We start from the raw sequence: 143195 nt of genomic DNA on the forward strand, positions 1-143195 counted from the left end.
TGGGGCGGGACGGGGTGGGGTCTGTCTCCATGACCAGCTCCCGTAGGACTTGAAGAGATCTTCAGGAATGGGTGCTGCAGGCCAGATGGATGGACGGAGGGTAGACAGGTGGCTGGACAGGTGACTGGCTCAGTGAACTGTAGCTCTGGGGGCAGCAGGCTGGTGTCCTTGGTGATGACCCTGTCCTGACTGATGAGGGCAAGGCTGAAGCCTACAGGGCTGCAAGGGATGGGGTGGGGTAGGGTGGGGTCTTGGTCTCCCGGAGGCTGCCAGGCAGGCAGCAGGAGGGGTGCCTGGGCCCCTGAGCCTGGGGAGGCTGAGGACCGCTTCCTGGAGGGGCGCAGTGGGGCTGTGCTAGCTGACCCAGGAGAGGGAGGGCCGGGAGGAAGGCATGTTGCAGCCCCCCTGCCTGGGACCTGGCAGGTGCTGAGCAAGGACTTCCCGCCCAGGGCTGGGAGTGGCCTCGTGGTGCCAGGCACCCCTGTCCCCTAAACGCTGAGATGGCCCCGGGAAGAGGCCACCGGTGTGAGGGAAGCGCAGCTGCCTGGGCGGGTGGTCCCTCCCCATGCAAACAGGCTGGCCTGAGTCAGGGGATCCAGGAGCACAGCTCCTCCAGCAGGAGGCCTGGGGGCTGCTCGGGGGCTGTCAGGGGAGAGGGGTGTGCTCTGTCACCACCTGCCAGCAACCCCCCACCCCGCCGCCAACCCAAGACGACAGGATTCCCGGGTCTTGGGGGGCAGAATCTGCCACCCTGGGTTAGAACTGCTGCTGCACCCGGCGGGGGGGCAGCCGCTCTGAGATCGGGGCTCAGGCTGCTCACCCCCAACAGGCAAGACCCTCCTACTCCCGTCTTTAGGGTTGTTGGGAGCAATGAGTTGGGGTGTCTAGAGCCTGGCCAGAAAACAGCAGTCCCCTGTTAGCCAGACTGGGGGCCCCCGCCTCATCCCCTCCCCCTGAGCCCACCCCCGACCCTCCCACCCTGGACGGCTGGGCCAACTGCTGTGTCCCTGGGGGCCAGGAGATGGTGCAACCTTTCCAGGCCTGCCCACTGGCTGGGGCCTTGCTCCTGGCCCAGGGGCAGTCCTCTCTGGCTCCAGAGGGGAACTCGCACGGTCTGGGAAGTTCTGGGATGTGCCTTTGGTGGGGGTGCAGGGCAGGGCCATGGTCCTCCCTGGACGACGCAGCCTGCCTTTCGCTTCACCGCTGCCTTGCTAAGTCCAAGCCGCCAGTCCCCGCGCTGTGGTCAGAATGGAGTCAGCCCCTCTGGTGCTCCAGGTGTGGGTGGCACGCGGCCTGGCTCAGGGGAGGGTGTGGGGGGCGACACCCCCCCCGACACCCGGCTGGAAGTGCCTGAGCGCCCCGGCTCTCCCTCCACCTTGCCCTGTCTGCATTCAGCCCAGCTACCCACCAAGGCCGGCCTCTTTCCTGCTGCTCCTGCCCACGGCGTTGTGGGCTTTTACCCAGAAGGGGGCATCCTAAGCCTGAGTGGCCGAGAGCTGGCGTGAGAGACTGAGCCAGAGCCGGGGGTGTGTACAGTAAGCGTTTATTACCACGTGGACACAGACACCGCGGTGCGTGGACAGACTTCACCACCACGACGCTGGGGACGGCTCGCCACTGCCAGCCGAGGTGCTAACAGCATCACCTAGGAGAAAACTCGGAAACCATCTAACGAAGCGCGTGATCTGGGGAGTCCTCTATAGACCCGGAGAAATGTACACTTAAATAGGCAGATATAAAATACAAAAAAGGCGAGTGACCTGGTGTTCTGTGTCAGGTAGAATCTAAAAAAATCCAGAATTGAACTTGTTTCCTCATTTTAATATTTTATCACCGGTTAAGACTTTGAAACGAAGCCCACCCCGGCTTCAGTGGGTGCCTGCGTGTGCTGGAGGCCTGGGGCCGGCCGGGCTCCTCGATGTCCCCCGCCGTCCGCTGGCCTGGTGTCCCGGCGGCGGCAGCCGGGGCCGAGGGCGTTATGAGGTGCTGATCCCGCTCAGCTCCTGCCGGATGGCTGAGGGACAGGACAGGCGGCTCAGGCGCGGCAGGGACAAGGCCCGCCTGGTTCCCCACACCCCTGGGGAAGCCCTTTCTCGTGTCTGCCCTGTTCCGTCTCCTGAGAGCCTCACCCAGGCTCCTGGAGCTCACGAGGCACAGGCTCAGGTCAAGCAGCGCGGCGGACTCTGGCAGACTTTGGGGTGACCGCAGAGCTGCGTGGGCTCTTCCCGAGCCGGCAGTCTGAGGGCGGTGCTGCCTCTGCCAGGGGGAGACTGAGCTGAGGTTTGAGGGGGTGGCGCTCGACCTGCCTCCCGCCTCAGAGCTGGGCACCCGGTGCTGCTTGGGGGACCCGGAGCCCCGCGTCTGGCAGCGGCAGCCCGTAGGGCCTGGCCTTGAGCAGGGGTTCCTCTTGCTCTTCTCCCCAGCGTCCTGCTGTCCCCGCCCCTCCAGGTTCTCCCCCAGACTGGGGCCTTTTGCTGGACAGACCCCACTCGGCCTGGAACCGAAAGAGTAGAGTGCTGGGCACTCATCCAGTATGACGGGGATGCTTCTCGGAGCCCCCACATGGCCTGTGCGTTCCCTCGGGCCTGTCGGCCACAGGCGGAGCCCCGCCCACGAGGCCACTTCCACTCGCGGCTGCGCCTGCCCAGCCCGGAGAGCGAGGCCTGGGACGTGTTTCCCACCTCCTCCCCCGGCCTCCATCCCTGCCTGTTCCCTCTGTAGACAGGCGGGCTATGCAGCCTGCTTCTGGCTGCACCCCAGCTCTGGCCCTGGGGCCAGCTGGCCGGCCCCTCCCAGGTGGGGTCCCCCAGCCATAAAGCAGAGTTAATAGATGGCCTGTGTCTCCTCTCTGGCTCCAGCTTGGCCTTGCTCTTCATTCATTAACTCCTTATCTGCCCAGCCCAGGCCCGTGGGGGGACTGGACAAACAAGAACTGAGCTCGCTCTGCTGGGGCAAGGACAGGGCGTGGCTGGTCAAGGCTCTGGGCACAGGGTCCAGGTCTGGCGGCCCGCACGCGGACTCCCACCTGGCCTCCCCTCTCTCCATCCCCCTGGCATCAGCGCCCACCCGTTTTAGTTCTCAGAGCCCTCTCTTGCCCAGGTCCCCGCTGCTGCCGTGGGGGCCAGGCCCAGCCTCTGGTCCGGTGGGGGAGGGAGGCGGGGTGGGACTGGGCTGCACCTCACTGCTGGGTTCCGGCCTGAGCCAGCTGTGCCTAAACCTCTCCTTTTCCTCTGGCCCCAGACCTGAGCCCGTTGTATCAAAGGCTCTGGCAGGAACCGGAAGGACAGATGTGATCACTGTGACAGGGCCCTGACCTCTGCAGCCAGAGGCTCTTGGAGTGGGAGACCCATGCCTGCTCCCCAAGCCCAGCGCCAAGCAAGCTGGGAACTGCGTCAGACCACAGTGGCTTCGTGGTCCCCGTGACCCCCCCCCCCCCGAAAGGCAGCAGCTGCCCTCATAACCCAAACCCGGGGATCAAAGGCGGCAGAGTCAAGCAAGGCAGTCCGCACGCACGGATACTGAGACCGGCAAGGGACAGACTGTTCAGGTGGCTTCAACTGCCTTGCTCTGGAATGCACTCTCGGAGTTCTCTCCCCGTGCACACATTCCCACGCTCATCCCGGGGCGGAAGCTGGTGAGTGCAGACCGAGCTGCCACCCGGCCAGGGAGGCGCGTAAGGCAAGTCCCCTAACTGAGCCTCAGTCTGCCCGACCAGAGAATGGGGGTGACGTGGTTGTCAGGAGGGAACGGGACAGCATGGAACCTCGGGCGACGGTCTCCTGGCTGGGCCACTACAGATCTGCTGCCTTGCAGCCCTGGGGCGACAGGCCGCCTGCCGCTCCCCCTGGGACCCTCAGTGGCGCCCCAGGGCAGGCCCTGCACTCACCGTCGATGATCTCCCCCTTCACTTTGTGAAGCTCTCGGACCACCTCCTCGAGGATCTCCTGTTGGGAGCCGAACGCAGAGTGAAGGGACAGGAAGCAGAGTCGGGGAAGCTGGCTTTGCCAGGGTCTGTGTGTCCCCACAGGGCAAGGTCAGAGTGGACGGGAGACAGGACACCCCGCCCCCCAGTCCTGCTGCAGAAACCAGGGTCAGAGCAAGCTGCAGTGTCCAGAAGGGCGGACGGACGCTCTCCTGCTAATGACGGGGCTGGGGGCCCGGTGCGGAGTGTGGGCAACCCCTCCCCCCACTGCTGGCTCCCTGACAGCCTTCTGGCCACCCACAGCCTCTGGCTCCGTCGGGGCCTCGCAGGGAAGGTCACACTCACCTGTTTCATCCGATCCAAATCTAAGGCATCCAGGGCCACGTCATTCACGCTCCCCACCGGCTTCATCCTGGAGAGGATGGCAGGGTGCGGTGAGGGGGGCAGCAGGGCCGGGCGGGCGCCCCCCACGTGGGGACAGAGCGTGAGAAGGCAGGCTGGCTGTGCCAAGCCTCCAAGCGCAGGGCGGAGGACCGCGGGCCAAGCACGGCCCTCTTCCCCTCGTCTTTCTAATGTTTTCTGCTTTACCTCTGGCCTCTCTCGAGCTACTCCGAAAGGGTTCTAATGGCCTGTCTCCACCTCAAGAGGGACTCCTGGATCCTGCGACCATACTTGCCAACTCGGGGCTACGACGACGGGGCTGTTTTCTGATCTGAGAGCTCGTACACAGATGCGGCCGTGCAGGTCACATGCCCTCCGGAAAGGACCCCCGGCTACTCCTCTGTGAGGGGTGTGTGTTCCTGGCTAGACTGAGGCTTGGGGACAGCTAGTGACGATGGCATGAAGCACAGTGCAAAATCACAAAACCACACAGTCCGCACTCATCCTAAAGGCATCCACTTCCGACACAAACCAGAGTCCCTGGTGCTGGAAACTGGTCCTAATGTGTAACTTTTCAGGAAACGTCCTTGGAAGTGGTTCTGCTCCTTTGAGGCAAAGGTCTCGGTCACATGGATTGTACTTCTTTGAAAAGCTGCTGAACTAAGGCTGCCAGTTTGCTATTCAATGTCTCTCGTACCGGAACTGTCCCTGGAAAATCCTGACAAAACGCTCCTCTGACCACTCAGCCTCGTAACAACAGGGCAGCGGTGCGGAAGGTTCCACTGTCTGGATCCCGCTTCTCTCCCAGTCGGAGCCTGCGGGGCCGGGGAAATGGTGTGGGTGGGTGACGGACGGCGATGCCCACGCGACACGGCAGGGCCAGCATGGCTGCGGGGGCCCCTCTCTAGGGCGAGAGCAGGCCCGGCCGCTGCGGACGGCAGCGGGGAGGGCGCTCGACAAGCCGGACCAGAGCTACTTCTGGGTGTGTGTCTGATGGAGAGGAGAGGAGACCGCTGTCCTGAAGACAGGGCGCCCCCGGTCACGGCAGCATGACGGACAGTAGCCTCGACGTGGAAACAACCCTGTGTCTGCTGACGAACGGGTGGATGAAGGTGTGGCGTGTACACCGCCACCTGGCCAGAACAAAGGAGACCTGCTGTGTGTGACAAGAGGGGTGACCCGAGGGGCGACGCGGAGGGAAATCAGCAGAGAAAGACAAGCCTGGTGTGGCCTCACTGACATGTGGAATCTAAAGGAGCCGAATGCCTGGAAACACAGGAGCTTGCTGGCGGCCCGGCGGGCGCAGGTGGAGACAGGGAGTTCTGGGGTCGCCTGTGCGGGGAGCTGACTGCAGTTAAGCACATGGCGTCGTACACGTGCGAGCAGCTAAGCCAGTGGATGTGGAAACTGAGGCGGTGGCCGTGTCAGCCAACCTGGCCGCGGGAGTACTTCTCTGCACGCACGCGGATCGCCATGCTGTGCGCCTTCAGCTCAATGTCAGATGTCACTTATGTCTTAACAAAGTTGACAAAACACACCCCTGAGTAAATCAAGTTTAGTGGTCCAGCGCCCAAGCCTGGATTACAAAAAAAAGCAGGGGCGCCTGGGTGGCCCAGTCGCTGAAGTGTCTGCCTTTGGCTCAGGTCATGATCTCAGGATCCTGGGATCAAGCCCCACGTCGGGCTCCCTGCTCAGCGAGGGGTCTGCTTCTCCCTCTCCTCCCAGTTGTGCTCTCTCTCATAAATAATAAAATCTTATTAAAAAAAAAAAAAAAAAGCACAGAAGAACGTTCTGCGCCCCGGCTCCTGGCTGAACTCAAGGAAGAGCTAAGCATGGTTCAGAAGGAGTCTGAGTAACTGTGCATCCCGACGGGGAAAGAGGAGCAGCCGGAGACCCTGGCTCTGCACGGCGGGCCTGGGGGTCCGTGTCTGTTCCAGCAGCAATTTTCCAGGCCACCCGGGCCAACTGCTTCACCTCTCGGGGCCTCAGTTCTCCCACGTGCACACTTGACAGTCCCCCCCCACGGGCACCCCGAGACAGACTGTCGCCACACGCCCCCTTTGGAGCCTTCTGTGAAACTAGAGAACAGACTGGTCTCAGAGGTGGAGAGCCCCAACCCGAGGGGGAACGGCCCCTGACAGTGTCCTGGCCCGGGTGAGGACAGCTGGCAGCCCATCCGCGCTCCACCTGCAGGAAGTGCTGGGCGAGCTGCGCGTGCAGCCCTGGCGGCCCGGCCTCCTCCCACCTCCCGGGGCCCCTCCTTTGGCTCCTGCCCCAGTCTGGTCCCCCTGCCCCTTCATGGCCAGAGGGAAAGTGCTGGCTCAGCACGGCGCCCTGTGCTTCAAGCTCGAGGACTGGGGTCCTGCACACAGAATGAAACCTAGTCTTCCGGCCACGTGACCCCTTCTTTTTTTTTTTTTTTTTTTTTTTTAAAGATTTTATTTATTTATTTGACAGAGAGAGAGACAGCGAGAGAGGGAACACAAGCAGGGGGAGTGGGAGAGGAAGAAGCAGGCTCATGGCGGAGGAGCCTGATGTGGGGCTCGATCCCGGAACGCCGGGATCACGCCCTGAGCCGAAGGCAGGCGCTTAACCGCTGTGCCACCCAGGCGCCCCACACGTGACCCCTTCTGACGCCTCTAAGCTTACCTCCCTCGGCCCTCCCCACCTTCGCCACCTGCTAGCCACGCGGGCCAGCTTTCTGTCCTATGAACTTGCCAGGCTGGTCACAGGGCCTCGGCACTTACCACCTCCTCCAGTGTGGAAGGCTGTCCCCACGCTCTTTGCAAGGGCAGGCTCCTCCTCCAGGTCAGCTCAAATGCCACCTCTGAGACGCCTGCCCCAGCCCACGCGCTAACGCCCCTCCCCAGCGTGGCCTGCCACGCGACCCTGTCTTCCACACGGCACCTCTCAGAACACACGGCTGCCTCGTGCATGGGCTTTCCCACTGAAAACAGGCTCCTTGCTGGCAGGGACGTGCAGGGCCCAGCTCCGAACCTGGCTGACCACCGAGACCTCATTCCTGACACCCGGCATCTGCCACCCGCACTCCTGCCAGAGCCGGGCCCAGCTCTCTCTGCGAGCCCCGCTCTGCTCCGCTCGGCAAAACCAGGCTCCAAAGCCGCCTGGTCCGCGGGAAGAGCGGCTCCCCTCGGTCTGTGTGGGCAGTGGAGGCCTTTCCCACTACAGGTTCCAGAGACCGGCAACTCCAGGCCACACCCGGCCTACGGTGACTGTGCGGCTGTTTGCCTCTCACTTTGGGGGACCGCTCAGTTTTGAATATGCCATCCTGCTCTCACGCCAGCTTTTGGTTTGGGAAATACGGCCAGGGAAACATGGTTTCTCTGGGGGAAGATGGCTCTGTGTGCCAGGGGCAGAGGAGGGAGGGACGGGAGGCCAGTCCCGGGATCAGCTGAGCGGCAGGATGCGGCCGTGGCTAGTGAGCACTTCCTGTGTCCAGCTGCTGCCCACCACACAGCTGTCACGCGACGCAGGGATTAACAGACCTCTTTACGGGGCGGGGGAGAAGTGGAGGCCGGGAGAGGCCACCCGGCTTGCCCGAGGTCACAGCGACCCTGGAGCCGGGGTTCGACGACAGCCTTACTTCACTGCCCTCCCCAGACCCGGGTCTCTCCCTCTGTGAGGGGACAGCCAGGAGCAGGTCTGCACAGCCCCTGACATCCCTCCAGCCCTGCCTTCCCCAGGGCTGGGGGGACAGGCCACCCTTTCCCAGAGCAAATTGTTAGGTGACAGGGCACGGGGCGGGTTTAGGAGTGTTAGTTACGGGCAGGGGACAGAGGAGGCCCCCGAGACGGGGTTGTTCGGTACCTAGAGTGAGGCTGCGCCTGAAGGGGGCTCTTAGCTTCGGGGCTCTTGGCCACAGACGGGGTTCTAGGGCACGGAATGAAACAGACATGTGAATCGCCCCGTCGCCCGCCTTGGCACCACCGGACTCGCAGCTCCGCCTTCCCAGGGCAGCTCACCTGGACAGTAACGAGGACACAGGTTTCTCCACCGAGTTGCTCCGCTCCCAGGGCTTCCGGCCAGCCTCTGTCAATCCATACAGTGGACGGAGAGCCTCAGAGCTGGGAGGACTCTCAGTGGCCACTCCCCCCACCACACCCCAGGCCGGAGGCCCCCCAGCGCTGAGGGCCCAGAGCTGCCTGGCTGGGAGGGTTGGCTTTGGGTGGAGATGAAACCTGGCTCTCTGTTCCCAGTCTCCCTTTGGGCCAGGTGGCCCTTGCAGGGTTGGGGACATCACTGCTGTCACCCTGCGTCTCCCCCCTCGGGACACAGCTCCTATTCCCTCGACCTGGTTGACCCTGACTTGTGGCCTCATTCTGAGTCCTCTCACCATGGTTGGGTCTCTTCTTGGGAGTGTGAACCCAGCGGTCAGGGAACCTCTTAACTGTGACTCCTGGAGTGGACCCGTGACTCCAGCAAAGGGCCAAGTGGGGCAGAGGAAGCCCTTGGCCTGGATGCTCTCAGGGCAGCCCGCGGGCCACATGTCCACCTGCTGCCCCGAGACGCTTGTCTGCTCCACACGCTGCAGCCCCACACCCTCCACGCTCCCTTCCCCCTCGGGCCCTGAAAGCCGGTTTCTCCTTCCGCTTTCTCTTGTAAGTGGTGCTACGTTAATATTTCATTTTACTTCAAGAGATTGTTGGACTCAATTCCCTGACTTTGCAGGATGAGCAGAGAGGCAGGAGAAAAACCCCTAGGGGCCACAGGGAGGCCCCCTGTGGGTCAGAGGAGGGTCTCCCCAAAGCCACACTGTGGGGCACACGCTGGGCCCACAGGCACAAGAGCGGGGACCACATCCAGGCTGCAGGTATGTGGCCTTGAGCAATCGCGTCACCTCCTAAACTGGGAAACACATAACCGTTCACTGGGGTGGGAGGAGTTCGTGGAGTCATTCACCAAGGACCCACGGTGGCAGCTCTGAGAAGGAGGGGACACAGAGGGCAGTCTCACGGGGCGGGGTGGGCAGCCACACCGCCAGAGCATCAGGACCAGAGGCCAGTGCAACAGCCGCTCAGAGCCTCCCTCTGCTGTGGGGGCCGAGCGTGGCCGGCCTCCCCTCTGCTTCCCCCACCATGCTCGGGAGCACGGGCCTGGCTCGGAGCAGGCACCGCGCAAACGTCTGCTGACCGATGGAGCCCGGCCCGGTGGCTTCCTCCCTGAGCTGCAGCTGCGAGGCGCTCCGAGCACATCCCTGCATCCCGGAGCTCACGGGGGCTTCGGGGCAGGGTTTGGGCCGTGTGTCCCCTTACCCGTGACTTCACAAGCATCACTGGGCACACTTCTTCTGAGCACCGCAATGAGCAAGACAGGTCCGTCCTGCCCCTCGGAGCCTGACGGGCCGGGAAGCTGAGCCCTGACGCAGTGTGCTCCCCGCCCCCGTGTGGCAACGAGAGGGCCGGATGGGGCTTATGGTCCGGCCGCTCCGATGCCCTTGGGCCGTCGGCACACCAGTACCCGCTCCGGCTCAGCGTGGACGCCACGGCTGCGCCTGCCCTGGCTCCTCCTGGAGGCTCAGGGCTTCTAGAAGGTATCCGGGAGACAGGCTAGGGCCACCTCACTGGCCCTCACAGCTCGTCTGTAAAGTGAGGCGTCGGGCTGAGTCATCTCCCTGCAGGGGCCCCGTGCTCTAGACCTCGTGCCCGTGGCAGGGTGGGACGGCGCCCCTTACCTGAGGAGTTAGGTGGCTGGCTGGCTGCTCGGGTCCCCGGAGATGGAGAGGTGCTCGGCTCTTCCTGAAACGGAAAAGAAAGCTCTGCCCTCCGAGTCTGCTTAGGAAGGCCAGTCGGGGCAAGGGCAGGGTGCCTCTGACCGGGTCGCAAGGACAGGTCTGTTTCTCACGTTTTCTAAGGAGCCCTTGTATCATCAGCCAGACGAGGAGCACCGTCCTGAACTAGTGAGAACACCTGGTCTTGGTGGGGGCGGGGCTAGCCTGGGGACAGTCAGGGAAGGAGAGGGCTGCAGGGGGACACGGGTCCTGCAGAGCACGGCACACTGCCTCTGCGGCCCGTGACTGAGCCCCACCGGCTCGTGTGGCCGGCGCCTCTGGGGCACAAGCATGGCCTGAGCTCCTGGGGAGCTTTGCCCCATTGTCCACTGGGACTCTTCTGCTGCCCATGGGAGTAGCTGGGCAGGACCATGGCAGGGACCTCCCTTCTCCAGGCCTGGCTCGCATCTCCATGGGCTGCTGTTGAGGACCAGGTGGCAGGTGACCCTAGAGGGGTCTGTGCAGGTGGGCTGCAGCAGGGCAAGGCCCGGGGAAGGAGGTTCTAGTCAGCCCTGTGGGTCAGGGCTGCCCAGGGCACAGCCCCGGTCCTGGTTGTGGAAGACCCCATTCACGTCTCTTCCACCAAGAGAGGAGGACATGGTAAGAATTCATTATCTCTATTCCCAACCAGCCCACAAGTTCTTCAGCGCCGCGGCTGAAGTGAGCTCTAGAACCTAGCTCTGGCCTCCGTGCCCCTCTGCTAAAAGCCCCTCCTGCTGGGGGAGGCAGGCTTGACCGGCGGGCCATGCAGAACCCTGAGCGTCCTCTCCTGGCAGAGGCGAGGCTCTGTCTGTGGGGCCATCTCTGCTCCCGGACTGCAGGCTTCCCCTCACGGCACTCCTGGGCTGCGGCCTGCCCTGACGTGGGGAAGGTGCGAGCTCCGGGGCAAAGCGGTGCTGCTAGATGCTCAGAGAGCACAGGCCTGCCACCCGGAGCGTGGGGCGCTCCGCAGCCTCTTCTGCCCCCGGCCTCCCCAAACTCTCCCTCCTGTGAACCACCTGGTGAAGTTTCTATCACAGGTATGTCCAAATTGGGTGCACGTCAGTGCCCCAAAAGCCCGGTGTCTCCCACCGGCGGGCGCCCAGGGCGGCAAGGGCAGGGGTCTGCTTACCGCTTGGCTTTCGTCCTCCTTTTTATCAGCCGGCTTGTCTGTTTGGGAGGCCGCTTTTCTCCTAACGCAAGGAGGAAAAAGGTGCAAATCAGCTCCTGAAGGTTCTCACACTGACCCAGATGCCTCTGCTGGACACACCCTGGTCCACGGAGGAATCTGTGGTGGGATCTGACCCGTTTGGTGTGAAGGAGGCAACAGAAGGCAACTGTTCGAGCGGCCATGGTGATGCCGAGGTGAGCGTCCAGGCCTGTGCTTGTCCCATGACCCTGAGCACAAAATGGTCTGGGCAGGGAGAATAGGGTCCGGGGGACTTTCCTATTTATAGCACCTGAGGGCTGGAAGAGGTTGGTTTGCACCCTGTCTAGGTTCCCTGGGGGCCTGGGTTTGGCCACATGGCAGCTACGTTCCCAGGACACTCAAGGCCAGGACAGATGGGACAGGGAGAGGTGGCCCTGGTCACAAGTCAGGGCTGGGGGAGCATTCTGTCTTCAGGCTGACTGGCTTAGGGAAGGGAACCCCACTACCTTGTGGGAAGAAGAACGACCTCTTCCTACCTTGGAACTCGGACGTGCAGCCGTGTCCGCCCTGCTCTGGAACACCACTGTGAGCCTGCCCCTCTCAGAAAGGGGAGAGAGCTGGAACTGGTGCCCTCTGGTCAATCTGCCTGCTCCCCACTTGCCTGGACCCCTTCTCTTAGCCTCTGAAGCCCACCCTTATGTGCTGGCCTCAGTGGTCATCCAATCTGGCTAACTCCCACATCTACACGTGCCTTAGTAACCCCGAGATAGGCCCTCGGGGCTCTGCAAGGCTTCCCGAGCTCACGGTACTCGGCACTCAGGAAGTGAGGCTGTCGCAGCCCACGGACAGGCCCGCGGGGAGTCGTTCCTCCTAGAAACCTGGGGAATCCTCCCTACCAGCCTCTTCCTCAAAAGAGTGGAGCCAATTCTGGGACGCCTGGGTGGCTCAGTCGGTTAAGCATCTGCCTTTGGCTCAGGTCATGATCCCAGGGTCCTGGAATTGAGTCCCGCGTCAGGCTCCCCATTCGGCAGGGAGTCTGCTTCTTCCTCTCCCTCTGCTACCCACCCCGTAATGCTCACCCTCTCAAGTAAATAAAAATCTTAAAAAAAAAAAAAAGTGGAGCCAATTCCACCTCTGCTTCGTATTTCAAGTCTGTCCTCATCCTCACTTCGGACACCTAGCGACAGCCAGCAGCACCTCTTCCTGGACAACAGGGGCTCCCCATCACCACTTCGCTCTATGACACTCTGTCCCCACCCAGAGCCAGCCTTTAATTTTCTGAAGCTATGCAGCAGGCAGGCATGCCAGTCCCAGGAGGGCCCAGCACACAGCTCTTGGCCGTGATGACTTTCCTGCCTGTACCCTGCTGCTGGGAGACAGACCTCACCACAGCCCCCCAAAGGAGAGGCACAAACTCTGCGCTTCAAAGAGTGACTCGCTGACCCCTTGTGGGCAGGGTGCACTCATGCTTGTTCTTGGCGGGGCCTCGACTGTCCCACCAGCATCTGGGCGTCTCACTGGCTTCTGGCGACACCGACCTTTTCCTGTCCTCAGGAGCTTCCTCTGCGTTTGGTCTGAACCATCTAGGCCTAGTTGTTATTGTTGACGCAGATTTTGGACTTGGGAAAACATGAATATTTTCTTTTCGCAAAACATCTATTTTTACACAAGGCCCCGCTCACCTCTGAGAAGATGGAGCCCGACGCACCTGCAAACAAGGCTATCTCTGGCAGCCTGACCTTCGGTCACTCTCCTCCACACCCTGGGCTCAGGCCCAATAGGTTTGCTCAGCCTTCCTAGTATTATAACACTGCCCACTCAGCCTAGACGAGTGTTCTCCTCCTTCTAGGCCCTGCGCGTGTGGAACCTCCTCTGTGAAGCCCTCCTGGCTTTCCCCAGGGAGTGGCTTGCACTGGTGTGTAGCCATATTACCCTACGAGCCTCCATTCTGTCATGTGACAACTGCTCAATCTGTCCCTGCTCTTGGTGACCTATGTGTGCCGTGGGTCCACCTCACCGCTCCCTCTGCTGTCCCTGGCCATGTGTGCAGAGGCCCTGGGCAGGAAACGCTGGCTCTGGCCCTGCTGCAAAGCCCCAGACCAACCACCTACGGTCTGGGGCCCTGGGTCTCGGCGTCATCCTCAGAGCTGTGTGCTCTTAATGAGGGGACCCTGCCCCGATCCAGTTCTCATGCAGGCCGAGCCCACTTGGAGGGCAGGGGAAGTACCCAGGCACTGAGAGGAGGTGGGTGGGTGTTGGGTGTCCCTGTTGGAGTGAGGCCCGGGTGCTGCTTCCACCGACAAGAGGAGCATTCTGACAGGCCCAGCGGAGCCATGGCCTCGGCAACCTATGTCAGCACATTCCTGCCGCCACGCCACATTTACGAGGAATGTCCGAGCTCCGCAACCTTCCGAGAAGGAGCTGCCTGGCCTCTCTGCCTGCTGCAGCTTCAGCTGGGGAGTGACTGTGAGGCCCGGTGACAGGCTGATGGCCTTGGGCAAGCTGGAGCCACACCTGCTGGTGTGGTGGTGAAGGGGGTGACCAGGCCCCAGCGCCCAGCCAGGACATGGGTGGAACTCCTATTCCGAATCCCAGGATGGTGTCGTCTGGGCTCCTGCCACTTCAGAAGGCCTTTCCCTGTGCCCTCCACAAGGGCCCCCGCAGGATTGGCCGCGCAGCACGCATTCGCCATGGGCGGCTCTGGGAGGCTCCAGCGCTGACACATCTCATTTATGTTGGGATCTTAAGTGTGGGGAATGAGCCTCTTTCCCCCTGAACCAATGTCCGCGATGATCTCCAAATTTCCCTCTGCTCGGAGCGAGGCTGGTACATGGCGCTGCGTCAATCAAGGAGACGAGGAGGGGCTGAGAGCTGAGAGGATGGCATCTGGGCTTGATGCCTCAGGCTGAGCCCTGGAGAGGGGGAACTGACTGACAGTCCCCTGCTTAGCTGAGCCCAGGTGACAATGGGCCCTGGGGCCGGGCAAGGGCTGCACTTTGATGGTGAGGGGCAGGAGATCCCTAGAGAGTCGCTGAGTCTGGGGGGGGCCTGAACACCCACCTCTTGGCCAGCAGCTTGTTCATTTCTTCCATGAGGCCTCCTCCTCCACCCCCACTGCTCGCCCGGTTGGCGTCAGACTTAGAGGTCCCGCTGGGGCCGGAGCCTCCGGACGCATCTTCTGGCTAAGGGGTAAGGACGCAGCGTTTTAGTCTGGTGTCTGTGGCGGGACGTCCCTAGAGGGGGTACATGCAAACGTGGACGGGATTCCTGTAATGGTGGTGCTGGAAGAGGCCCAAGGCTCTCAAGTCCCATCCCCCCACAGCCCCACATGCGACCAAACCAGAGTCCAGCAAGGGACCAGGATTGGCTGGTCGCCGTTAAGAGACACTGCCCAGCTCTGCTGGCTCGTGTCAGTGCCCTTGCTAAGGTGGGTGTGATGTGACGGGGAGGAGGCAGTTCTTGGGAAGGAAGCCAAATTCTGTCTTGGAGGTGTTGTCAGAACCACTGTCACAGTCAGCTGTCCCGTGGCAGTTCCCCCTTCCAGGCTGCCACAGATGCGTTGGGACAGGCAGCCGGGCACAGTGCAGCCAGCATCTAGGGTCGGAGTGGGAAACAGGAGGGACCCAGATGTGGGAGACCTGGGCCTGAGTCCGAACCCTGCAGCTGACCGCCACCTGGTGGGCCAAATGCTTCCATGCCCGTGCCTCAGTCTCCTCATCGGCAAAGGGGGTGCTTCTCGCCCCGCCCGTGACAGTCAGCGGGAGGGCCAGCAGCAACTGACAGCACTTGGGGCTGCCACAGCGCCAGGCGTCAGAGGTAGCATCTAGGTCGGCCAGGGAAGGCACTGCTCGTTGGGCAGTTAGGAAGAGGACCCCAGGCCGGCCCACCCGCACCCATGGACACTTACCCGCTGGACTCTCCTCAGCTTGGCCCCAGCCAAGGCGGCAGCCAGTCCGGACACAGAGCTCTCGTCGTGGCTGGCCCCCTGTGCTCCTCCGGCTGGCAGGGGGGGTGGGGGAGGGGGGGTGGCTCCCGTGGGCGGAGGCGGGACAGGGGGTGGGGGCGGGGGTGGGGGCCCGCTACAGGAGAGGGGGGCGCTGGCTGCAGATGAGGGGTGCCCCGGTGGGAGGATGGGTCCTGAAAGGCAAGGGTGGGGCTTAGTCGGTCCCTAGTCCCCAGATGCTACTTCCCTGGAAGGAGGGACGAGGGACAAGCTCAAGGTGCTTCTTCCAGGAAGCCCCTGTGGGATGCGCCCAGCCCTGGTCTGTTACTCCTGACCCTGGTCTCCCCAGCATCCTGGGGCTTGGCTGGACCCATAGTGTCACATACTTAACATCCCTTGAGCTCAGCTTTCTCTTGCTCTAATCGTAGTCTTCCCATGGGAGATGAAGTGCTTTGGTGGCACAAATTGTATCTCTTTTTCCTTCCCTGTACCCAGCACCACCCCAGGCACCGGCCCCTGTCGGTCCCTGAGATGCAGCTATGACTGACCCATGGCCTGTGGGGACTGTGGCGGGTAACTGTGGTCGCAGGGCTGAGTGGGGCATACGTTAGGGAACAATGCCGAGTGCTGGGCAGTCCTCGGTCCACCATCCACACAGCCCTCCATCCAGTGCCCAGCGAGCCCCCACCGTGTGGCCAGCACGGTGCCAGGCTCTGGGGAAAGCAGCCACAGGCTCTCAGCTCACGGCCTTGTGAGCAAGCAGGGAGCCAGTCACACAGATGGTCGCATGTCTGTAACGGTGGCAGGATGGCGTGTGCTACTGGGAGTGGGCACATGGCGGCCTACAGAAGAAGGGCTCCAACTGCAGAGTCGGAAGTTGGGAGACTTCCTCAGGGCAGTGGCCACCATGCTGGGATGGTGACAAAGAGCAGGAGTTGAGTCTGGTGAAGGAGGCGTGAAGTCGAGGTCGGAAGAGGATGAGACATGCCAGAGAGGTGCTGAAGGATGTGGAAGGAGCCGCCAGGAGGTTGGCTTGGGCAGGGGTGACGGGAAGGGGTGACGTGTGACAGGGACAGCTTTGCATTAGGAATGCGGACAGTGGGCCAGAGCGGGGCAGGGGGCCCACAGGGGGTCTTGGAGCAGAAGTCTAGCTGAGACGGGGTGCTACCAGGCCAGCGTTTGCCCGACTGGGGGCTCTTGCCGCTGGGCGGGGGATGGTGCTCGGCCTTCCCATCAGCGAACCAGGCAACATTTCCCCGCTTACGGTGCAGGGTGTTGGAGAGAAGAACGTAAACTGCAGGCTCTGAAGGCGCTTGCTGGGCTGGGAGGTCCTGTGCTTACTCATCAGCGTTGCCACTCTTCAGGGAACCTCCTCTGGCCTCCCTGAGCTCAGGTCCAGTCGACGGTTAGGACGATCCAGCACCTCGGCTGGAGGGCTTCTGACTCTCGGGGCAGGCGGGGCCCTCCCGTGTGTGGCCTCACACCTCACCCTGCCCTGGTCGCCCTGTGCGCACCATGATGGTTCCGTGTTCTGCACTTGCTTGCACCCCTGACCGGACACTGAGCTCCCTGGGGCCGGGGCCGCACCTGCCTGGCTCACTGCTGTGTGCCCCGAGCCACGGCCTGTGCCCAGAGCATCGGCTCCGGCGGCAAGTCTGCGGGACCAGAGGCCGGGGGGCAAGGGCCGGGCCAAGCTGATCCCCTCCCCCCAGCTCTGCCCCTCGTCCCCCTGCTTTCATCCGACGTGACCGTCACACACGGAGATCTACGCAGCCAGCTGCTCTTCACGGAGGGCGCGAGGTGCCCAGGGAAGGGGCCGGGCGCGGCGGGACGAGCAGGCCCCAGAGGGGCCCTCACCTGTGGCTGAGGTTCTTCTCTCCAGAGACTCCTGACGCTGCTGCTGGTGCTGCTGCTCCATCACTTGTCTGGAAAACAACAGCAGAGCACGGCTGATGGCTCGGAGCCGAGAACAATGTGGCTCTGTGTCCGGGAGCCCGGGCTGCGGAGTCGGGTCTCCCTGGCACTCCGAGAGCCGCTGCGTGCCCTGGGCTGGGGGCCCCCGCAGCGAGCTCGCCCAGTCCGCCCCCACCCTGTCCACCGGGCTCGCTGTCCTCACTGACGGGCAGTGGGGCACGTGACTGGGCCCAAGTCCCCGAATAGGTGTGTGCTGGCAGCACCCCCTGAACAGTTTCAGGCACACCTGAACAGGGAGCCCCTCATGAAGGCTGGGGCGACCATCTGGCTGAGTGACCAAGCTCTTCCCCAGGCTGGACGTGCTCATCTGGCTTTTGGGGGCCTCTGGCCTCAGCAGACCTGACCTCAGGGTCACCCATTCTTATTACACCTGACTACATTTCCTGGAACAATTTTCAGGCATTGCTGGTTGCCGGGAGAAGTGGACACTAAGGCCGCATGTCCTCATTCTTTTTACCCCAGATCCGGCCGCAGGCCAGGCCTCCGTTAGAGAGCAATGCTATGTGTGCCTCAATGGGCACGAACGTCCTGGCTCCTTAAGGCAGAGTGACCTCGGTGTTCTTGAGGGCAGGTCGAGTGAGGACACCGTCCCACAAATATGTCTACAGAATCCAGGACTGAGATGCCGGGGTAGAAGGGGGCTCAAGGAGTCATGTAGACCCCGGAGAGCGGCCAGGCTTCAGTGGGTGCGAGCCAACTCTAATTCGCTCTGCCGATGAAGCACAGGGTCAAGGGACGTTGGGACACCCACTCCGGGCTCAGGGGCAGAGCGCGCTGGAGGCAAGCAGTGGTCTCTGCAGTGGCAGGGAGCTGGCGCTTCTCTGGTGCGGGCAGCACGCCTGGCACGTAGCAGCGGCTCAATAAGTGCTTCGTGAGGCAGTAAATACAGAGGGAACAATACAGCTGCTTTCATCTTCACGAAAGGTCAGTGATACAGCGCCTCCTCCAGGGGGACCCAGAGTTCACTGCAAAGACCACTGAAAGGTAGTGAGTTTTCTGGCTCCTGTTCTGGGAGCGTGGCTTTGTGAGTATGGACAAGTCACGGCCCTTCCTGGGCCTCAGCTTCTTCGCAGAGGAAGCGTGACAATACGTGTTCAGGGGGCTCTCGGAAGGACTATCTGTGATCCCTACAAAATAATGGAAAAGATCTTTCTGGCACAAAAGGTGTTTGAAAAGCTCCCAGCAGTGCTTGCACCAGCTTCTCTATCCAAACTGCTGAAACATCACACCAAACTCCAACCTTCCCAGCAGGATTCCTATGCTTAGGTGCCCTCAGCAAAATGAAGGCGCTTGGAAATCCGTAAAAATCTGGTGCGGACTTAAGACCCTGTTTGTGAGAGAATACGAGGTTCCTGTGCTTAGAATCAGTATGTTGTGTTCCGCCCCGCGTAAGTCCTCTCTCCCCTGGGCCTTCCTCTGTGTGAGGTGACTGACCAGCAGGGATGCGGGGGAGCAGGGGCCCCACCCTGTGGCCCGTGTTGACTCCTGCAGTCCACAGCCGGGCCTCCAGGGGGCGCTCCGGCCCCCGGGCAGCAGACTGCAGACGGCTCCAGAGGGAAAGCTGGAGTTGGGTGGCGGGTCAAGGTAATGCACAGTGGTGTTTAACCAGTTCTGAGAGATCTGTTTAGGACCCATCTGTTCTGTACGTTCATTTCCGAGTCTGGTGGGGCTCACTCATGCCCTTCTCAGGGTGGAGGCAGCCCCAGGACCTGGCAGAGAGCTGAGCTGGGGCAGATAGGCCGCTGGTCCTGGTTCCGCCTCTAACTTCTCGTTACTTTGGGCAAGTCCTTTCCATTCTCCTGGCTCGTGTGAGGAACGGTACCAGTAACTGGAGCCCTGGAAGGTTAGCGTGAGGAGTAAAACGAGCCCTTCACTGACAGCAACGTGCTATATTCCTGAGAGGCCAGAAGGCAGGCCCACGGGATCAAGAGACCCATGGGGCTTGATAAAAGGACTCTCCCCTGCCCACAGGCAGTGCAGAAGCACATTGCCAGTTTTACCTCATTTCTTTGAGGTAAGCGCAGTGAGAAATACCACTGTTACGTTCCGACGGGAAACTGAGGCCTGGAGCAGGAATCTGCCCAGGGTTACAGAGTACCCCATCAGGGCCAGAAGGCGCCCAGAGGTTACGGAGCCACGGCCTTTACTCCTCAGAGTGGGGGAGAGGCTAGAGGAAAGAGGGCCCCGGAGATCCTTCCACCCAGCCGAGGAGCGGGGACGGGGCCTCCTCAACTCCCAGGCCAGGATTCCACACAGGCCTAGCTGCAGGCCCCTGGCTCGGCCCCTGTTCCGAGAACCTGGGTGGGGGGAGGGCCTGCACCAGGCCCACGTCCTGGACACAGCTCCCGCAGAGCCCAGTTCAGAGCCTGTCAGAGATGCAGAGCCCCTGCCAAGGCGATGGCAGGCTGGGTGCACTGCCTGGCCCTGTCTTCCCTGGCAACGTGACCTGGGGCGGCTGCTCCCTCCTTGGCCACCGTGACTCTTCTGTAACTTCAGGACAATGACACTGGCCCTTCCTCCCAGTTTAAGTGCTTTAGAAGCTCCCTGGAGCGGGGGTGGGTGTTGCCCTACCGCCCACATCCCATGGGAGCTGCCCCCTCCACAGGCTGGCACACGAGGACAACAACACGGCCCTGGCCCAGCCGTCAAAGAGCAGCTGCGGCCCCTGAATGGCCTTCGCGGCCTTTGTCCACCTTCGGCTGAGCTCAGAGGTGAGTTGGCTGGGGTTCACCTCCTCCTGAGAGGCCGTGGTCCCCACCCGAGGCATCCGGTGAGTGAGGGGCAGGACGGGGGTGAGGGGCAGGCAGCACAGGACGGTGCCGAGGCCACAGGCCTCAGACAGACAGCCCTGGCCGGGTCTGTCTGCCCATCTCCAGCAGCGCGGCCCTGCTCATGTTACCAAACCCCTCCACACCATGACAGCCACCTCCATGTGTGAGGGCTGAGTTAGTAAGAGGGAACAGCATCCAGGATGCTGCAGACTGGCAGTCTCCATGACACCACACATTCCCTTCCTCACTCTGACAAAGCTGCAATGAACTCGCCCCCTCTTCCTTCCGGTCAGGCCTGTCTCCAGGAGTCGAAGGGTGCCACTGGCCCTGCTGGGTGGGGGATTACCTTCTCTGGATGTCCATCTCTTCAGGAGAGGGGCCATTCTGCACCTGACGCTGGGTGGAGGGGCCTGTGGGGCAGAGAAGCACAGAAGCGCCGTGGTTAGTGGAGAAGAAAGGCCCTGGCAAACCAACCTGGAACTCTCCCGTCTCTGCCCTCCTGGCCCACAGGAGCTGTCCGTGACCTCTCAACAGGTACAACACTGTCCCCATCCTGTGCCCTCAATCACCTCTCTCTCCCTGTCTCGGGGCTCTTCTCTCAGAGCCCACAAACCAGAGCGCGTTGCTCGCACCGCTCAGAGACAGTCCTTCAGGCACTGAGCCCTCTCTCCTTCCCTCTCGGACTATGCTTGCTGTGTCCTCTCCACATCCCACAAAGCCGTTTCACCTAAAATCACCAGAGCGCTCGGCATCACCAAACCCCGGAAATCCATTTTGTCCTGCCCTTTGAGCAAAGGAATGACCCTCACGGTGGGTTAAGCGTCAGAGCCAGGGATTCGCACGGTCTGGTGCAGCCACAGCCCGGGCTCCTCGCCACGGTGCGGGGCCTTCCTGCCCGCATCCAGGAGCCTGCAGCCGTGGATGGGAGGGACGCAGTGAGGCACAAGCGGCAGAGGCTGTCACTGACCCAGCGACTGTGGAGCCTTCTGGGCCACACCCTGGCCGGGAGGCAAGGGCCCAGAGCAGCCCAGGTCTGCTGCCAGCGCCCCGTGTTCAGACAGGGGCTGGTGCTGAGCCACATTCACAAGAAAAGGCAGGCTTCTGCCCCAAACTGAGAAAGAGCTGATTGTTCTTCTCTTTGCTAGCTTGCGTGTCACTGGGGAACTGCACAGAGTCACAGGGACAGGGCGGAGACTCTGGGCAGGCTGGTCTCATGCCTCCCTGACTACATGGGGAAGGGGCTTGTCTCCTCCCCACGACAAAGTGGTAGCCTGCTCAGCCCCCCACAAAACCCACGATGTGGAGGAGGCTTCTCCCACAAGTGTTTGGAGCCGCTGAGGGATCAGCAGGTCGTCCCCTGGATCAGGGGCACAGCGGGGTAGAGAGCAACAGAATCTCAAAGCTGAAACGGATCATGTGATTCTAGGGCGGCCTCCGGCCCAGCACAGGATTCTCCTGCGTGCCTCCCAGGCCCGTCCTCCCGCCGGATCCCAGCAACGGAAGTCACTACCTCCCGTGACCACGGGGGCTTTCTGCCACGGAGGTCTCAAACCTACCCGTCCTCAAAGGCCCTGTCCCCACCACCAGGTGGGACACAACACGGGTCGAATCTTTCCATGCCCAAAGTGAGCTTCCACGGTTGGTAGCTTCCAGATTTTGCCGTCCTGGCCCCCAGCATGGGCTCTAGTCTTCAGGGAGCCACGCCTTGCTGCCTTCCTGGCCCCCGTGTCAATGTTTCCGCTGGGGAAGAGGGATCCAGATGGCAGGCAGTGGGCCTGCTGCTTGGGGGGAGGAGAGGGCCCTCCAGCGCTCAAGGAAGAATGCTCCCCTGGGTGGACCTGCCTGCCCCCGGCCCTGCTTGCCACCCTCCGCAGCGCTCAGATGATGGGCTGCAGAGAAGGTCGGCCTGCACACTTCCACAGACGTGACTTCTGGAAACACCTGGCGTGGCGGCCGGCGCACGACAGGCATGACAGCAATGTCAGCTTTCTCTCCCCATCTCCAAACACATTGTTAAAAAGAAATAATTTAACATATATCATTTTGCTCTTTTTTTATAAAAATTGTTTTTTTCTGATTATAAGTAACATATATGTTCGGTACAGACCTTAGAAAATTTAAAACACATTAAAAAACAAATCCTTGACAGGGATCTCTTTTGTCTCTTACTTGGCAAGTCCAGGTCCTGGTGCCCTGTCCTCCTTGTTCTCAGGAAGCAGGGGCAGGAGCAGAAGCAGGAGAACCCTGCTACTGGCAGAGCCCAGGCCCTTTTCTAATTTAACTTCATTTTCGTTCTCACAACCCTGCCAGCTACCAAGAGGACATGTCATGGGTGAGGTGGGCTGGAAGGGGGAAATGACTTGCTCCGGGCCGCACAGCAGCGCGTGGCAGAGCCAGACTCACAGTACAAAAGGCCACTCTCTCCCATTCACTCACACCATGGGCGACTGAGAGCAGCTTAGGAGTGAAGAATGAAGGGGGCAGGCTGGCACGCCACCAGAAGAGCCACAGGACAAGGGCCTACAGCCCTCAGACAGCACCTGCGGTTGGACGGGTGTCCTCTGACCCCCACCCGGAGGCTCTGTGCCTCCACCTGCTTGTCCTGACTGAGGCACGAGGGACTCAAGACACCTCAGCCTCCCCTCCTCGCCCCATTCTGGGACTCAGGCCTGAGCTGCTCTGCCACCGGCTGGACTTCTGGAAAACTGAGCCGCTCTGCCTCACTGTAGCGCCTGGCGTTGGCTGCGGAGACCGTGCCTGAATCTGGAGTCGCCCTTCTTCCAGGGCTGAGCCCGTCCCGGAGACCCTGTCTAGCACCTCGTCTGAGGACTGGAGCCCACCGCTAACCTAGCCAGGCCCACCCTAGCACTGAGGTCGTGTGATGCTGCTCAGACGTTTGTCCGCCTGGTCTGGCTTCGGTCACTGGGACCACTTCCCATCCCTTTGTTAGGACCCCCGATGGCAGCCAACGGCCTACACAGCGGTCTGTGGTGGTCCTGTACTGGGGTCCCTCAGTCTGCGTCTTGGGCTGGACTTCCTCCCCATACCTTCAGCCAGCCTGCTCCTCCAGAGGGTGGGGGACATCCAACAGAAGCCTGGGTGCTCCCTGGAGGCTCTGGCCCCCTGCACTGCAGGCATACTTCAAAACCAAACGGTTGGAATTTTAGACACTACAGAGCAGGAGAGACGATGCTTGGCTGCATAAGACCTTCCATTCTTCTCAAATTAAGAAAATGTGAGTCTGTTTTGAGCTATGAGGATCCTTGCTATTAGGAAGCAAGGTCCTTCTGTCTTGGAGGTGGGAGCTGGGGCCCGGGACCCGGGGCAGGGGCCTGGCAGTGTCACTCGGAGGTATCTGCAGCCGACGTGAGGCTCCTGGCCTCCTTAGTCCTGGCCTATTCCCCACACTGGCCCCAATGGCCCAGTGGCAGAGGCGGGGAGGAGGCACAGGGAGGGGGATCTCTCCTGTGCTGTCTAGGGTTCCTTGGGAAGGCCCTGGCACAGCCCCCTCGCAGGAGCACCTTTGGGGGGAAATCTCAGGGTGGGAACACTGTCCCGTGTCGAGTTATTTCTGATGAGTCCCTGTGTGTGTGGTATAATGGGAAGCCCACGTGGAGGCCAGGCAGAGTCCCCGGCCACGGAGTCGCCTCAGTCAGCCGCGCCCCTGCCTTCAGGATCCAGGGGGAGGTGGGAAGCAGCTGGGGAGCCGGCCCTCCGCCTCCGCCTCCCACATCGAGCTGGTTATCAAGTCTTACTGGGGCATGGTCTGAGATCCGCCCCTCCGTCCCCACGTGGCCGCCTCAGCATCTCTCTCCTCGACGGGTGCCTCGGGCCACCAACGGGACCCTCTGCCTGCACTCTCTCTCCTTGTTTCACGCCCCTCTTCTGCACGGTCATCACAGCCTCCGTGATCCGTGGAAAACCCAAGCCCGACCCTCAGGGGGTTGGGTCCACACCCCACAGAAGAGGACTCCAGCCCCTCGCTCCACAGCAGACCTTTTGCATCTGCTCCAGAAGTCTGACCGCATGCTGTGCTCCCCACCTCTCTGTCCTTGTGTGTGCGGCACTCAGTCTACCTGGGGTACCATCTGCAGGGCTGACTCCGTCGTCCTCACGCTCCTCGCTGCTCCACACGCAAGGGCCTCTGTCACACCCCGACTCTCTCACTAATGCAACAGAGGTTTGAACGCAGCCTTCTCTTCCCTATGAGCTCTCGCGCTTCTTACTACCCCCCCGTGCACAGTGCCTGGCTCACGCCGGACCCCTGGTCTATTCTGCTGAGTCGAGCCGGGATGGTTAGAGGGAACTCGTGACCACCTGCCCAGGTGGGGGAAGCACAGGTGAATGGACGGGGCTGAACTCACTCAGATAAAAATAAAAATCACTTGGGGCACCTGGGTGGCAAAGCAGTTAAGCACCTGCCTTCGGCTCAGGGCGTGATCCCGGCGTTATGGGATCAAGCCCCACATCAGGCTCCTCTGCTAGGAGCCTGCTTCTTCCTCTCCCACTCCCCCTGCTTGTGTTCCCTCTCTCGCTGGCTACTCTATCTCTGTCAAATAAATAAATAAAATCTTTAAAAAAAAATAAAAAATAAAAAAAAAAATAAAAATCACTTAAGAGATAAACCCCAGAAACACAAGCGATCCCCAAATTCAGGCTTGTTCAGAGAGGAGGCCAACCAAGGGATAGTTCCCGGGCTAACTATTCCCTGCCATAACCAGGCCCGAGAGACAGCTTGACCCGGCCTTTGTCACAGGGCACGGTGTCTTACGTGCTCTGTGCCCAGCTGTGCGCTGACCTCTTTGTACACGTATGACAGACACTCGTTTGGGGAGATCACATTTAACTGCCTTGTCCCCACAAGGTACTGATTTGGGCAGGCAGGCGGGGGAGGGGGCCCTGAGTCAGGAGGGAGAAGGCCTGGCCAGAGCTCTGCCCCACACCCGTTAGCTGGGCCTCCCTATCTATAAAATGAATATAAAGAGGACTCCTAAAGCCAACAGTGGCACTTCACATGAAAAAGTACTCTGGAAACCATAAAGGCCTGAAAGCTATTTGTTTTTATTAGTATTCAAAGCTAATTCTTGGGGTGCCTGGGGGGCTCAGTCGGTTAGGCGTCCAACTCTTGATCTTAGCTCAGGTCTTGATCTCGGGGTCATGAGTTTGAACCCCGTGTTGGGCTCCATGCTGGGCGTGGAGCCTACTTAAAAAAAAAAAGGCAAATTCTTTGGTTGGCTTCTCCACTGAGTCCAACATCTCTTGCTAATCATTGACCTGCCTGTGTCCTTGCACACTCCAACGGCCCTTGACCCCAATCAGGCTGCTGGTGCTTTTAGGAAGGCACCGCACTCCCCATTTACAGAGCGCTGCCTTCTCTGCCAGCCTCCACCGCCTGCCTGCCCTGGTCCCATGACAGCCCCACAGAAGGGGTGGTGTGTCTCTGGGAGGTGAGGGGACTTGCTGAGGCCAAGGGGCTCCTGAGCGGGCCTCAGCATCACAGCTTGCCGAGTGTGGGAGCTGGTCTGGGGCTCCAACAAGGACAACCCTCATCTCTCTCACCTGCCTCAGAGAAGTTTTGCTGAAGTCAAAATAGAGAATGCACTGGCACTACAGACATCTGAACGAGAGAAAGAGAAATGTGAGGTGGGGAGAAGCAGGGTGCCTGGGCACGACTGGTGTGTGGGTCCAGCCCATGGCCTGGCAGAGGGTGGCCTGTGCCCTGGCAGGCTCCCGTCTGAACAGAGTGAGGGGCAGGGGACACTGGGCGAGGCCCACACTGACACTTGCTGGGCCTATTTGCTCCAAGTCCCCCTGGACAGTGATTCTTCTTGGGGAAGGAGCTGACTTCCTGCTGTCTCTGAAGCCCACTTTCCAGATGGCCTTAAGTGCCATCAAACAGCTACCCCTACAGAACACGGGGGTGACCCAGAGGAAGACTGTTCCTCCTTAGGGGTCATGAGGTAGGAGAAGACAGAGAAGAAAACAAAGCTAGAGGGGTTGAGGCTGGGCCAGACTCCAGCCATGAGCCCACCTGGGAGGGGTGATTTGGGAGCCTGGCCGGAGGGGATGGGGCTGGCCCCCACGCCACAGAGGCCGAGGCACTGAAGGGAGCGTCAGTGTGACCGGCCTGGGGCAGTGGTATCACCAGAACAAAGGAGAAAGTGGGGCCAGGGGGTCTGAGGTCATCTCCGAGGGGCGGCACCGCTCTCTGGGACTCCCGGCCTACTTGGGGTCCATGAGCAGGGTGTTAATGACCACAGGGCTGTTACGAGGTGGAACGAGAGCATCCCTGGCACTGGTAGTTTCTAAAGGCTTCTATAGAGTCTGTCCCGGACGTGAAGATTTGACAGAGGATTTCAACTCAAGGTACAATCATCTTGGAGAAAGCCACCCTTGTTTAACAGAAAGGGGTGGGGAAGAGCTGCTGAGAGAGGAAAACCTGCTTGCATGACCTTCTCCAGGAGAACAAACCAGATGTGGGCAATGCGCCAGTCCCCCCAGGCTCGCTGCAGAGCGGAGAGGCGCATGGGTAACAGGCTGGGCCCAGGTCCCGCTTGGTTGTCGGGGGCGCCCCCCTGTGGGGACTCTGCGAGTGCCAAGCTCTCTGTCCACTAGGGCACCGTGTGTCCGCCCGCACGGACCAGGAAAGACAGCAAAACGGACCCAGGCAAACAGAGCGGTCTGACTTTTACTCTCCAGGGACACAACTTTCGTTCTCTGTACTCCCGGCACCACATTGTAGTTCTTGGCATACGGTCAACACTCAGTCAATATTTGTTGAATAAGCGAACGATTAGGCCCCAGGCAGCCTGTGTGAAGCTCTCCAACTAAATGTTGAGACTACAGCAGGCGACACATTCTTAAAGTTCTCAGCTCACGGCTGGAAACAGTCAGTGGCCAAGCCGGCGACGGTGCCTCAAAGCCTTGAGCTATGACGGCGGGGGAGACGCTGCAGGTGGCCAGCAGAGGTGGTGCTCGGAAATGACCGCAGATGGGCTGCGGGAAGAGAGAGCCCAAGTCTACTGAGTATTATTACGTTCTGCTTACAGGCTCCTTGCAGGGCCCTCACTGCTAGTCCTCCTCCTCATGGGCTGGAATCTCGCTAGCACTGCTCCCCAGGGACTGGACAGGCAGTCTTTCAAGTGCGGGCCCAGAGGCCTCTGGACAGTGGACAGTGCTCATGCCCCCTCCAGTCCCCACCCCCGAGAAGACAGCCCAGGCCTCCCACTATCCCTCGTTCACATATTCCAGTCCCTCCACGCTCCTGGCCGGCCTCTTCTGCATGACTCCAGTTTATACAAATCCCCTTCAGAGTGAATTTGGGGCCAAGAGACCCAACTTCTTGTTGGAGTTCTGCCTGGGGAGTCCCTCCCCTCACTGGGCCTCAGTTTACCATTAAGTGAGAAGGACCATCTAGTTCTAAATCTCTATAATTGAAAAGGACAAAGAAGGAAATACACCAAAATGGGGATAGTGGTTATCTGTAGATTGTGGGATTCTTTCTCTCTTTTTGAACTTCCAGATTATGTACAAATGGGATGTGTTACCTTATAATACAGAAACACATGGTTGAGAGTCCCCACGGAGGGAACGAGTGGGGACTCTGTGACTCTATCCCCATGAGTCCGGTGGTGCAGGGCAGGTGGAGGCCTTTACAGCTCCTGGCCCAGACACCCCACTTTAAATTATACAGCCTGAGGTGGGCAGCTAAGCCGAGGCACTGCTGACGCCTCCTTCTGAGAGAGGCTGTCCTCCTGCCTGTCCATTAACATTCATGAGGCTCTGGGACACTGGCCCCCCAGCTCCTCTGGGACAGAAGGGACAGGCTAGGTTTCGAGTTAGTCTCTATAGGAAAGGCATCCCCTGGGCCTCCTGGAAAGATGGAACCTGAGATCCCAGGAGTGCCAGGGACAAAGGACCCAGCACCTGCTCAGTGATGCTTGATGGCATTTCTGGCCAGCAAACGACAGCTACCTAATCTGGGCTGGGCAGAGTCCCAAGCCCCTCGAGGCCCCCTCCTCCCCTCTGGCATCTCGCTGGCTGGCTCCTTCCCCTCTCTCTCGAGGGCCCCTGCATTTTGCATTGACTTAAGAGAGGCATTTTGAGATGGAGGCAGCCTTCCCAGACCAACGCCTTAGCACTCCTTCCCCTCTCATTTCGAGGCCTCCACTGCTGAGCAAGCTAGCGTCCGTGTGGGAATGGAGTCTGTGATCTGGGCCTGAGCCTTCAGAGTCGCTTCTCCAAGGCCACACAAGAATTGGTGGCAGAGCTGGGACCAGCGCCCAGGACAAATGTCTCCCAGCCCAGGGCTCTAGTTGGACAAGCAGCTGTCTCCCCACTTACGCGCTTACAAAGCCAAGGTGGCTCGGCAGTAGACAATCCTGACTGCCACCTCCTGCTCTAATGACGGTTCAGTTGCTTGCCTGAAGTTACCCTGGGTGAATCTTCCAGTGCCTTTCCTACCTAGGCCTTCCTCATGAACCGAGGCTCACAGTGGGCTGATATGTGAGGCAGCTCGTTTTCTTTTAGTCAGATCACTGGAGGCAGCTGTGTCACCCACTGGATTTTTGTAACAGACCCTCATTCCTGAGCCTGCCAGTGATGGTTCAACCGTCACCCCATGGTGACCAATGCCTAAAGCTGCATCAAAGAGGCCAGTGTCTGAATGACCTGTAGTCCTGGAAGGGCAGCCAGTGCGGATGCAGGGACTGATTCAGAGAGGGAGCTAAGGCCTAGGCCACACAGGGAGAAGCACCTACCAGTCCTGGCAATGAAGTGTCCACCTGGAGTCTAGAGGGCAGACCTTTGCATCGTGCCAATGGCAGCAGGAGGCCTGTGGTGGCAGCAGCCCCACCTCCCTGTCCGTGTCCTTGCACAGAAGGCCCGGGAGCTTTGGAGAAAAGGAGGATTTGCTCACGGGAAAAGTGGGGCTGGGACCTAGGCTCCTGGCTCCCAGGCCAGGACACTGCCCGCCAGCCTGCCTTACCCCCTCAGGCTATGTATCAGGCCACTTATTTTCCTGCTGAAATAATTTCTCTCCCTTTCCTAATAAGCTCACTTCAGGACATATAACAAACCTTGAAAAGAATCTCAAACACAATGAAGTACAATAAAAACCTGTCACACCTTTACAGTGTGCGTGACAAAGTGCCTTTGCATGGTTTTGGTTATTAATCTGCTCAACTATCCAGGGCGGGGCCTATCGGACCTCCTTATAGGCGTGGAGCCTGAGGTTCCAAAAGGGTGAGCAAGCACCCAAGGCCATACGCACCTCGAGTGACCGGCACTGCTGGGACAGGAGCCCACGTCTCCAGAGCCCAGTCCGCACACCGCTGCTTCGGTCCACCCTTCTGCAAGTCCTCAGTGCAAAACAGCGCTTACCCTCTGGTCAGCCACTAATGGGTGCTTTGTCCTAAGATCCAGAGCTCATGCCCACCACCCCAGCAGACAGGAGCAGGAGGAGAGGCCCGTGAGGCGCGCGGAGGGGGGGGGTCCATGAGGAGGAGCAGGGAGGAGCCCCCCGTGAGGAACAGGGAGGAGAGGCCTGTGAGGAGTCCCCTGTGAGGACTGGAGGAGGCCCCCTTCCCACCCTGTGAGCAGGAGGGGCCCCGTCACCTACAGCTCACTCTGCAAAGCACGGTGCAGTCGCAGTGGCAGAAGCAGAAGCAGTGGAAGGTCCACTCTCTGCTGACCATTCCGGGCAGGCCCCCGGGCGCAGTGCAGGAGGGCGCCTCTCGCATCCCGGCCACTTACCTCTCCTTCCTCAGCCGTCCGGCTTATGCAGTGGGAAACTGATACGCCAGTCAGCCGTCAAATGGGCTTCACTGCCTCAATCTTTAATGAGGCTTCCCAGCTAACCTATCAGAACCCTCCTGCCTACCTGATTCCAGCAAGTTCTGGGGGCTGTGGATAAGTGTCCAGACCCCTTGTGGGGTCAGCACTCACAGGCCTTGGTAACACCAGGTGTCTGCCAGAAGAACACCCCCCCCCCACCGTGGCTCCCCTCTTGTCCCCTGTGGGCAATGGGATGGGGCAGGGTGGGCACAGAGCCAGAATGGAACAGGTGAGCGGCCAAAGGCAGAAGCCTGGGCACGGTCTGCCTGGGCCACCTGCTCTCCCCTTGTTCCCCCGGCGTCCTGGCTGCTGTTCCTCATGCTTCCCCTCCTTGCCATCATGTTTGCTTCCCCCCAACCGATCCCCGCCACTCCTGGTTTCTCTCTCAGCCCAACCAGCTCCAAGGCCTGCAAGAGCTCCGTCTTTGGACCTGCCAGCAGGCATGCATCTCTGCCACTGCCCTGGGACCCCTTCCTGTCATCACACCCGTGGGCACAGAGGCTGTTCCTTCTGCAGGGAAGACTTATCCGCACTTCCCTGATTGGCAACCCCCAGGACCCACAGAGTCCAGGTTAGGTTAGCATTCCCTGGCTCCTCAGGTGGCCGTGTGGGGAACGTTCCCCCTCCTTCTGCCACCCGCTCTGCTGTAGCGTCCTGTGCCATTATGCCCCAGGGAACGCACCCACTGCCAATACCTGAGTTTCTCCTCTGTTTACTCCACTGAACTGTGAGCTCGAGAGCAACTCCCATGCCTCTCCCTTTTGGACCCGAGCACCCAGTACATGGCCCGGCAGGAAGTGCAGAGCACGTTTGTATGGCCAGCCCAAAGCCCGCAGCACAGTCTCCCGGTGGGAACTGGACAGCCCCAGTCCGACTTGGCTTTCCACTCTGTGCTTTCTACTGGTCTCCAGGAAATGCTGGCTCTCTGGAAAACTGCCCTTCAGGTCTGCCCTCCCTGGGCTGTCTAGGCCCCAGCCTCATGCTCTCGAGTTGGGGGGTCTCTCGGCCTCAGACTTCTTCTCCTGAGCCATTTTTGCAGACGAAACATCAGGAAGCATAGCTCTTCCATGCAGATCCCCAGCCAGGGCCCTAGCAGGTCCTACCAGCACCCACGGGAAATCCTCACTCTCAGACCTGGGGCCTCCTATGCTCTAACTTGCCTGGCCCAGCCGCTAACTGCCTTCTCCAGCTCCCTATTTTCCAGCCAGTGACTTACTTGGGCCAGACCCCACTTTCCTTACCATCTTCCCTTGTGGTGGATACTGACTGTTCCCTCTTTTCTTCCTGGGCCTAAAATGTAAATATGCAACATATGCACACATTTGTAAGGGACAACACTGGACTTCAAAGGAATCTGGCATTTCCCTCTTCCCCAGACACTACCTGGGAGGGTCGCCTGAAAGCTGGCACCTCATCTCCCCCTCTATTTCTTCCTTGACACAGGGCTCACGCGGTCCTGCCTGTCCCGATACTTCCCCAAACAACTGACATCCCTTCTAAGGGTTTTTGAGACCTGAGGCTAGCCAGTCACGGTCTGTCTTTGGAACTGTATCTTCCTGTCCGCGGGGCTGAACTAGACAGGTGGCATCACAGTGCTGACAGTGGCCCCACTGTGTACTACGTGCTCACCACATGCCAGGCACTGTTCTGGGCGCCTGGACTTGAAGTCATTTACAGCCAGACGCAGCCCTGGCTCTGTCCCTTACTCTTGGCCTTGGACGGGTTACCGTAACTCTGTTTTCTTACCGGAAAAATAACAAAAGCACCATCTGGCTTGGGGTGCGGATCAATAACGTGTGGGTGTCAGCCTCAAGTCTGACGCGGTGCGGCCCGCCGGTGCGGTTCGCTTTCTGTTGTAGGTAGTCCCGCGTGAGCGACATTTAGTGTCTGTGAAATTCTCATGACACATTCCAGGAGGGGTGTGATCATTACCCCATCAGGCCAGGGATGGCCCTAGACATTAAAAACTTGCCTACATCAGGGGCGCCTGGGTGGCACAGCGGTTGGGCATCTGCCTTCGGCTCAGGGCGTGATCCCGGCGTTATGGGATCGAGCCCCACATAAGGCTCCTCCACTATGAGCCTGCTTCTTCCTCTCCCACTCCCCCTGCTTGTGTTCCCTCTCTCGCTGGCTGTCTCTGTCGAATAAATAAATAAAATCTTTAAAAAAACAAAAAAAAACCCACCCAAAAACAAAAACAAAAACAAAAACAAAAACTTGCCTACATCAAATCAGTGAGTGACAGAGTCAGACCCAGAACCGGGTCCTGCAGCTTCCAATCCCAGGCTGCCACCTCCGCGATGGTGACGCTATAGAAACTGCCTGGAGGAGAGGCCATCGGGGCAGGCTCTCCTGGGTGCTGAGTCAGAAAGCCAGCTCAAGGCCTGCCCGCCAGCCATGGTCCACTTCTCCTTAAAAAGCAGTGCCTGTCAGGGAAAAGGAGCTGGAGGAACGGAAGGCGAGGCCACACAAGCATAGGCTGCAGGGCCATCGGACCCACGTGCTAATTCTGTTTCAGCTTCAGTCTCTTCCTGACTTCCACCTAAGGAAGGCTCCCTGCATGGCCCTGCAGCCCTGAACGCCCTCCCAGCGGGGCAGGGCTCACACCCACCAGCAGGGCTCACCCTGGCTGAGCTGCCCGCTCTGCCTCCAGACGCTGGGCGCCCCGCGAGGCCAGTAATGAAGTCTCTGTAGCAGTGTTTGCAAAAGGGAGAAGAAGGCCGTGTGCTCCCAAACACGGGCAGACAGGTAGCTAGCTGTATCTGAGCACCGCCTCTGCAGTCTAACCTTCCGGACTAGTTTCTCCATCTATGAACCTGGGGTCTTGGGGCGCCTGAGTGGTTTGGTCAGTAAAGTGTCTGCCTTCGGCTCAGGTCATGATTCTGGGGTCCTAGGATCGAATTCCGCATCAGGCTCCATGCTAAGTGGGAAGTCTGCTTCTCCTATGTCCCTCCCCCAGCTTGCGCGCTCTCTCTCTCTCTCAAAAAAAAAAAAAAAAAAAAAGAACGAACCCGGGGCTTGGCTGATGCGGTCTATGAGGCCTTCTGCAAACTACTCGATGAAATATATTTGTTTCTTCAACAGGTATTTATTCCCAATTTTGTGCTCTGATGGAGGAAAGCAATAGAGGGAAGTAATTTCTAGACTAGATCACGTCAGAACATTCCGTTAGTGGCGCCTGGCTTGGCTAATCTCCAGCTATGCCTGAGTCCCCAGGGTCAAACCCGGTGGCCAGCAGTCCCCCTGTGCCAGTCACTCTACCCTCTGCTTCTGAGGCCGGTCTACTCTCTGCCCTCTGCTCCTAAGCTGAGATGGGCTCCTACGCCTGCAGCAGGCCCTTCCCACTGGGGGTGGGCACCCCAACAGCTTGGTGGTACTCTGGGGGTATGTGGAGGAATGGAGAACATGGACCACCTGGAGTATCAGGTTTACTGAAAGGTAAATAATTCAAGCTCAGGAAATAAGCTCATGGAGTAGAACACAAAATCTGCAGAAGTCCAGAGGGACTTTGGGCCACACCACAACCAGCACAGGAGGGGCGGGCCCGGGCCAGCGTTCCCGGCCCACCCGTGCACTCTGGCCTAGCCCCAGGGGCCCTGTCACCGAGCAGCTGCTGCTCTTCAGTGGGTCACCTGCATCTTCCTGAAACGCTTCTGTCTTTCCTGCCTCTCCCTGGTGGTCCCTCTGCTTGCGACACGGCATGTCCCCACTTCTGCCCCACAAGCCTGCCATCCTCTGAGGCCTGCCCTGGGCTTGCGAGAGGCACCTCGTGACATGTTCACAGGGAACGCTCTTCCTGTGAGCCCTGCCCGGCCTGGCGCCCAGGCTGCCTTTTATTAGAGCCGTGCAGGTGCTGGTCTGTGCCCCTGCTGGACTTCGAGCCCCTTGCATAAGAGCAACACCCTATATTTATGCTTCTGCATCACCGTGTTGAATTCTCAAAACAATGCGACAAGCTGTTATTATCGCCCCATGTAAAAGATCAGAAAATGGAGTTTCAGAGGCATGAATCACCCATCTAAATCGGTGGTAGAGCTGGCTCAAGCCAGGAGTCTTTCAGCTACACCTTTCTGCCAGTGCAAACAGGGCCTGTATCACGCTAAACCTGGGTGCCACGCAGGGGTGCTGTCTGCACTGTGCTTACCGAGGCCAGCCTCCAGAGCAGACCTCACGGACTCCACTGGGAAGAAGACAGAGCTGCTCAGAAGCGGGGCAGGCGGAGCCTGAAGCTCCCAGGCCTCTGCGAGCAGAAGCTGCAAGCCAACTGCGAATCTGCTGGGCCCCTGCTCAGAGCCATGGTGCCCCGGCAAAGAAAGCTGGGCTGTGATTCTTCACCTCTGAACATCTGTTTGGCAGGGAGAGGAGGCTGTGAAGGCCTGAGCCTGGAGACTCCTTCCTCACAGCTCCGGGGCGAGTGTTCCACCTTAGAATGTTATACTCAGAGGCTGTCCTTCAGGACCTGGTCTGGCCTAGTCTGCGTTCTCGTCTCCCACAGCGCCTGGGACGGGCAGTGCTCCTGTGAAGGGCGCCAGGCTCTGGCAAGTCTCTGTGCTTTGCTCACGTAGCTGCCTCCCTTCGGAACTGCTTCTCTCTTCTCTCACTGGCAAACTTCTCCCCACACTTGAAGACTCAGATCAGGCTTGCCTGCCGGCCCCGTCCCATCCCCCACCTTAGCCCACGTGCCAGGCCTCCTCCCTCTTCTACCACAGGCCCTGCCTGCCCTCTGCCATAGCAACTGCCACGCTGTGCTGTCAAGCCTCCCTTCTCCCCCTGAGCCCCAGGAACCCCGGAACCTGCTTACTCATCTTCGTGTGCTGGGCACCGCCCAGAACGGGTGCTCCGTAAATGTCTGTGCATTCATTCATCACACAAGCATCGCCACGTGAGGCATATAAACTGCTCCCCTGGAAGTTACATGACAAACACATACATGTCACGAGAACACAGCAGGGACGAGAACTGAATTGCAGGTGATGATTAGGTGACATATGAGCAGAGGTGAAGGAGCCATAGGCTATTTCAGGGAGGAACATTCTAGGCCAAAGGGATATCAGGTGTAAGACCCTGTGTCAGGAGCATGTGTGGTGTGCACAGGGAAGCAACAAGGAGGCAAAGAGACTGGAAGTCAGAGGGTGAAACAGAGTGGGGGGGAGGTGGGCTCGGAAGGCGCCAGGGCTTAGTCTATGCGGGCCTTGCTAAGGATTTGGGTTGGATTCTGAGTAAGACTAGAAGTCTCTGGGGAGTCTTGAGCAAAGGCTGACTTGACCTAGACTACACTTGAAAAGAGCAATCTGCTTGCACGTGAAGAACAGACTATCATGGGCTGAGCGGAGAGGCAGGCAAATCAAGCAGGTGTCAGCTGTGAAAACCCAGTTGTTTGCTGAGTGAATCAATGGCTGAATGAAGGCGGCAGCACCACCAGTGGGGGCAGGGCCTCAGATGCTCATGCCTGGGCCACTCCAGAAACTGCAAGTCGTACTTCAAGCTCAGCACCTGGGTTCCTGAGTCCTTGCAATGGTTACTTGCTAAGAGATATGAGCTGGCTCCTATCCTGTATGAGCTAAACTTGGCAGAAAGCTGACCTGTGAAACGATCATTCTTTAGGAAAGAAATAGATGCTAGGTGAGGAAACAGAACAGGGGTGCTAATGAACTGACTTCCTTCAGAAGACACAGGCGTATGGCCACAGAGACGGGCCAGGCTGAGTGCCTGTAACCATCCACCGATGAGCCACGTAGAAAGCACGGAGGCCACCAGCTGATGAGCGTGTCTTCTGAGAGGCAACCCGTGCGACGGGAGAGACCTGAACTGGCAGTTAGGAGGCTGGGGCTATGTCTCTCCCCAGTGTGGCCTTGGGCAACTCACTTACTCCTCTGAGCCTTCATTTCCTCATCTTTAAAGTGGGGACAACAATCCTAACGTCTCCCTGCCGGCCCCAGAGGATGCTGTGAAGACCCAGTGGGATGAGCGGGCATGACGGCACGTGGGAAAACGGGGCACGTCCTCTCCTCGAGGAGCGGGTGGGTGAGCCCCTGGGGCACGTCACCGCTTCTCCACACCAGGGTAATGACCCTGCCACTGCTGAGGGGCAAGGTTCTAGGACCGCGTTCTGGGACCGGGTGCTCCAGGCACAATGACACGCTGCTTGTACTCTCACGGTACTTTACAGCGGACGAATCACATTCCCCTCTACTGTGTCACTGGGTCTCACCACAACATGGTAGGCAGCTACGCGTAAGTGGTAAAGATAAAGAAACTGGGGCCGTGTGTGGCACGGTGACTTGCTCAAGGGTGCCCGGCTGCTCCGTGTGCCGGGCCAGCGGTGTGGGCCTGCCACCCTGTCATCTGCCCCTGGTCTGTGTCACTTCTGCCAATCACCATGCCCCAACCCCAGGCATAAGGGCAGGAACCGGCGAGGCAGACCATGCAGCATCCCAAGGCCCGACTGGGCCCTGGTGTGTAGGCCACAGCCACGGAAAACCAAAAGCCCCCCAAAAATCTGCCCGCTAGTGGTAGGGAGAACATCCTGGGGCTGGTAGGAGGGGGTCTTTCTTCTCCAGGAAGTGAAGTGCAAACCAGCCAGCAGCTCTTTAGAGGAAGACAATGGTGGGATGTTCGGAGATCAGGGGCCCCCAGGAAGGATACAAAGTGTTGTCAGCGGCAGAGGGAGACCCCAAGGTCAGGCAGAGCTTTTTCCCAAAGCCTCGATTTGAAGTCCCAAACCACAGAGACCTGCTTGTGTCCCATCCTCATCCTCGGCTACTCGCCCCCCCCAGTCCCAGCGCCACAGCCGGGTTCAAGACACCCCCCCCCCCGCACTCTTGACCATCCCAGTCCTGAGCCCGGCCTCTGTGTTCCAAAGCAGGGCGGTCAGCATCACTGCAGTTGATATTGTTAGCTAACTTCGTACATATGAAAAAAGGGTAACTTCAAATTGTTACAGTAATTTCCAGGTGACAAAGCACTTTCAGGAACGCCATGTCCCGTTACCCTCACAACAACCCTGTGAGGTAGGTAGGATAAGCCTGTCGTACAGAGGGAGAAACGGTCTCAGAAAAGCACTGTGGCTTGCCCCAGGGCACACCCGTGGCATAAGCAGTGTTTGAACCCCGATCCACCTGACTCCACGTCCGACATGCACACACCTCAGGGCCGCAAACCCCGTAGGTCCTCGAACACAAGGCTGCTGGCCAAGGAAGGTGCGCTCCTTTGTTCAGAGATGGTGGTAGGCGGGCCAAGGTGACGGGTGCGATTTCTGTGTGAGACAATTCTATTTGCCATGTCCCTCAATCACAGATAGCACCCCTCACCTTGCGCCCAGTTTCACAGGCTTGCGAGCGATGCTGGTTNGTCCTGGTCTGCAGATGATGGCGTGATGATGGCAGGAAGTGCCAGGCTACGTGAGGCACACAACACAGACACGGGAACGGAGCGGCGAGCTCCCCCACTCCAGGGCGCTGGACAGGTGAGGAGCAAGATGCCTGCCCTCGAGGGGCTCACAGTCTAGCCCAAGTGGGACGATGACGACGTGCTGGGAGCCACGGAGCAAGCCCTGAGGTGCACGGGGGCACCGGGAGGCTCCCCCAGCACGGGGTGGGGGGTGGGCCGGCAGCACGCACACAGGCAAGGACCCACAAGTACTGCAGCACCGAGAGGGGACAGCATAGCATGGTTGGTGCAACTCACGCATAAGGGATGGGGAGAACGTAAGCAGGGCTTGCCGACCTGACCCCCGTTCTGCAGAAAGGTCATGCTGGCAGCACCAGCAGGAAGGGCAGGTTGAAGAAGGGAAGAGAGGCTGACCAGTTGGGGTCCTGCTACGAGCCTTCAGGGGACACACAGCGAGCATACGGGATGAGAGGGTTTGTCGGGGTGGGGCATGGTGCACACCTTCGTCGGTGTAAGCTGTCTGGCGCAATGGAGCATGGGACTGGGGGCCTATGCTGAGTGCCAGTGCATGGCAAGCCCCTGGGTCTTGATCTGTTCACTCAACCCGGTATGCATACAGCAAGAGCGCCTAAGTTAGACAGTGTGCTGGTTTCTGAGGGTCCGGAGACAAACAGAACACTTAATGACACCCGACCCGACTGGATTCCCATGGGACAATGCCAAGGGGTGTGAACCTTGGTGATGGAGGCAGAAGGAAAGCATGGGTGTAGGGGCGGATGAGGCGGCCACAGTGGCTGGAAAGGCTTCATCGAGGGGGAACGTTCCGACAGGAGGAGCAGGGCCTGAAAGCGTGCGGCATGGATGTGCGGCCATCTGTGAATCTCGAGCACAGACGCTCCGCAGGAACTGGCCACCAGAGGGAAGTCAGGAGGGAGGGGGTAGGACTCGGAAGGAAGTTCGTCATCCAGGTGGGGCCCTGCTGTGTCAGAGGTGAGGCAGAGAGTGCCAACGGCCTCAGCAGGCGGGAGACGAAGACAGCCCAGTGTTTTTCTTAAGGGAAAAAGGTCATTTTTCCACAGAAATGTTTACGAGAAGTGAAATTCAGCCCCAAGTCTAAGAAGCCATGAGGAGGAACAATGTGGAGAAATGGAGCTGGCCCCGTCTCCAGAAGAAGGGGTGTCTAGAAGTCCCTGGCTGCGGGGCGCCTGGGTGGCACAGCGGTTAAGTGTCTGCCTTCGGCTCAGGGTGTGATCCCGGCGTTCTGGGATCGAGCCCCACATCAGGCTCCTCTGCTAGGAGCCTGCTTCTTCCTCTCCCACTCCCCCTGCTTGTGTTCCCTCTCTCGCTGGCTGTCTCTATCTCTGTCAAATGAATAAATAAAATCTTAAAAAAAAAAAAAAAAAAGAAGTCCCTGACTGGGCCTCCTTCCCACGTCTGTGTCGTTGCTGCTCTAGGGATCGGCTAAGGACACGGGACGTCGGGAAAACCAGGAGAACACTGCTCGTCCAGCACCAGGACAGTCAGATCTCGGAATGTACCGATGATGTTATTACAAGCAAACCAAGAGAGGAAAGGCTATTCCATTACATTCCTTGAGGCCAATGAAAATACATCCTTCATCATGTGTTTTAATTCACTCCATGTGGATTTCCACTAAGCTACCAGGTTTTTCTTCTTTTTCTTTTGTTTTCAGAACCCAAATGGATAAAACAGGTAAAGTAGAACACTTCCAGCTGCAGCAGGGTGAGTTCCCTGGCACACCTAGCTGGACCCCTGGAACTCCTCAAAATAACAGTTTGAGACTCACTGCATTCCACCCAGAAACTATAAACAAAGTTGCCTTCCACACTCTCCTGCTCTGTTCCAGCCCCTGCCCAGCCCTCCAACACGAGGCTTTAACATTCTGGGGCATTCCTGGGTCTAGTCTGCACCTCAGGCCTGTAAAGGAAACCTGCCCTCTACCACTGAGTTGGATACATGAGGCGTGAACTCCTCATTTCTAGACAGCCAGCCTTCAGCTCCTGCCGTCAGCACTGCACTTTGGGGACACCCTGGATCTCACTGAGATAGGTGTCACCAGCTCATTCTACAGATGAAGACACTGAGGCTCTGAGGGACGTGCTGCCCGAGGCCAGACAGTCTACCTGCAGCTGTCCCGCTGCGCCTGACTTCGACCCCGCGATGCAGCTTCACGTGACCGTTGGCCGGACAGCCGCTGTCCCAGGCAGCCGGTACTGCTATGGAAGTCCGGCTGCTGGGACCCGTATACCCCCTGGGGAAGAGGCTCCTTCCTCCAGCTCTGTGACAACGGCTGCCTACCAGAAGTGTTCATGGGCCCCAGACCCCGGCAATCTGTGTGTAAGGCCTCATAACTATTGTGGGGCTTTCTTTTCTACCCTTCCTGACACATTCTGGCTCAGTCACAACATGAAGTTTGTCCAGCCCTCCCCCGACTGCCCCCACTGCCCGTCATTCCCGGTGACCTACTATGACTTTGGCATGAGTTGGAGGTTGCTGGATCTTCTGATTTTGAAAGTTTCTTGGGGTCTTAGTGGGAGTTTGAGAAGTGAACCCTCTGTTTTGGTCTGGGGTCTCCCCACTCTGTGCTGAGTTGACAGTAGGAAAGGTGAGGCCCTGGGCTCCTTGAGGCTAGAACAGGGAAGCACCTGCCAGCTAGGGCAGGCTGCCCTACCACCGGGAATGTCTGACTCATCGGCCTCAGAACCAAAAGGGAAATAGTGGACAAACGAAGCTATTATCTCAAGCCCTCCTGAGCACTGACTTCATGTTCCTCAGGTCTCTTCTGAAAGAACCCCTGGTCCTAAGTCCCAGAGAAAACCCTTTTTTAGGAAGGAACAGGTGTATCAAACCTGTGTCTCTGGGGCTAGGAGGAGAGACCTTGGGAGCAGCCCCAGCTCTGCTCCTGACTTTCTGTGTGACCTGCAAGTCCTTCCCTCTCTGGGCTTCAGTTCTGTCAGCTGCAGAATGTATACTCCGTTTCACGATGCCCAAGGCTCTCTCCCGGTTCCCACTCATCGGCCCACCTGGGCCTCAATTATCTGTCTTCCACACCAGCAGTGGCTTCGAGGGGAGGCTTTTCTCAAAAATTCCCTCTATGAGGTGGCTGGATCCCAGCAACCTGGGGTCTTGCTTTAAGTGTCGCTAGGGCCCTACTGTTCTGGAACAGTGGGAGATGAACATACGGTGATTGTGGTAAATTCTGAGAGAACCTCCAGTAGTCTAACAGAAGAATACTGGACCTGGGGACAAAAGGTGAAATTAGGCTGCGAGCAGCTGGAAGGAAACCAGCTGTATTTACTGGACACCTGTGAGTGTCTGACACAGGAACTGTGTCCGGTAATCCTCCCACAATCAGGGGTGTTATTATATCCACTTTACAGATGGACTGACTTGCTGTAAGCAGTAGAGTAGAAATCTGAGCCCAAGTGTGGGGAGAGCACACCCAGAGGGCATGGAGGCTCCTTCCCTCTTCCCCACACCTCGCCCTTGGCATCTCATCCATCGGGTTCTTCCTGAGTTATATACTTTATAATAAACCAGTGATCTTGTGAGTAAAATGTTTTCCTGAGTCCTATGAGCCATTCTCGCAAACTACTCAAACCCCAGGGGGTTGTGGGAACCTCCGATTTACAGCCTGTTGGCCAGATACACAGGTGACAACCTGGGCTTGACTGGTGTCTGAAGTGGATGGTGGGGCAGGCTTGTGGGACAGTCTTAACCTGCGGGGTCTGACGCCACCTCCTGGTGGACAGTGTCAGGACTGAGGTGGCACTCGGGACTGCCTGGTGTGTGGAAACCGCACACATCTGGTGTCAGACGTGAAGGACTGTGGGCAGAGGAGACACACAGGAGTGTAACAGGAGTGGCCTTCCTTCAACTAAGGGATCCTGGTGCCAAAATGGACGTTCTTCCCACTGTGCCATGTTGTTTTCACCACATCTCCTTGTTTGGGGAGGAGAAGAGGAAAGTGAGCTAATCCAGCTTCTCTTACTGCCCGGCCAAGGGCTCACCTCCTCCCTCTGGGGCTCAGTTTTCCTCCGCTGTAAGACGGGCACAGCCATGGTGCTATCTACCTGGCTCTGTCACGTGACAATTATATGAGACACCAGCCGTGATCAAGAAGGAATGAGTCTGATCTTCACAGAACTTCTGGCCCACCCTTCTAGACTCAATAGCCTCTTTTTATTACAAACATTTTATAATGTTCCTTGTGTTATCGTCGGTGAGATTCATTGGTTATACAACCTACCTACATAAGTTAGAAAAAAAATAATGCCTTCAGTGTACTATAAAGGAGACAGAGGAGTGACCCGTAATAAAGTGCACACGGCAGGACGTAAGTGCGCAGGCCTGGCTACGCTAGGAGACGCGGTTGCCCGATGCTTGTACCTGCCCCCAGACTCACCATGACCAAGGGGAGCCGTGTGGATGACAAACAGTCTCACAGGTAACAGTGCTTCCAAAACAGAAAACAATTCTTGGTAAAGTTACCAACAAACTAAAGCACAATTTTCCTTTGAAGAATGTGGTAGTTGCATTTCTAGAAAATTCAGCACACATTAAACCTGCTTAAAGGAAAAAGGAGCACTTTTCTTAAAACAGAGCTAAGTTCTGGCTCAGAAAATTAAGTTTTTTACCTCCATGTGCTCAGGGGGACATGCAAACTATTCCTCACGTGGAGGCCTGCTGTGCACACTGCAAGACATCCAGCACTCCTCGCCCCCTGTTCACCATGTCCCTGTGTCTCAGCTGTCCCTGATGAGAACTACTTGTCTAGTCCAGCCCTGCCACTCAGCTCTAGACTACACGGGGGCTAGAGCCTGCCTGAAGTCACGCGGAAGGCAGCGGCTGACTGGGCCAAGAACTGGACTCCTAATGTCTAGGCCAGGCTCTCCCACGGGCTCAAGCGAACTCCTGGAGGGTTGAGTTTTCCCAGAACTCAGACGCTGAAGCAGGAGAGGCATCTTCCTTAGTCAGTAGGACTTGGCCAAGCGGATCACCGACACAGACCTTCCCACCTGTGCTGTGCAAAAGGCCTCAGAAACTGTCCACACCCATGACCTCCCTGCACTCCCATGCTGGGAGGCACACGTGCCACCCACCTTACAGATGAAGAGATGGAGGCCCGGAGAAAGGAAGTGACTGGCTCAGGGCGCCTGTCGGTTAAGTGTCATGCCAGGCCCAGCATCTGGGTCTGCTGACTTCCCCAACACCATGGCCTCTTAGTCCCCGAGCAGACGGCAGCTCACCCAGCACCACACAGAAAGGGCTGTGACTGGGCACTAGCTTCGTAAGAGACCTCGGGGGACAACTGACACTCCATGCTCCAGCTGAGGGAGTGGAGGCCCACAGAGGTCACTGGGCCTGACTGAGGTCCCACAGTGAGTGAATGGGAGAACCAGGACCAGAGCCAGGCCTCCTGAGTCCCAGTCCAGAGGAAGAGGACCTGGGGACTGTGTTCCTTGCACACCACTGAGGGCCACATCAGAAGGCTGACACAGCCCCTCCCACTTCCTGAGCTCCTGCTGGGTGCCCCTCCCACCCCACAGGAGTCCTAGAGGGCAGTGGTGACCTAGGGTAGGCAGGGTGCATGTGCAGGGCTGGGGTGCTAGCTGCAGCCACCCAAGCAGGGGGCAGTGGCGTCGCAGTAGGTACGAGACTGGGCTGCAGCATGACCCACCGAGGTCTGTGCTCTCTAGAGCTGGGGACTCCCCCACGTCCCCCCCTTCAGACACAGAAACAGCTCCACAGTCAAAACGGAGTTCTGGGGAAAAACATAAACGAAATATCTCTAAGATCCTCCCCATCTTTAACCTTTTTTTTTTTTTTTTAAGATTTTATTTATTTATTTGTCAGAGAATGTGAGAGAGAGCACAAGCAGGGGGAGTGGCAGGCAGAGGGAGAAGCCAACTCCCCTCTGAGCAGGGAGCCTGATGCGGGACTTGATTCCAGGACTCTGGGATCATGACCTATGCTGAAGGCAGATGCTTAACTGACTGAGCCACGCAGGCGTCCCTAACCTCATTTCTAAATATAAGTAAATATAAACACATAGCTCAGCGTGGGAGTAATTTACCTGCACCTGTGGTTTTCTCAGGGAGAGGCTACATTTCTTTCCCTAACAAATAGGAGAAAAGGAGCACCACGGCCAGGGATCTAATCAACGGTGAGAAGTAACGGGCGAGAGCTTGAAAGAGAGGAAGACTTAAACCACCACCACCAATCAACAGGACAACTTGAAGAGTAAAGTCCTCCGGGGCTGAGGACTGCAGAGGCTGGTAACTCCCGTACGCGTCCCCAGCCCAGCCCCCCTAAAAAGATCACAGTGGGTTTTAAAAGAGTGTATGTTTATCAGGCATGTACTGTGTGTCAGGAACTGCTCTGGGCACTGTACAGGGATGAGCACAGCTAATCCTCAGGACATCCCACGAGGCACGATGGCATGAGTAGCCTTCCGTCTTTACGGTTCAGAAGCCTGCGCATGGGGAGATCAAGCAGCTGGCTCCCACACCTGTATCATTCCCAGCAGGGAGGGCACTGGGCTCCTGGCTGTGAGCACAGAGACAGGAAGGGGCGACCCCTGCTCTCTGGGGCGTGCGTTCAGGCACTCAGCACTCTACAGCTGGTTCTGGGTGCGGTGAATGCGGAAGCACCGCAAAGGCGCTGGGCTGCCTTGGGGACATGACAGACATGACCCTGCCTCTCACGGCAGCCAGGCTTGAGCATTACGTCGGCAAAGGCCACGTGGACAGGGAAGCGCCGGGAGCGTGGAAAGGGGCATGAGAGGCGCAGACTGGGGAGCGGGGTGGTGCATGGAAGTTTCAGTGAGAGAGAAAAGGTAAGTACACAAGGAAGCACAAAGAAGGAGGAATGAATAAAGACAGGCCAGAGGAGGGAGCTAAGAAGGTGGAGGAGGGCTTCTGAGCGGAGGGCTGAGGTGGATGGGCAGGACTGGATGGGCACAGTAGGGAGGGCAGGGCTGGGGAGGGGAGGGCTGGATGAGCAGGGCTGGAGAGGGCAGGGTAGGGAGAGCACAGCTGGGGAGGGCAGAGCTGGGGAAGACAGGGCTGGATGGGCAGGGCTGGGGAGGGCAGGGTAGGGTGGGCTGGGGAGGGCAGGGCTAGATGGGCAGGGTAGGTAGTGCAGGGTAGGGAGGGCAGAGCTGGATGGGCAGGGTAGGGAGGGCAGGGATGGGAGAAGTAAAGATGAAAAGAAATACCCCCAGGGAAGGAGCAATATTTGAAAAAACCTGGCATTAAGCTGTGATGTCTGCCCTTTCTAGATTTGTCCTTGGCTATGTGCCCTTATTCTACTGGTCGCATATTGTTTGAAAAGACCACAAGCTCATCAGAAGGCTCTCTGTGTGCCCTTCTTGTCATTTTTGGTATCCTTTCTCCTTTTTTTTTTTTAAAGATTTATTTATTTATATGAGAGAGCGCACATGTGTGAGTAGGGGGAAAGGGCAGAGGGAGAGAGAACCTGGAGCAGACTCCCCACTGAGTGCGGAGCTGGACGCAGGGCTCTATCTCACAACCCCAAGATCATGTCCTGAACTGAAATCAAGAGTCAGACGCTTAACTGACTGAGCCTCCCAGGCGTCCCTTGGTATCCTTTCTTCTTTTAAAAAATATTCCTGAGATAATTTAAAATGGTAATATTTCCAGCCTCCTCAAACCCCAGAGCCTCGGAACCCTGCCCCTCTGGTTTCTGTCCATTTTTAAAGCAGAGGACAGTAGGAGGGTGGGTGCCAGGGCCAGCAGGCAGCAGGGAAATACCCTGGCCAGACATGCCCTTGAAGAGGGGGGCAAGGGTGAGAGGGGCCTGTGCTAACCGGGAAGCTGCCCCACCTGCCAGCTGAGCTTCTGGCAGAATCTAGGTCTTCTAACTCAGACCTCCCTTTCCTCCAAGAAGCCAGCTGAAGGAGCAGCCGAGGAATCTCCCTGCAACCTACCAACATGACTCTAGATACTGAACTTGAACAAGTTCCTCCAGTGGAAGGAGAGGTCCAGGGAACGACAGACAGTGCAAGTGAGGATTTTCTTCTACGGCTGGAACAGTAACGATGCCTGAAACAGACAACGCAGGTGCGACTTCACAGGGGCTGCTGGGGAAGGTGCATTTATGATCTAGCCCATGCCTGATTCCCACCACATGACGCCAGACTGCCTCCACTCATCTGCCCAAGCAAACGGAAGATCCCGCTGTCCTTCGAGGACGCACACCCTTCGGGAGTGGGAAGTCACGCAGGTGTGACTAAAGGTGCAGGAAGCTCACACTTGGCCACGCTGTCCTGCATCTACTGCAGCCATTGCTGCAAATAACAGAAAAATGAAACTGCCAACTAACATTCAAGAAAAGCTCACCCATACTAGCACACGAAGGCACAAACTGAAAGGATCCGTCTTCTCTTGCCTGTGCTTCCTAGGGTTAGCAAGAGTGTGAATGCCCAGTACTGAGGAAGGCTGGGGCAGAGGGTGACTGTCACACGTGCCAGGGAGAGTATCAGCTCATGCACTCATTCTGGGAGGCATTTTGGCAAAAAAGATCAAAGCTTTAAAAATGTATATACTGTTTGATGCAGAAATATGGCCAAGAAGCAACTGGACAAGTGTGCAAGGATGCGCTGTAAGACACAAAGCACACTTACAAGTACGTAACTGTACAAGGAGGCCTTCCACTACATGAATACAACAGGGAAAAATGGGGACAGCCTTTACATGCCTTTACATTTAAAAGCAAAAGACTGGTGACATCATGGCGCATCTTCACAGGGCACCCGACGTGCTATTCTGGCCAGAGGATGTGAAGATCTGACTATCTTGGCATGGAAAGACATCCATAGCCTGGCGCTAAGTGAGAAAGGGTTACGAACAGATGTGCAGACTATTTCCGAGGAATAGCCGTTCACTCACATACGAACCCAAAAATGTCTGGAACGATGTACATAAGTGTCAACAGCACTCATCTCTGGGTTGTAGGGTTACAGTCCACTTTTGTTTGCTCGTCTGTATCTTCTCTTTTCCATGATAACCAAGCACTGACTTGCTCAGGGACCCTAGATGCCGAGGGGCCCTGTCTCCCGGGTGTGCTGGGGGCCCTTCAAGGGGTGAAGAGGGCATCCCACTGCTCCGGTTTCTGCACAGGGCTCTGCCCGCTCCCAGCAACGGTCACAGTGACATGATGTTCCCTCAGCGGTGAACGAGAACTCACTCCTGCCCGACACGGTGCACAAAACCGCCAGGACTTACAGAGATCTGCTCAGGTCTGCAGCCCTCCTTCCCCGGATGGTCCACAGAGAGGTCCGTGTTTAAGGTTACACGGTGGGTCAGAAGCAGGCTCACACAGAAGCATGTAGAAGCTGTTGCATTTATCAGGCTACTGAGCTGTGAACTGGCATCTGCTGAGAATACGCTGTGGCACGAGGAAAGCCGAGCTTGGCTGGGTGTCCAAGTGCAGCCTGTGAACATTCCTCCCCCCGCCTGGTAACTGGCTTTACCCAGGTATTGGTGTGTTCCCACTAAAGACAGCACCAGAGCAAGTCTAGGGAAGCGCTTTCTGGAGCTGATGCCAGTGATGCAGGGGTCGAGATGATGCGGACCCAGGGCACAGAAGCCCAAGTCTCCGGCCACCTTGTGAGCGACGGTAATGTGCCATGTGCCGCGCCCGCTGCCCAGCCCAAGTCCCTGTGATCCCCAAAGTGAGGACACCCCAGCTGGCCTTCTTCCCCGACCTCCTGGGGCAGAGTTGTAGAAAAAACACTGGTATCTAACCAGAAGCCCGAAACTTGTAACTCAGTTCCACTGGTAGGTTCTGGCAGACGCGCCACCTTTTTAAATCTCCCGTGCCCCCGCCTCCCCGGCCGCATAAACATGTGTAACAGTAGCCGGCCCAACTACCTCCTGGGGATAGAAGCCAACTTATAAGCACTTTAGAGTGTAAGGAAGTACTTACTTCCTTAGCCAGACAAGGTCTTTCTGTGGCCCTCATTCCCCCCACCCGAAGCTGTTTGATCAGTGGGGACCTTTCCTTGAGAAGGGCAGGGGAGGGGCATGTGGGAGAGGCAGCCTGGTAAAACGCAAAGTGCCCAAGCTTTTAAGAGAAAGTACAGATATTATTATTTACTCTACTGTTATTACTCTGTGATGTCCAACTAGCCAAAGAAGCCTCACTCGGAGTTCCTACCTCAGCACAGACACCATCCTGGGCCATCACGCCCTGTGGCGTGGCATCCAGAACCCCAGGAAAGCAGAGCATACAGTGTGTGAGCCAAGCTCTGTGAAGAGCGGGAACCTGCACGGATAGCGGTGACCACAGCGAGGAAGGACCCACCGTGCCCACCGACGGGGGCTGCGAGGAGGTAGTGCTCTTCTCCACTAAGACAGCTCCTCCCACCCCCCCAAACCACCTCCAGATGTCAGTTCCTGTAGCAAAAGCCCCAATAACCCAGTGATTGACTGAACCCAGAGACTGTGGGTCCCCAGAGAGCCCCAAGCTGGCTTTGCACCCCTGTCCTCTGCCCAGGGAACTAAAACTACCGAACTCCAGGGTGATTATTTATTTTACTTGCTGAATTGACTTTAGGCTCTCTGGGTGGGGCCTGAAGCTGACGAATGAGTCTCTAAAAGTCGTTGCAGAAGAAAAGCCGATTTTGTGGGTACAATGTACAATGTCAGTAAACAGATCCTCCAAGGGTCCCATGCCTGTCACTTTCACGTAGGCATGAGGCAGCACAAACAGGACTGTGTTGTGCCCATTCTTTCTCTAGCATACCCTTAAGAACCCTGGCCGACAGTGAGCCCCATGCGGTGGAGAGGCAGGGAGGGACAAAGAAAGAGCACAGGCTCGTGGTTCTCTGCTGGTCTTCAGCACACGGATGGCGCAGATTACTGAGGGAGCACAGCTCTGGGCTGTGCATTTCAGCTACTCTCTGGCCCTGTAATCACAGGGAAGTCGCCTTCCTCCCTGAGCCTCAGCTCTCCAACCTAGACGTCATCTGGGCCCTCCGCTCGCAGGGCTGTGGCAAGAGTTGGGGTGGGGGGGCGGGGAGACCGTTTACTACACAGGGCTCGGAAACCAAGGTTTGCTCTGATGGGGGACCTTCAGGTTTGTATGTAGGCGTCTCGTCTCTGCCAGGCTCTAAAGACCCCAGAGGGGCCCCACTCGTATCTGCCTCCATGTGAGGAGGTGGAGGTGGGAAGTGCCCAGCAGGATTCAACGTGAGAGTCCCTGAGTCTTAGAAGACACAAGCCCCAGAGGCCTGCCGGGGGCGAAGCCTGCCGGGGGAGCACTGTCGAGGTGCCAGGCACCACAGAGGGCCCTTGAGTCCCCTCCGCAGCTCTGTTGTGGGACCGGTAACCCTACATTACCAGGAAGGCCACCGGAGCTTACAGAAGATGACCATGTTTAACACGATCAAAAGGCAAAGAACCAATATTATTTGCGCTCCCATCACACACCAGGCCCTGGATGCTAAGTGCTTTCTCAACATCTCAAAATGAATCTCATGACAACCCTGGGAAGTAGGGCCTGTTATCCCAGGGCCACAGGTGGCAGAACGAAGACTCAATAGAAGATCCGGCTGCCCTCCAACAAATGCTTTTTTCACTACGGTGAACCGCCTCCCACCAAGGGAGGGTAGGCTGGGATTTCCCGACACAGAGGGGATTCACTAGAAAACAGCACAATGATCTGGCAGCATGAGGCCTTCTGTGGTGGCTGATGGACGGAGGTGGGTGGATCCACATGGCACATGGCAGCCACAAGCAGCCTGGGAAAGAGATGAACCGTTCCCTGCGGGACTCCCTCCAGCACAATGTTGAGGGAGAGAGGTCAGGTACAAGGTACGCACTGTACGAAGTACACACAGTGAAGTTCAAACACAGGCAAAACTGCTCTGTCGTCTCAGAAGCTGTTGTCCCCATCCCTGGGGGAGGGTGGGAGGGATACGGTCTCTCTGGGGACCGGTGGGTGTGGGGGATGCTGGAAAAAGCTCACGGAGCCGCACATCTCCAGCTGCTGCACACCTCAGGTGAAGGAAAAGCAAAACTCACTCAGTGGGCCTGGATCGCCTTCCACCAAAGGTCAGGCCTGAGCAGCAGGAGCTCGGGCCTCGGCCCACGCACGAACTGGGACAGGCCATTGCTACTCATGGTGCGGGTGGCCACCCGCACACAGTGACCCCAATCCGCCCCGACAAGGACATTGTCCAGCCCAAAGGAGGCAGAGGAGGTAGGGGGTCCCAGCTGACACGGGTGAGTGACTTCCTCATAAAGGCCACAGGTTTCTCACTTGGAAATGAGGGTGTATTAGCTTAATTAATTAATTAATTTCCCTGTGACTATGGTAAATTTAATAAAGCAACTAGTAGTTTTTATTTAATGGGCAGCTGCTCTCTGATTAAATTAAAACTGTTTTTGACCCTCAATGTGTCCACTCGTACAGATCAAATAAAGCTGAGCGCTCACATTCTGGGGCAGGTGAGGTGGCTGAGATCAGAAACCTTAAACCCAGCTCACTTCGCCAGCAAGTACAAGGCTCTTGGGTGGAAAACAGTGTCATAAACGTGCTGGGTGCCTGCGATGCTTCAGGTACGGCTCCTGTCACTCAACACAGCTGTGCTCAGGCAGCACCCCACCACGTGTCCCGAGTTTTCAGTGGGAAATCCACACACCTTGGAGCCTTTCTGAGGTGGGGAGAACACTCCACACATACCCATTCTGTGTATGACCCCGGGGGAGCATACTCAAAACATGTTCTTTATTTACTTAGAAAAATTCTCCTAGGGTTTCCATTGCGTCCCAAAGCTGCCATCTATGAGGCCCAACAGATCTATAAAAGCCATCTCCCTCTAAGTACCACATCCCCGAGTTCCCACCCTGACTCTGGCAGCAGCCGCAATGGCAGTGACACTACAGACAAGTGCCAATGGCGGGTGACTGCTGTGTGTCGGGCAGCCTGCTAAGGATTATACACTCTGCCCCTGAAACTTAAAAGCAACCCTTTATCACCCCCGTCTGACAGATAAGACAACTGAAGCCCCGAAAGTGAACTAACTTGTCCAAAAGGTACTCAGCTAGAATGCGGCAGAACCAGGACTCAAACGTAAACCCAGTCTGACTAGCTCTACCAAGGTTAAGACCTCTAACAAACCGCAGGACCGTCCCCGTGGACGTCAAGACACCTGCACCCTGGAAGGCTCTGTGTTCCCTCCGAAGAGAACGCGGTCAATCTCCAATAAAAGCCACGTGCATTTTTGCCCTGCTCAGAAGCTTTTGCTAGCTCTACCCTGCCCCGCTCCCTCCTCCAGGCCCACCATCTACCCCCAGCATCAAGCCCATTGTCTTCTAGGTCCTTGGGGCCCTTCACTGTGAAGTTTCACATCCAGCTGCCTCCCTCTGTGTGCCCGAGGCCCCCACAAACACTGCCGTGCACTCTCCCACATACGCCGGGCTTTCAGGCCTGGATGCCTTTGCTGTCCCTCCACTGCCTGGCGTGCCCTCTCCTCCTCTGCCTTGTGAGCTCCTCGCCCTTCCAAACTGCAGCCCAGACGTCCCTCTCTGCGTTCCCTCAGTAGCCTGCCTGCACCTGGCTGGAGCACTCCCCATGACCATGGTGTGAGCAGTTTACGAATCTATTACTCAGGCGTGTCTCAAGCAGAAGGACGCCATCTATTCATTTCTTACACTCAGTAAATACTTAGTAAAAGTTCATTAACAACATGAATAAATACTTTCATTCAACAATAGATTATTGCTTGTTCCCTCCCACCTCTCCTAAATACGTGTTCTAGAATACAGAAGAAAGATGACGCACGTAAAACAGATCAGGGTCTATAGCTTCGAGAACACGACAGTACAAAGCTGGATCTCACAAAGGCAAGAAGATGTGAACACCATTCTTTCTTCCTTCAAATTGTTAACATGTCCCTTTGAGCTGGAGTCAGGCAGCAGGCCTGAGAACCCACGTAACGTCAGCCTGACGCTGTTGTGGGGCTAGGACACCAGGAGCTAGTGACGGGGGAGGGTGCGGGTGAAGGAGAGGGGTCTCGGCAAAGTCCCACTTACCTCCTTCTTGGGAATTCATGATGTTCAGGGCGAATAGCATGGCATTGGAGAACGTGGTTGCCTCTTCCTTACTTGCAAAGTTCAAGCCGTAGACCTGGCGGGCATCTCGCCACTGGTGGAAGGTCGGCGTTGCCTGATTGTACTTCAGCCCTTTCACGATTGAATAATTGATCACAACCTGGAGAGGAAAGAGACAGAAATACGTGTAAATAAATACAAGGTAAGTGAGCGGGAGAGCGCGGCTCCGGGGCAGGGTTACTGTGTCCCCCGGGGCTAGCAGAGGACAGGGAGGCGGGGTGGGGTCAGCAGAAGGAGACAATGTGGCCAGGCAGCTTTTCAGTATACCTACAGAACGGGGAGGGTTTGAAAACCAGCTATTTCATCTCACTAACAATGCAGTGTAGTCAGACCCTCTAGACCAGAGGCCTGAGCTGGGAGTCAGGTTCCCAGGGTCCAGGGGCTGGTTCCTCCTTCCAGCCATGTCACCCAAGATGGTCATGGCACTTTTTTGGGGCCCAGTTTCTCCAGTTATAAAATGGGGGTAATAATGCTTTACCAACCTAGTGGGGTTACTGGGAAGCCCACGCTGCGATGTGTATCTTATCTAGATTTCTAGGCATGGTGACCCTAAGGGTGGGAGTCTTCTAGCTCCTATCTATGCCTCCCACAGCTGCGTGCACAGTGTCTGGTACTTGGATGCATTAACAAGCGGGTTATTAATTAAAAGGATACGTCAGAAAAACTAACGCACTGCACAAATGCACAGCATTATTAGTCCATCAACAAACCTCAACTGTCTGCGAGGAGCCAGCCAGGCCCAGTGGGGAAGGCCGAGCCCAGAGCGTCAGGGGCTCCCAAGAAGCTGGGGCAGCTGCTCAGGTCGGCCTGACCTCACAGCTACTCTCTCAGACATCGAACAAGGACTTCCAAGTTCTCCAAGGTGACAGTAGTAAGTGCAGCTCAGGGAAGCCAGTGGGAGGGCTGGAGTGGTTAGTCTCCTCAGAGTCACGTGATCCCACCTCAAGGACTTACGAGCCATCAGTCTTCTGGCCTGGGAAGTGGGAAGATTCACCCTGACTGTGGGACGGCACCCTCATGGCGTGCTGTGAGGATTAGACCCTGTGTGTGACACACACAGTAAGTGGTCAGTAAGTGCTGAGAGATGGCCCGCTCCCTCCAGACGGAAGTACGCAAGCAGAGTCTGGGTGAGGCTGTGGGCGACGCGATGGGAAGATCCTGCTTTGGGAGACGTTTAGGAGGAAGACTGCTCAGATCTCCTCTGGCGGAGGCTCCAGGGTTCTGCGATCTGAAGCTGGAGACAACTCTGTCTCCTGTCCCCCCCCCCGGTCAGGAAGGTGAGCTCAGGAAAAGAGTCAGAGATGCAGAGGGACGTGGCCAAGCCCTCTGCTAGCGGGCAGGGCCCTAAGACGTGACCTCTGCTCTACCACTCTCCTCTACTGCTCCATTCTGCTGTGCTGTTGGGTAAGGTCAGAGGACAGCAAATACAGCCAATATCCACAACAGCTTTTTTCCCAGGTCTTAGCCAGGTGGAAGGTGGGGTTGGGTCATTCTATACTGGAGAGAGAGAGTGCACACGAGTAAGCAGGCGAGCTGAATCAGCTAAAGAAATACAACTGTTTCACATCTTGACACAAGGAAATTGTGGCCAGCATCTGTACCCAGGCTCCTGGACTGGTTCTCTCTCTAAGCTGAGCTCCAGATCCTCAGAAAAAGGGCTGGAGGTTTTGTGACGTATATGCACAGTAAGGAGCACAGTGACCTCGGGTTAAAATGCTCTTAAGATGACAGCACACTCATGGCAGCGTAGAGACCAGAGGGAGGCAGCAGGCCCTGTCCCTTCCGCCACGGGAAGACCACACCAGAAGTTCTGCGTTCAAGTGTTTCAGTTTCTGCTGCTGTACTTTTAGTGGGTGTGACAAAACCAGAGCAGCCCAGAAGGAAGTGTTTCCAATGGAAGGAGGTCTGGAAACCATACTGTATTGAGAACGGCTGAGGGATCTTGAAGCAAGATGACAGAAGACTCCAGTGTATCACGACTGCTGTGAATGGTCTATTTTGGTAAATGTTCAGTGCACATTTCAGAAGGCTGTATATTTTCCCGTTGTTGGCTGTAGTTTCCATAAATGTAAATTAGGTCAAGTTGGCTAATAATGCTATTCAAATTTTCTCTCTCTTTACTTTCTTTCTGCTTGTTCAGTCAGTTTGTTGGAGGTTATGAACTCTGGATGATTAGAACCTCCAACTCTGCTTCTGGATTTGTCCTTTTCTCCCTTTAGATCTGTCCGATTTTGCTTTATATGCTTGAAGCTATATTATTAGATGTGTACAGATTTAGGATTTTAGGTCTTCCTTTTCAATAGACTCCTTTCATCATTGAAAAGGTCCTTCTATACCTTTACTAATACTTCTTGTCTTAAAGCCTACTGTCTATAACATTAATAGAGTCACACCAGCTCCTTCTGGTTTGTAGGCTGTCATTCCGGTGTTTGTAAGGTTTGCCTTTTTCCGCTCTCCCATGTTCAGCCTGTGTCCTTATCAGCTTCATTTTTAAAATAATTCTCCAAGCTCTGGAAGGACTGATCTGGACAACTGCCGAAGGATACACTTACTGTATTTTATTTTATTTTAGACTGAAAGTGTGAGAGACAGAAAGACAGCCCACAAGTGGGGGGAGAGGGGAAGGGGAGAGGGAGAGGGAGAGAGAGAATCCCAAGCAGGCTCCACACTCAGAGTGGAGCTTGACGCAGGGCTCAATCCCACGACCCTGAGATCATGACCTGAGCCGAAATCAAGAGTCGGATGCTTAATTGACTGAGCCACCCAGGTGCCCCAGGATAAACTTATTTTAAAAGGTCCTACTTTTTCTTGTTCAAGAGCCCACAGGCACCGTGTCTAGGGGAGGGGTGTAGGACTGAGCGACAGGGCCTTTCCTGTCTTCCCAGGAAAGGCCCTGCAACTTCAAACACTGTCTAGCATGCTTCTGAGGCCTCTGAGTACAAGTAGTCAAGAGCACCCTACAAAAAAAGAAGCTTAATGGTGGAAAACAATCTTCCTAACCCATACATTCACCTAGATCTAACACCCTTTGGGGCACCTGGGTGCTTCAGTTGGTCGAGCATCCAACTCTTGATTTCGGCTCAGGTCATGGTCTCAGGGTCATAAGATCAAGCCTCGTGTTGGGCTCCTCACTCAGCAGGGAGTCTGCTCGAGATTCTCTCTCCTCCCTCTTCTCTTACCCCTGTGCTTGCTCTCTCACACTCTCTCTCAAATAAATAAATCTTAAAATAAAATAAAACCCCTAGGACCCATTGGTTGGCGAAGGCTTTCTGAGGTCTCATCTCATCTGAGTCTCTACCCTTCAATGAAAGCACATCCTTCCCAGGATTCTTGCCAGGCGGACAGCTAGCCTGTGGGCTTGCAAAGCAACGCAGTCCACCCTCCAACAGTGTGCGTGGAAGATCATGCTTCCTGCCACGGAGCTCCTATCTTCTTCCTGGTAGTGTCTACACAGCATTCCTAGCCTTGTCTAAAGGGTACAAAGAAAAGCATGCCTTCTCCTCCCCACGCGGCCCGTCAGAGGTTTGAGGACTGTGGCCCTGCCCCCTTCAGTTTTCTTCCCTCCCAGTAAGTATCTCTTGTTCCCCCTTCAGCTGTTCCACAGGAGACGCTGCCTGCAGACCTCTCACCAGACCAGATGCCCTTCCCCTTACAGATTCCGGCTTGCGGTGCTTGCGTTCGGTCCCAACGTCCTTGGTCTAGTCTCACCAGTGCGCAGCACAGCAGGACTATAATCTCCCTTCTGAACTTCTACTGTTAATTCTGCCTGAAAACTCACTAACATTTTTGGTGGCCATAGTTCATTCTAAACTAAAAATCTTTTGATACTTTTTCACCTGTAATGTGAGATTCAGGTTAGCCCTTAGCTAATGATACTGCAATGTATTAGTCCTTTCCTCCAGAAATGATCACCTGGCTTTACACCTACCTATTCAGCAAAATGGGGGTGATAATGCTTATACTTTTATCCTCTGAGAGACTGAAACAATAGACACGAAAAGTGCTCCATGAACCATAAAGCACATTAAATGTATAAGATATCCCGACTTGGTTATAAACTGAGGGATCTTAAAATGTTTGACCTTGCAGTCCATATAGACTGGAAAACAGACCTGTGAAAATCAATCTTTTCTCCTGAGGTCCACAGAAGCTATTGTGGACCAGGCTTCCTGCCACGTTCTCGAATGCCTTGGCTTACTGAGAATCCCTTGCATGTTGCTGTGCATGCATACACATGCATGTGCACACGTATACGTGTACGTATGTATGTATACTATGTATGTGTGCCGCTCCACTTGGGGAACGGTCTCAACCACATTCTAGGAGCCTGTCTCTGGAACATGCAAGTCCAGGTGGAAGGCTGTGCTGGTAACTTCTCCGTCGGACTCTGGGAGTCTCTCAGTTACAGTCAACTCAGCCTCCGAATTTACCCAGGAGGCCACTGAGGACAGCCGCCAGTCCCTCCTGGCATGGGGAAAAGTCTCCTCCCACATGAGCCTTGGCATGTGGTTTCTGCGAGGGGGGCAGTGAGGCGCTGAGGCCCCGAGAACAAGGCGCATGTCGGCTGCAGGGACTCCGGTTCTCCAATGCATGTCATTTCCAGCACACCGTGTGCTCTGGAGGGCAACCACAAGGTGTGAAGGGCGGGGAGGGCTTGTCACCATAAACGCAATCACTTGGGGAACACCCACTGTGATTCAGGAGCTGCACTAGGTAATGGACCTTATGTCCAAGGCCCCTAGCAGGGAGGTACTGCCTGCCGGCCCCCACCCATGGGTGTTAGGGAAACGTGTGCAATGCTTGCTTGTCACCATAACTGGAGCTATATATCCTGCAATATATAGCACAGAGCACCTCTAAACGGCAGAAACAGAACAAACGAATTGGAAGAACAGGGAAGCAGCTTCCAGAAGGTTTCTAGAAAAACCTTCCTATCAGTAAGGCTCATTGACAAGGGAAAGTGATGCCCCTGAAGGTACCAAGAGTTCCAGGTTGGACCTTTCACAGGGGTCCTAAAGTGAGGCTGTCCCTTTCAGCCACAGGAATCTGAAACTTTTAACAGGGCCGTTTTGGCCAAAGCAGAAACCCATTCAACAGGCAACATACTAAAAATAGAGTCCTAAGTTTTTGTTCTTTGTTTTCTAATTGCTAACATGCTGATTCTTACAGAGATAGCAGCTAACCTGCTGCTCGATTTAGCAAGGCCTTGACCAATAAAGGATGCCAGGAGGGGTTATTTGGGTAGAATATTTTCATAAATGCTGAAACCACAGAACTGTTAATTTCACTGCTAAAAATGTCCTTGTCGATCTCTAAGAAGAGAGCTGGAGGCAGAACCGTGAAGTGGTAACCAAAGTCACTTTGGTGAAGCTACACAGCCCCTTCCTCCACGTCTCTGTTGCAGTCCGAGTCATGTCGGATTTCTCTCAGTTATGTGTGCTCAGCTACTTCTGACACAGGTGGACTTGTGTTTGCACAGAGACTTACCAGGCACACTCACAAACGATCTAGACTGATTTGCCCAGGAGGTACCCTTAGGGACGGAAATGATCCCAGATTCTTCAAATCATCTTTTTTTTTTTTTTAAGATTTATTTATCTATTTCAGAGAGAGAGAGAGAGCGCACAAGTGGGGGGGGGGCAGAGGGAGAGGGAGAGAGAATCGCAAGCCGACTCCACACCCACCATGAAGCCCGACTCAGGGCTCGATCCCACGATCCTGAGATCATGACCTGAGCTGAAACAAGAATCGGACGGTCAACCAACTGAGCCACCCAGGCGCCCCCCAATCATCTGGATATTCTTTCCAAAATAAGACTTGGGGGCTGAGGAGTAAACATCTTCACAGCATGTCACTTATGGCTGTGCAGGTGGAAAGACACTGACGCAGCCCTGCAGTGTCGTTTTCGCAGCTGTTTCCCGTCTATTATTTTATTCTAATATGATAATAACACAGTGAGGCACACAGCATGTGGATTACTGTTCTCTGTAAGACTGATGTGAAAAATGAAGTTCAGAAAAGACAGTTTGCTCATACCTTGGAGTATGAGAACATGCCGGCGGAATGTGAACCCAGATCTTCTGACTCCAGATCCTGACCTGATTTTTTCTTCTGACCTCTTTTCACTGTACGTGTGTGTGTGCGTGCGTGTGCGTGTGCGTGGGCACACCCATGAGTCCAGCCTGCTGCTGCAGCGCTCACCTGCTGATCCTGAAGCTTGACCCCGACGACTCTGAAGGTGTTGCTGGCAGTGTTGTGGTAGATGTTGATCCGGCTGAATCCCTGCTGGCCGGGTTTGATCGGTACCCATTTCTTACTGGTGTCATCGTAGACCATCACGGAAGCCCGGGCTTGGCAGATACTCTGTTCACTGCGGACCAAGAGAAAAGCTAAGCGTCAGCCTCAGCTATAAGGGCTGGAAGAGGGCTTTCCCCTTTCTGACATAGAGGCCAACTGCTCCTTGATACAAAGAGCGTCCAACTGTCCCTGGAAAGGCTGATCTACGAGGACAGGACTTTTCATTCTCCAAAGACCATGGGGAGTAGAGAGGAGGTTCTGTGCCAACATCTTCCATAGCTTAGAAAAAAACTCACAGCTTTCCTCTCAGGGAAAAAGTGCTCGAATGAGAAAGGAATTCCGATTCCAATTCGCCAACCGTCTGCAAAGTTCTAGGCTCCGTGTTAAACAAGACACCACATTAAAGCATCTGAGTGTCATGACTCAGGACACAGCCATTCACTGCCCCCATTCTGTAGATGAGAAAAGAATGGCTCAGAGACTTGGAAAGATTTATACAAATTCACACAGGTATTCAAGGATTACATTTGGGATTTCCAACCAGTTCCATCTGCCTCTAAAGCACATGACATAGACCATATTCTTCACAACATCCAACAAGATGTTCTATTTATGAGAGTATGACCGGATAGCATCCTACAAGCCATGCAGACAACAGAATGCTTAGATGAAACTAAATAGATGGCCGCACCCCACTTTGCTGAAGACGTTTCCCCAACAACTTCACCTGTTCAGAACATGACAGAAAACCAGGGAAGAAACACTAGGAGCCCCTAGAGAGAGAAAAGGGTCATGACCAAGATCAGGGCACTACAGCTCCTGCCAGGGTGTTCAGAGGCAGTCTCTCAGAGCCCACTGGCCTCTTCATTCGCATATGAGCCAAATGACTTGGAACATGTAGTTTCTTTCTTTCTTTTTTTATTTTTTTTATTTTTTTTAGATTTTATTTATTTATTCGACAGAGATAGAGACAGCCAGCGAGAGAGGGAACACAAGCAGGGGGAGTGGGAGAGGAAGAAGCAGGCTCATATAGCAGAGGAGCCTGATGCGGGGCTCGATCCCATAATGCCGGGATCACGCCCTGAGCCGAAGGCAGACGCTTAACCGCTGTGCCCCCCAGGCGCCCCTGGAACATGTAGTTTCTTAGTCTCTAGCATATTAGAATCCCCAAATTAAAAAGGGCATTACTTAGCAAAACATGGACTTTATAAGTCAGAGGGATCTGAGCTGAAATTCCAGCTCTACCACTTGCTGGCATGGGACCACGAAAGCCCTTGAGAGGATTCCGAGGAAGCAAATTGGAAAGTACTGTGAGATGGACAATGCTTTCTAGAATCCCTGTGTGGCAGCCACTGAAGTGTGCCCTTCAGATCTCCTTCAGGAGAACCTGTTGTGGGAGCAGAGCTGACCACCGTCCCAGCTGCCGCCTCCCTGGCTGCCTGCCCCCCTGCCCCCTCCCCGGCCAGGCATGTGCAGAGGCCATGCTTCTCTGGGCTGCTCTCTACCAATGACTAACATAGCAGGGCTGGCGGTGCCGGCTCAGTCCTTCCTGACATGTGGCTCTTCCACGGGGGAAACCTTCACTCAGGGCCCTGCATCAGCTGAGATGCCTCTTACTCAGTCCTTGCGCCCTTCCTCCTTCCACAGACGGCAGACATGCCTCATGGCCTGAGGCTCCCCCTGCCTGCTCCATCCTTCACTGACGGTTCCCCATAAATCTCTTGCACACCATCATCTGAGGGGTCTTGGTGTCTGCTTCCTGGAACACCCAAAGTGACATGCCCTGCTATAGGGAGGTGGGGTACGCCTGTCTCATTCTCTGCGGGCCCAGAGCCTGGCATGTAGCAGAGGTTTAATCGACGCTCACTGCAGAATCTCAGGGCCTAGAGATGACACTCTCATGTCCAACACAGCATGCCTTCTAAAGCAGCCCTATGTGCAGACTAAGCCTTCAACAGAAACTGCTTTCCAAAGCAGTCCATTTTGTTGAGACGTGGCTTCAGCTGTGAGGCTGTCCCCCCTAGTTCTGAGTGACACTGCAGTCACCGTCCTCCAGAGTTACAAAGATATTTTGGATAGGCCATGACAGTCCACTGGACAACTGAAGAGACACCTGGTCCTCCCACCTGTTATCCATAGGACAAAGCTACAAGCCCCCTTGTCATTCCAGTCACTTCTCCAGTGAGTCCCGCTTTGCTACGTGTTCCCTTTGTGTCTGGGCCCTACGACTGGGTAGGATATTTTCATCTCAGTCCGACAAGCACAGATGCTAGTGAATCAAAATCATTTAGTGATGCAGAGACGAATATGACAGTTCCTGCCCTCAGAGAGCTCGCAGCTACCCCGAAAATGAGACAACTCATCACACACTTCAGTGAACCTGGAGGAGCTGGGGAAGCCAGGAGACTTTCTGAAGAAAATGCTGTGCGTGCTTCAGACAAAGAGCTTCAACCCCAGGCGAGCTGAGGAAGGGGATGTGGGATTCTCGGTGGGGGAGGCACAGAGCCGGTGGAGGCAGGGAGGCCAGAACAGTGTGCTCTGCAAGGAACCGCAGCTCCCGGGGGCCAGCGTGTGCCTGGGGTCACCACACATCTCTTAGGGCAGTGCAGGAGACGGTGGAAGGGACCCTCTACCGTGCCTGCCCCTAGTAGGTGCTGAAACACCAGGAACTAACTTTCTTGTCGTAATTATAGCCACGGCTCCTTGTTAACACTTCAGGTTCAAACTGAACTTGGAGTTAACCAAAAAACCCTATTCTTTTTTCCCCACTTGAATGGTGCTTGCTTGTCTTGGCTTATTTTATCACCACTAACAAAACCTAAATGCAAGAAAATACCCATTTCTTCTACTTAAGATTCATTTTGCTTATATCCCTTTGGGATTTTTGTTTTAATAAAATCTTGATTGCTGCCCAGCCTGGACACTGTCTCTGAGCTCCATCTAGTCGACTGTCTTCTCTGCCTCTTCCCTGGACATAAAAACTCTGTACTATCCACAGGCATCATACACTTCATTTCTCCAAATCAGTTATCATTTGAGCGCAAATATTTCCTATTTAAAATTAGTGAATGAATGAACTATTTATGATAACATAAAGTTTCCTTTATTAAATGAAAACAGACAACTCCTCCTTCCCCCCAGCAGGCAGCAAGAGAGAGCAGAGCAGGAGGGAGGGGCAGAGAGAGAAGCAGGGAGCTTGACAAAGGACCCAGGGTCATGACCTGAGCTGAAGGCAGACGTTTCACCGACTGAGCCACCCAGGCACCCCCGTACTTTCTGAGCCCAGAGGCGAACAAGGTCTTGTTACTGGTTCAGCACTTAACTCTTCTAGACCACACATCAGAGAATGCTATTGAAAATCTGCTGAAATCCCTCGCTTAAGAAGAAAAAGAGCAAGCCACACCCCAGACTTTCTATATACAACCAGGGATCTTCCTGGACTTGACATAAAAAAACCACTCCCGTGTTTGGAGAGAAAACGAATAGGCAGGGGCAGCCTGTGGCACAGCGTGCATTGCCGGCCGCCGGAAGTCCGCCTCACGCTCTCGCTCTATCGGTGCTTCTGGAAAAGTGCAGGATCTCTGCCCCAGCAGCTGTCAGACCTACCGACATGACGTGACTGGGAAGGAGGTTTCTGAACTCCTCCCAGGCTCACATGCTCCATCCCAGCCACGCGCTGTCCAGGGCAGTCAACTGGGAACCTCCTTCCACCCTCCAAGTATCGTTCAGGGCTTTTTCAACAAACACTTAAAGGACAGTGTGTAAACTCACATAAGGACGAAGGACGGAAAGCCAAAAAGGGAACAGAGGAGAACAGGACTAACCACAGGCGCTTGCTGGAGAACTTGATCTGGGGTTGGGCTGGGAACAGTCCGGCACTGAAACCCCTCCAGCAAGAGGCGGCTCCCGCAGCTCTGTGCTGTCCTGTGGCTCAACACAGCATTCTTCGTTTGGTCCTGCTCCTCAGTATCTGTGTAAGCACCCCCTTCCCCACTAGCCTGCGAGCTCCTTGAAGGCAGGCCCCTGCTGCTTTCCCCTCTGTAACCCCAGTCCCTTGTATGTTGTAGACACTAGTAACTGTTTGTTGAATACACAGCTCTGAGTAAGTGTGTTTATGATTGTGAGCCTGTGGGAACATTCCATTTACAATCCTACTCCATTTATTCTCAGAAAGCAAGTAGCTGCCAAATGAAAGCATCTGTTACAGATTACCAACACTGTTCTGTCTCATGACGCCTGGGATCGGGGAGTCGGGAAGCTGCAACTCCACGGTGGGCCGACCATGCCTGGTGCCGGTGAGGCAGCTGCCTCTGCAGGAGCCCCTTGGCCTCACCCACCTGCCCGCCCAAGCCTGGGGAGACAGAAGGCTGTTCTGGGCTAGGGCGGGCTGCCCTTCCCAGCCCCTCTGGCTGAGGACCTGCATGCCCCGTTCTCAGATCTCTTCTGCAAAGTCGAGGACTGTACCTCCCTGTTCCCCAGCTCTGGCAAAGCCTCCTGCTCAGCCCAGTGCCCTGACGTGGTCGCCCCCTGCAGACTCATCACACTGTCCAACTCTGTCTCCCCAGCAGGACTGGGGACTGGGTTTGCCTGGGACTGAGGGGTTTCCTGGGAGGCAGGTTATTTGAACAGGGCAGTCCTGTCCAAAACCTGGACAGTCCCAGGTAGACCAGGGTGAGCGGTCACCCTCCTGGGAGCATCTTCTTTATCTTTCACTCAATAGCCATCACAGGGTTAAGCACCTGATAAACACCCACGAACCTCGTGAGTTTGGCTGATGTGAGTCGGTGTGAGCGGGTGCCCACTGTCTACCCCGAGCTGCTCCCTCTGGCTCTCCCTTCTCTTTCATCAGGCTCCCGCCTGCCTGCTTCCCCCCTTTCACCACTTGCTCATGCTCTAGGCCTCTTTGGAACCTGGCTTCTGTCCCTGATGTACACGTAAACAGATCCGCACAACGTCACTGACATGCACTCCCTGTGCAGGCGGCTGCTCCGCGGTTCTCAAACCCCTCGTCTCTCTCACCGAACAAATGCTGCAACAACGTCCATACTTTTGAAAATCTCTCCTGCCGCTGCCTCTGTCTACTCCCCGCCTCCCGTTTCTCTCTGGTGGCTCCTTGAAGGCTTCTTCGTTTGAGGTTTTCTACTAGCCACTTACAGGAGGGGTGTTAAAGTGGGGCCACAGAAGGGCTTAATGAGACTAGAATTCCCTGAAATTATTTGCAAAAGTGAGTGTTCGAGCTTTTCCTGAAGGCTTTTACCGTGTTCTCAAGGGGCCTTTGCTCCAAAACAGACCGTCACACCACTTTAAATCCTGGTGCTTCCCAATGTGAACCACTTAGAATTTCTTCTCTTCTCACTTTGCGCCATGGTTCTCAAAACTGTGTGCAGCATAAGAATCAGGGAAGGTGCTTACTCAAACGTCAATTCTCAGACCCCACTTCAGGAGATCTTGGGAAGGTGCTTACTCAAACGTCAATTCTCAGACCCCACTTCAGGAGATCTTGGGAAGGTGTTTACTCAAACGTCAATTCTCAGACCCCACTTCAGGAGGTCTTGGGAAGGTGCTTACTCAAACGTCAATTCTCAGACCCCACTTCAGGAGATCTTCGTGTGTGTCAACACTTGGAGCAGCACCTGCAGCCCTACAGCACTGACGACTAGGACTCGAATCCTGCTCTTGGCAGTCATGTGGCCCTTCACAATCTGTGCCTTGCCCACCTTGTTCATGGCCCACTGTCCCTATTCTCTATGGCCTCCCTGCTCTGGCTCATGCTATTCCCTCGGCCTGGGATGCTATTTCCAGCCTAGCTTACCAGTAATTCCGCCTCATCCTACAGACTTGAGATACGTGTTACTTCCGTTAGAAAGCTCTCCTGGAAGCTCCAGGCTGTTAGATGGTCCTTCTCTGAACCCAGCTGGGATATCCTGTGTCTTGGCACAGAACAGCTCTCACAGCAGGGGACTCCAACAGCCTTCTACCTCAGGTCCCTCTCCTGGGCATGAGTGCCACCGAGGCAAGGACCACTTCTTCAAGGCTTCCCTGTAGGGTAGTCCAAGGTGTAGACCACAGTTCCCGTCCTACCTGTTTATCTTTGGTGTTCTGAGACAATAGGGCAAATTCTTTGTGCTCTCTGGGCCCTGGGCTGCACACACTGTGCCTGGCACCAACTGCGAGGAAGGGCAGTCTGTCCGCACAGCCCAACTGGCAGCCTGGTGGTAAAGTCAGGTCTAACGGCAAAAGCATCCTCCTGATGCTGGGCCAGTTAGAATGACTTGCTGGTATTACTCAAGAGATTGAAGAAGAATGGCGTTCCCTCCGCCTACGGTGCCTTCTCCCTCCTATGTCCACAGGTCTGCCCCTCACCTTTTCTTAAAGCTCAGGCCAAGTGCCACTGCCTTCAGCAAACATCTGGTTCGTACACATTTACTTGGAAACTAAGGGAAAGGCACACTGCGAGCCTCTGGGGATGAACAGGACATGTCTCTGCCCTGAAGGAGATCACAGTCCAACAGGAAACACGAACAGTTACGAAATGGGCAATGCTAGTGCCATCACAGTGAAATCATGGGGTTCTGTGGGAGGAATTCTCTTCTGCCAAACAGAGCCAAGCAAACGTAGGTATTTTTCTCTACACAGGTGTCCAGTACCCAGTACAGTCCGTGTGCTCAACAAGTGTGTGCCTACCCCTTGCCTCCCTCGTTGGCCCTGTGTCCTCTCATCACTTGCAAACTTTGGTGATAGCTATTTCGAGCTCACCTTCCTCCCAAGAAGGGGAGCCACTGGAGGGCAGGCCCCAGTGTGAGCCATCAGCTCCCCCCATGCCCTCCCCGATGTAGTCCGGTGCCACAGCCCTCGCGAGCCTGGGCTCAGCAGCTGCTAAGCGAACTAACAAGTGACAAGGGAACAGGGGAGGCCAAAGAGAAGTGGCCATAAATAAATGTTCCCAAAGCCAAGCAGAAACAGAGCCAGACTCTGAGGCGGCTGGTAAAGTCCTGACTTGTTTACTTTCAACATGCAAGCAATGAAAGTGAACTTGAAAAGCGGGCTGAGATCATGCGGAAGGAAGCCCCCCAGCTGGCAGCAGGGCAGCCGCCACGCGGGAGGTGGGGGCCACGGAAACCTGTCTGAGCGCTCCAGCGTGCGAGGCTACCCCCCAGCACCACGGCAAGGAGCAGTGGGGAGGGGACCGTCCTTCCTTCGCCACCCTCTCTCTGAAGCATGAAGTGCCCCTCCTGCCCGATGCGTAGGACCCCTTGCAGTCAGAGCCCATGTGATGTCGTGGGATGCTCAACAACCCTCGTGAGCAAATGATCACATCTGTTCCCACGTTACAAGAAGCGACTTGTCCCCAACAGACACCACTAGCTGGGACCGTGTCTTCCTCCCTTCTCTGGAGGCCTCTGCTTCGGCTTCTCGGGCCTCACTCCCTGGGTGCTCCCACTCACCCTTCAACTCTGCCTCCATGAACACACGCGGCACCCCTTCGCCCCTTGCCTACTGCGCCGGCTCCTCCGGGGCCCCGCCAGCGGAGCGCAGGCTCTCCACCCGCTCCACTCCAGTCACTCTCCAGGGCCACTGGTGACAGACTTGCCCTTGTTCTTGTCCTTAGTCCCCTTTCTGCAACTTTCCATTGGCTCTTCTGACAGCGCGAGCTTGGTTCATCTCTAGACTGCCTCTTTTCTGACCCGTCTTTCCCAGTGAACAGGGGCAGAAAGAAAGTCAGGAAAAGTCTGGGTGGCTGGTGCAAGCTGGGGACCAGAGGTATATCAAAAACCAGGCCAGGGGCATCCCATCAACACTGTCCCTCATGGAGACAGTGTGGGAAGTGGAGGGAGCCCCACATCAAAGTCCGAGCTCTGCCTGGGCCTGGCCTGTCATTAGTTAGCCACATGGCTTCAGGAGAGCGCATGCAAAGCTCTGCAAAATGAGGGACATGATCTTTCTTGACTGGGGCTGAAGTTTCTTGGAGCTTGGCTAAGTCTGAGGAGATACACAGGAGCCCAGATTTACTAACTGTTTACTAACAGCTTACTAACAAGCTACCATCTCGAGCGAGAAACGCGGGCTCTGGTAATGGCAGATTTGCACGAGTGGAGACGCAGGTGGAAAAGAGTATGAAGTGACTCTCTACCACACGCAGAGCTGTCACTACCTCTTACTCTGTCCGTCTCTACAGAGAAAACCAAGGTCTCCAGCAGGTTCTTCACTGTGGCCTGGAGAATCACCTCGGGTGTCCAAGCGGGACTTGGGCTGTCGGGTTCTGTCTTGTGCAGTTTTCCAGAGCTTGGGCTCATCCCCTGGAGGGGCACGTGCAGAGCCCACCAGCCAGGCCTTGATGCCCGGGGCAGCCCAAATGCCAGGCCCTGCTCTGCCAGGACTCTCCTCCAGCCTGTCCTCTGGGTTACCTCCTGGGAGAGTGATCCCTTCCCACTGAGAAGAGGCCACTTCACTTTTCCTTATACTACGTATCACTGTACTGAGGTCTGCTGGTTTTCTCTCTCCCCCAGGAGGATGTTCTTCTTCTGGTTTGCTTTAAAAACACTGTTCATCTCTGTAGCCCCAGTACCTGTGGCCAGCGATTGCTCAGTAAATACCTTCAGATACATGTCTGCTTTAGCATTTGCCTACACACAATGTCCCAATTCAGTGACAGAAGAACACAGGGACTTGGAATCACAGCTTTGTCAGAGCTGAGAAATAATCACAAGTGCTTTATTTAGAGGAAACGGGCCTGGAGAAGGAGAGTATGTTTCCCAGGGTCCTGTGGTGTTATGTGGATGGGCCGGGTCTAGACCACAGATGTTCCTTTCTGCCATACAACGGGGCTTTTCTGCTTTACTTAGTAAAGCATTTTTGCCACAGGTGACTTGTCTCTTTTATGCTTTTTTTCCCCTGAACCATCTGATAGTTGCAGATATCATGATACTTCAATCCAAAGGTTTTTAGCACACGTTTCTTTAAAATAAGGACATTCTAATGTATAACTTAAATACCATTATTACATCTAAGAAAATACTTTACTAGCAGCTAATACAGAGCCAATATTAAAGTTATCCAATTTCCCCCCAAATGCTTTGATTTTTATGGACCCAGGATCTACTCATGCATTGTATTTGGTTGGGCTGTTTGCTTACTCTCTCTTAAGCTAGAATATTAGGCCATTTTTTGTTTTTCGTCAATGTTGACTTTTTTGTGTCAAGAGTTCAGGCCAATTGCCTTGTAGGCTGTCCACATTCTAGACTGTTTCCTTATGACTAGATTCAGAGTAAACGGCGAGAACCCGACATAGGAGGTGGTGGGTACTTACTGGATCCCAGCCCATCAGGAGGCACGTAGTGGTGGTTGCCTCTGGAAGAGGAGGATTAAGGGAATGACTGCCAGGTGTCTCTAGTGGAAAGGTACCTTCCCCCCTTGCGAATGAGCCAACCATTCACGGGGTGACTTTCCTCCTGCCTTAGTGGCAACAGGCTTGAAACATATTTAATGTCATGTTTATTTCATACCCGTGAGAAGTGGGTTCCCACAATCCCACCACTCAGTCTAGGAGTGGTGTCACCTCAAGTGAAACCCTGCACCCTCTCCCCAGATCTCAGGGCCCCTCCTCTCCTGCAGGAGCCGCTGTCTTGAACTGGGTGCTTACTAATTCTATGCATGCTTCCTGCAGTACAGGCACAGAATGGACTATTTTACAGAAGTGGCTCTCGAGACTTTTTTGTTTCAGGACCCCTTTACGCCCATAAAAACTGAGGGTGCCAAAAAGCTTCTGTTTATGTAGGTTAAGTCTATCTGTATTTACCATAGTTGAAATTAAAACCGAGAATTTTTTAAAACACAAGAACGCACAAGCATACATTTCATTACCTGTCACAGTGACAATGTCAACACATGTCATGTAGCTTCTGGAAAATTCCACTGTGCGCTTATGAGATAAGAGTGAAAAAGGCAAACAATGTCTTAGTGTTATTATAAATATAGTTTTGACTCACAGACCCCTAAAAGGGCAGTTCTCCTGACCACATTTGAGTACGGCTGAAGTTCAGCAACGAAAACAGTGGGTGAGGTCTGCGTATTTTCACACGCACTCAAATGCTAACAGTGTGAGCCCCGTTTTTGTGAGCGTCAGAATGAAAGGAAAGCTTTGGGTGAATGAAGTCTAAATTCAGTGTGAGCCCAGACATCTTTTCTTCCATCCAAATTGGTTGGGAAGATAAGACTGCTACGTCACCTGCAATCAAGATGTTTGCCTTTGCTCTGTTATAATGCCACCGGCCCAGATGCTTGGACAGCTGCTCTCCACTTCTCTGTGGACTCTAGTGGAATCTGGAAAAAACCCTCCAACCAACTGTTGGGAGAGTCTGATATTCTTAGATGGAAGCTGTCTCACACCCACTTCCCACAAATTCTTTCAAGGCCACCAACATAGTCCTTTCTGTGGGGAGCCATCTGATGGTCCATGTGGACACTGGGGCTACTCAAACCTCGAAAACATTTATAAACTCTGATACAGGCCTGTGTCCTCACAGTCTGTGACTTCGCTCGCTTGTAGAAGTAGAACAGTTTTCAACACAGCCTTGGGACAGCTATAGAGATCTGGCTGGACCAAGGGCTGGGGCAGTATGCTTATCTCCAAGGGTAAATTAATAGCCGGGGAATGAGACCTGGCTGAGTCCCAGCTAAGATCCCTGATCATCAGCACGGCAATCGGCTCAGTTCACTACACATCTGAGTAAGTGCAGGGACAGGCAGAAAGAGTGACACCATGTCCTGCTGCAGGCTGGGTGTGCAGATGATTAATTACAGAGACAGGCACAGGGTGCCACAGGAGGACAGAAAAGGTCTCCTTGTCTCTCGTGGTATGAACAGTGTGAAATCAGAGACTGCAGAGGAAAGCAGAAATTAGGAGGCCCTGGTCTTAACCTTGGCTCTGCAATTTGGGGCAAGTTCCTTTGAGAGGCGACAGCTAAGCTTAGCCATTGAGAACACAAGCGATCTGGTTTCAAATCCAACTCTGTCAAGTGATACCAGTGTGACCTGGAATGAGTGACCTCTTTGCTGACCCCTGTTCTTACCTGTAAGTTGGGACTAACAGTACGACACCTCAGAGGATGAGGATTAAATACAGCGTACATCATATGATGAGAACAATGCTTGGCATGGAACACTCTAGAAAGGGTAGCTGTTGTTCTTTCTCGCCATATTGGGAAGCTCCAGTGAGCTGGAGCTTTGGTAGCCCGGGTATCTCCAGTATCATGTATCAAAAGTAATTAATTAAATCCAGCAATTCAATAAATGTATATCGTTCTTGCATCAGTGAGCAAAACAGACAAAAGCCCCTCCCTCTTGGAACTTAGATTCTACAGGTACGGAGAGATAAATAATAAAAATAACAAATAAGTTATGTAGTATGTTAGAGGGTGATAAGCCTTTTGGAAAAAACAAAACACCAACCAAGCAAAATAAGGACAAGAGGGAGACAAGAGAAGAGACTGAAATTAGCTGGCTCCACCAGAAAGGGGCAGACGCACTCTCCCCTGTAGCCTTTCCTGCCGCACTCTCCGATCAGCTGGCTCCCCGTTAGTGCAGACTTGTTCGACCAACATTTACTGGGAGCCTGTCTTGCACAGGCTCAAAAGCCCTATGGACCCCCCAGCTGGCACTCCAGCTGCTGACATCAAGCCCCCCACCCCCACTGTGGCAAAAGAAACCATAGGCCACCTGAGTCGCGTTTGAGTCACTTTCCTTCACACCCACATGTGACCGAGCAGGAGGTCCTGGAGGCCGCGCCTTCAAAGCACATCCCGAATCCGGGTACTGCTCTGCACCCACACTGACTGCCCCAGCCCAGCCCCCACCGCCCCCTTACCTGCACCACTGCAAGCGTTCCCGGAGGTCTCCCTGTCTCCACTCCTGCCACAACACAGAGCACTAGCCACCCAGCGGCCAGAATGAGTTTTCTTAAGCCTCCACTGGATGCCTTTTCCTGTGCTTACCACCCTCCAAAGGCTTCCCGTGACACAGCGGATAAAATCTAACCTCCCCCCAGGCTTGCCAGCTCCGCATGAGGCCTGTCCACTTCTCGGGGCCGTATCGCCCTTCCCTCTCCCCTGGTTCATGTAGCTTCAGCCTCCCTGTTCTTTGACCCCTTGGCTGACGCTGACCGGGATGCTTCTCGGTTCCTTTCTAAAAATCATGCACTATCCTTCAGAGTTCATCCGAGGTCCCACTTTCTCCTCAGAGTCATTCCTGACAGCCCAACTTCTCAACTCCTGCTGCTCTTCCCGTCTACGCTCATCACCGTGTGTGCCTCGTGCGCTGGGGACTTGCGGGCTCTCCACTCCTGAGTGCTGTCTCCCCGACCCTGCGCGTCTCTACATCTCTGAGCAGAGACCAGCTCTCAGTCAGTGCAGAAGGGCAAAGAACAAAGCATCTGGAGTCAGGAGCCAGGAGCTCAAGGCTCTGTTTCCTGGCAAGCCGCTGCTTCTCTGCCTTGGTTTCTTCCTCTGTGCAATGAAAGCAATAAAAACAAAACTTACTGCCCTCGGGATTGCGGACAGAATGAAAGGCAACACTGCCAGTGGGGGCAGGCTGGACGCTGTCGTGTGCTCAGCGCACTCCCGCTCCCAGCCCACGGCTAAGCGCTCGGGGAAACGTTTCTTGGTTATGGGTTGCCAGAGCAGGGGCTGGAAGGCAAGTTTTCAAAATTCGAAGGCCCTGTGGATCCCCGCCACAGGCACGACGGTGACCCTGGAATCTAGGTGTTGTATTCCTGTTAGGTCAGCAGGAGGAGAACCAAAAGGCTTGCAGGTTTTCTCACTGCTGTGCTTGTGGCGACCGACGCTGCGCGCCAGCCTTGCGTGGGGAGCAGGTGCAGGATGCCTGGGCCTTCCGTTTGGTTGGGCCACTACTCCATTCACCAGACCAGTCCTGCCTGCACTCTGGGCCTCCATTTCCTGATCTGTATACCACAGGACTGGACTTGCTAGGAAGTTTTCAGACTTCGAAACCAACATTGCCAACAATACACATTTTTTTCCCCTCAAAGAAATACTGAAGAATACTTAAAAAAGATAAAAGACAGTTAATTTGGTTGAAGTGGAGGGTAAGAGGCCTACAGCACCACTAACCTGCATGATTGACTGTGGATCGGCTCTAAGGGCCTTTCAAGATGGGAAAACTCTAAGACTCTTACTATTTTAAAAGACCTTTACAAAAACTGTTTGGCTTCCTCCCCATTGACTTCAGATTCGCTTTCCTGCAGCAGTTGACAGGACAGAGTAAACTGCCTGAGCTCTTCACACCAATTCACAGCGGAAAATGACTCTGGTCCTTACCCACTCCAGAAGTTCACGTGCCTTTGGAATGAAAGTGTTCTGTTCTCCACAACTCCACCCCCAAGTCCTTTAAAGTTATAGGAAAATTACTAAAATGATAGAAAACGGGCGCAAAGGAGCAGGAATAAAGCCAACCATAAAGAGACAGTGTTTCCCCGGCCCTGGCCACTCTGGGCCTAGAGGAAAGGATTCCAACAGCCTGGCCAGGGATGCTACGACCCCTCACTAAATACCCGCTTCTGCTGAGCAGAAGGAATATCGGCCAAGATCTACTTACTGTAGGGCCGGTTTTATTAGCTCACTGCCAAATGCTTCCAGACAGCCTGAGCGGTGCCCTGGAAAAAAAGCAGGGTGCGGCTGTCCTGCCTCCCCCAGCCATGCGACCCTGGGCCAGCGCCACTGCTTTCCAGAGGTTGGGCTTCCTCCTCCTCAAAACAGGAGCGATAGTACCTTCCTGATCCACCCAACACGGCTGAAAGAACCAAGTAAGAAAACTGGTGAAACAGCACTTTGGAAACTGTGAAGTACTTTGTAAGGTGAGGGATTATCATTTCATGCTGAGACACAAAGTTGTAATGAGTTAATCAAGTAAACGCCAAAAACCCCAGAGGATAAAATTGTCTTATCACCTACAATCTTTCATGGGGTCGCAGGGTGGGGAGACTCACATCCAAAGTGCCACCCCATCTTTAGAGAGAGCACCACAGTCAGACGTGCACAGTGTGGACGGGCTGCCGCCTACACACGGACTGAGCAGCAGGAGTCTGACTGGCCGATGGCCTAAGTCAGTCACCAGCCTCTCAAGCAGGTCAGGACTCTGCTAGTCAGTTCATGAAGTTTCTATTAAAAAAGGAATCTTGGTGCTTCCCTCAGAGAAAACCAACTGAATGTTGTCAGGCCATTCTGGAGAGACGAGCCAAGGACCACAGAGCCAAACCACAATCCCCTTAGACGGTTCAGACCCCCTCTACAATCTGAGGCAGCTGTCTGACTTCTGAGTAAGCTTTCAACACAGAAGCCATCACAGATCACAAACATCAAGAGACACGGGCCCGTGTAATGACAGACCAGCAGATGGAGAGTGGGTAGGCTCTGTGACCAACTTGCTGTGTGACCCTGGGTAAGTCCCTTGCCCTCTGGTCCCTGATCTCCCCGTTAGTATAACAAGGGGATCTGGGATGATTCCTATGGTCCCTACGGCTCTACACCATGATGATTCTAGGTTTCCTCTTGACATTCCTCTGTCGCCCCTTTTTGGTCCCCATACTCACCCCGTGGCCATGGCTGAAAGGCTTTAGCACAGGGAACCCTGAGGAGGTGAGTCCTGTACTCCCACAGGCTATGCCGATCACAGGACCACAGACCCTCAGAGGGCAGCAACTTGATTTTTAGACTCTACTTAAAACCAAACAGGAAAAGGAAGCTGAACCAGAGACAAAGGGGAAACAAACCCCAGTTACAAACCGAAACCTAGGGAGAAGAGAGAGAAACGAGAGGCTCAGAGCGCAGAGCCCCACCGGCGTGGGCGGCGGAGCCGCTGCGCCACCCGGAACTCCCATGGCCTGGCCTCGAGCCCCAGAGCACTTCCTGTGCGGGTGCAGCAGCGGGGGGTGGGGGGAGCTGCGGGGGTGCGGGTGCCCCACCTGCTCACTGCCTCCCGGCTCAGCCGCCGCCCCCAGACAGGTCTAGGCCTAGCTTTTCCACCTGCTCCAGACAGGGGAGGGTCAGTGTGGACGGCTTCCTCAAGGCTTTTATGAAAAGCCTCCGGGAACTCCGAAGTGCCCTTGCCGATCCTCCGGAGAGAGAAGGCTACATGACGATGTCGTGACAGCTGCTGAAGTTTAACATCGGCTTTGGTATCAGTTTTGCACCTCCGTCGAGGAGACACTTCTCTCTAACGCTACAGCTCCGTCAGCAGCTGAGGGCCTGCCAGGGACATGCGTGAGGAATACCGGAAAACTGGTTCTGTCACTTGTTCACTGAGTGACCCCGGGGCTTTGGTCTCCTCAGCTGTGGGGACGGGGCGCACAGCCCTAACTCTGCCTGCCTCCACCAGGCTGTCGTGGAGATGACGTGGAGATGAGGCCCATTCCCGATCCTTCATTCAGGCCTTGTGCTAGAACCAAGGGAGGAAACACTGAAGAGCACGGCAGTCTTTAAAGTCCTTGAAGGGCTTTAGGAGTCTAGAAAGGAAGACACTGGAATGCTAACGAATACATGTATTAAAATGCTATGACTGAGAGTGAAAAAGCCGCCCAGAGTACTGTCCGAAAGGAAGGGCAGTTCTCGCTGGACAGCTGAAAGCACTCTGAATGTTCAAAATATCTTTTAAAAGGCTTGCAAAAATATGCCTTTCCCTTCGAGCACTGCTTTAGGAGCAAACCACACATTTTGACATAACTGTGCTTTTCATTTTCCTTTAGTTCAAAACATTTGCTATTTTTCCATATGATTTCTTCTTTTTTCTATGGGTTATTTAGAAGCATTTTAATTTCTAACTACTTGGTGTTTTTTAAACATATGTTATTGTTATTTATTTCTAATTTAATTCTATTGTGGTCAAAGAACATACTTAGTATAACTTCTTCTTTTGTTTTTCCTAGTAGGCTTTCAATCCTTTAAAATTTATGGAGACTTGTTTAATGGCCCAGCATGTAGTTTATCTTGGTGAATGTACCGTGTGCACAAGGACGTGTGTGCTAAATTCGGGTATAGTGTTCAAAAACTGTCAGTTAGGTCAAATGGTACTCAGATCTAAGTCCTTTCTGGTTTACTGATTTGTTTTGTCTAATTGTTCTATCAACTGCTGAGAGAAAGGTTTAAAGTCTCCAGCTGGTGACTGTGGATTTGTCTATCACTCTCTTTAGTTCTGTCCGTTTTTACTCCATGTATTTTGAAGCTCTTGTTCGGTACACATACTTTTATGGCTATTGTATCTTCCTGATGCATTGACCCTCTGATCAGTATGAAATGTCCCTCTTTATCACTGGCATCGCTTTTTGTCTTTAAGTTTACTTTACCTGGTATCATGTAGTCATTTGGGTTTTCTTATTGCCTGGTGTATCTTTCTCCGCCCGTACCGGTTTTCTGTTGCTTCCGTAACAAATTACTGCACACTTAGAGCTTAGAACACAAATTTATCTTAGTTTTGTGAGACAATAGGTCAGAAGTCTGACCTAGATCTCAAGGGTCTCACTGAGCTAATATCAAGGTGTTGGAAGTGCTAGCTTTCCTTCTGGAGGCTCTAGAGGAGAATAATTTCCTGGCCTTTTTCAGCTCCAAGAGACCCCCTACACCCCTTCCTCGTGGCCCCTTCCTCCACCTACAAACTATAGTATAGTGTCACTATAACTCCTTCTCCCACTCTAATGTCTCTTCCTGACCACAGCCAGGAAAGGGTCTCCCCCGCTAGCTCTTCCTGTGGTCAGATCTGGATTTTGTGGAGGGAAAGGGGCTTTTATTTTTTCCATCCTTATTGAGGTATAACTGACAAAAATTACATTTATACATATAATTTATATTTGACGTATATGACTGATGTTTTGATAGATGTATGCACTGTGAAATAATCACCATGGTCAAGCTAATTAACATGTCCAGCACTTCACACAGTTACCATTTTCTTTGTTTTTTTTCTTTTCTTTTTTAGGTTCACTGCCTTCAAGGACTCATGTGATTAGACCAGGCCACTGGATAATCACGATAGTTGCCCCATCTCAAGGTGCATCACTCTGATCATACCTGCGAAGTCCCTTTTACCACATAAGGTAACATAGTCACAGCTTCTGGGGATAAGGGTGGGATGGTAGCATCCTTCTGTCTACTACATTTCTGTCTACTTTCAGCCCCTTGTACCTCTGTATTTAAGGAGTATCTTACAGACAGTGTACGATTGAGTCTTGCATTTTCATCTGGTCTGACAATCTCTATCTTTTAATTGGAGTGTTTAGTCCATTTACATGTAATTTACTGATATGGTTGGATATAGGTCTACCATTTTGCTATTTGTTTTCTGTCTGTCTCATCTGTTTGGTTTCCCTGTTTCTTTTTTCCTGCGTTCTTTGGGTAAATTAAATACTTTTTAGAATTCCACTTTAATTTCTCTTTTGACTTTTAGCTATCCCTCTTTACATTATTTTTTAGCGGTCTTTCTAGGGATTGCAATATACGTTCTTAACTCTGTACTTTGTATGCTTAGAATTACTTAGTATATACTTAGAATTACTATTGTACCACTTCATGTAAGCATAAGTTTGTAGCAATTGTGTAAATGCACCCCCATCCTTCACAAGTCATCACACACATTCCACAGCTACAATACAACATTATATGTTATAAATTTTTGCTTTAAATGGTCATATACACATATATACAAATATACATATTTTTAATAAACGGTCTTCCATATTTACCCATTTACTTTTCCTTTCTAGTACTCCTTATCCCTTCCTAAACATCCAAGTTTCCTGGTATTTTTCTTCAGCCTGAGGAGGATAGATCAGGTACACCAGCAACAAATCCACTAGTTCTATTTTATTTGAAAAACACCTTTATTTTGCCAACATACTTGAAGGTACTTTTTTCTGAATAGAGAATTTTGAGATTTCTCTTTTCTTTTATCAGTTAAAAAAAATGTTGTTCTACTCTCTCTGACATCCATGGTTTCTGATAAGAAATCAGCCATCATTTGTATCATTATCCTCTGTATATAATGTATCATATTTCCTCCGGCCATTTTTAGTATTTGCCTTTTCTTTGGTTTCCAGCAATGTGACTGTCATTCGCTGAAGTGTGGTTTTCTTTGTATTTTTCCTTGAGTATATAAGTTCCTTCCTTATATATGGAATTCCTTATATATGTTGAGATCCTTGAATATATAAGTTAAGGTTTTTTCAGCAAAATTGGGAAGGTTTTGGTAATTATTTCTTCCAGCATTATTCTTCTGCCCCATTCCCTTTCTCCTCTTCCTCCGGGATTCCAATCACACCCATGCAGACCTCCTGGTATCATCCCACAAAGTCACCAAGGCTCTGTTAATTTTTTTCAATATTATTTCCCTGGTTTTCAGATTAGGTGATTTCTATTTATCAGTATCCAAGTTCACTAACCCTTTTTAGCACAATCTCTGATCCACTTTTGATCTCATCTGGTGAATTTTAAAATTTTATCTCTAGTACTAGAATTTTTATTTGGTAAATTTTTTACAATTTTCATTTCTCTGTATGTTTGCTCATTTTATTCATCTTCTAAGTCTTTGAACATATGTATAATAGCAACTTGGAAGTACTTGTCTGAAATTCAAACTTCAGAGTCACTTCAGGGTCTACTGAGTGCTTTCCCCCTAAAGTAGGGGCCACATCTTCCGACTCTTTATTTGTCCACTAATTTATGATTGTATGTTAGACACTGTGACGATCTACTGCAGAGAGTCTAGGTAATATGGTCTTCCTTTAGAGGCACTGAATTTGTCCTGGCAGGCAGGTAAATTACTGGCAGATTCTTCTGGTGAGGTCAAGTGTATATTAATTCTTTTTTAAAGTTCTATTTCCATTTTGAACTTAGCCCCATGGTGTGGCCCTTATTCAAGGGCACAGTCTCCACTCCTAAGGTATAGCTGTTCTGGGGTCTCAACTGAATGCCTGCATGCTCTCTTCATTCAGCTGACTAGAATTTCCTACATTTCCCACCACTGCATGAACTCTGGCATCATCATTTGGTCCTTAGCCCTACAGCAGGTAATCTGTGCTAGGCCTCATAGACAAGTCTCATTCTAAACATGCACAGCCAGCCAGCCCTTAATCAACAACCGAAAGTGAATCCCTACACAAAATTCTATCCTTGCTGCTACCACAAGGCTTCCTGTTCTCTAATTCTTTGTCCTGCAACATCCAACTATTTCAGTAGACTAGAGTTCCAATATCTGCCTTCCGAGCTCATTAGGATCAACTTTCAGCTTGAGCCCCACAATTCTGTGCCAAAACCAGAAAGAGGCCCCAGGCAGAAAGCCAGAGCCCTTGTGAGGCTTATCATGTCTCTTCACTCAAGACTCAGAGTCCTGTGCTACCTGTCAATGCCTGAAAACAGCAAGAATTTAATATTTTATGTGAGTTTCAGTATCTGTATATTCAGGTGCTTCATATATTTTGTTCGGTTTCATAGTTTTTGTCAAGAGAGCAAGTCCACGATCATTCCTCTGTCATGGCCTGAAGCAGAAGTCAATGATGATTATTAAACTACCAAAGGGTATTCTCTTTCATTTTCTGAGCATTTCCTGAAGATGCTAGCCCAAGTGTAAACATCTTCACTGTAAGAATATGCCTTTCACTTCCATCTGCTATCCTCCAGTCATGTTATTACTGTCTTTTCTTGGTTTCAATAAGTAGATAAGAGGTAGAGTGATCTCTCTGGGGGCATTCTTTTAACCCTGCCATCTAGTTTTAATAAGGCACATATGTAAAATTATGCGGAGTAAGGAATGTGGAAAGATTTTTGGCTAGGGTGTTATGAGATGTGGATTCTAACCCATGCTTTATCGACATGCTATAGATCCTTGGACATTTATTCCCCCACTCTCAGTCCCGGTTTCCTCATCTGTTCAATGAAAGGAATGTCCATGTTAATAATTATGAACTGCAGGTACAACACCAATTCCTAAATCAATTGTGTCAAGGCAATAGAAAATGTTTGAAAAATAGGATAGGAGCTGTTGACATCTGAAGATCTAGTCAGTGAGAAAGTTAAGAAATGTCCTGTTTAAGGCAGCACCTTATAATGTGTTACTATGAATTGAGCTCAGCACTTAGTACACTGTTTAGGATGTAGCACGTGCAGGGTGAATGCGGACCGCATGATGAATATATGAATGAATGAATGAATGAATGAATGGGAAGATCACCAAACCTCACACAGGATACTAAATGCTAAGGCATTCGGCTCTGCATCTTGAACACAGTAAATGCTCAGTAACCAACAACTGTATTGACTTGGATTGAAAGAGGTGTTTTCCATGTGTCCAGATCCCGAGAGAGCAGAATGGTTGACATCAAATCAGGGAGCTATACTACAGGACACTTTATTTAAGAGATCAAATTCAAAGACTTGTTTTGTGGTTTGGGAAAGTCATCTAACTTCTGTGGATCTTAGCTTCCTTTTCTGTAAACAGACTGTTCTCTTTTCTATTCTCTCTTGGTGGGATGTTTGAGCATAAAAGGGTCTTTGACTAAGAAATACACACAAAAAAATTTGCTTTCTAATACTAGTTTTTCATGAGAATTTGTTTTTTTAAAAAAGAATGTTCTGAGTAGAAGGTCCTCATGTCCTAGGAGTGGAGGAAAAGGGGATGGAGAAAAGGTTGTACAGAATTAGTTACCATCAGTGACACATTATGAAAATCTCCTGGCAATGTTGCATGACCAAATGCAGTCACACCTGGGTTTGCCCTTCAAGACCCAATTTACATATCACCTCTTCAACGAAGTGTTTACTGAGCCCCTAAGATAGACAAAATTACTTCTGCTGTTGTGTTTCTCCTGTATTGTACAATACTATCAATTTCATTGTCACAGATGATTGTCCTTTAGGGAGGGGCTACCATGTTTTATTTATCTTTTATCACCAGTTGTGCTCAGCACCATTCTTGGTATACATACTGTGTGTTCAGAATGTTTGTTAAGCTGCTCTGCGGAAAAGACTGGTGCTCAGGAAGTATGTGAATTGCTAGTGTACACAGAGGGTGCTGATATAGTCTTGTTTTTCAAACGCCAGCCTTTGGAAAGGGAATGTTTGAATCTGGTCTGCCATGCAAGGTACCCTGCTCCAAGTAACTTCCACCCCGACCGAGCTCCTGACCAGACTCATCTGCAGCATAAATAGACATTACTAGCCAAGTCAACTGAATGTTCCAAGGAAATAATGATGAACTCAAGGGGAAGATCAGAATATCTCTGAGAAGTGAAAGCACTATAGAAACTTGGAAGAGAAAGAACAAATGAAGCAACCTCTGATATATAATAAGAAATACATATTTGATCTTTGTTCCTGTTTCTGAACACAGATTAGTGTCATCGTGGGTGGAAGCAATAATTTGTGCCTGGGTCTTAGTTTATAAAGGTGACTGAGTGATGGCGATGCCACTAAAAGAAAAGTTTAATGTTACTCACAGCTCCCCTTGAAACAAGAGGCGTAGTATTAGGGAAGCACCAACATTGTCAGGAGGCAGGAAGGAGCAAGGGGAAAGCACAGGCCACAGCCTTTCTGGGGGTTTCTGTGGGAAAAGCATGGCAGGGTAAGCAAGCAGATTAGAATTGCTAGTTTGAATAATTCCAGCAGGCTTGAGGGGACAGGGACTGTCCCTAGTTGTCTGGGGTAGCTTGGGGCAGGGGAAATCCCGGCTTGGGGACTGTGAGTCAGATAAAGGAGGTGCTGGGGATATGGACTGGGATGGGTTGGCTTGTACATGAAAGGTGCCCCACCAACAGTTTATGGTCTGTAGAAATTGGCTAGCTCTGTGAGGGGCAGCCTCTCCCCAGCTAACAAGGTGCCCCAAAGATGTCAAAACATCAAAAATCATAAAAAAAAAAATACTGGGGATGGAGGCATGGGAAGAGACTGCTTAACAAGTACAGAGCTTCCTTTAGGGGAGATGAAAATGTTTTGAAACTGGATTGTGGTGATGGTTGCACAACACAGAATGTACTCAATAACACGGAACTGCAGATTAAAATGGTTTTTAAAAAGTTTTAAAAAACTGGGGGAAGCAAAAATCTAGTAAAGTTTCTTATTGCCTGAGGTTTAACTGATAAGCAATGATAAGAACCATTTTTAAAGAAAGTGTATCTATAACTTAGGACAGAAATTCCAGATACACCAACTCTTGCGTGTCTGGGTATTAGTCTACACAGAACAGAGGGAGGTAAGAGAATCCTGAAGACTGAGGAGGCCATGGATGTTGAGAAGCCTTAAATCATTGACAACAAAAAATAAGTGTAAATGGGGTGCCTGGGTGGCTCAATCAGTTAAGCATCTGCCTTTGGCTCAGGTCATAATCCCAGGGTCCCAGGATAGAGCCCCACGTTGGACTCTTTGCTCAGTGGGGAGCCTGCTTCTCCCTCTCCCTCTCCCTCTGTCTGCCACTCTCCCTGCCTGTGTGCACTCTCTCTCTCTCCCTCTGCCAAATAAATAAATAAAATATTTAAATTCTTAAAAAAAATAACTGTAAGCAGGGCTCACAATAAGTTAGGAGTAGCAACCAGGAGAATGAAAATAGAGTATACAATTTTGAATTTGTTTGAAGAAAATTTAATATATATACCCAGAAGGCAGGGCAGGAGGAAAAAAAACAGAAGAAAAAGCATTAAAAACATATATAGAGAGAAAATATAGAATAAGACAGCAAAAGCAAGTGCTGTTACTCTGGTCTCCAAATATTTTCTGCTTGTGTACCCTCTAGAAATATTTAGGAAAATTATGTATCCTGTTGCATATTTTTTAGGGGGCATCTATAATTTTTCCTGGTAAGTTTAGATGGCTGCAAAGGATTTAACATTTAGAAACATTATATGCAGTGTATGTGCATTAAGTATGTTAAATTTACATATACAACTTAATATTTGAGCTTAAACTCTTCCTCGTTTTATTTTTTTTTAAGATTTTATTTATTTATTTGAGACAGAGAGAGCATGAGCAGGAGGAGGGGCAGAGGGAGAAGCAGACGCCTTGCTGAGCAGGGACCCAGACATGGGGCTTGATCCCAGGACCCTGGGATCATGCCCTGAGCCGAAGACAGATGCTTAACTGACTGAGCCACCCAGGTGACCCCAACTCTTTCCTTTTTAAAAATATTTTATTTATTTTAGAGAGAGAGAGCAAGCGTGTGCACAAGTGGGGAAAGAGGGAGAGAGAGAGAGAATCTCAAGCAGACTCTGTGCTGAGCGCAGAGCCCAACACAGGGCCCGATCCCATGACCCTGAGATCATGACCTGAGCTGAAGCCAAGAGTCAGATGCTCAACTGACTGAGCAACCCCGGAACCCCTAAAGATTTTATTTTTAAGTAATCTCTACACCCAACACAGGGCTGGAATTCACAACCCCGAGATCAAGAGTTGCACTCTCTTCCGACCGAGCCAGCCAGCCATCCCTAAGTTCTTTCAATTTATGAAAAAGGTCTGTCATAAAACTTAATTGGCAGAGTCTGTTTACTCGGTCAAATTACTCAGCCAAATCAAATTTACTTGCTATCAGAGAAATTTCAACTAATTTTCCAACTCAGACATGCTTGTACATATCAGTGAGAGCACTCCACCTCTGAAGTCTTTACACAGACAACCAGCGAGGTGAGGCGTGGCGCTGGGCCACGAGTTGGTGGCATTGCTGAAATGAAGGCTGCCCTCTTCGATGCTCTCCATAGCTGCTTCCCCTGCTCTAGAGGACTCTCCTTCAGGGCCAATGCATCCTCAAATCAGTCCTCTGGTCTGCTGAGGGCTGGGATAGCCGGAGGCGCTGAATCTTCCTAAGGTTTGGAAAGGCAGGTGGAGTGCCCTTCTGCTCCAGTGAGAACAGAGGAATCCTGAATGGTGGCGTGAGGAAGGGGAGCCAGCACGTCACAGGCACACTGTCATGACAGATCGTGTCGGGATGGAGTGTGTATGGAAGTGGGAACTCTGGAAATGGATTCCTTCACACAGTCCTTGCCAATGTAGCCCCAGGAAGTCTCACCCCCGGGAACACACGTGGCCTGGTTTGTAGGCGGCTGTACTCACGTAATAGTAGTGACCTACCACAAATGGATTAAAAATCACTGGTCAAGAGACAGGGACTGTTGGATTTGATTAAAAAAAAAAAAACAAAAAACAAGAACCAGAGTCATGCAATTGACACAAGACAGTTAAAATGAAAGGATAATTCCAGAATGAAACTTTGAAAATGGAAAAGTTATAAGGCAAATATAAATAAAAGGATACCAGGTTAGCAATTCTGATATCAGACAGATTTTAAGGAGAAAAACATGATTAAGGATCCAGAGGAATATTAATTACTAGAAAAAATAATCAAGACCATGTATGTATGTACTATAGACCCAACTCTTGGTAAAGTAACTGAAAAATTTGGGGGAGAAATAGTTATATAAAAAATCCTACTGAAGACTTAAAAAATACATGATTTCTTAGATATTTTTAAAAATAGATTCAAAGTAAAAAAAAGTGGCATTAACTCCCCACTCAGATGGCCCTTATTTTAAAGTTGTATTTGTTTAAAGTAAGAAAACTCAAACTGTAGAAGATACAGAAGTTAAATTAAGGTCCCTCCCCTCTCCCCTGGCCCTCTCTCCCCAAATATAACCCTTGTTGACACAGGGAAATGGTGTGCAGACTCAGTTCTCATCATCCCAGCCCAGTGTTGCTCCTGTTACATCTCTGTGTCCCCTTGAGGAGGATGGACTAGAGTCAGTCCTGCTTTGGACAGCGGGACCTGAGCAACGTAACATCTCAAACAGTGGTGCACACGCACTGTAACGTGCACGAGCCATGAAGACCAGGCGGAGGGAAAGAAGCCAGGCACAGAGAACCATATTTTCTATGATTCCGTTTATGTGATATGTGCAGAGCAGACAAATCCATAAAGACAGAAGCAGATCTGTGGTTGTCTAGGGCTGGGGGAAGGGATTAGCAGAACCTGGGGAGTGACTGCTAATGAGTACAGAGCTTGCTTCTGGGGTGACCAAAATGTCCTAAAATACATTGTTGTGATGGTGGCAAGACTGGATATACTAACACCGTTGAACTGTACGGTTTAAGTGGGTGGGATTCCGTGGTTTGTAAATTACATCTCAATAAAGCCATTATTAAAAAATGCTCCAGGGGCACTTTGGGTGGCTCAGTCGGTTAAGTGTCTGACTCCTGGGTTCGGCTCAGGTCATGATCTCAGGGTTATGAGATCGAGCCCCGTGTCAGGCTCTGTGCTCACTGCGGAGTCTGCTTGAGAGTCTCTCTCCTCCACTCCTTCTGCCCCTCTCAGCCCCCCACATGTACTCTCTCTCTCAAATAAATAAAAAAAATTTAAAAGATGCTCCAAATGCAGATGGAAAATGCTTTCAAACGGGTTATAAATTAACAACGTGACTTTAGGATTGTTGGAGAAAACCATCCCGTCATTTTGGCTCCCATCAGAAACAATACTCAGTAGAAAGGACCATCCAGAGTGACAATTCTAAATTATTTCAGCTTTCCAGAAAGTGAAGAGAAAATACAACGAAGCAAGGGCACTTCTGACTACAAAGGTCTCCCCAGAACACAGCAGGTGCAGTGTCCGAGCTCAGGCTTCAAGGCGAGTCTATGAACTCGACCTGAGAACTATTCATTTCTCAGGCCATACGGTGAGTACTTTAATGTTTCCAAACCTTCTGCCTCCTTTCAGTGGCTTCTAATGGTTTTACTGAGCATTTGAAGAAAACAGGACACTTGGCTAGATTTGGTTGATGACAAATAAAATCAATCCAGAGGAACATAATAACGACAAACCAGCTTTCATCATTCAAATTACTGGAGCTTTTTGTTTGTTTCTCAGAACTTTTTGTTGCGTTTGGTTTTGAATGTATGTCGTTTCTATGAATCTAACAGCTGTACAGGTCTGTGCAATCGCTGCCATGGGAGATTGCCTCCATCCCTCCCCAAACTCCCTCTAGCTATCCCTGAGTGGTCACACCCCCCTCCCCACTCCCAGCAGCCACTGATGTGTCCTCCAGCTCAGTCCCTTTCTTCTGGAGAGTGCCACACTAATGGAAACATATGGCATGTAACCTTTGAAGACAGCTTCCTTCACTCAGCATAATGGCTCTAAGACTCATCTGAGTTGTGTTTATTAAATGATTTGGTTTTGTCTTTTTTTATTTTTGCAGGCTAGTTTTCTGTTGTAGGGCTGTATTAAAAATTGCTTCTCCATTAAGTTGAAGAACGTTTGAGTTGGTTTTGGCTGTTATAAACGGAGCTGCTATAAACAGCCCCCCCCCACACATACGGGATGCAAGTTTTCATTTCCATAGGGCAACATAAAGGATCAAGGTTGCGGGGTTCAATGGTGACTGTGTAAGCAACAGTCGCCCTGTTTTCCAGACGGGCTATACCGTTTTCCTGGCTACCAGCAACGCAGGGGCGATGCTGCTGCTCTGCACCCCCGTTGGCCTCTGGTGTCCTCAAGATCTTCCTGCTTCAGCCATTCTAGCAGGTGTGCGGATAGCTCGGTGTAATTTTACTCTGCATTTCTCTAATGACAGCTGGTGCCATGCACCCTTCCATGTGCTTGTGTGCCATCTGTACACCCTCTTCGGTGACATGTCTACTCAAGTCTTTTGCCCACTTACACAGGGCTGTGTTCTTACTGTTAAGTTCAGAGAGTTCTCTCCCATTCTGAAGACAAGGCCTTGTGATGTGCAAATGTTTTCTCCAAATCTATTTCTTGTCTTTTCATTCTCCTAACATTGGCTTTTACAGAATTAACAGTTTTTAATGTTAATTTAAGTCCAATTTGCCTTGTTTTATCTTTCGTGGATGGATGGTGCTTTTGCTCTTACGCATGCGGACCATTTGCCCAACCCAGTGGTCACGAAGACCATTGCAAGTTTTCTTCCAGAAGTTTCATGGTTGGACATTTAGATTTAGAGTCTATTTAGAGGTGACCTGGGTACAGTGTGTGAGGATTGGGCCAAAGTTCATTTTTTTTGCATATCGATGTCTGATTGTTCCAACTCCATTTGTTGACAAGACAGTACTTTCTCCGTTGAATTGCCTCTGCCAGACATTAACTGACAACTGATTTCTGGACTTTCCATCTACGTGTCCAACATCTCCACAAGTCATCTTGAAAAATCCCCAGGCGAGCTGGTTGATACTGCATACGTTTCTTATCAGAGCTCAACCAGGAACAGTGATGGGGGCCTGGACTCATCTATTTTGTGACATAGGCTGTGGAGTATGTAACCCTTTCTCTCTGCAGGTTGGTCTGCACATGGAATATTGAGATCAGTTTTTGGTATCACAATATGAGAGGTACTTGCACCTGAAAGCATTCTGGAAGGGGGATTGAGCTGAGGGGGCCAACAGAGATCCCAACACAGGAGGATGGGCTGAGGAAAATGGGGCATCAGCCCGGAGAGATAAAAGGAGAATAAGAACACTTGCTCTGGGCCTCTGAAATGGAGCTCCCTGGAAAGAAAGAATCCTTCTTTCCTGTGATCCCTAGGAGACGATTAGGGCCAGTGGCTACAACCAGGCACTGTGCTAGGTACTGGGAGTTCAGAGATGGACAAGATATGCTTTTGCTTTCAGTAGAGGGGAGCCACAGGGAAACTATTTTGGTTTGACATAGGCCATCCAGCCAATTTTAAGAAGCCAGATAAAATGACTTGCTTTGACTTTGCGCGATAGCTAAAGATGGCCTATCAGCTCTATGTTCAGCAAATGACTCGTTCTGCCTTTGGGTTTAATGGCCAAATGAAAGTACTGAGGTCATGTGACAGAAAGAGATCTGCCCAAGGTCTCAAACAGTGCTTGCACAACTGAGCTTGGAAACCAAGCCTCCCAATGCTGAGACCAGAATTCCTTTTTATTATCTGTTAAAATCTTTTTTTTTAAAGATTTTATTTATTTATTTATTTGACAGAGAGAGAGAGAGAGCACACAAGCAGAGGGAGAAGCAGGCAGAGGGAGAGGGAGAAGCAGGGCTTGATCCCAAGACCCCATGATCATAACCTGAGCTGAAGGCAGACACTTTACCGACTGAGCCACCCAGGTGCCCCAGAACCCTATCTGTTAAAATTCTTAATCAGCACTGTGTTTGCTGAAGAATAAATAACCCAATGCTTTTTTGCAAATCCTGTTTCTGGGCTTCCTCTGACCCTTCAGGTTTTCAGTCTTGCAGGCTCACTGTCTCAGAGAGGCCTTTAAAAGAGAAAAGGATCCTCTACTTTGAAATTTCAATCCTTGTTTTCAGTGACAAGATGAGAAAAAAAAAAATCATATCAAATCAGACAGGTCTTTTCTGAAGATTTTATTTCTGCCCTGAGCTGCTTCTGGGTCACCTACTGCTCTAATTATGCTGGACGTAAACCTGGCTTCCATGAGATTCAGGATATGGCTGGAGGAAAAAGTTGTCAAGACTACTTAAGATCATCAGTGCTCACACTGGGCTCAGAGCATTCCAGGAATTCACTGATTCATTCCATAATTCATTCCACTGGTTAACCACAAACACAGACACACAGGGAGAACAGACATCACTGACGGATTTAGTCTTACTAATATACCCAGGGCAGGACAGAGCTGGAAAACAGTAACACTTTGGTTTAAGGCTAGTCCCATCCCCAAGCTCCTCACGTGAGCAGCATGGAACAGGAGAAAGCTAGGACTTGAGGTTGCCAGCCCCACTTCTTCCCTTCCAAAGTGTCCTCACTCCAAAGGGAGCAGTAACCCCAGGGCTTTCCAGCTGACAGAGCTCTGGTGAGGATCAGCAGAGATGATGGATGGGCAAAGTGCCTTGCACCCTGAGAAGCACTGCACCTAGGTGAGAGATTTATTCATTTAACAAATGTGTTGGGCACCTATTAAAAGACACGCATCGTGCTGAACACCAAGGATATCCAGTTAAATAAAACAGATCCCTGCACTCGAGAAGACAATGAGATGTGGCAAGTTCGATGATGAGAAAAGCACAGGGTAGGAGGACCAGTGGGGGCCTTCGCCAGTCTGGGCAGGAAGAAAAGACGACTGTGAAGACAGGGCAGGAACAGAGGATTAAGGCAGGAGACAGTGTACTAGGTTCCAGAAGGTTCTCAGTCTCCTTATTTTATTTACTACTCAAAACCATCTGCAGAGTGGGCAGACCCCTACTGTATCACAAAGCAGAGGCTTCAAGGAAGTTGCTAACTAGCCCACAAGGCACAGCCCTCACAACGGAGTAACCCAACCCCAGTGTCAACTGTGCCAGGCCGACAAAGCCTGCTGTGAAGGAAACTGAGGCCCACGGAGGAGAAGCAACTAGTCCAAAAGGCTGAAGTCAGTTAGCGACAGGGCTGAAACCTGAACGCAGGTCTGTGACCCAGCACCTCAGACAGGTTCCCAGGTTATATGGACACGGGTCTGCAGCTGGGCAGCACAGGAAGGGAGCACGGTGGCTGATGGGGCTGACTGATGGGACAAGAAAAACTGTCTCCATGGAGGAACACCACCACCAGACAGAGCCATGATCGAGGAAGGCAGAGAGAAAGGGGGGACAGGAAGCAGCAAAGGAAGGAAGTGGGCAGCCGTCAGTCTATTTCTGCTCTCAGATAGAGCACCCTCTAACATTTCTATAGTGATCTGCATTTAAAGAAGCTGGTTGTTTACATAAGAAACCAGGGATGTACTGTATGGTGACTAACATAATATAATAAAAAAACATTAAAAAAAAAAAAAGAAGCTGGTTGCACACCCAATTATCACAACTAGGGAGGTGGGTGAGGCAAAAATTAATATTCTTACTTTCTGGAGCATAGAAGAGCGAAGCACTTTACCCAGAGCTATGCAGAGAGGCAGAACTCCATGTTAGATACTCTCGCAGGCGGCAGGTGCCTCACGCCAGCCCCACCCCAGACACCTGTTCCTAGATTTGCCTGCAGTCCGTGGAGGCAGGACAAGTCTCTGAAGGGACTCTCCTGTGAGCTCAAAGGAGAAACTAGGAGCAGGAAGGCAAGCCCTCAAAAGCTGAGGAACTGACGTAGGAACAGAGGCACTGCAGACTGGGCTCCACGCCCTGGGTCTCAGGATCGGGGATCTAACTGCAGGTGAGCCCCTGCCTTCCTCCTGACGGCGAAGGAGCCACACGACTGCCTTTAGGAGCACTCCCTGCTCTAAGAATGCAGTCCATTCTATTTTAAAATTCTCTTGTCCTGGAGCCAAAGATACTACTTTCAAGGATGGCTAACAAAAACCATTACTACTAGGAGGGCAGCTAGGATAGCTTAGTTCCTTAGTCTAGGCTGACAGGAAATAAAATCACCTTGTTAATAAATCAATTTTCAAAAAACCGAAATCCTTAAAAAGTCTTGGCCCAAGTTTCCTGACGGCTGTTTCAAGCAGTTTCACAGAGGACTGATTTAACTCCCTCTCGTGCTAACATTTCTGCAACAAATGATGCACTGACGAATGAGCCAGCCCAGTGGCGGGCTGGGCAGCAGGACACAAACTATAGCTGCTCTAGGGCCTTCGGCAGACCAGGCACCTCTCAGGGCCTTGCTCCCCTCCTCTTTCACGGGAGGGACTGGGTGTGCAGCCCTCCAGAGCACGCCCAGCGCTGACGCCCCAGAACTATTCTAAGCCTCGCCTGGTCTCAGCCTTGGTGTCTTCATTTCTACTCTGCTAATGAAGATGAAATACAACAAGGAATGGGAAAGGTTCTTGGAAAGTAGACCACTTCACTTGCCAGAGAAGCTTGTCAGGGAGCTGGGATGCCGAAAACTGCTTTATTAATAATACGAACGGCCGCCTGTCCAGACGCCAGCTGACTCCTGAGCAGGGGCCCTGAGCGCTGGTTCCTAACTTAGGAAGCGCACTCACCGGTGTGTCAGCAGAGGTCCTGCACCGACTGCTCCCAAGTACTGACCGTGTCAGCGTCTGCAGGAGTTACCCCGTCCCTGTCACAAAGCCAAACAAAAGCTCTCCCCGTGGCATCGTTCTACCTTACATGGTAATGGGGTCTTCTTAGTAGAGAGGGGGCATTACATTCCACGTAACCCTGGGTGTGTGTTCTCCAAGCAACAGCCACCATCTGACACTCGCGTCCTAGCCTGCAGCACTCTCTCCAATCAACTTCCAGTGAATTCCACTTCCATGTCATCAGTCTGGATCTGGCTAATAAGAGTTCGGGATTTAAAAATTAAAAAAAAAAAAAAAAATCTCGTCACCCAGGCCCAGAATCTATGAACCAGTGTATTTGTTTTTGACACATGCCACTAAAAGCCTTCCATATTAACAACAGGCACCCAAGTCTGCTGGGCTCTGCCTCCTCTGGGTGTCCACGCATGCAACACTCCAGTGGAAACTTCTCAAAGTCATTGGTCTTGAAGTCACCTATTAGACAGTGACTCGATGCAGCTTCTCCCTTTCACAGAGCCTCAAGGAGTTCATAAACTGTCGTTCCTCACACAAATTTTCAGCTCTTGCTAGTAACACCCTGCCTCTACTCCCACCCAATCTCCGTCTTTATAACACTGAGTTCACTGACAGGAAATGGGCCCTTGATCGAGGTTCTGCCCAGACTGCTTCAGAAGAGACACAGCTGGGAGCCCTGCAAGGGGCCTACGGAGGGGCAGATGCCCCGCTACATCCATCCGTGTCTATCACCGCCATTCTGTCCTCTGGGGAACCCTGGGTGGCAGCCCACGCACTGCACGTCTGCAGGGCACGGCTGGAGGTGGGGGACTGCAGTGGGCCGTTTGAGGGGCTGGGCGAGCTGGGGCAGGGCCTGTGTTGGCTCTTCTCTGCAGCCCCACCCTGAGTGTGCCCAACCCATGTTTATTTTCCTGAAGACTTTGGTCGAAGCCCTCTGGACACTTTTCACACGGGATCGCAGAGCAAGGGATTATTGTTCTGTGTGTATGTGTACATGTTTAAGCAAAAGCTCTGCTTAAGAAATGTTACATGTCATGAAAAATTTAAATATTTAAAAAGAGAGTAAAACAACCCCCGCCCCGATCCCAGCTCCCTCAGCTGGAGGCAACTAGAGGCACACGCTGAGAGATCCTGCGGGTTCGGTTCCAGACCCCTGCAGTAGAGTGGATACTGCAATAAAGCGAGTGCCCACACAAGTCATGTTTATACTCTTACTGTAGTCTAGTAAGTGTCCACAAGAACAATGTACATACCTTAATTTAAAATACTTTATTGCTAAAAAATGCTAACCATCATCTGAGTTTTCAGCAAGTTATAATCACTGATCACAGATCACATAATATAATAATGAAAAAGCTTGAAGTATTGTGAGAATTACCAAAATGTGAAGCTCCTGAAAAAATGGCACCCACAGACTTGTTGGACGCAGAGTTGCCACGGACATTCAGTTTGGAAAAACACCCTGCAGTACCTGGGAACTGCAATAAGACGAGGTGCACCTGTCCTGGGTACTAGTACTCGGTATTCCTTTTGTGTACGTTCTTGCCCAACCCTCTCTTGCGCACTCAAGCCTGTGTGTGCACCCTGCTCTACACCCGCAGTGCAGAGATGGGCTCTGGGAACCACACACCTCCTGGAACTGTAGGTAATTCTGTCGTTTGAGCATGTTGTAGTTTTTAGGGGATTGTATTAATAACTTCCAGTAATTTCTCAAAGGTGCTCCTAACCTCTAAGAAGAGACCTTCTCATCACAAAAAGCATATGAATTGCCCTCAGCCCAGGACTGCTACGGAGCACGTCATTTCCTCACCCTGCTAGATCACTGAGCCCACACGAGGGGGTTTCAGGAGGCAGCGTTTCCACTGTGCTCCTGCCGGTAACAGAGAAATCTGGAGCAACCTGTAGAGTATTTGGAAACTTTGAGTATCTACACAAATGTGATACAGGGCAAGGAACACTGCATAAACCTGGGAATTCTGTTTGGCCGGCTCTCTGAAGTCCATTTGCTAAACACAACAATGTAATAGACGTCCGTGAGTCACTTTCTAGATCTCAGTTCCCTGGGACTCTGGAGCTGCACTGCTCATCCCACAGCCTCGAGCCACACATGAGCAGGAGCTCTTGAAATGTAGCAGTCCTACCTGAGAAATGATGCTGACCTAAAAGACATACCAGACTTCAAAGGCTTACTACAAAAAAGTCAGGCAATATAGCTCATTAATAAGTGTTCCATTGATTACATGCCGAAATTACACTATTTGGGATATGTTAGTCACATCATTAATTTTATCTGTTCTTTTAACTTTTCTTTTTCCTTCCTCCCTCCCTCCCTTCCTTCCTAGATTTTATTTATTTATCTGAGAGAGTGAGCACAGAGGGAAAGTGAGAGAGAGAAGCAGACCCCCTGCTGAGCAGGCACCCTGACACCGGGGCTTGATCCCAGGACCCTGAGATTATGACCTGAGACGAAGGCAGACGCTTAACCAACTAAGCCACCCAGGTGCCCAAATGCTTTTTACTTTTCTTAAAAGGGCTCCTAAATATTTACAATTCCAGGCATGGCTCACATTTGTGGCTTGTGCTATGTCTCTGTTGGACAGCACTGGTCTATGTTCTCCATCAGTGAGGACTTAATTCCCACCTTATGAAATGTTCTACTCTCTGCAAATCAAAAGCAAAGCTTTCAGATGGAATTTTCTAAGGTAGGTACTATAATTGGCACACAAAAAATCAGTTCACCAAAGATACCAGGGAAAATACACTAAGTCAGTTGAATTTATTTACAGGGTCCAAGTTCATGGTGAAGTCTGTTTGGCAATACCCAGTTAAAATTGAAAATGTCACATCCAGGACATACCTCTAATATAATCTCTTTTAGAAGACGTTTATTGAACTCCTACGGTGTGCTGGGCCCTTCACATTTATCATTATGATTTCCATTAAATGGAGACTCAGAGAGCAGCCCAAGACCACTCACCCCGTAAGCACGGCGTCGTTGAACCCAGGTCTGCGCACCACAGCATGCTCTGTCTCATCGCTCCCTCAGCTGACATTCTGCTTTTTTATGTTTTCACCACACTTTACAGTTTACAAACTACTTTCAGATATATCACATCATTCAATTATCCAAACCGTTCTGTGAAGTAGACATGGAGGTTATCCATCACCATATTCAAAGGAGGGCATCACAAGCCCAGGGGGAAGAACTTGCCCTATGTCTCACGGCTAACTAGAGCATAATCTCACACCAGGAGTTCCGAAAAAAAGTTCACTATCTTCTCAAAAGTTTCCTCTCTGCTCTACCAACCATAACTTTCTCCTTTTAATTAATACTGATTGCTTTCCTGGTCTCAGAGACCAATGGAACAACAGAAGGAGGGCCTTTATTGTCAATAATAACCATGTTCATATTCAATGACAATGCAACTATTTCTAAACACATATTATATATTCTTATGTTAATGTAGTAATAGCACGTGACCTTATAGCATGCTAGTATATGTATTATTACACCCACTGTTTTGTTTGCATTGGATCCTACCTATGGCATCATAACAATTCGAAAGAGGAAGAAACTGAGGCATAGAATTACTTATGGATCAAACAAATTAAGAAAATAGTAGTAAAGGTAATGAAGGGTAAAACGGAGAAGCATCGAGAAGATATGTTTCCTCTTGGTCCCTAATGTCCCAGGGAAGGTGTCTGGCCAGCCACACTTTGATGCAGACAGGGGATATGTAAAAGCAAAAGGACAGAAAGAGCCATAAAAAGGCTTAATTTCTTGGGAGTGATTGTATGCATTGTGTGGGAGTCAGGTTGTGCTTTATTGTTTTGTTCTGTTTGTCCAGGTGAGTTTTCTGAAGAGCCGCGAGCAGCCACCCTCTGCCCTCTCTGTGCCCTAGTGCCTCAAGTCAAAACTTGGGGAAAACAGTGAGAACTGGAAGTGATGCGAATCCAAGAGGAGCAGGTGCAGCCTGAGTGCAGCGCAGAGGGAGACTGGTCGAGCCCAGAGAGAGGGTGCGGGTAGAGGAGTAACCGCCCCGTGTATTACGATCAGGGAGTAAGGAAGAGTTCAGAAGAGAAAAAAGTACAATAATTTTAAAAAACAAGCAGGACAGAGAAAGCAGAGAAACAGACGGAGCTTGTGGGAGTCTGTAGAGGGGAGTAAAGTGCCCGCAACACCACCACCCTGTACGGAGGCATCTGGAAGCTCGCACAGGAGTGGAGACCAGCAAGGCCACGAGCGGGGCCTCGGGGTCGGCCGCACCACCCTGGACGCACAGCCAGAGAGAAGAGATGGGCTCAGAGGCTGGTCGAGTCCCGGTGAGGAACCCACTGCCCCCTTCAGTATTGGGGATGGGCCTCACTGCGGCTGTTTCTTTGGAACTTTCCTGCGTGGGGTTTACTGGACACTCCAGCAGCTGTTCTTTTACCCGTATTGTGCATTGGACCTACTCATTTTGTTTCAAGTTCCACCTTATGAAGCCTAACAAGGATTGCTGTCATTAGAAAATGACTGAACTTCATCTTAACCAATAGTGGGAAAGCCAGAAAACTGAAATTACGGGGTAGATGAGGAACCTTGTTTAAATGGCGTTTATCATCTGTGGGTTCTCCGAAAAGCCAGCCTGTTCTTCCCCATCTGTTTTCCCTTCACGTCTCATGCTCTGCTGGTGTCCTGATGAATGACTATTTTCTTCTCTAAACTGTTATGTGCAGGGGCCAGTCTCTTGCTATATTCAAGAGAACCCAAAGGAAGTCATTAAAATATCAAGAACTTAAAACTTGCCACTGAATTTCTAATCCCTATGGGTAAACACACAGCCATATTCTTTCTTGACAGCATCTCTCTCTCTCTCTCTCTCTCTCTCTCTCTCTCTCTCACACACACACACACACACACACTGACATCCCAGGGCACGCAGAGTCCGAAGTTGTACCTGAAACCATCCCAGATAGCTTCCCACCCAAGCTGGGTCCTTTGCAGAGTGTTTAAGGATCTCAGTGGAAGTTCTAATATTATTAAGCTCTGTTTGAGCTTTTTACTGTGAGCTGTTATTAATTTTTCAGTTAATAAAACTTACTTATTAAAAAGAAAAATGTTTAAAGGGGCAAAGTGACAGGTGAAGTGCGAATGGGTCGCAGCCCTGCTTGCCATGTTAAGAGAACACCTGATTTAGGATTCAGGCCTGGCGGTCATGACCGAGTGGGCATTAAAGGGGCAGTGGTGTTGGCCTGCTGTGCCTGCCGGCCTCAGCCCCTCACCCCTTCGCCCCCGCTTTTTAATACGGCAGGTCTGGGCGTCTTCAGCCGAGCAGAGCTGGGAAAGTCTGCCCAGACAATGGCATGATTAAGATCAGTTTGCCTGAAACCTGCCGTATTAGTTTTGCCCATGCTTAGCAATTCTCTCCACTTGCCACAACTTCCTTAATTTCTGGTTTCTTCTCCTAATTCTACAGGGTATGCTCAGTGTGTGTTTTATTAAACGGATGGAGCTGGTCACCAGTGCCTCTGGCTCCCTTGGCAGGGGCCCAGGATCCAGGATTCAGCTCTCCATCCGAAGGCATCCTATCCAGGGCTGATTTCTGCACAGCCTTCCCTTGTCTATGCTTTCCCCTTGTTACGGGGCCAGGGAAGAAAGGCAACAGAATAGGAATTAGTAGACATGAGCTCTAGTCCTGGCTCTGCTAGTAACTTCCCTGGTGACCAGGACCAAGTTCTGACCCTTTCTAGGTTTGTTCTCATCTGTAAAACGGAGGTAATTTCTAACTAGCTGAGTGTGGTGTTAATTAAATAATATATTGTAAATGAGCTCTGGGCACTTCATGGCTGAATCAACAGAAGCTAGCCCAGCTGTATCCTAAGGTCTAGCTCCGAATGGATAAAAGGAGCTAACTATGGATTGCCTGGACACAGAGGGCGTTCACTATCACCTCTCTTTCCCACTGGAAATGCCTCAAGGGACCCTGACAAGCGTGCTTCAGGGAAGTGAGAAGTAAACACTGTGTCCAAACAAGTGTCTCCTAGAGCTCTAAACCAGGGGTTACTTACGGAGCTCTGCTGGTTCTCACACTGCCTTTCTTCCTCAGAGAGCTCACCCCAGGCCTTCATGGGCTGTCCCTCATGGTCTTGAGTACGCTTAACAGCCTCCTTTCTTTCTTCTAAGGGTACCTGTCTTACTCAGCTCAGGCTGCCATAACAAAACACCAGACTGGGGGGCTTTGAAGCAGAAATGTATTTTGTTACAGTTCTAGAGGCTGCAAACCCAAGATCAAGGTGCTGGCAGGGCTGGTTTCCCCTGCGGCCTCTCTCCTTAGCTTACAGATGCCTCCTCACCCGTGTCTTCATGCGCCCTCTTCTCTGTGTGCGAGCACTCCTGGCATCGCTTCCTATGAGGACACCGATCCTGCTGCATCAGGGCCCTACCCTTATGACCGCATTTAGCCTTAATTACCTACTTGATTAACTTACTTACCTAACTAATTAAGCTTCATTACCTACTTAACTCCAAATACGGTCGCACTGGGGGTCAGGGGCTTCAACCTCTGAATTTGGCCGTGGGGGGGCGGGGGGGGGACACACACAATTCAGTCCGTAATACGGTGCTAGACCACAGTCCTCAGTTAAACACCCAGATGGATACAAAACTGCAAATGTGGTCTGAAGACGGAAGGGATGGGCATCTTTCTGGAGAGAAAAGTGATACAAGTTTTAGTCTGCTTTTTATCTCTCTTGCACAGTCTTATATATTCTTTGGGATTCTTTAGGTTCTGACAGATACTAATGGAGAAAAATGGAATTTATTAGTTCATACAGTGGGAAAATAAGAGCTCCTGAGTAAGCCTGGCTTCAGCAGGACTGAGAGCCAGAAGCACACGTGCAATGACGCCATGAGAACTCCGCGTCTTTGGCCATCACTGACTTCTGCCTCCCTCTCTGTCAGCTTCATTCTCAGACACTCTTCCCCACATGCTGGCTGCCAGGGTCTCGAGGCTTTCTTCGTCCCGACAGCTCTTGGTCCCAGAAAAAAAAATACACACACAGAAAACGGCATCTTTCCTAACAGTCCTAGCCTGAGTGCCATGGAAGACTCTCGGATAACAGACCTGGCCCCAAACCAATCCCCACGGCCAGGAGACTCGGCCCAGGGGGAGAGGAGTGCCATGCCAAAGTGGGGGGCAGGGTGGGGGGCAGTAGGACTGCTGAGGGTGGAACGCTGCCCCCCCACACCCCCCTCCTCCCCAAACAGGCCGCTGGCAAAACACGGTCTCTGTAGGAGGAACGGTGCTGCTCTTCCAGCTGTAGCTATCTAAGAAATGATCTGATTGCCTCTCTCCTTTTTAATTTCTAGATCTTTGTGCAACACCTTACCTATTAAAATGATCTCAAACTCGTATCTGTCTCTTTTGGCCAGGTGGTAAAACACAAATGACTTATTTGAAGCAGGTAAAGAATGCCCTCACCCCTCTCTCCATCAGTAGGAACTGCACTGGTATGCAAACTTGCAGCAAGTTTCTCTTCCTGACAGTCTTTAAAAAGAGGAAACATCAAGAGTAATTACATCAAGAGTGTGACACATTAGAAATTCTTTTAAAAAACACACACGCAGATGGGCACATCTGAGGGAATGAGCAGTGTTAAAAAAAATTCTAACAACAACAACAAAACCAACACATACACACTGTTGAATGAAATTTAACATTTTGGAACTGTCCAAAACATTTCTTGCTGCCAGGGACATGTCAGAAAAACACAAAATAAACTGCCTCAGCAGTCCAACTTGGGGTGCAACAAAATGAATGAGAAAAATATGGTTCCTGATTTTCCAACTGCGTGATTTCATTAAACTCCAAAAACAAAAAAATCAGCAAAAACACAATTTAGAAGGAAAATTCAAGGAACAAAGTATCATTTTTTTAAAGAAGTTTCACTGTATGTCAGTTAGATCTCAATAAAACTGAAAGAAAAAAATGTTCAGTTAATAACATACCAGTTCTAGAGCCCAGAGATAAAGAAGGCAAACCCACTCATTCACCCAACAACTGTTAACTGTCTCTCCGATAGCTAATAGGTGCTCTGCTAAGTACTAGGACAGAAACGAACAGGTAAATAACAATTAAAAACAACTTCGAGTTTCATTGTTTACAAAGTATTTGTGCATCTAAAATCACACTTTTCCTCACAATGACCCCATTTTACAGGTAGGGCAAGAGAGACCCCCAAAACAAAAAAATGAATAGCCAATAAGAGCAGGAGCCTGAACTCGTGCTCATACGAGACTTGTTTTAACTTCTTCCACTTAAGGATCTGCCCTGAAAACTCTCTCCTTCCCATTTCTAATTTCCAGGCTCTGAATCTCCTTCCGCTGTAGCACGATCTTCCGGAGCGTCGACTAAAAATCAAGTGTTAGGCAACAAAAGTTCCTTCATTAAATGTATGTGGGAAAGTCGGGGACGAAACTGGCCCCCACTGTAGCCCCACCCCACGGGACTTCTCAGAGCCTCTGTTACTGTACACTGTGCTTTTCTAGGGGAGTTGGTGCACAGTTTTTCTTAAACAACTGACCACGGGACTTGTGTTCCCCACGAAGCCTTCTACGTGAGGAAGAGAGTCAAAAGCACAGGTCCCAAAGGCTGATGAGCTTGGGTTCGAATGCCAGCTCTGTGTGAGGCTGCTTCCGTGATTCACCTGCTGTGTGCCTTGGTTTTGGTCATCTGTGAAACAGCAGCTATGTCCCAGGATTCTTTTTTTTTTTTTTTAAGATTTTATTTATTTATTTATTTGAGAGAGAGAGAGAGAGTGAGAGAGCACAAGAAGGGGGAGAGGCAGAGGCAGAGGAAGAAGGAGAAGCAGGGTCCCTGCTGAGCAGGGAGCCCAACACAGGACTCGATCCCAGGACCCTGGAATCATGACCTGAGCTGAAGGTAGACGCTCAACCAACTGAGCCACCCGGGCGCCCCGTCCCAGGATTCTTATGACGACAGTGGTACAAATATTTATGCATATAAAGTGCTGAGCAGGTTGCAATGTTCGTAGTTAAGGTTAAATAGATGTGACATACTCATTTTTTCCACAAAACAGTGTATAAGACAAGAGTACCTGACAGATTTTCCTTGTTTTATGAAATCAGGGTGGGAGGCAGCAATGAAATGACAAAGTGAGCACTGGCTCTTCAGTGTGAAGATTTAGATTCGATTTCCAGCTTTGCCACCTAAGCACATGTCTGACGTTAGGAAAGTGCTCTAGCCTCTCACAACCTACTGGGGTGCTTCCAAGGGGAGCTGGTAATGCTAAACCCCAGCCCGCAGACCTGCTGGGGACATGATGGGCAACAACAGAAGGGCCTGCAATACCCATGTGTGATCTTGTTTGTACTGGAATCAGGACGAGTCAGAAATATCTCATTTAAATACGTAAGGGCATTTTAAGCTTCACATGCATTTTTATTAGCTCACACCCTTTTGTAAATCCCTACAGTTTTGAAAATCTACCACCTAGCACTTTTAGGCCTTCCTGTCAATTTATTGCCTGGACCAATTCTCCTCGTTCGAAAGCAGGTCCTGGTCACTGGACTCAGTAGCTCTTTCGAAATCCTAATCACGCCTCCATGCTGCAAAGTGAACAGACATCAAGAAGGAACAACTGTCCTCTTTACTGCCATTCCCCCTTCCAGGGCCTTTAACAATGACTGGCATATGGCGGGAGGTTAAAGAGAAAAGTAATAAAAGGTGTGGAGAAGGCACAATGCACCCAGCCCTCCTCAAGTGGGATAGATGGAATGCAGATGGATCAAACATTCTTTCTCCCTTCAAGTGACCCTCATTGTAGTCGAGAAAATACGACTGAGAAAGATTAAACATCAGATTACATGTGATGAACCTCGAGTGCTGTATGGGAGTTTAGAAAGAACAGAGAAATTCATGTGGATAAAGAGGTCAGGAAAGGAAGTGTGCACAGGGCTGGGTTTCAAAGGACTTCACGGGCAGACGACCAAGGCTTCAAGATGGGGAAGCAAGGTGGTGTGTGCCGATCTGTATCCAAGCCAGGTTCCCTGGGGCAGAAGGAAGGTTCCTGGGAGCTGAGCTTTAAGAGAGCATGCAGTCAGGCCACGGAGGGCTCCACGTGCAGAAGACGAGAGGAGCTGGACTGGCAATGGACAGAGTTATAGTATAACTTGGTCCCCAAAGTAGTAGGACACGTTCTCCTCGGTCGCCATCTTTCTTGAAGCAAGCTGTACAGAAGTCTTCAGTCAGGGCAGGGGAGGAGCTGATTCCCACTTGGTTCATACCAGGGATCTGATTATCATGAATCTCCCAACCAACCCCGGAAAACAAGGTTATCACCTGTAGCACAATGCGTCTACCCTCCTCTACCTTGGGAATCTACTTCCCTCACTTCAGTAAGTTGGAGAATAATAAAAGCACTCAGTCATCACTCTACGGCTTGGGAAGTGCTCCAAGTTTCTGACTATGGAAGCATCCTCTCTCCAGAAAAAGGTTTCATCACTGAGTACAAAGACTTCTTGAATTCAGAGTCTGTTGGACGTCCAGATCATAATAAAAGTGCCCTAACCACATTTTATCATCTCCCATCTCCCTCAAGATGGGTCGATCTTGACTTAACACACAGCTTCTTAACTAATGCACCCCGTGAAAGATGGAGACCGGACCACAGCTTAGGAATGCTCACGAGGGAGCACTGGAGCGGACGCCCATCTTCCTGCACATGGTTCCTTCTTGGCACCCCCCGCGTGCAGCCTGCACACCAGTGGCCAAGAGGTGATCTTTGAAGATGGCAGAGCTCCAAGGTTTCATGTTCTCCCCAGGACTCCCCAAGGAAACGCAGGTTGTCTTTTTCTCTTCTAGCATTTGTGCTGCTGAAGATGGAGGGAGGCTGGTGGTGAAGAAGACACAGCCAGATCAATGCTGGCACTCCGCAGGCTCTGAACCGGCGGACTGGAGTGAAAACAGTCCTCTCGCTTATAAACAGGTACAAAATGAACTCCTCACAGCCAAACGACTAGTCGTGCAGTTACCGAACCCAAGAAAGACCATGAACCAGCAGGAGTTCAGTGCAGACGGGATGCTGTAGTCTGTACCGGCCACACACACCGAACACACCTGGATTCATGAGTTCTAATGCACATGTAACAGTATGTGTCTGGGTCCGGGACTCTCAACTTTCCAAAGCTACCATATGGCCATTGTCTTATTCTCTCTGAACCCCATCTCTGTAAACAAAATGTGATTTCTGTTTTCCAGGGGGACAAACTAAATGTGAGCGAAGGTAAGTGACTTCTCCACTGTTACACAGTATCACTAGACCTGAGGGTTTCCAGACTCCCAAGCTCAAGTTCTTCCTGCAAACTCTAACTGGGAGCGTGCATCAGAGTTATTGACAGAGCCCGACACAATGCACACACCCAGGTTCTACGTCTGGATCTCTGGACTAAGTAGGGCTGAGGTGCAGCCTGGGCCCCTGTGTTTAGATCTTGATGGGCGCTCCCAGTTGAGAGCCATCACACAGAATCCTCCACCTTGAGGATCTTCAGTAGCTTCTCCTGACGTCCAGTGGAACAGAAGCCCCCTCTCCAACGCATCCTGTCATATGCGCAACAGCTCCTTCTTGTTGGACAGGTGCTCACCACCGTGTTGTCTGTAATTCACTCCGCCCCCCATGGAAGAGACCTCACGCATCGTCCCTGTCCAGTACAGCCCACGCTCACTCAACAGACATTTATTTCTCATGGCAGGCTCTGGAAATAAAGAGACAACACAACACAGAGGGGCGCAGAACCACGAGTTCTCGGCTGTGGCCAGAGTATGTCGGCCCTGGGAGTGTCCACACTTGGGGTGGGCTCCGGCTCTGCTCTCCTAATTAGACAGAAAGCACTGGACTCTCAGTCTGTCAACTGCAAGGAACCTCATTCATCTCTCAGACGGGGAATCTGCGAGCGGACCAAGCGAGGGTCCAGGCGTGCAGCTGCTGAGTCACATCATGGTTGGCTCGCTGGGGCACAAACATTTCAACCAAGAGGGTTATCTCCCAAGGCCTGATTTCTGGCACTCTGGGGCTGCACTCTCAGGGAGGTGCTCCTCTCTTGGTGTGGCAAGCCTCTTCCTTGGCTCCATGCAATTTCTAGTCCAGGATAAGGGTGTCACTAAATGCTTTGCTACTTAAGGGAAAGTAAAGGAATTAATTTACTGAGTATCTGCTAAGGCACCTTGCTAGATGCTTCATGTAAGTTACGTCCTTTAATAAACACCATAACTCCGGTAGACAGGCAATACCCCCATTTTACAGACAGGCAAACCAGAGCCTAAGTGACTTGCTCAAGGTAGTAATACTAGTGGGGAGGCAAAGGCGCTAGCCCCGCGAACTGTCAGGCACCGCTTCCCATGAATGTCACATGCGCCCTGAAGGTGAAAAGGGTTTACCTCCACAAATAGTAAACCTCAGGGCAGAGAAGTCACCAATCGTGAGGAAAAGACAAAACAAACTTGGTTACTCTGAGAAGGAGAAAAATCTCTTCTCAGCCCAAGCGCAGCTGGGAGCACACACTGTAGCCCGCTCCCACACCTCAGCTCCTCCCCCCCACTTATTTTCATCCACCCAGACCCCACACTTCTCCAGGACTCACTCAAGACATACCTCCTCCTAAAAGTCCCCCTTAACTCTCCATACAGCAAAACCACATCCTCCTCTTGCCCATGCACCCTATCAGGTCCCTAAGGAATTTATCTTACTTTTCAATGTTCCTTTGTCTTTGGCTACCCCCCTCCACACTTCCAGTGTTGGTTCAGCACCTTTCCAGGATGATAAATGTCTGCATATTGGCAGTTTCTACTATGGCTTATATTTAGTAAATGTTTAGGAAGTGTTTTCTCAGTGAATGGTTATCCTAATGGCAAAAAGGCCCTCCCTCCTTCCAAAAGATATATACGGAGTGTTCATAACCTACACAGTTGGGAGATGCTTTTCTAAGTACCCTAAGTAGCCAGGAAGAATCGCATGGATCCAGGTTGGCATTCTATTCCGGAACTCATTCCTCTGGGTAATGAGTCCAGTTAAAGTCTTTCCGCTAAGTTTTGTTCTGTTGTGTTTAACGTAAGAGATTATGACAATGCTAAGCGACGAAAAATGGGGAATGGAAATCAGGACTGTTTTAAAAAGTAACATCTGAGCCAGTTAGATATTAACTGATCAAGCTTCCACTAATTCCAAAATACAAAATACAAACATTACAGCAAAATTTTGTCATTTTATACACTTCTTTCCTATATATTATCCTCAAAGTAGCCCTTTTCCTATAAGTAAAGTAACTAAGACCTAGAGAAATAAAGTGACTTGCCCAAGGTCACAGCTTTTTAAGTTTACATTATATAAACTGAAGCCAAGACTTTGGACTCCAGATCCACATTGCCCCTCTTTGAGCAAAACTCAACAATAATTTTAACATTTACTTAATAACAGACGATAGATTGGTATTTTTAAATATGTCTGCTTTGCCATCCTAACAGCTAAATTGTTTCCCAAAATAACATTTTGCTTGTGGCTAGTCAAGCACTAGGCAAAACTGTCAAGTCAATGCAATCTGTCTGTCCTTCCCCTCTCCTGCTCTACTTTTCTCTCCCTCAACTCTCCCTCCTCTGCCACTTCCTCCAACCAGGTGCTCCTGCTATCACCTATGAAAGACCCACAGTTGTGCTTTCTAATAGACCCTGGGGGACCAAAGTCAGTGTGATCATAAGCTCCTTTCAGGGACTGTGACTTATATAATTCAAATTATTTTAATACCTGCAATATCAATCTTGTGGACATTTACTGATCACTCCTAACAGCCGGCAGTGATAGAAGATGACTGAATTATGCTCCCTGACTTCCAAGAGCTCAGACCGTAGGAGGGCAGAACGGTGTGAGAGAAACAGTACCGTACAATTACCCTGTAGGAAGTACCACAGAGACACGGGGTAGAGGAGCGGAGGGAGTCAGGACAAGGGGTCAGTCTATTCCACCCTACGTGGGGGGATCCTCTACTCTTCTGTTCTCCACTTTTCCACAGACGTAGAGGTGCGCCAAGAGCCAGGCACTACAACCGGCTCCGGGCCCACTGGGAGACTCTGGAAGGTGCACTGCTGGAAGACAGGAGGTCGATTCACAGGATGGCACTCCAGGCGCAGAGTGTCTGGGAAGACGAACTGAACTGAAACTGACTAGACCTCCTTGCTGGGTGACTTTGGGCATTTTACCCAACCTCTCTGTCTGTTCTCATTTCTTTCATTCATTCAGCAAATATTTATTAGACACCTGCCATGTGCAAGGCACTAGGGATACAGCAGTGAACAGATTTTTATTTTTATTTTGTTCTTTTAAAGATTTTATTTGTTTATTTGGGGGCGGGGAGAGAAAGAGATAGAGAGGGCACAGAGGGAGCTTCTCCCGCTCCCTCTTTGGACAAGCAGACCCCGGCTGAGCAGCAGCCCAACACTGGGCTCCATCCCAGGGCCTTTGGCTCCTTGGATCATGACCTGAGCCAAAGGCAGCTGCTTAACCGACTGAGCCTCCCAGGTGCCCCTCAGAAACAGATTTTTAAAAACCCTACCTTGTAGCACTTACATTCTGCTAAAGGGAGACAAACAATAAACAAACACAAAATTGAAATCCATAGCATGTAGATGGTGGTATGTGATCTGGTGAAAAAATAAAGCAGAATAAGGGGGAAAGGGAGTGCCTGGTGTGGGGAGGGGTATGTTAAAAAGAGAACTTGTGGCCATAGCTTAGCAAAGACCCCAGGAGATGAGGAAGCAAACCACGGGGGCATCTGGAGGCAGAGGCCAGGAGAGGGGATGCCTGGCGTGCTCGAGAACAGTACGAGGCCAGTGCGGTTGGGGTGTGAAGGACACGGCAAGCTGTTGGAGATGGAATATGGTGGCAACACAGCCAGGCTGAGCAGGCCTGCAAGCCACCCAAAAGCTGGGGCATGCGCAGGCAGGCAAGAAGCCACTGGAAGGTTCTAAGCACAGGACTGACACAACTTGATTTGACATTTTAAAAAGAGAAGAACCAGGAGTAGGAGGTCAAGGCAGACAGGAAGCTGGGAGGCCGGTTACAAGGCCATGGCGGTGAGTTGGGTGTGAGATGGTGGCAGTGTAGACCAGGTTGGTGGCACTAGAGACGGGCATACTTTGAGGTAGAGCTGACAGAACTCCCCCTGACGGCTCAGACATGAAGAGTAAGAGAAAGAAAGGAGTCAGGGATGACTGAGCAGCCGGAAGGAAGGCCAGGCTGTGGACAACTGAGGAAGGAATGGCTTAGTTAAACACGAGAATGGTGTTAGATGTGTTAAGTTTGAGATGCCCGATAGACTTCCAGAGAAGTCTGGGGTTGTCCACATCCCGGAGCTTCTGCTTTCATTGATGCTATGTGGCTTAGAGATACCATGGGTGAAGCAACTAGCGGTGTGTGGGACACAGAGGCACTCAATGAGCCAGTCCTGCACCTTCCCAACCCCAGCCAGCCCAGTCCCCATCTCCTGTTGACAAGTCTTACTTGCTTGCTGCAGCATGACAGTCATTGTACCTAAACACCTGTCTCTTTGGTGAACTGCAGGGCCCGGGAAATGAGAGGGGTGAAGGCTGGCTTGGGCTCGACACTGGGTGGGCTGTCCTGGCTCCCAAACTTTACGTCTTCCCCAATACCACTCATTTTGACTCATTTCCATAATCCAGTGAAAGAGCAAGAAAAGTTAAAACACTTCCCAAGACTAGATATGAATCTGAATAAAGAAAGAGCTGGCTGGAGTTTGACTGAACCTCAATGCTTCCATAAAGCAGACAGACTCAGAGTAGTGACTTCCCGTTTTTAGGTGATTGACACATTCCAACTGTGGATTTTAGATCTTGGAGTTGGTATACCACATTCCTTCTAGAAATAAATCAGAATAAGTATCAGGAATTCTGAGAAACAGTAGTTTCTGATTTGGGTTCCATTCTCCCTTGTGAGATTATAGAGCCAAAAACCACATTTAAAAATGTTTATTCTGGGGAGGGCAGGGAATGCGGTCACCGTTCTGGGTCTAGAAGGGGAAGGAAAACTACAGAATACTCCACAAAGCTGTCTCTAGGGGGGGCTCAGAAGGCAGTCTCTGCGGTATGTAGTAACTGGTAAATGCTTACTAAACTATGAATTCAGTAAGTTTCTCATGTAAGAAGTTTTTTCAAAAAGGTAAAAACATAGGTGAATTGCATCTACCACAAAAGCCAGCTAGAACAGCTTGCCTGGTGTCAGAACAATACAGTCTTGAAGTCAATGGCAGGCAAAAAAATACCCTAACCATCTGGAAAATGCAGCCAACCACTCAAGCTCTCAGGGTTCTGCAATTGTGTGGGTTTGGCCTCAGCAAATCATTACGATCATCAGCACGTTCTAGAGTGAGATCATCTGCAGAGATTCCTTATGAAATGTGATCGGAGTTCTCCGGCACTCCAGTAACTGGGGTGTGCTGAGGACACTTCCCATTTTTCTCTGGAGGTCAGCTGTCAGCTTTTCGACATGCTCTTCGGAACGAGCATGCTCAACGGGCACCATGGCACCAATATCAGGCCTGCACCGAGCTAGCCAGATCACTTGCTTGTTTTTCCTTCCTTATTAAACCCTCTGAAAACGAACTGTGTCAACTGCTTACTCATTAAGGCCTTACTGCGTCAAGCAGTTTTAGGCACAAAGGAGACAAAGTTAAAAACAAAAGAGACTCAAAAGCTCTCAAGGAACTCACAGTCCGATACGGAATAACGGTGTGTACGTGTGTCCATCAAAATGAAGGCCCATGTGCGCTCAGGGTAGGGGTGTGTGCGTGGAGGAGTGTGTGCAGCACGAGGCCCTTAAACACGTGTGCATCAGCTGACAGAGCGGCCCCCAGTCCTCTTCTCCATTATACTCATGTAGAAAGAACTTACAATATAATGTATAAAGTTCTTGTCATCTCATTTAATTCTAACAGCATTATAGACTTCCTTATAGAAAATTCATATAGAAAATTGAGACTAAAGAAAGATCAAGAAACTTGCCAAGTCACACAGGCTGTACATGGCAGGACCTGGGTTATAAACCAATTCCCCGACTCTCATCCCTCCCCAGGAGGAGGGGACTGTTGGGACTGTAACCCCCCACGAGCATGCACGCTTCTGGTCCACCTGCCTGAACCTGAAATGCGGCTTCTGGCTCTGGATTTCTTTGCTCCCTGTACCTCCCTGTCTTTGCCTCAGACTTCCCATCTCAATAATGACAGGCTGTCTGCTCTCCCCAAGCCGATGGTTCTGAAAGTCTGGTCACCAGACCTACAGCATCAGAATCACCTGGCAACTTGCTAGAAATGCAGATCCTCAAGCTCACCCCAGACCTACTGCTGGATCTGAGCCTCTGGGAGGGGGGCCTAGGAATGCAGGGTTTCATGGGCCCTCCAGGTGATTCTACTGAAGGCCAGACCTTAAGCACCACCCTGGCCTAAGCTAAAGAGCTAAGCTCCCCGACACTGCCTGTGTCGCGCCACCATGATCAACTGGCCCCCACATAACGAAGCCTGTGACTAAAGAAGAAAGCCATTTGTCTGGTACGCGCAGCAGTCACAAAATGCAGTCGTACCCGGCAGAGTTCTTCAGGGCCAGCTGAGGTAAAGCTGGAAGCACAGGTAACTGACGTCCCCTTTGTGGTCTACTTTTCACAGATGGCCCCACTTTCTCAGTTCAGCGGTACAGTGGCCTTCAACCTGACCCCCTTCCAACTCATGAGACCCAGCTTTTGGGCGAGGAGCTCAGCAAAGTGGGAACAGGCTTGTGGATACATATCCCTCTTCCCTAACTAGGAAAGGAGGTGAACAGCTCCCAGCTCTGCTCAAGGCAGTCAGCTAAGGCTCACTCCATCTAGAATCAATACTAACAATAAGGTATGAACCTCACAATTGTATTACTTTCTACGATCCCCAAAACTCCTCTGTACCTCTCAGAAGGATCAGGAAAGCTAATTTTCAAACTGGGATTAGAACCTGGGACTCCTGATTCACTATGGACCTATCTACTGTAACATGCCAAGCATAGAACAAATCCTTGTTAGTTATCTAATGGAGCTACAGTAAAACAGTAAGTTCTGGTCACTGTGTAAGGTCACAGGCCCACGTCACCAGAGCATGCTGCCACACGGAAAGAATGTCCTTTTCACAAGCCCGGTCCATTAGAAATCATGCAGAGACACTCTCTTAAACAAAGGGTAACTTCCCAGATGCAAAGCTCCAAGTTTACAGAAAGGGCGGGGGACAACCCTTATAGCCCTGCTTCTCTTCGTGCAAATCTGGGGATCCCCTCATCCACTCCCTTGATTTTGTTTAAAAGGTCTCTAATTTCCTCTTACAAATAATGAAAGGTGGTTATTCTATTGTCATTTAAATGTCTATTGCAGCAACGTCCTTCAGAGGGAACAAAAAAGGTCTGTAGAGACAGAACTGAGGTCCCCACACAATCACCCCCTTGCCCATCAATATGGTATTTACACTCTGTTCTAAAATAAACCAAAATTCCATTTGAGAAATGAGAGGCTGCTGGAGGTTAGGAGCAGACACACACATACACTCTCTTCCATATGTTCCAAAAGGTGGAAATATGCACACGAATGATCAGATCACCATCCCATTCCGCCTCCTTTATTTTCATTTCTTAGAAACTATCTCTGTTGGAACATCCCTTCCCACAGTCATACCCAGAGACAGATCCGTGGAGAGGAGATGGAGGAGAGAGAAGGAATAAGAGGCACAAAAGACTAATTTGGAGCATCGATAATTACAGCAGCTGAAGAGCTTACGAAAGCAGAGAAGGACCCTGCTAACAAAACAGCATCAGGGCACTTCCCAGAAAACTGCCCAGGCACGAGATTACTATTAACAATGAGGAAAAAATCAGAGCCAAAAATCAAATCTCAACTAAGCAGGCAGACTTGCAGGATTTTTCACCTTCCTTGCTACGATTAGCATTTTTTAAAAGAGCAGCAGACTCCATGAGTTTGACAAAGGAAGAAAAACAAAAGAGAGCATGGGACTCATTCTGGATAAACAGTTGCTATTCTGCATTCATAACTCCACACCACCCACAGCAGCTCGAATGAGGCACAAGGTGGGGTCCTCCGCAAATTCACACACCATCAACCAATTATCCACGCCGCACTTGTGCTTGCAGTAAACACCCCGACCTGCACCACCTCTCTGCCTCCCACCCCCACAACCGGGATCAACCCCACCACATGCAGAATAAAACCCTTTTTTGGGTGAGAACCAGCCAGAGCCTAAGCTGTCATTACACAGCAAAAACCTAGCGAGAACAAAAACCCAGCGGCAGACTGATGTAGGAAACCCAGAACGTACCTGAATTCTTCAAATGCAAACATGACCTAGTCAGAGACAATTTCCTTAGATTGTCTGGTAGCCTTTTTGGTTCGGAGGACAACCATTTAGTCAGTCAGATGGTGCAAAGTGCAGAAAAAAGAGGCGGGGTTTCCACACCCCCCCAATATTCTGAAGTAAAAGGCTTTCTGCAGACAGGGGCCTGCAGCCTCCAGCTCCGCCAGCTGCTGACAAGCGGCAGCTAACAGGGGAGGCAGCTAGAAAACCATGTGATCATTCCAGCAAGTCTGATTAATGCAGTGTATGCTTAGGCTCCAGGCTGGGAGCTGGATTAGCCCAGAGAAAGAAGTCGAACCCCGGGCATGCCTGGGATCCTGGGTGAATCACATATATGTCCCACCCCCCCAAACTAGGAATTTGCAGGTTGTAAGTGGGAGGCAAAAGCCTAAAGGAATGTCACCGGCTCCACTGTGACCTGCCCAACTACCTCATCTTCCGTGGCTGCTGCTGTCACCATCAGGTATAGCCAGTTGGTCAGTGAACAGTATAGAGTGATACCATTTTACTGAAAATTCTTTAGAGCTTCACTAGCAAACATTTGTTCAGCACAAATGCATAAACTGCTTCAGAATCACAGAAGTCACATTCTGTGCTCACCACTTTACCATGAACAGCGTGACCTTGTAGGTCAACTGTGATGAATGAGCTCATTTACTTAATTATTCATTTATTGAGTATCTAGTATGTACCAGACTCTCATCAATTCCTTGAGATACAAAAATTACTATAATAATTTCAGAACAGAAGTTGAGAAAAAGGAAAAGATGTCAGCCAAAAAAAAAAAAAATGTTTACCAGTTTGTAAAGCCCAAGCTGGCAAGATTTGGCTGTATTCTGAAACTTGCCATTAAGGAGCTGCTCGGCACTTACAGTGCAGATCTTTACGAAATAAGGGAGACAGATCTCAAATAAAAACCTGTGAGTCACTCTTGACTTTCTCTCCCTCATAACACAAATACAATCAGTCACTAATTCTGATTCTGCCTCCAGGTTTCTTTGAGTCCAGCCCCTCCCATTCCATGCCCTCAGCACTTCTCACGCAGCCTTGTGCCTTATAACTGGTCTTCCTCATTCTGTCCTTCTCTAAAAATTGGCCCAAGCCATTTTCTAAACCTGATTCTGATGCCCCTGCCCCTTCCAACCCTGCATTAGTTCCTCAGCACCCATGGGTATGCAAAAATGCCTCAGCCCCGCAAAGAAAGTCTTACTTCTCCAACTCTTTCTTCCATTAAAACTCTTCACAAACCCCCCAATTCAGGCAGACATTCCCAGTTCCCAAAATGTGCCAGGACCTCCTTCCTTTGGTCCATGAGGCAACTGGCCCAGATTATTCCTTGTTCCCTATGTGACCTGTGTCCTCTCACGCATGCTCTGCCCCCCAGGAGCCTGCACCACCCCAGGCCAGTCAGCTGCTCTCTCTACGGCCACCGAGCCACCGCCCAGCACTCTGCCTGCCCCACGCATCCCTGAGGTCCGTAGGGCAGTGACGTGCATTCCCAGAGCCTGGCACAGAGCTGGACAAAGAGGAACCGTTTAATCAGGGTCTGCAGCAGGAACCTCCTTTGCCTCCGCCTTCCGTTAAGGAGGAGAGGGATGGGAGTACAGGTACCCACACACAAAGGTGCTCTGGGATGACGACGCCCCCTTCCCACGTTCTCTCTACCTAGAAGAGCAGTCAGAGTCCAGAGCCTGATTCAAAGAAATGAAGCGGTAACAGCAGACTGATTAGTGAGGACGATTTGGGGGGAATCCTGAGATCCCTCAAACCACACAGCAATCATCAACTGAGCTGATCCAGAATGCCTTGCCCAATATTCCTGACAAGACTCTGCCTGGGACCCTCCAGCGACAGCAGCTTCTTGGCAGCATCAGGATATAACAGAAAACACAAGAGATTCGGAGTCATTAAATAACCGAGTTTACGTCCCAGATCTGCCACTTCCTGACTCTGTGATCAATGGCAGGCGACGTGAGCTGTCCGCGCCCTGCTCCCCGCATGCACGACTGGAGAAATGCAGATGCCGCCCATGCCTCTCTCACAGGACGGCTGTCGGGACCCCACAGGGCAGCACCCAGGGAGCCGCGAGAGCTCCTCGTCGAGTCCATCAAGTTGCAGAACGTTCTCCATCATCGTTACTGCCTCACAAGGCCGCCTCTCCCTGACAGTGCTGATAGGTGGACGCTCTTCTCTATGGTGAGGCCGCCCTCCTCAGTGAAGTGTTCTGTCTGCTCACTGCTAGCTCATTTACTTTTTGGGTGGGGGTCAACGTATTTCTGTCCTAGGATTCTCAGGATAAGGGATGTGTGTGTGTGTGTGTACATATATACACCATGTATGGATATATGCTTAGGATCCTTGCCCTAAAGCCCAAGTTTAAAAAAGCAGTAAAGACTACCCAAGTCTTAGAGCAATTCGCCCATACCAAATACAATGATACGATGTTGTTATTTATTAAACTACCTGGGTACAGTCATAGATGGATGGGGGTAGGGGCAGCTGGCAAGCAACCAGAAGCAAGCTTCTTGAGGGAAAGGAGATTTAGGGCATTGTTACCAGTCCTTCCCAGCCTCAAGAACAGGGCTAGTAAACAGTAGACACTCAACACTTACTTCTGACTGAGAGAGGTATTGGTTGGTCTAATGGCCAGAACCTACATTCTTGGCACTATCTGCAAGGTATGGGGAGGAGTAGCAGTAGTCTCAACTCCTAGACATCTGCCATGGCGGGAGCTGGCCAGATGTGCTTTAGCCTGGCCGCGAGGCAGGTCCAATGTGGCAGAGGCCCAGGGGATGGAGACCTCTGGACTTCAGGCCTGTTTTCCATCGGTAATGTAAGAATCTCCTCTTGGAATGCTGGTTATACCTTTCAGGGTAATTCATAAAGTCCTAGTACAAACAGAGTTGGTGAAAAATGGTGAAAAATCTCCAAATCCAAGCACCAAATGTATGGTAGACAAAATTTTATGAGATTCCCCAATTTACTAATAGGGAAACAGAGGTCAAAGAAGTTAAGTAACTTGCCCAAGGTCATACTGCTATCAAGTGGCAGAGCAATGACTTGGAGCCATGTTGGCTTAATGCCATTGTTTGCCAGCCCTGTGCCCTCTTGGGTCCCAACACCCACAATCCAACGGCCTCAGGCTGCCTCCGGCAGAGCGCTTATCCCATAGTCGGTCAGGCAGCCTGCGGCTCCATGACAGGGCTGGGCCATGGTGACCATCTGGGGTTCTTCTAGCGGGCTGGTCCAGGCTAGTGCCTGAATGTCATGGCCAGGCACGCATCTTTAAGGGCTGCAAGGGTGTCAGCTGCTGCACGAAGAAGGGCTAGAATCCTGTGTTGACATGGGACCAGACCAGGGATGGAGTCATCTTCAAAGGCTAGGCACTCCATTTGATCACTGATAGCACCAAAGTGCCAGGAAGAGGGCCACAGTGAGGGTCCAAGTCTCCTGACAGCTCCACTCCTCCCTGAATAGACTGGGAAGGCACTTCTGTGACCACAGAATGTTAAAAAACAAAAGGTCATCCCAGGTCATCCACTAATGACTCAAGGCTCAGACAAAGCCTGTTCCTGCCATGGGACCTTTTTTTTTTTTAATGGCCCTTATATGGGACATAAAGCTGATAAGTGTAGAGGGTTCTGGTTGAAGGAGGAGTGGAAGGGCCCAGAGTCCCCTCCGCCAGGCTCTCTCCTCCCTCTAGCAGGGGCAGGCAGACTCAGCCTGAGAACACCTGGCTTAAATGACTGGCAGCCCCCTCAGTGCTGATGTTCTGGATGGGGTGGGGCTCTCTGAGCTCAGGTCATCTCTGAGCTTGGACACACCCCCTTTTTCTACATCTCCTCCTAAGAATAAAGGCCCCCCTGACTGGGCCCTGCTGTCCTCCTGCAGTGACTGGCCATGCAGGCTGCCTGAGGAGTCCCCAGAGAAACAAACGTGGAGATACCGAATACGATTGTTCATAGGAGGTGTTTCTAGGCCCCTGACAAGGTGGGAAAGCTAACATTCCTGGGCATGCAGTAGGCCTTTGGTCAAAAACTTGCTGAATTCACTGAATGCACTTGTATTGCAGTTGAATTAACCTTTCCAAATATTTAAAAACAAAACAAAAAAAATCCCTTCTTCAATTGATATGAAATGTGAGTCCTACACACTGAACTAATTCTTTCTCCCAAATTACATAATTCAAGCAAACTTCTACAGTGACATCTAGCTTTAAAATAAAAGTTTTAGGGGCGCCTGGGTGGCACAGCGGTTAAGCGTCTGCCTTCGGCTCAGGGCGTGATCCCGGCGTTATGGGATCGAGCCCCACATCAGGCTCCTCTGCTATGAGCCTGCTTCTTCCTCTCCCACTCCCCCTGCTTGTGTTCCCTCTCTTGCTGGCTGTCTCTATCTCTGTCAAATAAATAAATAAAATATTTTTAAAAATAAAATAAAATAAAAGTTTTAAATAAAGCCATCCCTCACCTCTATTTTCAGAATTCTATTTAAACTAAGAACTACCCCTAAAAAGCATTCTACTACAAAGCAAACACAATTGTATTTTTCAGTCTACCACTACTCAACAGTAGGAGTTATTGGTAATTATTTCTGCATTCCTGTCTACATCAGTCTCCCTCGGCAAATAAGCACTCTCTAAATACCCGTGCCAGGTTACTGGAGCTTATCTTCGCATTCATTCAACAAGCAAGCTGGAGGGCTACTATGCTGGATGCTATTCCAGATGCTATGGAGACAGCAGTCAGTCCTCAGTCTCCCAGTGCTTGCTTCTAAGTGGGGAAGGCAGATCACGAATGAATAACGACGAGATTATAAAAGACAGCAACGTGCCACAGAGTGACGGGAGCTACTGAACTTAGCAGAGGTGACAGGAAAGACCCCCTTAGGGAGTGATATTTTTGGCGAGATTTGAATGACAACCAGAGGACAGTTGTGCAAACCTCAAGGAAGGATGACTGCAGGCAGAAGAATCAGCTGAGGTAGGATGAAACAAGCTTGGCTGTCACCTGCTCATGCAGAGTGGCTGGAACGGAGGAGTAAGGAACAGAGGAGACAGGAAGACAGAGAGGTCAGCAGGGCTTTAGCAGCCAGGGATGCCACTGTAGAGTGTTAGGCAAGGGAGTAACATGACTAGATTTTCATTCTTAGAAGGAACGTGGAAGTGGGGGGACATCAGAAGCTGCAGCAGCAGTCCAGGTAAGAGCTGACAGGGCCTGGATTCCGTGGGCAGCACGACACAAGAGCAGAAAACGAGATGATGGATTACAGGTATGTTCCAGAGATAGTCTTTCTCACAAGCCCATTGTTCCATGTGGTTCTTAGGTTAGTAACTAAGCAGAGCAAAGGTGGAAAATACTTCAACAGAAATACTAAGCACCCCATGAGAACCATATGCCAAAGAAGTGTAAGCTCCATGAGAGGAAGGACCTTGTTCCGTCTTCACCACTCTGCCCCGGGGGTGGCACCCGGAATCACTCAATAAATATCTGTTGAATTAATGAACCAGCAGTTTGTAGACTGAGAGAGAAGGTTTCATAAAAAGATGAAATTGGATGAAGTCAGCATCCTCTTTCCGGTGCAACCGTCAGATAAAAGGGCAGATTATCCTTTTGAATAAACAAGTGCAGCTGCTCCAATGTCACCCGGATAGACAGAACTTTGCCAAGAAAATCTTACCAGGAATAGAGGGAGAATCATGAAGACAAAAGCATGCAAAGCAAATTCACATATTTCATCAAGTACTTCCTGGGCACCTGCCAGTACGTCTAGCACCCTACCACCTGAGAGAGATGAGGAGGTGAAAGAAGATTCAGACACACCTGAGGTCTTTCCAACAGCCGGGAATAGACCACAAGGCCTCAGAAAACCCAAGGAGAGTCAGTGTTGGTAAATCATTATGAAAGTGTCTGCAGCTGTGACAAAGGATTTCCTAGTTACCCCGTTAGCACTGGTTTTCTTCCCCACCTCAACTCACTGGTCTTACCAAGATCCTCTTGCATCCTGGTTCCGGCGTACAACAGCCCATGGGCCTGGAGTGTGAACAGCTGAGCTGTGGTCTGAGCTCCACCTCTTACCAGCAGAGCAAGTCACTTCACCTGTCAGAGTCTCAGCTTACTCACCTATGAAATGTGGGTAATAATTCCTGTTCTGCTCCCTCACAAAGAAATTTCGAGGGCCAAAGACAATAGTCAGTGTTCCAGTGTTTTGTAAATTAGACGTGCTAGATAAATAAGTGATAACATTATCATCAACAACACAGGAAATCGCCCTCTTCCACTTGGTGCCACTGAGGCCTTGACAAAGCAGGAATTTTAAGTATTTATCCAGGTCACATAATTAGATGATCTATAAACGCAACTGATTATCCAAGTGACCAAGAGAGCTTATAAACACACATAACTGTGGGAATTCAGGACTAAAAGGAGCTCACAGTCAAATATGTCAAACCCTACTTCGGGCAACAGCCTAGCTACCTCAGATGCTTATCTCTTCAATATGTGTTCACTCTGTCGAAGTGCAACTTGGAAAAGCTAAAAACCTAACGGTCATACAAAAATACAGTATGCTTGTATCAAGGACTGATTAAAGTCATTATGAGGGAGCAGCAGGATGACAGAGCTGGTTCAAAAGGTTACACAAGAAACACACACACAGAGTCAACGTCAAAAAAGAATGTTGTGATAATCTTGTAAAGTTAGATCCCAAACTGGCTCACGTCCCACAAAGCAATGACACCATAAACTTTGTAGTTATCTTTTCTACTAAACACAAATAACCATTTAGATCTCTACCAGACAGAAATCACGTGTAGTTTATCCATCTCCTACAAGTTAGCATCTAACTTTACAAAAGGAAGTCTTCTCCAAGAACATCAGGTGTCCCTTAGGCGGGCTTGCGAAACGATGCTCTTGAGGGATACCAACACGATACTTTCTGCCTTTGTCCAAGTTGTAGGTCATCTTCCTACCATATCTCACCATAGCTTATCATCCTTCCCCATGAACTGGTGGATAAGAAGTTCTTTCCTATCTGGTCCATTTTTGCTCTTGCCCCATTTACATCCTCTTATTTTGCGAAATCCTTCAAATGACTGAAGTTAATTCTAAATTACTGCCTAGTTTTCTTAGATCAAATCATCCTGAAATGGGGGGGGGTGCTATTTTCCAGAACTTCCAGCCTTCAGTGCTTCTCCGAATTCTCTCCAACTATCACACTTGTGGGTCTCTTAAAAAAGGGATGGTCTGATTCATAGGCGCTGATTCACAGAGCCCCTCCCCCTCCCCCAGATCTGGCTATTCTGAGGCACTTACCATAATTAACTCTAATCCCCCAACTTCACAAACTCACCCCTATCATCCCTTTGCTTCCCATATAATAGTGCTTGGAAGTCACAAACCAACCCACTACAGAGACACAAACCCAACCCACACTAACTGGCACAATAATATGAAGTCAAAGAAGAAAGCGAGTGAATCAGAGAATGTCTTGCTCATATCTGCATTTTCCACAGAAGGTAGGGAATCGGAACGAATGAACTAATTAATTAATTAAACGTTCTACAGAACTGCAAGAATGAGTGGATTCCAAAGCCTCTGGCATGTTAAGTGTCTTCCAAGAAGCAAGCGAAGAAGGGAATTTCTGGGAACAGTCCAGTGGGGGCCTTTGGAAGGTGGAGAATGCCTGGTCCGCTCGGGCTCCAGCATAACAAAATGCTGCCGTCTGGGGAGCTTGTGAAGACACAGGAATCCCTCACAATTCCGGAGGCTGGAAGGCCAAGATCAGGGCACCAGCACGGTCAGGGAAGGGCCCTCTTCCAGGCTGCAAGCTTCTCTTTGTATCTGCACATGGAGGAAAGGGGCAGGGAGCTCCACAGGGTCGCTTTCATAAGGGCACCAATGCCATTCCTAAAAGCCTCACCTCCTAATGCCATCGCATTGGGGGTTAGGATCCCAACATACGAATTACGGTGGGACACAAACATTCAGACCATGGTAGAGACCGAGTGAATGAACGACGTGGGAATTTCTGGCACCCGCTGGCAAGGCAGGGATGGATATTTTATTTCGAAGGTAGGGAAGTAAAAGAGGGGTCTAAATAAATACATCTAAAACCAGACCACAGAGACATGAGGTCTATGCCGCCTTCAAAGAGGGGAGTTGCCCCTGTGTTTTGGGCACCTAAGATCTACAGTCTAGGCACCAATCCTGACCATGCAATCCTTTCCCAATAACACAAGCACTAAAAAGGAGAACCTTTATTTAACACGTGTTCTGTCTAGAGAAGGACTTAAAGGGAAGACATAATGGTAAAGAAATTATATGAATATCTGCCTAAGAGAGCTGTAACTTGAGAAGTCCTGCTTTAAATTTGTTCCCTCAAAAAGCTAGTTTTTCTTTCTCACATTTTATTTCTGATAATCAGGCTTTCTCTATTTCTGATTCCCTACTAAAATGTACAAGGTGGTGTTTTTCCTCCTCCAAAATAGCACTGCTTCTTAGTTTCCAAAAACGTTTCATTTGCATAAGTCTTGCAATGGTGTTTATACTCCTTCTTACAAAAAGCTCCGACGCCCAGCCTATATAACCCTGGTGTTTAAATTAATAGGTATCGGGACAAAGTGATTAAGACCTTCCGATGCAGCCCTAATGCTGAACTGGGATTCGCCAGGAAGCTGACTGCATTTGGAACTGCGGTTCTTTTTATAAAATGTATTTCCATGAGCACGAAACAATACGAGCCCCTGGTTATGTTCCATGCCTCGTTCTCAAACCATTCACTCTCCTATGATGCTACCTTCCTGGGACCCCACAGCAAATACTGAGAGAAAGGAGGGCAAAAGGGACACAGGCACTGAAGGAACCAAACTTTGAGAACCATTGTACTCTATCAAGAGAATGTGGAACTTGCAGGGCTTCATAGATTTCATTAAGTGGCATCAGCGACTCTAAGAAAAATGCCCGTCTCATTCGGACCACAGAAAGAGAAGAACAGAGCGCCTTGTCTACGGTCCCACAGCTACTGCCAGAGATGGACTCAGAACTAGTCCCCTGGTTTCAAATGGAGGTGCTCGTCCTTTAAACCAGCGCCTCCCAAAGGCAGGCACCTCCCCCAGCGGCAAGGGCATCACCTGCGAGCCTGTCAAAGATGAACGTTCTCAGCCCCTCCCCAGACTAACCGAATCAGAGACTTCGGGAGGGAGGGTGCAACCCAGCCATCCGTGTCTTAGCAAGCTCTCCAGGGCGCTCGGGTACATGTTAAAGTCGGAGACCCGCTCACTGCTCAACCACCGGAGTCTCAGCTGGGGCCATCTCAATGCCTCAGGGGCCATGGACCGTGTGGAGACACCGTCAGCCGTCACAACTGGGGACGCAGGAGTGCTACGGGCCCCCGGTGGGCAGAGGCCAGCGGTGCTGCTAACCACCCTACTGTGTACAGACCTGCACAACAAAGAACTGTCTGCCCAAAATGTCAAGAGTGCAGAGGCAGGAAACCCCACTCCCTTCCTCCTACTGGGACGGCAGGAGACAGACGCTGCTCGCGCTGCACGCTCTCTCTGAAAACTATCTCCCTCAGTCGGAGGTTGACTTCTCTTTCATCAACGAGTCCTCTCGAGCGAGCCTCCCCTACTGCCATGCCTCCACTAGGTAAGGGGCTCTGGCATCTGGAGCCCTCGGCTCTCTGTGAGGCCAGTGCCCCAGGCCCCAAAGCCAGTCCCTCCCATGGCAAACAGCTACATTCCCAGGTGTGCCAGACAAGTATTGTCATTTCCAGGACAGCCATCATGTGATGAGAGATTAGAAATCAGCACTGATCTTTAAATGAAGTCGGAGTGACCTCCCAGTTCCAGTGACGATGAACGGGGTTATTTAGATCAACTCTTCTAGTGAAAATAACCAAAAAGCCAGGTAAAACTGCTAAAAAACAAGCAGACATTTCTAAAGGCATCAGATTGCTGTCAAGATGGCGAGGAATTTCTAGGCTAAAACTGAAAAGAAAGAAGAGGGTCTGAAAAGGCAAATGGACACAGAAGCCCCTTTTTGCCCTGAGGGCATTGGTTGATCCTGGAAAATATAAACTTTCATGCTGACCTCACAGGACAAAAGAGTCACCCTCTCACGATGCCCCCTCTTCCTTGGAAGGGATCCACCGACATCTTCCCAGAAGCGATCCATGGCACCTTAGTCGAAAAACTCCTACCACCTCCACCAACCAGTGCCCCATAAACAAGGGCTAACAGTCACCGAGCAGTTATTATGTCCCCTGTTCTGCTCTGCCTATTGTATCAATGACCTTAATCCGGGGGGGGGGGGCAGCATGGAGTCAGGTTCTCTTATTTTTCCCATTTTACAGATGGAGAGACTGAGGAACAGAAAGATGAAATAATTTCCCCAAGATCACACAGTTGAAAGGTGGCAGAGCTGATTACACTCAAACATAGGTTGCCTAACTTTTAACCACCATAGAACAAGTTAAAACCAAAAGAGCACAAAGATATTGATTTTTCTGTAACTTAAAATAGCAATAAACAAAATATCCATCAACAGGGACTGGGCAAATAAAATACAGTGTATATAAAGAATCAGTACAGGGGCACCTGGGTGGTTCAGTCAGTTGAGCGCCAACTCTTGGTTTCATCTCAGGTCATGATCTCAGGGTCATGAGATAGAGCCCCGCACTGGGCTCCGAGCCCAGCATGGAGTCTGCTCAAGATTCTCTCTTCCTTTCCCTCTGCCCCTCCCCTGCTCATGCTCTCACTCTCTCTGAAATAAACAAAATCTTTTAAGAAAAATAATAAAAAAAAAATATGGAGTCACTGCAAACGCAGACCTATTGTTAATATTGTTGAGTAAAAACATGATAGAGGATTGTTACAAAGTATGAATTATTGTTGTGTAACAAACACCTCCACGAATCAAACAAAAAAGCAAGTTACAGAAAAGAACCTCCAGTACAGGGCATTCTCAGGGATGCACTACCAGGTACAGCCCGGCCCAGTGGTCACCAGCTCAGCCTTCAGACTCAGAGAGCTTACCGTGACTTGACCTTGGGCAAATTAAATTACTTCACTGTTCTAAAATATCAGTTTCCTTCCAAGTAAAATGGGGAACATTATTATCTCAAAGGGGGTTGGGTGAGAACCATGGAGTTGCTCAGGCCAGAGCCGCTATGGAACAGCTCAGTAAACATAGCTGTTCTGTTACTGTTCTGCTTTCATGCGTGTATGTATACGCATAGAGAGAGGTGTGGAAGCATGTCAGCCAAATGCTAACAATTGCTTATCTCCAGGGAACTGGCATCCCTGGTCATTTGTACTTTATTTTGTACTTTTCTGTATTGCTTAATTTTTACAATGAATGGATATGATTTTTATAAAAACAGTAACACTATTTTATATATACCCTCTCAACATACACAGAAGTGTACAACCTGAACAAACTATTCCAACACCATTAACGTGATAGATGACATCTCAAGTTAGAGATCCATGGGAAACGAGAAGAGCAAGCTAGGGCAAGTGAAACCCTAGGCCTGGGACATCACCAGGCATACAATAAATATGCGTTGAATGAATGAAGGAATCCACGACTTGAGAGGCAACAGTGTGCAGCAGTTTGAGTTCTGGAACCACACACAGGTGGAGTTAGGACCAGCTCTGTCCTTCTAGCTGTTACCTTTGAAACACTAATTTTTAACCCTGCCGACCTTCAGTTGCCTCATCTATGAAACAGGACGGTGCCGATCTGTAAGGCTATCACATGGCCACATGAGGTCATAAATGTGAAAGCGGTTTGCAGTTAGTAGCAGTTCAATAAAAGCTAGCTCTTCTTCCCCCCCCACCCCGCCCCACGTGTGCCAATAACAGACTGAGTGACACTGGACAAGTTGTTTCTCCAAGCCCTAGCTCTCTCACTCCTAAAATGAGAATAATATTTACCTACCTCTTGGGATGTCGTGCTAATTATGTAAAAGATTTTTGTATAGTATAAATGGGAAAACTTGCTATGATCATTACGGGAGTTTTTTTTGGTCAGTTTATTTTACAGCCCCTTGGCTCCAATAAACTAATTTTAGGAAGCCTTTAAAATCTAACAAACATGCAGATTTTATTAATTAGTAATAATTTACTGAGCTTCATGCGCTTTCCCAGAAGAGCCTAATCCCTGTCTACCTGAAAATAAAGTCTGCCTTGATGGGACTGGAATCAGAGCCTCCCAAGAAACCCTGGTCCCGTATGGCCCAGTGTCCTGACCACACAGCACAGAACGTGCCGTGGACACAAGTGCCGGTGCCCACGACTGCAGGTCTGTTTTCCTGACGATAAAGATGGGAACTCTTGCTTCTTTCCACGGTCTAAGAGGAAGTGCTAACTTCTTTGAGGTGCCACTCGCTGAAACCCTTACATAGCTGCATGTCCCCATGCTCACTGTGTCGTACCTTAATGAGATCTAACATTTACAGAGCGCTTTGGAAGCGTTTCTCAGACATCGTCTTCTATGGTCAAAGAACCATCTAGCATGGTGGGCAAGTCGGGGATTACTACCCTATCTCGCAGAGAGGAAACCATGGATCCAGGCAGTTAAGTGAACCTGATCAAAGGCAAGCTCGGCACTGTGCGCCATGCTCGACAACAGAAAGGGAACAGTCTATAGTCCGTCCCTTTGGGAAAGTTGAGGAGGGAGGAAAATAAAGCCGTGACTTCAGCCCTACTTACGAGTCTGGAGCATACTTCCATCAGAATCACGTCTCCTTAATGAGACCAACCAAGAAAAGGAGAGATTTATGTCTATGGCTCACATGACTTGGTTCTGCCCTAATTTTGGATGTCCAGCACCCTGAATAATAAGGCTGTCCTCCCGAGTCAGAAAGTCCTCCCAGAACCTCAGGCTGAGGAAGTGGAAGGGCCCTGAGACATCAGGCAGTTTGATCCCCTTCCTTCATAAACAGATGCTTGGTAGCGATGAGGTAGCAATGAGGTTTAGCAGAGGGGACAATTCTCCAAGATCAGCAGCAAGTTCAGGCAGAGCCAGGCCTAGCCCCTAGATCCCCTGAATCTAAGCCTAGCTCCCTTCTCCCATCCCCCACAGACAACCACCCATTCCCACTCCCTGGACTCCCTGTGCTAACCCTTTCTTCTCCCAGGATTGAAATCACTCACCCTGGCCCATGGACACTGAACAGATACGATACACCCAACTGTGGCAGTAAAATCCCCGTTTCCTGACTTTTACTATATAAAGGATGTGCCTACCTGCCAATTAATACGTGCAGGAGGCCATGACCCTACCTTTTAGGCAAGAAAACAACTGACAGAAGAAATTCAATTATGAGTCTAAACATCTGCATGACCCTTTCCTTCTGGCTTCTTTACTTACTCAAAGCTTGAAATTCCAGATGAGAAGTGAGATAGCTATGCCCGCCCTACCAGAAATGCCAAGAGAGTTACACCTAGGCAAGTGATTATACTTACAAGTGATTAAAAAATGAACACAATAACAAAGATGGGAAATACAGAGTACAAACTGGAGGCTTGGACTGCAGATTAAATAAGTGTCTCTGGAACTCTCTGGAACTCCACAGCCGTGAATTTTTGAGCAGTACAGAGCTGTGATTCCCAAAACTGGGACCTGCTGGGGCCCAGGCTTTCCCCAAACACACAAGTCACTTGTCTTGCTGTGCCTCAGACTCTTCACCCATAAAAAGAGAGCAACAGTAGTACCTACCTTCTGAGGTTATTGCAAAGATTAGAGACAACGTACGTAAAGTGGTTAGAAAAGTGCCTGGCGCAGCAATACTCATTAATACCAGCTATAGTTATCATTATCACCAAGTACACTAATTAGGAAATAGAGTACAGAACTTCTTGCCAAACTACACTTTCGAACTCAAAGTTCACATTTTGTCACATTTTCACAAACTGTAAAAAGGGATTAAATTATTCCCCAAAGAAAGCAGACTTCAAAAGAGAGAGCACTGGAAAAAAGTAACTTTTAGTCTTAAGGAAGATTTCTGAGCTTTACTGATAACCTGGTACATGCCAGAAGATGTTTTTTTCACAATTAAGGCATTTACTCGATCACTGTTCTTGTGAACACTTCACCAAGTATCTAGTTATCACCCATGTTCCTAGGCAAATAACCGACTGTAATGACAGGGAGAAGGGGAAAGAACAGGGTACCCGTGATGGTATTTTCCCGACTCTTTACAACTCGCCATACCTTTGCCACCCATCATCAAAATCAAGATGGGATCTACCACAGAAAATAAGCCGTTTCCAAAACACTAGTTATAAATGAAGCCATCAGAACAGAGGCAAAACACAGTTAAACAGAAATGAGATCTATTCTATCCTGTACCAAGTTAAAAATGAATGAGTAGAGAGTCAAATGATTTTCAGTACAGATGCTAAGAAAACTCATGGGGAAAAGCATGTGTTTTTCAACGAATGGCACTGAAATTACTGGAAATCCATATACAAAAATGTGAACTTAGGCCCTTACCTCACACTACACACAAGAATTAACTTAAAATGGATCACAGACTAAGTGTAAGAATGAAAACTATAAACATTCTAGAAGCAAACATAGGAGAAAAATCTCCCTGATTTTGGAGTAGGCAAAGAATGATCCATAAAAGAAAATACTGGTAAACCGGACTTCATTAAATTAAAAATATATGGACACCACTAAGAAAATGAAAAGGCTGGGTGCCTGGGTGGCTCAGTCGGTTAAGCGTCTGCCTTTGGCTCAGGTCATGATCCCAGGGTCTTGGGATTAGGCCCCCGCTCAGCAGGGAGTCTGCTTTTCCTTCCCCCTGCTCTTGTGTGCACGTATACTCTCTCTCTCAAATAAATAAATAAAAACTTAAAAAAAAAAAAAAAGCAAATGAAAGGGCAAGCTACACACTGGGAGGAAACACTGTAGACTATAGATCTGATAAATGACTTCTATCTAGAATGTAACAAAATCTCAAAAGTCAACAATGAGAAAACAACAATAATGTAAATGGAAAACAACCTAAGTACCCAACAATTGGTTGACAATGTGGTTAAATAATCTAGATACCTCCAGTCAATGAAATACTGTACAGTTGTTAAAAAGTTAAACTTTTACAAAAAAAAATAAGATGAATTGATGGAACGATAGAAAAATAAATACATGGATAGAAAAGGGACAAAGCAAATTAAGTAAAATGGTGATAGGTATATAGGTATTTACTAGATAATTCAATTTTTCTAAGTCTGAAAATTTTCATGATAAAATGTTGAGAAAAGGTAAGCTCTAGAATATTTAATGACACAAATATGTCATTAAACATGGCGTATGTCATTAAACAATAATATACAGCACAAATCTGCAGTATATACGTTTTTTTAAAAATGTGTGGCCATAGAAAATGGACACAAAGCAGAAAGCTACAGTGACTATCTCTGGATGATGTGATAATGAGCAATTGTCCTCTAATTCTTGCTGCTTACCCGTATTCTTTAAATCTTCCACAATGATCAAATATTTTTATGATTTAAAAAAAAGAGGTGCCCTAAGAGCAGTTAAGAAACAATTTCAGGGGCACCTGCGTAGCTCAGTGGGTTGAGTGTCCGACTCTTGATTTCGGCTCAGGTCATGATTTCAGGGTCATGGGATTGAGCCCGGAAGTGGGCTCTGCGCTCGGTGTGAAGTCTGCTTGAGATCTTCTCCTTCTCCCTCTGCCCCCTCCCTGCTCATGCGTGCTCTTGCTCAAGCTCTCTCTCTCTCAAATAAATAAAATCTTTAAAAAAAGAAAAAATTTCAGATCTGATTAAAATTTAGGAGAAAACACTGTACTTCAAAAAAATTTAAAAAGTCTTAATTCAACATACATTCAATGAATAATTCTTTCAGCCAGCTCCTGGGCTAACTGCTGAACTCTGTGGCAGAAGCATCTGCCACACCTATAATTAGGGCTGCACAACTTGAAATGTATGTATCAGAGAGAGAGTTGATACCGCCCTGGATTCTGCCCTGGTCACACCACATCTGTAGTCAACAACTGTAAGAAGCACTAACAAACTGGAGACCGCTGACTGTTACACAAGGCTTACATGAGCCAAGTGTTTCACCCAGGGTGGAACAGATTTTGAGGAAATGACTGCCATAGTCTAATAGCGTGGGTGCTGTTTTGGATGATGCAGAACTTGAATCAATCAGCAGAAATTTCAGAGAAGCAAACACCAGCTAAGTGTAACCAGAAGAAGGAAGAGATAGCTAGGACCGATCGAGGTGTCCAATATGCTGACTCATGACCCAGGGAACACGAAAGCAGAAGCTGGTGAATGCCTGTCACAGACAACAGCTATGATCACATTCATTCATTCAGCAAATATTTACTAAGTGCCTATGATACAACGTGGAAGTTCTACAATCTGTGTGTCCAACATGGTAGCCACCAGCCACACGTGGCTGTCACAATCACTTGAAATGTGGCATTACAATCAGGAGGAATATCATATGCAAAGAACATGTGAGGGTAGATTCCTTATAAGGCGAGTAGAGGAAATTAATCTGAAGAGGCAGAGAGAGGCCAGTTCATGCAAGACTTTAAATACTATGCTAAGGAGTCAGAGAGCCTTTTTAAGAAGTGGAATGTAATTAGAGTGTTTTAACAATGGTGAAGACCTGACTTAATTCAGTATCATGGCTCTGGAGAAGGGGACAGACAACAGAGATTTCAAGGAGGAAAAAACGACAACATGGGCACCTGACTGTGGCAGGAGGGAACTGAATGACTTCAGTAAGTCTCCGTGTCTCCGGTGGGGATCACCAGTGTATGTCTCACAGAGAATGGGGAGGAAAGCAGTGAATTTGGTTTAAAAACATTTACCGAGAAACAAATTTTTATTCCATGATAGTCATCCACTTAAAGTATACAATTCATGATTTTTTAGTATATTCATAGCATGGTGTGACCATCACTGCAATCTAAATTTAGAATGTTTTTGGGGAGCCTGGCTGGCTTAGTCAGTGAAACGTGGGACTCTTGATCTTGGAATTGTAAGCTTCAGCCCCATGTTGGGGGTAGATTACTTTAAAAAAATTGTGGCTCAGCTGGTTAAGCATCTAACTCTTGATTTTGGCTCAGGTCATGATCTCAGGTCGTGACTGAGCCCCGAGTCGGTCTCTGTGCTGAGTGCTTAAGATGCTCTCTCTCCCTCTTTCTCCGTCCCTTCACCCACTCATGCACTCTCTCTCTAAAAAAAAGAAATAAAACAAAATAAAATGAAATAATAATATATATTTTTTTAAGTTTTCACCATCCCCCAAAGAGCAGCCACTTCCCATTCCCACCCCCATGCGCCCCAAGCAACTACGAATCTACCTTCTGTCTCTATGAATTTGCCTTTGCTGGACATTTCATATAAATGGAATCACACAGTATGTGGCCTTCTGCAACAGGTCTCATTTACTCAGCATCATGTGCTCGAAGTTCATCCACACTGTGTCAGTGCCGGTACTGACTAATACTCCAGCGTGCGGCACACCACACCTTGTCTATGCAGTCGTAGGCCATAGACGTGTAGGCTGTTGCCATTGTCTGGCTGTTATGAATAACGTTGTGATGAACATCCATGTGTAAGTTTTGTGTAAACCTGTGTTTTATTTTCTTTTGGGCATATGCCTAGGGGTGGAAATGCTGAGACCTATGGTAACTCTGTGTATTTAATATCTGAAGACCTGCCACACTGTTTTCCAAAGCTGTTGCACCCTTTTACGTTCACCCCAGCAACGGCTGAGGGTTCCAGTAGGGGATTTACCCACGTTGCCACTTACTCAGTGTGTGACGGTCACGTATGTCCTCACCAATCTTTGCTACCGGCGTTTTTATTCTAGCTCTCCCAGTGGGTGGTGAGATGGTGTCCCACTGTGGCTCTGGTTTCTATTTCCTCACATCTAAGGAGGCTAAGCACCTTTTCATGTGCTTCCTGGCCATTTGTATATCTTCCTTAGAGAAGCATCCATTGAAATCACTTGCCCATTTTTAAGTTGGATTATTTGTCTTTTAATTATTAAGTTGTAAGAGTTCTTTGTATATTCTAGATGTAACTCCCTTAGCAGATATATGATTTGCAAGTATTTTCTCCCATGCTGTGAGCTGTCTTCTCAACTCCCTGACAGTATGGGGTGCACGTAGCACACAAGCTTTTAATTTTGATGAAATGCGATTTATCTATTTTTTCTTTTATCATTGTGTTTTGGTGTCATTTCTAGGAAACCACTGCCTAACCCCAAACCATGAAGATTCTCTCATATTTTCTCCTACAACAGTTTTAAAGTTCCACTTCTTACACTGAAGTGCATAATCTAGTTTGAGTTCACTTCCGTACATAGAGTGAGGTAGAGATTCAACTTCATTCTTTTTTTGTGGATATTCATTTGTCCCAGCATTTGTCAAAAAGGCTATTTCCCCCATTCAATTATCTTGTCATTTTTTTCAAAAACCAATTGGTCATAGGGCGCCTGGGTGGCACAGCGGTTAAGCGTCTGCCTTCGGCTCAGGGCGTGATCCCGGCGTTCCGGGATCGAGCCCCACATCGGGCTCCTCCGCTATGAGCCTGCTTCTTCCTCTCCCACTCCCCCTGCTTGTGTTCCCTCTCTCGCTGGCTGTCTCTCACATAAATTAAAACAGAACAAAACAAAACAAAAAAACCAATTGGTCATAAACTTAGCAAGAGTGAGGCCAGTGTCAGACATGCCGAACCGAAGGTGCCTGCGCTCCATCTCCTTGGGACTGAGCTACCGTGCAGAAAACTGTCTTCCGCCTACAGCCCACGGACCAGCACCGTGTGCCCCATAAACACTCGGTGAGCGATGACCCGTCTGTGAGATTCACGGTAGCGCTGCCTCATCAGCCACAGACTCGGGCACTCGAAGGCACTTTACTCTTTGCTCTTGTGAGGGACCAGCTGCTCCTCTTCCCAGTGCTGCTCTTCTATTTGGGACTCTTTCTCTGATTCAGTGTGTCGCTTACAGTTCTGTTTTATGTAGTGACACAAACTGAGGAGAGCGTTCTCGCTCTTGCCAGGAAAGGAAGTGTTTATAAACAGGACCCTGACGTTGCTCAGTCAGAAACCTCAGCTGGCACAAGATGGCGGTGCCAGCGGTACATCTGATCTGTCTATAGGTATATGGGCTCCAAGGTGTGGTGTGTTTCCATTTTGAACAGAGGGTTTTGTTTGTGGCCAGGGCCAACATCATTCTCTGACTAAGCCAGTTACAGAATTTAAATTTTTACATTGCTAATGGGGCTTCAGCATGTCAGAGCTCAGTGAAAGGAAGGCCCTCAAAAGGGACAATAATTAGAGATAAATCATGAAAAACTGGAAGACCGGAGGATATTTAATTAAGATAAGGCAAGACGTTCTGAAGACCACTGGTCTTTAAGCAACTTAAAAGCCAACAGGAAGAAAATGAACCAGCTCAAAGAAGTGCAAAAGGGAAGAACCGGAACAGAAGGTAACATTCCCTAGCCTAGCCCACTGCAAATGCAAAAATATAAAAATAAATAAAACCCAAAATTCCCACCTCCTTTCTGGCACTTTCATCTTAGGCTCAGCCCCCCTTCTTGGCTCTCTCTCTCTCTAAGGGCCAGCTCTTGCTGGAGTCTGTAGCCTTGTTCCTGGGCCACTGCCTTGCATGTGGCCGGTACTGAATATATATATATTTCCAGTAAAAATTTAAGCAGATCTGATACATGAAAATAGATAAATAAGTAGTAGTTATGTAGTTATAATACAAAGAAGTCTATACTTTAAAAAAATTCACATTTACTATAGTAAATTTGAAATTTAAAAGTATTTTTAAATAATTCACATTTACCGAAATGCTATTTATGTTAAATATTTAACACCACCTTTAGTGTATAAAATTACATCCATGAGTGTTTACATTGCCTAACCCAATCACAATGTCCACGTCTCTCAAGGATAAAAAGCACAGTAAGATCCAAAGACTGACCTTCAGGGGCTCTTCTGGTTCTCAGGTCAAAGAGCCTGTGGTCATCATTCCCAATTTCTCTCCTGTCCCAACCTCAAAGCTACCCAGGATGGGATAAAGCAAAGATGCTTACCACCATGCAAATATACCTGAGGACAAGAGGCAGACACACCTGCTCACCACAGTCAGACTAGAAACACCCTTGGCTGGAGTCGGAGTCAGCCTCTAAGCTGGGCTGGCCAGGATGAACAAGGGAAGGAACAACACAATTTTTCCCTTAAACATACTACTCTCAGTTCTTTTAAAACCCAAGTTGATGATTTTATTTTGTCTATTACTATTGTCAATGCTTTCCCTTGTTTTTGGTTAAGTTCTACCTTCTCAAAGCTCTATCTGGTCATTTCTGACTGAGGGCCACTCGCTGCATATGAAAACTGCACAGGTAGTTGGAGACTCCTCTAGAAAGGATTTACTCTTGCTTCCAACAGGCAGGTAGGTTGGGGGATACAAACAACTGCATGTCACCTGAAGATAATCAGATACTGAGGTGACTCAGAGCAGTCCTTCAGCTTCTAAAAGGGCCAGTCTCTCTCTGGTTCACCCTTGTCCCTAAGCAGAGCCCAAAGGAAAAACCTGGCAAGTTTACGAGGGCTCCTCCTCCTTGGCGAGTTCTGAACACCAACATCTCCCCAGTCCCATGAATCTGCCTAAAGCTCTAATCATCTTCTCAGGTGGCAACTTCAATGATTTCAGCAATGTTTCAAGGGGAGAAATGGTGCCAAATGTCAGGCATACCCGTCTGCTCTCCCGAATCTTGGTTCTGCAAATCCTTCTGCCTGGGAGCTCTCCCATGCCTTCAAACTGATTTTCTTTCTTAACTTTCCACCTTCTCCTGTTCTTAGTAAGACTGGTCCAAACAACCTGAAAAACCACTGCCAGAAGAACCCCCAAATCCAGCAAACTTAACACAACCTTTGTTTAAAACCGCACCAGTTCTGAAATTTGAGTCTTTCCCAGGGGACTACCCAAATCAAGACTGAATGAAGCAACGTGGGCTATGGGAAAACAGATTGGAATTACTGTTGACTAACAAAAAACCATACGTCCTAACTAAAATAAAGCATCAATTAAAAGTAATGTCATCACGCATTCTATTTCAAACTCTAACGTGCTTTATGACTACAATCGAGGGTGTGAAACTCCCATCGAAAAAATGAGACAGCTGTAAACTCGCAGGCTCAGAGCCTAGCACATAGCAGGTGCACAGGGAACAGCACTTGGCCGTGTCCTTGACTCCTTCTCTTCTTGGCCTCCCCCGTCCCACGAGGTGGGCTGACACCGAACACAGGCTGACACAGTCCAATGATCTTATCACAAAGTCTCAGGCTCACCCCCGAGCTGTACTGTTTGCCGGACTGAGAAGGAAGAGCTGGGGTCAAGATCACAACACTGGACAACACATGAGTCAAGAGAGCAACTGCTCTTGCCCACTTCTGCCTATAAGTAAAGGGGAGGATGTGGACAGAGGACGGTGGGGAAAAAAGACCAAACCTGTGCTTCCTGCCCCTATTAGCCCACTACCTTGTGAGCCCCAGGCAAGAGACTTCTAGAGTCTGTGTCCATTTTCTCATCTGAGAAAGGAGGGACTCGCATATTATTCAACAAAATCTATTGAGCACTTTCTACGTTCCAGTCTACTGCTGGGTGTTGGAAATGCAATGCCAGAAAAATCAGCCTTGCTCCTGACCTGGTGACTAGGTCAGTAGTTCTCCACTCTGGCTGCACATTTAATAATAATCTAGAGACTTTAACAATAAAACAAAACAACAACAGAACATCTTATCCCAGATTAACGGAATCTTCTGAGGTAGGGCCCTGGCATGGGAAGAAGCCAGGGAAGAGGGCCTTTTCAAGCGTTTCTGATACCCAGTGAGGATTAAAAACCACCAGACTTAGAGGATTTCTAACTTTCTATGGTTTTACGAATGAGTGTTTTTAACAGGTCAAAAATCTCTAAAATAAACTGTGGTTTCATCAGTAATTTGGGGGGGGGATGACTAAGGATAGGGATTGCCTTGACGTGCTAACAGTCGTACCTGAAAGGACACTGCTTGTGAGTGATCTCTAGCCTCACTCACATCTCTTGGATTCTTACTCAAAAGCCACACGCATCATGTCATCAATGAGAATTCTCCCCAGGGGGCATATAGATGCCTGTCATGCCATTCCAGATTTGTTCCTTTGGGGCGAAGCACTGTTTCCCAAACTCTAGTCATTCATGATTTTTGTCATGTCTATGTAACATGAGTGCTATTACTTAGACTTCTTTAAAATCAACACACCAGGGGGCGCCTGGGTGGCTCAGTCATTAAGTGTCTGCCTTCGGCTCGGGTCATGATCCCAGCGTTCTGGGATCGAGCTCCGCATCGGGCTCCCTGCTCAGCGGGAAAGCCTGCTTCTCCCTCTCCCACTCCCGCTGCTTGTGTTCCCTCTCTCGCTGCCTCTCCCTCTGTCAAATAAATAAATAAAATTTAAAAAATAGAATAAAATCGGGGCGCCTGGGTGGCACAGCGGTTAGGCGTCTGCCTTCGGCTCAGGGCGTGATCCCAGAGTTATGGGATCGAGCCCCACATCAGGCTCTTCCGCTATGAGCCTGCTTCTTCCTCTCCCACTCCCCCTGCTTGTGTTCCCTCTCTCGCTGGCTGTCTCTATCTCTGTCAAATAAATAAATAAAATCTTTAAAAAAAAATAGAATAAAATCAACACACTAGAACAACAAGAGAGTACTAGCCCTACTAAATATTAAAACCTACTGTAAAACCTCATTAATTAAAAGTGAAGTACTGGCACATGAATAAATATAGGCCAATGGAATGTAACAGAAAACCCAGAAATAGGTCAAATTAGTTAAAAATGACAAAGACAGCATCTTAAACCAGTGGGAGAAAATGAAACTTTTACTAAGTGGTACTGGGATAACTGAAAAAACAGACAAAAAGGGTAAAATTGGATACACCCCTCCAACCGTATATGTCATTGCAACTGGATCAGAGATGAAAACGTTTGGGCACAACAAAAAGAAAAGAAAGCACACAAGTACTAGAAAGACACGGATGAAGTCACCCTGGAAGGCTAGGAAACTGCAGCAAGGGCTGAAAATCAAGAAGCAATGCACCAAGAGATGAAACAATGAAATCTATTTCCTCTCTATTCAGTAATAATATTCGCAAATCCGCACGCATGAAGCACCTCTCCTGCATCACTGCCGCTCCTCCTGCCTCTCTGGCTCTGATTCCAGCCACCACGAAGGGACCAGGCTTGCCCGGGCTCCGACCTGCCTCCCTGTCCCCGCTCCGGCAGATGCCATGGGACCCTTGCAGGGCTGCCAGGGAACACCTCCAGGGGCAGGGCAATTAATGTCAATCGTTTGTCAGAGGCAGACAGTAGCTGATGGGCTTATGCTTCTCCCTCTCCCCTACAAATATGAGTCCTGCGCAGCAGAGTCCTCATCAGTCGGCGGCTGAGAGCAATGGCCTGATCAGGACCAAATGCCTATGTTGGCTCTTCCTCCTTCTGCTGCCCTGCCCTCCCCTCATTCCTGCTCCCAGAGGGAACACTCCCTCGAAGGCTCCTCTCACGTGGGCCTTTGTCTCAGATACAGCTCTCTGGGGAACCCAGTTAAAATACCATGGATGTGATGCACTATTTTCTTCTAATGCATATAAAAATACTTAATTCTTAATATTTTAAAAGCACTCATCAGGAGAAGCAGCGTAACTCCCTACTCCTTAAGTGTGGGCTGTGAATAATCACTTCTTTTCTTTCTTTCTTTTTTTAAGATTTATTATTTATTTGACAGAGAGAGAGACAGCCAGCGAGGGAGGGAACACAAGCAGGGGGAGTGGGAGAGGGAGAAGCAGGCTCCCAGCATAGGAGCCCGACGTGGAGCTCGATCCCATGACCCCGGGATCACACCCTGAGCCTAAGGCAGACGCTTAACGACTGAGCCACCCAGGCGCCCCTGAATAGTAACTTTCTTAAAAAGGGGACTAAGAGACTAACTTTATAAGGACGATACCTGACAAACACTACATCAGCCAGGTGACTGCAGTCAACATCAACAGCCATAAGCCATGTTGGCACCTTTTCTCTGTGATCTTCCCCCCCTTACGACCCCACTCTAACCCCGAGAAAAACATGAGACAAATTCCAGTGGAGGGGCATCCTACAATAACCTAACCAGTACTCCTTAAAGTCAAAGTCATCGAAAATAAGAAAGGTCTGGAAAACTGTTAAAGCCCAGAGAAGATTAAGGAGAAACAACAATGAAATGTAATGTGGTGTCCCTAACGGGGCCCTGGAACAGAAAAAGGACACAAGGTAGAAACAAGGAAACTTGAAAGAAGTATGGACTTTAGCTAATAAGAAAGCATCAATATTAGCTCACTAAGTATTACAAATGTCCCTCAAATGTAAGATGTTAGTACCAGGGGAAATTACACAATTTATATGTGTGCAGGGTATATGGGAACTCTCTGTACTATCTGCTCAATTTTTCTGTAAACTTAAAATTGTTCTAAAATATAAATTCTATTAATAGAAAGAGAAAAAAAAAGGTTTTAAGAAAGCATTCCTCCACCTCTGGCAATGGGATCTGCATTTTGGAAGAACATTCACAAGTGATTCCCAGGCACGGTAAAGTCTGAGAAACATCCAGGACACCAAAAGTTACAGTACATACTGTCCTTACAAGGAAATAACCAGGAAAACAATCCATCCACACATCAACGAACAAATCATGTCCTATGGCAGCAGTATGGGAACAACAGACTAAAGCACCGTCACCCTAGTTATGCAGTAAATCTTATTTGGGTGCAACTCCACAGTTTGGGGGTGGCTGCCTGGAATGTTGTACTTGGAAGGACCCAGGCCAAGCTGGAATGAATGTCATAATTTACTATCCATTTTAGGTATAAGTGGCAGCATCAATATTTATGACGCATTTACCAAGTGCCAGGCACAGTGCTAGGCTCTACGGATCCAACAGTGATCGAAATAGGCATAATCCTTCGTGAAGTATAGGAGGAAAACTGCAAGTAACTACAAATATAAAGAGTTATGGAAGAGGAGACATGGGATGCCACAGAGGCAAGTAACAGGGAAGGGCCCTCAGGGGAGGGGTCAAGGATTGACTCCTGGAGGAAGTGACATTGAAACTAAAGATCTGAAGGCTTGGAATTTAGCAAGGTGAAGGGGAAAAGGAAGTAGACTTTGGTCAACTAATTAGTCTATCAGACCTTTTCTTACTTAGGATCCTTTGAGGGAGAACAGAGAGGAAAAGATCAGAGCAATATAAACGTCTGCACAAAGAGAGCCCAGAGGAGGGCAGGAGCTGGGGAATGTTCACAGGGGCTGAAAGCATGTAGGGAAGGGGCCCAGGTCAAATCTATCACCAGGGAGAAAGGACTGGAGGAGGTGTGTAAGAGGCTTCTGAAACCAAGGTCTGGTCCGCTGTCCCTAAGATACTCAGAAACATCTTAGAGCTCCACCGAGGAGTGTCTGCGTTACCGCAGTACACATCGGCTCACGCACCGCCTCTTCAGGAAGCAGTCTGGCCTCATCCGGTCCAACTGAAGCCGTGTACTGTATGACCCAGCCCCTCTGTGTCTTGGGCTAGACCCAAACCCAGTTCAAACTCGTACATCAGGACCGCACCAGAACGTCTCTGGCGGCATTGCTGGTGATCGCAAAACACAAGAAACAAACGTCCTTTAAGAGAAGGAAAAGTGACATATGCATGCAATGGGTATTAGAAGAGATTCTCAACTGGGGGTGATCGTGTCCCCAGGAGCCATTTGGCAAGGTCTGGAGATAATTTCAGCTCTCGCAACTAGGGGTGGGGGTGCTACTTCCATCCAATGGATAGAGGCCAGGGATGCTGGTACACATTCTAGGGTGCATGAGACAGCCTTTCTCTGCCCCCACGCCAAAGACATAAAGTCCAATATGTCAACCTTGCTACACAGCCAAGCGAGTGAGCCAACTATAGCTTCCGTGTGTCAGGGAAATAATGAGGGAGAAGAATGTTGCCAAAGAACCAGGAAGCACAATACGTTTCTTTTTTTTTTTTATTTTAATTTTTTTTAAGATTGTATTTATTTGTCAGAGAGAGAGAACACAAGTAGAGGGGAACGGCAGGCAGAGGGAGAAGCAGACTCCCCTCTGAACAAGGAGCCGGATGTGGGGCTTGATCTCAGGACCCCAGGATTAAGACCTGAGCCGAAGGCAGACACTTAACCGACTGAACCACCCAGGCGCCCCGCAGTAACTATTTCTTAATGTAAATGTTCTGGTACAATGATCTCTTTTCCCCAAAAATAGCCAGCCTCCTTTTGGCCTTTATTTTAACAGCTCTCCTTTGAATCTTTTATAGATAATCATTTTTAGAAGTTGAAGCATTAGGGGCGCCTGGGTGGCACAGCGGTTAAGCGTCTGCCTTCGGCTCAGGGTGTGATCCCGGCGTTCTGGGATCGAGCCCCACATCAGGCTCCTCCGCTATGAGCCTGCTTCTTCCTCTCCCATTCCCCCTGTTTGTGTTCCCTCTCTCGCTGGCTGTCTCTATCTCTGTCGAATAAATAAATAAAATCTTAAAAAAAAAAAAAAAGAAGTTGAAGCATTAGTAGCAACTATGGCTTCTAAACCAGATAATTACCACTTACGGTAGATAAGTGATATAGTGATTGACAAAGGGCAGAATATCTGAATTCAGAATTGTTCCAGATTTTCCAGGGTTTATCTTCCTTGTAGACATAACAAATTGGGGTGGGGGAGGTAGATAACTAACCTTTATTGAACACCACAGGCTAAGAACTTCTTATGCATTCTCATTTGATCCTCACAAAACCCTGTGCAGGAAGTGGAATTATCTTCAGTACGTATGAGAAAAATGGAGGCTCAGAAAGGTTAAGTAATTTGCTCAGTCAGGTAAGGAGTGGCTCTGGAGCAGAATCAGGTCTGACTCTAAAACCCAGGCTGCTTAGAAAACAGGGGGGGAAATGTGGCATAACACAACAGTTTTTTAGAAAGTTTGTTCATACTCCAACATTAACTCCAAACTGAGGAGAAAATGTCTTTCACACAGCCTTAAAGACAAAGACAGACAGTCCACCTTCATACCAGCAGCTACAGAGGACTCGGGAATAGGGCTCCCCCCACTGGTGAGCACGTGGAACCACACCATTTACTTCTGATTCTCTAGTCCTTTGTTTTTGGGGGGAATCTCCAAGTTAAGACAGGATTAAACTTCCTTTTACTAACTTTATCTCTTTCTTTCTCTCTTCTCTGTTTAAAATTAACATTCTGATAATGTGTATCAAGATCCTTTAAAGTTTTTATACCCTTTGATGCCAGTAATAATACCATTTTACTAACTTATCTTAAGTAAATAATCAAAGAGGTACCTTAAGAATTGTGCACAGACATTAACCACTGTGTTATTTACAATGACGAGATCCTAAAAGCAAGTTCACGGTCCCAAAATTGGGGTGCTGATAAATAAATTATTGTATACCATAAAAGAGATATTATTCACCTATTTAAAATATTATCAAAGACTATTTAACAAGGGGGTAATATATACATGTTAAATGTAATATGTCCAATACAAATACGCTGCACAATATCAATTTCGTGAAAATGTTCCCTTACACACGTAAAGGAACCACAGTCCATGTTAAATGTGGTTTTCCCTAAACAGCAGGATCAAGGCTGATTTGTACCGTCTTCTCTACCTTCCTATGTTTTCAAATTCTCTGCATGCAATATATACCACACTTAAATCAGGAAAAAGTTATTTTTCTAAAAAGTGCGAGAAAATTTCCACTATGGGGATCTTCTCCTTTGTTCACTGAGGGGGCCATTGCCCTTCCCACCCCCCACCTTGATGTCAGCGGGAGGTGTTCTTCACGTTACTACAGCACTTATGATGTATTCATTTAATAACTCAGAATCATCAAGCTTATAGTCTACTGCAAAGTTCAAACTTAGGTTTGATTCCCTTTAAAGGGAAACTGATTTATTTTCACACAGTTTATTTATGTACAATTACAAATCTAAGGTTAAATTTATTATGTTTATAAAACTAGATACAAACAAAACTACCAAACCAGCAAAATTCAAAATGACAGTACTTTAACAAAAGGATGACTTTGCTCATATTAAAAATCATCATCAACCCACAACTATATAGTCAATTAACCTTTGACAAGGGAGGAATGAATATCCAAAGGAAAAAGACAGTCTCTTCAACAAACGGTGTTGGGAAAACTGGACAGCAACGTGCAGAAGAATGAACCTGGACTACTTTCTTACACCATACACAAAAATATATTCAAAATGGGGGTGCCTGGTGGCTCAGCTGGTTAGATGTCCAACTCTTGGTTTTCGCTCCTGTCATGATCTCAGGGTCGTGAGATCGAGTCCAGCTCAGACGGTCAGGCTCCGTGCTCAGTGAGGAGTCGGCTAACGACTCTCTCTCCTTCTCCCCCTGACTCCTGCCCCCACCTCGGTGCATATGCATGCTCGCTTGCTCTCTCCCTCTTAAATATTTTTATTTTTTAAATTTATTTTTAATTTTTTTTTTTAAGATTTTATTTATTTGACAGAGAGAGGGACAGTCAGTGAAAGAGGGAACACAAGCAGGGGGAGTGGGAGAGGAAGAAGCAGGCTCCCAGAAGAGCATGGAGCCTGATGTGGGGCTCGATCCCAGAACCCTGGGATCACGCCCTGAGCTGAAGTTAGATGCTTAACGACTGAGCCACCCAGGCGCCCTAAATAAATATTTTTAAAAAAGAAATTCAAAATGGATTAAAGATCTAAATGTGAGACATGAAACCACTAAAATCCTAGAGGAGAACACAGGCAAAAACCTCCTTGACATTGACCATAGCAACTTCTTTCTAGACACATCTCTGGAGGCAAGGGAAACAAAAGCAAAAATGAACTAGTGGGACTTCATCAAAATAAAAAGCTGAAGGAAGGACGGAAACAACAAAATTAAAGGGATCCTGTGGAATGGGAGAAGATAATTGCAGATGACACATCTGATAAAGGGTTAGTATTCAAAGATATAAAGAATTTATACAGCTCAAAAAACCCCACAAACAATCCAATTAGCAAATGGGTAGAAGACACGAATAGACATTTTCCCAAACAAGACATACAGATACATGAAAAGACGCTCAACATTACTCATCATCAGGGAAATGCAAATCAAAACTACAATGAGATATCACCTCATACCTGTCAGAACGGCTGAAGTCAACAACACAAGAAACACATGTTGGCGAGAATGTAGAGAAAGGGGAATTCTCATGCACCATTGGTGGGAATGCAAACTGATGCAGCCACTCTGGGAAACAGTATGGAGATTCCTAAAAAAGTTAAAAATAGAGCTACCCTATGATCCAGCAATTGTACTACTAGATATTTACACAAAGAATACAAAAGTACTAATTCAAAGGGGTACAGGCACCCCGATGTATACAGCAGCATTACCGACAATAGCTGAAGTACGGAAAGAGCCCAAATGTCCATCGACAGAAGAACAGATAAAGAAGATGTGGTGTGTGTGTGTGTGTATGTGTGTGTGTGTACCACACACAAATAAATATATATAATGGAATATTACTCAGCCATAAAAAAGAATGAAATCCTGGCATTTGCAACGTCGTGGATAGAGAGTATTATGCTAAGTGAAATAAGTCAGAGAAAGACAAACACCATATGATTTCACTCACAGAATTTAAGAAACAAACAAACAAACAAGAAATGAGTAAAGGGGAAAAAAAAGATAGAGAGAGAAAGGCAAACCAAGAAACGAGCTCTTAACTATAGAGAACAAACTGGTGGTTACCAGAGCGGGGTGGGTAGGAGGATGGGTGAAACAGGTGATGGGGATTAAGGAGAGCACTTGTTGTGATGAGCACTGGTCATGTATGGAAGTGTTGAATCACTAAATTGTACACCTGAAACTACCACTACACTGTATGTTAACTGGAATTTAAATAAAAATTTAAAATAAAATACAATAAATGCCACTATGATTCATGGTGACTTCTTTTCATGAGCTTGGGATATCACTCGCATAAGCTACTAGAACCATCTCCATATATGTCTCATACAAAGAACACTGGAATACTGCTGGCTTGAATGAATATTTTCTCAAACACTCTGAAATAGGTTTCTAAACTGCTCTGTATTCCTTGGCAAATTACTGATATTAAAACTTCCATTAAAAGTAAAACTTGGGGTGCCTGGGTGGCTCAGTTGGTTGTGAGTCCAACTTCTAATTTCAGCTCAGGTCATGATCTCAGGGTCCTGAGACTGAGCCCTGCATTGGGCTCCGCACTCAGCATGCAGTCTGCTTGTCTTTCTTCCTCTGCTCCTCCCTCCCCCCACCCCGCTTGCATGCTCTTTTTTTCTCTAAAATAAATAAAATCTTAAAAAAAAAAAAAAGTAAAACTCAAAATTTAAAAAAAAATCGTCATCTACAAGGTCAATAAAGCAGTGGCACTGGCCTAAAGACAGGCAGACAGAGCAACAAAAGAGAGCCTAGGAAGATACACAGAAACCCCACAATTCTATAGCTGGTCTCCCTAATATGACTTCCAACGATTCCCTCCGTGACTTGGAGAAATGCTCTTCTGTCCCCATTCTTCAGCACTAGGTTCAGAAATGTACTTGGACCCACGTGCTAGCTAATACAGGCTCACGGTGATAAATAAGGACTGTGTTTGTGCCTGTGTATCTTCTACTGTGCCCTGTAATCGCACTGCATTCTGTATGACTCCAAGATTAACAAAATGCCCTCAGCCCAGATGAGGAGGTTCCCTGGCACAAAACCAGACCTGCAGGATGCTGGACCGGCCAGGTCTTACATATACAAGGCTGGCCCTTTTGGGGGCAGGTAACTGTTCTGAGGACTGGGGGGTGATCCTCATTCAGATGTTACTGGTTGCAACCATGCACCCTTGAAGACGATTTTGAGATCCGGATGTCTGTATTGCCATCTAACTTAGGAAACAGTCCTGATATCTCCGCCATGTATCTACTGATACAGTCAAGTATCTGATCAGCAGTTTTGAAGAAAAATGTAATTTTGATCTTCACCTCATATTCCAGACAATTTGAAGGATGACTTTTTTACATTTTATACGTAAAAGAGAAAAACAACTTAATGCTTATCAAACTTCTAGAAGAACGCTATGTTAAATGTAAGAAATGACAGGAAAACCACAAAGAAAAAGACTTAATGACATAAAAATCTTAACCTTCTATATATCAAATCTTCAAAAGTTAAAAGGCAGATAGGGAAAATGTTCAGAGAAAAGAATGTTCCCAACAGATAAATGACTAAAGCATATAGACAGAAATACACTGTATACCGTGTATGGGGGGGGTTGGTTTTTAAGTAAAAAAGGATGCAGAAAAGGATCTAGTAAATATCTGTAAATCATTTAAGGATGGGGACTATTTGGGAGGGGAGGTCTGGTTCTTTTCACCTCCTTACCCACCTAATCCAGCATCAGGCACCAGTAAGCCCTCAAAAAATGATTTTTGAATGAAAACATTAAAATAGATAAGGTCTTAGGAAAAGGGAAGAATTCAGGCAGTAGTTTATAAAATAAAGAAAAACTCAGATCCAGCCTTAATTATCTGAGGAGTTTGATTCAAAAGGAATTTTTCCTAAAATATGTGAAATTATGTGCCTCAAATGTTCAGTTTATTCATGAGAATGCATCTTGAGCCCTATGCCTTTCTTAGACACTCCTTAAAAGAGATGGTTTGGAAACTACCTTGCAGACCTTTATGAATGGTCACATCTCTATACTTCCATGAGATTATCTAGCAAGAAAAATAATGTGTTATTTCCATTGAAAAAATTCAGGATTGAACAGAAAGCAAAGTAGTTTTCATGGATGAACCAAGTTGCTTATAAATACCCCAATCAAATGAGCTGAAAACAGAGGTAATGAATAGACTCCCTTGACTAATTTAGGTCCCTCCACAAAAGCCAAGTACTTGAGGTACGTGTCAATATACATGCATGGGTGCTTAACTATAAACAGTCTGTGACAGAGAACCATGGTAAGCTGTCAGCAGCATTTAAAAGAATCTGTGAAAAACAGACAACTTAAAGAAAAGGAATAACTGAATGGCTCACTTTGGAAAAGCCATTTACAAACTTCCATTTCTACAGTCATGCCATTTTATCTGATACAAAAGAACAGGATATGAGAATGCTATTATGCTATTGTTGATCAAAAGATTAAATATTCTATTCAAGAGGACCAAATAAAGGGTAATTTTTATCAAATAAACAAGGAAATCAAAACAGGAGAAAGAAAGAAATATGAAAAAAAATAGAGGAAAGCATCTGCTTCCAAAATCCTTTGCATTATAGTAATGACCTGCACTGAACCGCCATTTTTTCCAACTAATTATATATAAAGGGGAAATAAAGATTTATTCTTAAGATTATCTTGATTCTAAGAGCATTTCTGAGACGATCTAACACAGTTGACGTAACACAAGGAAATTGCTGTATTATTCTCCCCAGCTTCTGTAGCTGCTAGCTTAAATCTCCTGCAGAATTAAATACTGACTCAAACTGCCCCTAACGTGCATGCATGAGGGGCTTTTACTGCCAGTAAACATGGACTAAGTAAATCAGAACAATCTCCAGCTGATGAGAACTAGAAAAGCCGGGAAAAAATATAATAAATATCCTAGAGGAGGAACAAACATCAGAGAGTCAGGGAAGTGAGCTCAGTATTCAAAGCAACTTTTCTCTGGGGGTGTTTGCCAATTCCAAATGGAATGCTAAAAGTTTGGTGTTGCCTTACAGGGAGGGAAGGTGCTGGTGAAGAGCTGAACCCTGGGAGTAAAGGTGGACCAAACAGGTTGGCCCTCACAGGGACTGCAGCTCAATTTAGAAACAGCCTAGGGGCGCCTGGGTGACGCAGTCGTTAAGCGGTCTTCCTTTGGCTCAGGGCGTGATCCCTGCGTTATGGGATCGAGCCCCACATCAGGCTCCTCTGCTATGAGCCTGCTTCTTCCTCTCCCACTCCCCCTGCTTGTGTTCCCTCTCTTGCTGGCTGTCTCTATCTCTGTCAACTAAATAAATAAAAAAAAATCTTAAAAAAAAAAAAAAAGAGAGAGAAAGAAACAGCCTGATTCCTGAGACTGCACTGAAGTGACTCCAGATCCCAAGTGCCCCATTCACCTGACAAAAGCAAATGTGAATTTTCTCTGGCAGAGGAAAACATCATCTTAGATCTCAAATAATTTCTACAAAATAATTATGCAAATTCAATGGCCAGCACAAACTTAAAACAACAACAACAACTAGGCACATAAAGAGACAAGACAAAATGAATGAAAACCAAGAGAAAACAGACACTGGAAAAGACTCACAAATAATGCCATAATCGGACAAACTTTAAGATAATTATTCATACCATATTTGAGGAGATAAAAGACAAGACTGATAATTTTGGCAGATAATGGTAAACTATAAAAAGAAAATCAAACAGAAATTAAAGATTCGAGGGGCGCCTAGGTGGCTCAGTTGTTGAGCATCTGCCTTTGGCTCAGGGCATGATCCTGGGGCTCTGGGATTGAGCCCCACATCAGGCTCCTCCACTGGGAGCCTGCTTCTTCCTCTCCCACTCCCCCTGCCTGTGTTCCCTCTCTCACTGGTTGTCTCTCTCTGTCAAATGAATAAATAAAATCTTTTAAAAAAAGAGAGAGAAATTAAAGAATCAAAAAATATATGGCTGAAATGAAAAACTCAACTGAGGCATGCCCAGCCGGCTCAGTGGGTAGAGCATGTGATTCTTCATCTTGGCTTATGAGTTTGAGCCCCATCGTGGGTGTTAAAAAAACAAAAGCCAAAATAAACAAAGGGGCGCCTGGGTGGCTCAGTCAGTTAAGCATCTGACTGCAGCTCAGGTCCTGATCTTGGGGTCCTGGGATAGGGCCCCAGGTTGGGCCCCCACCTCAGCAGGGAGTCTGTTTCTCCTTCTGCCTCTTCCTCTCCCCCTGGCTTGTGTTCTCTCTCCCTCACTCGCTCATTCTCTCTCTCTTTCTCAAACAAAATTTTTAAAATACAAAACAAAAAATCCACCCTCAATTGATGGTTTAGTAAGTCATTTATAGCAGAAGAAAAAGAGATAAGTGAGGAGATATCCAGAATGAAGGACAGAGAGACAGACAGAAAACACAGAAGAAAGGTTAAGAGACAGAAAATCCAATGAATGATCTAACATGTGTAACTGGAGTCCCAGAAAGGTAGGTGAGATAGAATGGGGCAGAAACAATATCTGATGTACTAATGACTGATGACTTCCAAAACGAATGAAAGATATAAGCCCACAGATTCAAGAAGTCCTAAGTACTCCAGTAATTAAAAAAAAAAAAAAAAAAGTCCCACCAGGGACAGCATAGAAAAATTGCTGAAAACCAAAGACAGAGAATGTTTTAAAAGCATCCAGAGAAAAGACTACTTTCAAGAGAACAACAGACTGACAAGTGGCTTCTCAAAAGAAGCAATCCAAGTCAGAGATAATGAAATATCTTTGAAATGCTTAAAGAAAACAATGGCAAACCAAGAATTCTATAAGTACCTAAAAGGCCCTTCACAAATGGAGGAAAATGTTCTAAAATTAGATTGTGGTAATGGTTGCAGAACTCTGAAAACACTAAAAACCACTGAATTGTATACTTTAAATGAGCAAATTTTATGCTGTGTGAATTGTATCTCAATTAAGCTATTGGGTTTTTTTTTTAATGCAATGTAAATAATGACATTTGCAAACACACTGTAAGAAATCTCTCACCCCAGACCTGCACTAAAGGAACACTAAACAGTATTCTTCAGGTGAAAAGAAATGGCCCCAAATGGAAGTCTGGAAAGTGACAAAGAAGGCACTGCAGAACTACGGGGAAAAGATGACCTTTCTGATACCCAGTACTGAATAAATGGTGCTGGTAAAAGTGAAAGGTAACCCCCTTTTCCACAAAAAATCAATTCCACAAAAAAAGTTACACACACCACACACCACACACACACACACACACACAGTTACACAAAAACGAATTCCAAGCTGACCGTATATCTTAATCTGAACGGCAAAATAGTGAGATTTCTGCAAGGTGTTATATGAAA

At 50.3% G+C, this 143195-nt stretch overlaps 1 protein-coding gene and 1 long non-coding RNA gene across 6 annotated transcripts; one reads left to right on the forward strand and one right to left on the reverse strand.

The window, feature by feature from the left end:
- Nucleotides 1-1527: 1527 nt before the first annotated feature.
- On the reverse strand, nucleotides 1528-72337 carry EVL (Enah/Vasp-like). Of its 4 annotated transcripts, none has more exons than XM_040641437.1 (14): nucleotides 72193-72337; nucleotides 57495-57663; nucleotides 51216-51393; nucleotides 20255-20318; nucleotides 17021-17088; nucleotides 15128-15357; nucleotides 14281-14402; nucleotides 11203-11263; nucleotides 9996-10059; nucleotides 8287-8353; nucleotides 8132-8194; nucleotides 4268-4334; nucleotides 3887-3944; nucleotides 1528-2014 (listed from the first exon to the last, which is right to left on the reverse strand). In XM_040641437.1, exons 1-14 carry the CDS (start codon nucleotides 72201-72203, stop codon nucleotides 1977-1979), a joined length of 1260 nt encoding a protein of 419 aa, XP_040497371.1. In that variant the 5' UTR covers nucleotides 72204-72337; the 3' UTR covers nucleotides 1528-1976. The 4 variants fall into 4 exon arrangements, with proteins under 4 accessions (XP_040497371.1, XP_040497373.1, XP_040497372.1 ...); XM_040641435.1 differs by lacking the exon at nucleotides 1528-2014 and adding an exon at nucleotides 2047-2256; XM_040641439.1 differs by lacking the exon at nucleotides 8132-8194.
- Nucleotides 72338-72474: 137 nt separating this feature from the next.
- LOC103669516 lies at nucleotides 72475-79659 on the forward strand. Of its 2 annotated transcripts, none has more exons than XR_570316.2 (3): nucleotides 72475-73630; nucleotides 74571-74688; nucleotides 78686-79659. It is a non-coding gene; the product is annotated as an uncharacterized LOC103669516 (long non-coding RNA). The 2 variants fall into 2 exon arrangements; XR_570314.2 differs by having other exon boundaries at nucleotides 72475-72777.
- Nucleotides 79660-143195: the final 63536 nt, after the last annotated feature.

The sequence above is a fragment of the Ursus maritimus genome, unplaced genomic scaffold (genome assembly GCF_017311325.1).
Source record: "Ursus maritimus isolate PB19 unplaced genomic scaffold, ASM1731132v1 scaffold_25, whole genome shotgun sequence".
NCBI classification, from domain to species: Eukaryota; Metazoa; Chordata; class Mammalia; order Carnivora; family Ursidae; genus Ursus; species Ursus maritimus.

What these genes read in the sequence shown, in the direction of transcription:
- EVL (XM_040641435.1), bottom strand. An exon ending in TCAAGCTTCAGGATCAGCAG is followed by an intron (nt 51,394 to 57,494) that starts GTGAGCGCTGCA and finishes TTTCCTCTCCAG; the next exon opens with GTTGTGATCAATTATTCAAT. An exon ending in AGCTGAGGAGAGTCCAGCGG is followed by an intron (nt 14,403 to 15,127) that starts GTAAGTGTCCAT and finishes CTTACCCCTTAG; the next exon opens with CCAGAAGATGCGTCCGGAGG.